The following is a 122,632-nucleotide window of genomic DNA, read 5'->3' on the forward strand; positions in this document are numbered from 1 at the left end:
CAAATATAGTCAAGTTGACAACCAGGAATAGCCACTACAGGTACCTTATTGTAATGTGTCTCCTCCTATCTGCTCTGGTCTGTTCTTCTAGCCCCCTTTCCACCCCTCCATCCCCTACCCCCTGCTCATCTTGATTTTTAACAGGCAGTGCCCCTCTGGGCCATGCTAACACAACTTTGACAAAACTGGAGGGCACAGACACCATGTAAATGCTGCAAAGTTCAGCCTTGCCCTTGCTATACTGACAAATCCCCGGCTGAGCACAGCACCAGCTCCTACTACCTGACTGCCTTTTTAGTGTGCGTCAGATTCAACAGCTGACTTTACCTGTGAGAATTTTTGAGTAGTTCGTGTTTCTTCTAGGCCTGGAATGAGAGATCAGCGCTGAAGGCAGCCCTGCCAAAGTCACCCACAAGGGTGTTGGAGTGCTGCCTCGCACTGCCACAAGTGAAGGGGTCAGGAACCACTGAGCATCCATTGTGCCACCAGTGTCTGATTAACCTAGGGCAGATACTGCTGGCCTGGCTTTCTGCGATTGAGCCACATTTCTCCATTTTTTGATGAGGGAGCACAGGCTATTCTTGGACCTTTGTTTGGTAAATTGGCTTGTAGTACTGGGATGGCCTGTTAGGATGTGGGAGGGCTAAAGAAACTGAGGGAGTCTGCTGCCATACCTCTCTTTAAGTCCTGGGATGCCTGGGAATCCAACTTTGTCTTACCTTTAAGTTTTTTTGTTTTATTTTTATGTGTACGGGTGTTTTTCATGCATGCATGTCTGTGTACCATATTCATACCTGGTGCTCTCAGACACCAGAAGAGATTGGGGGACCCTCTAGAACTGGAGTTACAAATGATTGTGAACAGTCTTGTGGGTGATGAAAATCTCACCTGGGTCTTCTGGAAGAACAGCCAGTGCTTTTAACCAACCACTGAGACATCTCTGCAGCTCCTATCTCTCAGTTTTAAAAAATCTTGGTACTCTTATTCTGTGATGTGTGTTTGTGTGTATGCATGAACACACACAGGCATACCTAATAGCCATTTATTTGTTTGTTTATCTTGTTCTGGCTGGACTGGAACTTTCTGTGCATCTCAGACTTGCCTTTGTGTGACTCTTGGCCTCTGTCTCTCGAGGGTCAGGATTACCGTCCTGTAGCACCATGAAGAGCCCCCAAAGTCATAGAAAAACCACTTTTTTGGGTTAGCAGCTGGAGTCTCTGTAGGATGTCAGTATCCATGAATACTCTACTTCAGCAGTTCACATCCTAGGCCCCACTCCACCCAGATGCACATTGAGAGACAATGGCAGGTACAGAGGATCTTCCAGTATTGGAGAAGAAATGAACAAACACAAACCTTTGAGGGAGCCTAGGCATGATGGTTCCTGCTATTGTCTTAACACTTCCTGGGGTGAAAGCAGAAGAATCAGGAATTTCAGGCCAACATGGGATACATGAGACCCTGTCTCAAACTAAACAAACTAAATAACAAAGGCAAAACAAAATACCATCTTTGAAGGAAACGGTTTTTGATAGGACAAACATGAGGTATAATTGAGGAATTGCTGAGACTGTGTGGACACATCTGAGAGTTAACAATTCCAGGAGGTGGGTCAGAGAGATGACTCAGCGGTTAAGAGCACTGACTGCTCTTCCAAAGGTCCTGAGTTCAAATCCCAGCAACCACATGGTGGCTCACAACCATCCATAATGAGATATGACACCCTCTTCTGGTGCATCTGAAGACAGCTACAGTGTACTTAGATAAAATGATAAATAAATCTTTAAAATAAATAAATAAATAAATAAATAAAACAATTCCAGGAGGTTCCCAGTCATGGGAACCCAGTCGCCCTTGTGAATTTTATTTCCAGGAGTGTTACCAGGTTCTCATGGTGCCTATACCAGAAAAATCCCTTGGGACTTCTAGAAAGAAGCGAGGCAAAGCAGACATATTGAACTATGCTACCCAAAAGTAATGGAAAAGAAATCTTGAAAGTAAGGAATAGAGGAAAGCATCTCACCCAAGGAAGAGCAGAGAAAAGGACTGCAGCCAACTCAGAAACTGAGCAAGCAGGGAGAAAGCAGAGCCAAGTCCTTAAAAGTGTGGGGAGGAAAAATTCATGAACATAGACTTCTGTACTCTGTGAAAGTATCCTTCTAAAGTGACAGAGGTAGGCTGGGCAGGTAGCCTGCTGGATAGAATGCTAGCCTAGCATGCATGATCATCTAATCCCCGGTGCTACATAAACTGAATGAAGAAGGTACATGCTCACAGTCCCAAACCTGAGGAGGTAGAAGCAGACAGACTGCAAGTTAAAGGTCATCCTCAACTACATAGTGAGTTTGAGGGCCAACCTGGGATACATGAAACCATGTCTGAAAACAAAATAAAACAACACCACCACCAAACAAAGCAAAACATAGAGTGAAGGGAGTTGAGGCAGGAGAGTCAGAGTTCAAGATCAGCTTCAGTCACCTGGGACCCTGTTTTTCTCTTTCCCAGTTACTCCAAGATTCTCCCATGATCTCTATCCTCTCAATTTTATGTTCTTTTTCCTCTCTCTCAAAAAAAATAAAGGAACAAAACAACAACAACAACAAAAAGAAACAACATCCCCACACAAAAGCACACAAACAAAAATTATAACAAGAAAAAGACTAATAAGACATTTTGAAATATCGACAAAGCAAAATGAAACAAAACATCCACGAAAATACCACTGAGTTCCTTTTGTGTTGGCCAACTACGCCAGGGCATAGGACCTGCCCTGAAGTGTGGTTAAATATCAAAGAGACTCCACTGGGGAAAGCTCCTTTTCCTTTGCCAGTGGGTATCAACTGCAGACAGCTTCTCAGTCAGGGGTGGGGCTCTGGGTCCTCATCTGAGTGCAGGGACCCATACGGCTCGATTCTGTGCAAGTCTCACACGCGTCTACAGTCTCCATGAGGTAATAACTGCATCAGTCTCCTTGCGTCTGAAAGACACTGTTTCTTTACAGCCATCCTCTTTCTCTGCCCCTCACACTCTTCCTCCCTCCCCTTCCACATTGATTCCTGAGCCTCGAGGGACAAGGTTTGATGAAAACATCCCATTTAAGACGGAGTGCTCTATCTCACTGCCTGCACAGTATCCAATTGTGGATTTCTGTGTTAATTGTCATGTATTGCAAGAAGTTTCTTTTACGTGGGCTGAGGAAGGCATTGATCTACGGGTGTAGCACTGCGTCATTAGGAGTTACTTTTTCTTTTTTTTAAAGATTTATTTATTATATGTAAGTACACTGTACTTACATATAATAAATAAATCTTGTGTACAGTACACTGTAGCTGTACTTCAGACATTCCAGAAGAGGGCGCCAGATCTTGTTACGGATGGTTGTGAGCCACCATGAGGTTGCTGGGAATTGAACTCGGGACCTTTGGAAGAGCAGTCAGTGCTCTTAACCGCAGAGCCATCTCTCCAGCCCCAGGAGTTACTTTAATGTTATGTTCCTTCAGCAGAATCAGAGTAGACCCATGGCCTAGCTAGTCTCTGGTTCTTGTCTGTTTAGCAGCATCAAGCATGTGTTTCATTTCATGGACTGGGCCTTAAATCCAAGCTGAAAGCGTTTAGCAGCTCCTGTAACAGTGCCGCGATTTTACAAGATGTCAGCTGCAGAGTCTGTAGCTGGGTGATATTGATGATTTCGTCTCTCTTCGGGGAACATGCTAAGTGCCTTCCTGTATCGTGACTGCTAGTCAGCAGGATGACGCTTCTAGAAGGCCACCAGCTGAACGTTTTTATATGGAAGGACATAAGTGTTGTCTTCAGCAATAGGGTCTTACAGTCACGCTGTAGGGCGTCTCCATAGGCCAATGACTCAACAAGACGTAACTCCTTCCTAGCACGGCAGACTTTTCTTGGTAGTTCAAGATATCTAACTGGGGCATTGTCTCCACTATTATTTGGATTCCTTTCATATATGTATGTATTTTAGGAAGCTTCTATAATAATAGGGTTCTAAATGGTTTTTCAAATGGCCTTTAGTGTCAGTCATCTCTACCCATCTCTCTTTTACCCTTTTCTCCCTCCCTCGCTATTTAATGTTCCTATTCTAGTTTCCCCTTCATCTGTCCATCATACTATATTCTATTACCCCTTCCCATTGGAGATCCTCTCTGGCCCCTTAGTAGGCTCCTAACTTTTGTGGTTATTTGGATTGCGGTGTGTGTATGTGTGTATGCATGTGTATGGTGTCTTCATCAGTTTTCACGTACCACATGTGCAGGTGCCTGAGGAGGCCAGGGAACATCAGATTTCCTGAAACTGGAGTTACAGGCAGGTGTGAACCACCTGAGATTGGTGCCAGGAACCAAACCCTCACCAAGAACAGTCCTCTTAACTGTTGAGCCATCTCTCTAGTCAGAGATAGTCACATGATTAAAACAGAGCACATTTCATAGTTTAAGCACTCTATAAAGGATAGCTGTTATTAGAAGCAAACACCTTGCCCCATAATGAGGAGGTCATGATTCAAACTCAGAGCTTTCAGAAGCACGGAGGATGTAACTTCCCACACCGATTCCATTGTGCAGCATCTCATGTTACTTCAGAAGCACTGACATCTCTGCCATTCAGAGTTGGTGGGAACGAACATACAACTCATCTCTTCTAAGTTACCCATTTGATAGATAAGGAAATTGAGGCTGGTGGGAGGCATTGAAGCAATTACTTCAAGGTTACAGTGCTACCACCCTTCCTGCTCTACCCAGTAAAGCACACAAATAAGAGGTCAGGAACCACCGGGCGGTGGTGGCACACACCTTTAATCCCAGCACTTGGGAGGCAGAGGCAGGCGGATTTCTGAGTTCGAGGCCAGCCTGGTCTACAAAGTGAGTTCCAGGACAGCCAGGGCTACACAGAGAAACCCTGTCTCGAAAAACCAAAAAAAAAAAAAAAAAAAAAAAAAAGAGGTCAGGAACCTAAGACATCCAGATTACAGAAAGAAAATGAATCCGACCAATATAACCCAAAGGAGCATGTTCAAGCCATAAATAACTCTGGGGCTGAGTACCAGACACAGGAGGAACCACCCTCACCAGGACTCTAGTGGGGGTGGGGTTGGGGGTGGAGCTGTGGGGAGATAGTGTATTTGCTTGGAAGTCAGATTAGAACCATGGTAACCTGAAAAGTAGTGAAGGTGGTGCTGTGTGAGCTTGGCTGCTGTGCACGCGCTAACCTCTGTTAACATTCATGGAGCAGAAAGGGGGGCAGGTTGGCATTAAAGAAGCATGCCGCTTTCTGCACTGCCCACTGATCCTAGAGAGTAGGTCACGATGCAGACAAATACTATTCACCCAGCTGGCAAAGGTCACTATCTCCCAGAGCATTCCGAGGATACAAAGAGCAGAAAGCATTCACACGGCGGATACACGCCACTAGGCCTTGTGCTTTCATTCACTGCTGAAGCTGGTCTTAGTGGTAATTTCCAGAAATGAATATGATGAAAATTGATTTTGTGAAATATTGAAGAGGAACAACGTTTTCATGATTCAGTATTTCTTAGTAGTACATTTTGTCCGTTTGCCCTTCCCCACGAGCTGTGAACTATAACCCAGCCAGGCACTGACAGCCAGCTGACTCATTTTCAAAACTACAATCAGGGTCTTTCTTGTCTCAAAATATATTTTGCATAAAAATATTTTTTAAGGAAGTACATTTTAAAAAAATATTTTCCAAATTTGAGAGATAGAATTTAGGGATTTTTTTTTTTTTGCTCTCTCTCTCTCTCTCTCTCTCTCTCTGTGTGTGTCTGTTTGTTTTTTTGTTTTTTGGTCTTGCTTCTGCTTTTCAGATTCTCAAGGTCATGACTGGAAGCAACTTGAGAAGGAAAGAGTCTATTTCCTCTTAAAACTCCCCATCACAGCCCACTGTTGTGGAATGTCAGGGCAAGAACTCAGGGCAGGAACCTGAGGCTGGAAGGCTGTTTGCTGGCTTGCTTTCCATGGCTTGCTCAGGCTATTTTCTTAGACATTGCAGAATCCCCTGTCCAGAGGTGGCACCACCCTCAGTGTGCTGGGCACTACTACACCAATCATTAACCTATATAGAAAATACCCTATATAGCCTTGCAGGTTCCTCTTCCCATGTGACACTAGCTTGTGTCCCGTTGACCAAATACCAGGACATTTTATTTCTATTTTGAAACGTTGTGTATGCTGTGTGTGCTCACCTATGTGTGAGGGTAGGCACAAGTCAGGGCACATGTAGATTCAGGGGACAACCTTGGGTGTCAGTCCTTATCTTCTAACTGGTTTGAGGCAGTAGGTCTTGTGGTTCGCCACTGAGTACACCAGGTTAATGTCCTACGAGCGTCTAGAATTTTCCTATCTCTGCCTCCCTATCTCTCTGCAGAAGTGCCAGGATTACAAACACAACTAGTGCATCCAGCCATGTGTGGGTTCTGGGTTCCCAAACTCCAGGCTTTAATCTTGTATAGGCCATGCTTTACTCCCTCAAACTTCGCCCCAGGACAAAGGAGTTATTTACAAAGAGTAATGTTTTCTTTCTTTTTGTTGTTGTTACTGAACAACAAGATCAGTTTATAAAAGAGTGGAGTTGGGGATGTAGCTCTGTTGGTAGAATGCACAAAGTCCTAGGTACCATCTGGAGTCTGTTGTGATGGTATGTATCTGGGGTACCAGCAGGGCCAGACACAGGAAGACCAAGAGTTGAAGTTCATCTTCGGCTACATAATGGGTTTGAATCCAGCCTGGGATACTCCAGATTCTTTCTCAACAATAAAATGAAGTAAATGCAATGCAATCTCTCCTTGGTAAAAATGCAAGTGGAGGCGTTCCTATAGGAATAACTAGGGAAGCCCATCCCAAAGCTGATCTTCTAGCCCCCATCCCAGGTCTCAGGATTTCCAAGGAGTTTTGTCTTCTAGTTTTCTTAGAATTAATATGTTTTTTAATCAAAAGATAAAAAGCTTCCCCTTCCATATTAATTAATTGCCTTATTGCTGCAACCAAGTGTTGATCAAAGGAATTCAGGGAAGGGTGTATTTTGGCTCAAAAATGAAAGGAGCAGCTATGTGGTAGGAGTAAAGTCATGGCAGGCAGCAGGAGGTGTCACATTGCAGCCACAGTCCAGAGGCAGAGAGACAGTGCTGCCTCGCTCAGTCTTTGTTTCCTCTTTATTCAGTCTGGGGCACAGCTCGTGGTATAGTGCCAGCTTACCTTGGGGGCAGGGAGTGTCATCCCATATCAAATAACCTAATCTAGAGACTCCCTTACAGGCATGCTTAGAGGCTCCTAGTGATTCTAGTTCTCATCAAATTGGCAGTTAATATTAACCACCACATGCCGTTCCTTTCATTTAGCCTGGTTCGGGATAAAATGTGGGGTCTTCGGCATGCACAGGGTCTCCGAGCTCTTCTCTACTTTTTAGTTAATGTTTATTTACATCCCACAGTGTCAAATTTAGAGTAGAGGGGAGGACCAGAGCAGATTCCGGAACAACTGCAAAGAACAGAACACAGTCGCAAGGAGTCCACTCAACACCACACAGGACTTTCCTTGTGTGTATAAATTTCTCGTTGTGGTTCTAAAAAAATGCAAAAATCATAGAGATATTATTTGTGGCTGGTCTGGAGACTGAGCGACCCTCCCATATCTGTTCATCACTGTGACAAACTGCTGGCCAGAAACAACTTAAAAGGGGAAGAGGTTTACCCTGCTGATGGTTTCAGAGGGGTCCATCCAGATTCCTGTACCCAGGAAGAACACAGCAGTGGCAGAAGCCTGGCATGGAGAAGGATCTTCACTTCATAGTAGGCGAGAATCTGAGATCAAGGAAGGGACTGGGAACCAGCTGTAACTTTCCAAGATTCACCTACAGGACCTACTTCTTCCAATGAAGCTACCTATCCTACAGTTTCCAGAATTTTTTGTTTTGTTTTGTTTTTCGAGACAGGGTTTCTCTGTATAGCCCTGGCTGTCCCGGAACTCACTCTGTAGACCAGGCTGGCCTCAAACTCAGAAATCTGCCTGCCTCTGCCTCCCGAGTGCTGGGATTAAAGGCGTGCGCCACCATGCCTGGCTTTCCAGAAATTTTAATTTAAGTAGCTACATGTGATTGGTACTTTGTATATCTGTGCAGGCTCAGGTGTTACCAATAAACACCATTTGTCCTGTTACAGGAAGAGAAAAATCTGAATTCCCAACTACTGAGAGCAGATAGGGATCAGGTGATCATACATGAGCCCACAGGGAACGTTTCACACCCAAAGCTATCCTTTTCTAAAGTTTCATCTTACTTAATTTTTTAAGTGTTTACACTCAGCCATCTCAGTTCAGTGCCTGGAGAGGGGATCAGATCCCCTGGAACTGAAGTTGCAGATTGCTGGCTTTGAACTAAAACCAAGCCCTCCTGACGAGTAGCAAGTATCCTTACTCCCAGACCATCTCTCCAGCCCCTCCAATACTTCTGCTTCTAACGATCCTCCTTTGAGAAGCCAGTATTTGGGATTAACACAGTTATGGACTGTGTGAGAAGACCCATCCCAAAAGGGGACAGAAAAGTCTCTGATTTTCCGAGGTCTAGTGTATCTCTGAAGCTTCTTCTCAGCTAACGTCGTGCGTTCCTTCAACATACACTGGAGAGCACCTTTTCTGTTTCAGTCAAAGAGAGGGAAGAGACGTCAGCCCTGATCTAGGAACTACGAATGTAGTTAAGTGAATGTCTCAGTGAGGGTTTTCATTGCTGTGATAAAGCACCACAAACAAAAAGTAACGTGAGAGAAAAGGGTTTATTTCTGATTCTAACACTCCATTGGGAAGTCAGGACAGGAATCAAGACAGGAACGTGAGGCAGGATCTGAAGCAGAGGCCATTGGGGAGTGTTGCTTATTGGCCTGCTCAGCTTACTTTCTTAGAGAACCTAGAACCACCTGTCTAGAGGTGACACACACTCGCTGTGACCTGGTCTTTCCAGAGAATAGTTATTAGTCTTGCTTACAGGTGACCTGACAGACACAGTTTTCCTCAGTTGAGGTTCCTTCTTGTAAATAACTAATATTGCCAAGTTGACAATAAATTAGCCAGGCTAGTACATAAGGTGTAGTCAACTAGATACTGAACTATGGGGCATGTCCATGTTGCATGAAGTCCTAGTACTTTAACTGTGGTCATGGTCTCAATCAGCACTATTAGATCTCTCAACATGGAGGGAAATATACTGATTAGCACAGTAGCCATTAGTCACCGTAGCTTACTGAGAATCTGAAATGTGGTTAGACAGTTAAGGAACTGAATTTTTTTATTTCACATCAATTTTAATTTAAGTAGCTACCTGGGATTGGTACTTTGTGTATCTGTGCAGGCTCAGGTGTTATCAATAGATAAAATTTGTCCTGTTGCTGGAAGAGAAAAATCTGAAAGCTTATGATAAGTAATCAGCATGGGGCTTGGCATGAATGAGCCGTGCTCAGCTCACACTGAGAGTAACAGTGCTGGGTAGTAGGATGGGGCTGTGACAGGTCACACTGGGCATCATGCAGCTCACTGGATCTGAAACTGCAGTTAGTGAAGAGTCATTACTTCTGATTGGTGGCTAAGAATAGCTCTTACATGCGCCAGGCATTATGTTGAAGGTCTTACATGGATTATCTTAATTAGTTATTCAAACAACTTCTAGGAAAAGAAAGGGGAAGGAGAGAGAGAGAGAGAGAGAGAGAGAGAGAGAGAGAGAGAGAGAGAGAGAGAGAGAGAGAAGAGGTGTGTGGGTGTGACTGAAACTATCAAGGAGATCCTTGGACCAAGGGGAAGAACAACGTTTGTCTGTGTAGTGTGGCAGCTAAAGAAGGAAACAGCTTCAGAGGGGTCAAGTGAAGGTTGCTTAAGTCAGGTCCATTCCATCCCCAAACAGGAAGAACTAAAGTACAGCCAGGCAAGGAAGCTCTAGACAGCAGTAAGATGATGCCAGGCACCCTCAGGCTTGTTTTACAAAGGAAGAGAGCCCTTTCTTCTTTTGGATGCCTGAGTACTTTCACAAAATGGATGGTAGCTAGAAAACCTTTTGAGGAGAATGGCAAGATTGCTGGAGCTAAAAGGTTTTTATTTTCCAGAAGTAGGAATCAGGGCCATCTGCCAAGAAAGAGGACTAAAAGCAAATGGCGTGATGAGGGACAGAAAGGAGCCTTGAAATACCATCAGCTGAACTCCCAAATATCCAGAATCACTAAAGGCCATCATATATAACCACCCAGGGAAGTAGTCGTCCCCCCCTCCCACTAGCTGCCACATTATAAAAAACGGAAATGGAACTTTAAAAAGGTTACCACCTTAATTAAAGGAAAACAAAGACTGTCCACCAGGGTGCTGGCTGTGTTCTAGAAACAGGCCACAACAAAAGGGGTTACCCTTCACAGTGTTACTTAAGTGGTGCAACCAAAACAAGCAAAACTCCAAACAAATATTATTTTAGACGTTGACAAGTGATGTGTGAGAGGAAAAAAAAAATGGTGCTGTAAGAGATACGAAGGATTGATGGAGAAAATTCGGGGAGGCAGAGGTGGGTGATACAACCATGGTGGAGGTAGGAATGCTATGAACAGGCAAGCAAGCTGGCAACTGCAGGCCCAGGAAGGCAGACTCTCCCAGGTCCAGGCTGTGAGGCAGGGACTTGATGAAAAGCTAGTAGGGTAGAAGCCTGGTGAGCAAGAGGGCACAGGCCAAGGCCAGAACCCCGTGGTAAACCAGGTCAAAAGCCCTGCGCCAAGGTAAGGGCAAGGAGCAAGGGCCAGGTTGTTCAGCTCGCCCACGCGTGTTCGTGACCGCCGCCAAGATGCTCAGCACGTGGACAAGGCGACAGGGAAGGCCACTTGCAGGCCGAGGGGCGCCAAGAACGAGCCAACGCTGGGCGCGGGCCATCCCTCTAAGAGCTACCACCATCCATCGGGTGAGTGACCCCGCCCGGGCCCTCCGCCACTAGGCGGCCAGACAGACATCCTTTGGCCCCGGAGGTGGGCCTCTCAGCCGAAACTCTGGCCAAAATCCCACGCGGAGATAACACAAATTGCAATCAGGGCGAAGTCCTGGAGAAAACAGCCCAGTTGATTGCTGTCATGTTTCCCCTCGCGGCTTCCCAGTAGAAGCGCCAAGCTCCGTTCTTCAAGCCACCCCCCTCCAACAGCAAGCGCATTGGTTTGGCTCCTCTGTCTGGATTGGCTGAAGTTTTACGCCTCGGCCCAGGATTGGAGGACGTTTGTCTCGTTCCTAACCCCCGCGTCGATTGGTCACTCTTCTGCTTCTGGGCGGAGCATCCGGGGACGGTTTCCACCCTCTTGTTTACCGGCTGCGTAGTTGACGCTACCGCTAAAGTTCCCTGTTCAGCTGCGCGGGCCAATTGCGCCGCTCGCCCCGCCCTCGCCCCGCCCTCGCCCCGCCCTCGCCGCGCTCCCTCACGGCCTCCCGCGTGGTACGGCCCACACCTTCAGAACGCCGGCGCGCCCTCCGCCCGCGCTCACTCGCTGCTTTCCCCCCCCACCCCTCGCCGAGTCCGCGCTTGGTACGGCCCGCGCCGCCTCCTCCGCTCCTGAGGGAGGCTCGACCCCCTCCCGGGCCGCGGCTCTTGGTGCCGCCCGGGAGAACCAGGTCATCGGCCGGTTCCCGTGAAAACAAAAACAATCGGCGGCGCCGCCGAGGGGCGGCCGAACGCGGCGAGCCAGGGGGGCCGGGGGCGAGACGGGGCGCCGAGTAGGGCGGGCGAGCGAGCGCGAGCGGCGGGGCCGGGGCGCCATGGGGCGGGCGGGCACAGGCTGCGCGGGGCTCCCCCGGCGCCGCGGCTAGCGCGCCCGCCTTGCCTTCGCCTCCCGCGCCGCCCGCCCGCCGCCTTGGGGGAGGAGGAGCAGGACGCGGCCTCGGTAGGGCCCGGGCCGAACCACTGCGGAATCCTGGGCGCCGGGGAGCCGAGCGCCGCGGTCTCCGGCATGGATCAGTGCGTGACGGTGGAGCGCGAGCTGGAGAAGGTGCTGCACAAGTTCTCGGGCTACGGGCAGCTGTGCGAGCGGGGCCTGGAGGAGCTCATCGACTACACCGGCGGCCTCAAGCACGAGATCCTGCAGAGCCACGGTGAGGGCGGGCGCGCGGGGGTCGGGGCCCTGCGCTGCGTCTGCTGGTCCCCAGGCCGCGGCGACCCGCCCGGAAACACGGTGGCCTGGGGCGGGGCTGGGGGTCTTGAGGGCCGCAGGTGTGCGAGTGATAACGAGGGTCTGCGCAGGACTTTGTCTAATTTTCGGCCTCGCAGACTTTTCCAACCCTGATGGTTCTTAGTTGAACGTTCTTAGCTGTGGGTTGGTTTCCACATCATCCGCTGCTGCAACTTCAGAGTTGGACTGATGTGGGCAGGCAGCTCTTCTAAACTCTTCCTAGGAAGCCGGCCGATTTAAACCATTCAGCGCCCCTGCTGTAGCCTCTGTACAGTCGGACCGGGCAGATGTCGAGTTGCTAGTTACTTGACTTACCTGGTCCAGTTTGTACTTGTTAATAATCCTTTCAGAAAACAGCTTTTCCGTAGAAGGTGTTTTGCCTAGGTTATTTCATCAGTGGCCCTACATCTTGTACCACAGATGCCAAGACTAACTCTGAGAAAGAGTTTTGTGTTTTAAAAATAACATTAAAGGTCTGGTACTTTGGAGCCACAATGCTGACTCTTTCTGAATGAGAGGTAAAGGACTTGTAATATTATGGATTTACTCAAGAGGCCGGGCCCTTGTCAGTTTGTGGGCTGAACAGAAATTAAAGAGATATTTATTAGTCAGGGAGAAATGCGGATGTAGCAGGTGAGATTAAGGCAGTGTTAGCCCTGCCTCTCTCCTCTCCTTTCCTCTACACCTTTATTTCCCAAACATTTCAGTTGTGGGTGACTGCTCCTCCCTGGTAAAGGAGTCTGACAACTTGTGACACAGCTGTCACTTGGAACGCTGTATATATGCAAAACATGTTGATGGCTTCATGCGAAAAGATTATTTGACTGAATTGATGGTGATGGTATACTTGATACTAACAGAATAAGGTGGGGTGTGAAAAAATCTGTTGAATTTTGATTCATGAGATGAAGTTCAAGGGTTTGAATATATGTGAGGCTCAAGCCAGCTTTGAATTTATAATCTTGTCTTCATCTTTCTAGTGTTGGGATTCCCAGTGTGCCCCTCTGTGTTTTCAGATATTTCTAGAAGGACAGTGGAGATCATAGGATGTGAGATGAAAAGATCTTCGGCTCTAAACACAACCAAAGTAGAGCAGAAATGAAAAGGGCAGAAAAGGATAAAAAGAGAGCTGCTTAGCTGGTACTTGACATTTTGTGGACAAACCAGATTATTTCAGGCTAAGAAAAAAATAGTGCATACTGAAGTGGAAGGCAGTCAATCCAAGGTGGTCCTAGCTCAGGGCTTAAAGACACCCCCCTTTCCCAGAGGACATCTTTGTCTTTTGACCGAAAAGGGGAAAGCCAGTAGGGGAAGATAATGAACATAGGGCCTACACCTGGAGAGGCAGAAGGAATGCTCCCTTTTGGGGGACCAGATCAGAGATTGAGGGGTTACTTGAGAGAGAAAAGATAGAGAACAGAGTCCTTTCCAGAAGAGTGAGTATGGAAGAGGAGAAGTGGTGGTGAGGTTTGTGTTAGGGAAGTTGCAGTCAGTTCCAAATGGTTAAAATGATTGTAAAAAATGCCAGGTCAGGGATTTTAGGCCTCTTTGCTAGTAAGGGAACGTTTCACAAAGCCTGTGGTATGAGGGGTAGTAGGCACGGTATATATACCATGCTGTTATAACACATAGTGGGGCTTGTTCTCTTGATTGGCAGCCTCTTTTTTTTAAACGTTCCTGTGTAACAAAAGCCTCTATGGCATCTGTTATTTTCCTTTAATCAGTTGAATAGAATTAAGTAATGAAAAGTAGTTAACCGTGAAAGAAATCCATACAATATTAGGTCAGGTTTTTTTTTTTTTTTTTTTGGTTTTTTGAGACAGGGTTTCTCTGTGTAGCCCTGGCTGTCCTGGAACTCACTCTGTAGACCAGGCTGGCCTCGAACTCAGAAATCCACCTGCCTCTGCCTCCCGAGTGCTGGGATTAAAGGCGTGCGCCACCACGCCCGGCTTAGGTCAGGTTTTTAAGGCAGTCTTATTTTGTTTCTTTTGAGTGAAGATAAACATGCTTTGGTATTTGATTGCAAGTTTCTTTTTTTTTTTTTTTTTTGGTTTTTCGAGACAGGGTTTCTCTGTGTAGCCCTGGCTGTCCTGGAACTCACTTTGTAGACCAGGCTGGCCTCGAACTCAGAAATGATTGCGGGTTTCTTGAAGCAACTAATTTCTAAGTTAGAGTTTCAAGCAGGTGACGTGCAGTGGATATTATATTGAATCTTAAACCTGCTCCTTTCAAAGGTGTGCCTGCTGAAAGCAGAGTTTACCGCCCTACTTTAAGGCTTGGAATGTGCTTTCTGGGCAAGTAATCTGGTAGCTGCTCTGATCTGAGGGAGGGGCTCTATTGGGCTTCTGTCAGGGCTCTAGGCTCTTATTATGAGTGGTAGGTAATATTCCTGGGAGAGGAGAATGAGTAAAGTAGAACCTTGGAGTCTGTAAACATCACCTGCCAGATAGGATAGAGGACAGTCGCTGTAGCATACTGAAAGGTGACTTCATGGTGCAGAAGCATCTTTTTACCAGAAGTGGGAAATCAGTCCAATTTTAAAAAGCTATAATTTCTTAGGTTTACTTGAGTCTGTAGTGAGAAGTCTGAGGTAAAAGGGATCACAGACAACTATATTAAATGAACACAGCTAGATGGTTGTAAGTTCACCCACTGTGTCGCATCCTTCCTCCAGGTTATAAACACCACCCTAGGGCTGACCTGGAACTGTCCAGCCAGCTCGAAATGACCTCTCTGTAACCCGAAATTGTTCCATGTGAAATTTCTCTATTAGCTGTGTCTTTTTAAAATGTAGCTTTCTTAATGCACATACTTGAAGAGAATAAGGGTGATGTGGATAGTCACTCGCATTTGGTTGGATTAGTTATGCTGTCACTTTATCCATCCCTAGTTCTTCCACTTGGAAATGGGATGGGCATTTTTTTTCTTTCTTTCTTTTTTTTAACTGAAGTTCCAGTGTCTGCTAGAGGAATACTGTTGACATATAAGAAGGAAATGCAGGCTTTGAGTGTGGGTGGTTCTAGGGCAGCTAAGGTGGTAATAGGAGTGTGAAGGGGCAGCCGCCGAGGCTAGGGAGAGCTTAGAGAAATCTGGCTGAACTGAGTCATTACTTTATGCGGAGCCTGATACCAGATGCGTCTCTTTGGTCTCTTTGTTGCCTTGGATCCGGCACAGAAGCAGGAGGCTGGGCCTCAGTGGGGTGCCCAAGGTGGGAGGGATAGACAGGGTTATTCATGGCGAATAGAAAACAGGGACCAGTATGTTGGTCTGAGACCACTCTTTAACCTACCTTGTCAGATGTTCAAGAATTGTATTGAGCTCTGCGGCTTAGCCTGAATTATTTTGAAGTTCACTCTCTGTCTCGAAAAACCAAAAAAAAAAAAAAAGAAAAAAAAAAGAAGTTCACTCTCATTAACTCCCCAACTGAAAGGAGAGGGTGCATTCCAGACAGAGTTGTGCCCACCTTTCAGTGGAAGTTTTCCCAGAAGAGAGAAATTGGCTGTAGATCATCATGGTTGCTGTTGCCTGGGGATCCTTTCCAGGATGCTCTTGGTCTAATGTGGGTGATGCCTTACTCATTCCTGTATGTGCACTCAATTTTCACATGTGCTTGAGGGTTTACGTCAGTAGATTGAAGCTCAGATCCAGACACTGGTACTGAGGTCATAGACTGGATATCAGGTATAATAAACTTTGCAAAGCACGCGTTGGTTTTAGTGACCTGGCTCATGAAGACTCTGCTCCTCCTTCCCCCTTTCATACTTTTCTATTGGAAAGTACAATAAAAAAATGTTAATGTTTTGTGGTAGAAGAAGAATAAAAAAAAAAGAGACTGAAACAGTTTTTTTTTTTTTTAATAATTTTGTTAACAGTTTCACAATATGCTTAAAGTATAGTTGGGGAAATTATAGAGTTAAAGGATGTGCCATATTAAATTTTTGGTTACTTTTATACTAGTACTATAAGGGTTTTGGCTGTACTGGTTATCAAACCCAGTTATGAACACTAGGCAAGCTGTTGACCACTGTTTATCCCCGGCACTTGAAAGAAGTTCTCTTGCTTGCTTTTTTTTTTTTTTTTTTTTAATTTTAATTGTATTTATTTTGAGTAGGTAATAAATGCAGATAGTTTAAATCTAAAAAAAAGCTTCCTGGGAACAAGCTTCACCACTGTCCAGAGCCTCCTTATTACCTGACAGGAGGAGATGCTAGTTTCCATTAAAAAAAAAAAAAAAAAAAAAAAAAGGGGGGGCTCACTAGTAGATTTCTTGCCTAATACCTCAAAAATGGGGGCAATATGGTCATGTGTCACCTTTTAAAATGTCATTGGCTGTGTATTTACACTTAACTATCATTACAATTCCTGAATTGGTTAAAGACTTTGTGTGTGGAGTTATGAACACATAAAAGCACCTTAAACAATTTTTTTCATGTATTCATTTATTGTGTGTGCTCGAGCCTGCACATGTGAAGCTAATTAGACAAGTGAGTATAAAAAATATGCAGGTAATATTTAAAATTCATATTTAGATCACTGAGGTCTAAATGCATACTATTTAGGTCTAATACACTATTGTGTTAATAGAGAGAAACCAATGGTTGAAGATTGAATATGCATAGATAGCTTCCAGTCTAGAAACTGGGTTGTATGTATTACAAATACATGTTGAAAAATATGCATATGTGTATATAGAGAAGTATTGTGTGCTAAGTGTGACCTGCCTATGTCAAGTATACAAGTAGAAGGAATCAGTTAGGGCCTGGTAAACTCATAAAGACCAAGTAAGGTTAGCTAACTCGGTGAGATCACATAACCAGGCCCCATTTGTTGAAATTGTGCTAAATGCTCGAAGATACTCTTGAGAGAAGAAAGACTTTTGAGCTTTGAATTGAGTACAGTGTGGTCTACAATAAACACCTAGTGTGGAAAATAGCTTGTGAGTGGATCATAAATAAAAGTTTGGGTGGATGGCTATACCATTGTTCAAGCACAGTAAAAGCCTAATAGATGGGTTGCCAAGCTACGTAGGCTATTTTAAGCAGGAAAATAAAAGGTCAGTGTGTTTCCAGTTGGACTTAAAAGTGGATTTAACTTTCGTTAGCCCATTCCTGACTAGGCTCCTGGAGGGGACAATTCTTTGTTGTATGGAACATTGCTCATTTAGATGTGTGTGTTATCCAGTATTCTTTGGGTTTCAAGTGGCATGGCAATTTTAATTAAAGTAGATTTTTTAAACATGACTGACTAGGCTCCAGTTAAGCAAGGCTGGCATCTGAGCCACAGGAGGTGACATCAGGAAGCCTTGTCCTCCATCAGTAATGCTTTCCATGGTTACTTGCATTTTCAGTTTTCCCCATTTAGAGGGGAAGATGACTGATCTAGCTCAAAAGACAGGAACATGTCTAGCAACATTTCCCAACATTACTTTCTTGTTTCGTATTTCTGGTCACCTTGAGTTCTGCTCATCCTGCCTGTATCAGGCAGAGGAAGAGCTTGAAGAGCCTGGGAAGGGCACATTGCCCATAGCATATGTTGTTGAAAATGAAGAACCCGAGTTAAACCAGCCATTGTGTTCCCAGAGGCGCACTGGTGACTAGCCTGACCTTTCCTGTCTGGCTTTAGTCTTGTAGCCTGTGTTCATACAATAGTAAATACTGAGCTGTTTAAAGTGATCTTGTCTGTGAGCTTAAGTGGATCTTACTTCATGCACCTTTGGATTTGTTTGACATGGCTTTGATGCCATGTAGTAAATATAAAGACATTTCTAAGATTATCTCTTAGGTGTCTTCTAATTCTGGATAATACCACTGCTCAGGGGCTATTCCAGAAATATCCAGATATAGCTTGTTTTAGAAAAGTTACAAAGGACAAGTATCTATGAACTTTGTATGTTATTAGGGACATGGAGACTGGCATGAACTTTAACAGGAACAGTGCCTTGTAATGAAGACCATCGAGGTGATCATAGTAGAGAAAAAAGTCTGGTTTAGAATTGGGTGCTGCCTACCTGTGGTAGGGTTTAATAACAGGTGGAGATGTGGGAAGCAGGGAAACGATGAAGAACTGGGAGAGGGTGGCAAGAACAAAGGTACAGAAAGGGAGATGGGGAGAGAGTGGGAGACAAGCATTAGAATTGGAAACATTCCATAAACTCATGGACACCAGGAAGACTGACATTGAGTCTCGAGGTGACATTTTAGTAAGGACAGGGTGGGGTGGTGATTGGAGGCCTTTTGCTCACAGCCCTCAAGATGAAGTTTGGGCCTGTTCTTGAGCCATAGTGGTGGAAATGTGGCTTCCTAAGGGATCTTTGAGAGTGACTGGGACTTGTGCAAGGATGGATGGAGTTGGGCAGAGTCGGGTAAAGGTTGGAAAAATCAAAGGTAAATCCAAGCATTTAAGCAGGAGTGAAAGGGAGAATTATGGAACCAAGAGAAAAACAAGCTTGGAAAAGTGGGAGGAAAAAAATGTTAGTTTGATCTTTTTTTTAAATATGAAATCCAGATTTAAAAGTTACATTGGGTTCAATCATTCAGTTTTGAGACACTTAGAGATTAAGTGTCTGTATTTTGAATATGGGGTCTTTAAAAATAAAGACCATCTAGAAGACATTTGAAAACATGTACCTGCATTTCTCCTTATTTTCTCTGTAGTTCTCATCATGGGTGCTTTGAAGTCCTCTACCCCCACCAGTGACGGTCATTGGTTAGTTCTCTGCTTCCAGGACACTGTTGTCTGTACCATGCAGTTGAGCCTTTAAATACAAACTTGATTGTTTCAGGTTTCCTGCTTGATATACTAGGCTTGCAATTTGATGTAGTGGTCTTTAATAATGCCCCTGCCTCAGAATACTCATCTGTGACTTCACTGCTTGAACACTAAAATGCTTTCTTTATACATTTGCTAATCTTGAGTAAATCTGATGAGTGTGGCCCCTTCCTCTGGGTGAGGTCTGAAAACTTATCTATTGAACAGCTATAGCATAGGCCTTAAAGTTGCTCTCCTTGGCCACGCTTAGGTTGTTAATGCTATGAAATAGTTCTTTGTTATTTTTAACATTAGGCTTAGCTTTTCAAGTTTCTGTTTTAATACTTTTCAAGGAGATCCATGTTCACTCTGACAGGTGGTGACTTTTTAAGAGTTGGTTTTAAGTCCTAATGTCTTTTCTCTAGGAACTGGTAACATGAGGGAACACTGCTGGCCAAGGCTTTGACACTCAAATGTTAATTGAATCCAAATGTCTTCATTTCTCCCCTGCTTTTGACATTTTTGGTTTCATTTTTATCATTAACTATTAAGATTCTAAACTGGGAATAGTGGTACATACAACTTTAATCCCAGCATTTGAATGCAGTCAAGGCCACCCTCATCTACTTAGTGAGTTCCAAGATAGCCAGAGCTACATAGTGAGACCTGTCTTGAAAACAAACAAACAAAAATAAATGGTTTCAAAGGAAAAAAGGACTCTAATAAAAGAGTGGGTTATAAAAATATCTCCCTCTAGTCTTATTACTGATACCTAATATTCTTTTGACTTGTTTGAATTCGAGCTCTAAGAATGAATCACTCTGTCTATCAATCTATTAATCTGGGCTGGAGCTTGCTGTAGGTAGCCTAGGATGACCATAAACATCTGAGCATCCTTCATTCCCCCACCTACACTTCAGTGCTGGGATCACAAGTGCATGCATTCCCATCCCTGTGCTTGGGATTGGACCTAACGGTTTATGTGTGTTAGGCAAGTACCCTTATGTTCCAACACTGTGCACTTGTTGGTTTATTTTGTTCTCATCTTTAGGAACTATTCTCACTGAATTCTGGAATACAGATTTACAAGATCTGAGTTTTTATTTAGGTGTAGTTAGGATTATGTTTTCTAAATGGACTTTTATTTTTTTGCATTATAACTTTTTTCCTAGTTTGTTTTCTCTATTCTGTTAAGATCTCTGTCCATTTTGTGAAAGTGAATAACTCAGGAGAGCTCAAATGCAGTATATGTTTATAAACTAATTTTTTTGCCTCTAGCATATTCATAAAAATATATAAATAGGGTCTGTGATTTCTAGGAAATCTGACAGTTCATTTTTACCAAAATATTTTTATCTTAGGTGGTAGATTTTAGACTTTGAAAATCTGAATCATAATTTTCTTGGGTACTTTCGTGTGTGTGTGTGTGTTTTTTTTGACTGGCTTTATAATGTTCTCCACTGTAGAGGGCCCTGTCTCATATGACTGCTAGGAAGCCTGTACATGATGATGCATTGGTACCTTTAAGCTCCTTTTTAGAGACCTAGTTAGAACTACGATTGTCAGCTGACAGGCAGATGCTTCAATCTTCTGCGTTTGGATGCTGCTCACTGCCAGCTGTGGCTTTAACAATGGTATATTTTGTTTACAGTGTATGCTTGTGCATCACCCTCCACCCCATTTGAAAATAAACACCAGACAAATTTGGAAGTTCAAACACTGGGTTGGAATTTAGTTGTCAGTTTCACTATCTTTGACTCAATTGAATTTAGGTGGGTCAAAATGTAAGTGAATATTGCCACAGTTGGCCACGTGGGTTTCTTAGCTCTGTGCTGAGTAAGGAAAAATACAGAACAAATAAAGGGTAGAAAGTACTAAAAATGCATTGGTGGTTTATCAAAGCCAGGCTATAACTAGAAATTTTATAGTTTTAGCTTTGTGAGATATTTCTTTGAAGATAATTACTCTGCTGTGTACTTTCTGAAGAATTCTTTTCTTTTTTTTTGGGGGTGGGGGAGGTTGGAGACAGGGTTTCTCTGTGTAGCCCTGGCTGTCCTGGAACTCACTTTGTAGACCAGGCTGGCCTTGAACTCAGAAATCCACCTGCCTCTGCCTCCCAAGTGCTGGGATTAAAGGCGTGCACCACCACCACCCAGCTGAAGAATTATTTCTTTGTGTGCATGTGTGTACATGTGTTGAGGTCAGAGGACAGCTTTGTGTAGTCAGTCTTTTCCCCCTTTTGGGAGTTCTGGGGATCAGAGTCCTCAGGCTTGGCAGCAAGCACCATTACAAACTATCTCACCATGCTGGGATGCACTCTGATAAACAGACATTGAGATGGGTGTCTCTATCTTTAACACAACTTAGGATAATGAAGATGCTAACTCAAAAGTGACTTGTGTCAGAATACAAACCTGTGTATTCCTGCTGTGTGGTCATAGAAGAGAGAAAGAACTTAGGATGGAAGGGGAGCAAAAGGACTTACTGTGCCATATTTGAAAATAAGAGTATGTGCACACATAGGCTAGTATAATAGTCTAGGGGAGGTAGTGGGAGGAAAGAGAAGGACTGTGTATGCGCATGCATATGAAGGTTCTGGGAAAGGGGGTACTGTACTATTATTTCTGGGCTTATGCTGGCATTTGGAATGTGTAGGCCAGAGTGCTGTTATGTAGGAGACACTAAATTCTGCAAGGAGCCAGGAAATCCACAAGCTGCTGTTTGTGACACTGCTGGCAGTTTTAGAGTATGTTGGTAATATCAGCTTCCTATGCTGGACTTGCAATCAAGAATATTGTGCAACATCTATTATTTTTATATTCATTTTGTAAAGGATTATTGAGCCTGGTGTTGTGATACACACCTTATAATCCTAGTATTTTGGAGATGGGATCAGGAGGAATGTGAGTTTAGGGGCAGTCTGGGATATAAAACAAGACCCTGTAAAAAGCAAAACAAGAAAACTGCCTTCACCACCACCAACACAAGTTACCGAGTGCTGTTATATACCAGTCACTGTAGTTAACTGTTAGGGATTGGATACCGAGCTTCAGTTAGTTTCTTGGGAATGATAGACAGGTATTATAACAAAGTGTAACACACCCTGATTGGGAAGCAGAGGATGCTAATGAAACAGACATTTTTGTAACATAGTGTTTCTGTGAAACTAATGGACATAAATCCTGAAATGACCAGGCACAGAAGCTGGCAGGTAGACCTGGACTCCTAGCCAGGCATCACAAAAACCATGTCACCTCAGTTAGGGGCTAGTCTAGTCTGGTGAATGTCTGGTTTTGGAGGAGTCACTGATTTACATTTCTGAAAATAGTATACTTAAACTCTTTCTGAAACAGAAGGGGCTAGCCAGGTGTGGTGGCTCATTCCTAATAGCAGCATGGGGAATCTGAGGTAGGAAGCTCACCGAATTCATGGGTGGCTAGTTTGGTCTGCAGAGTGAGACCTTTTCTAAAATACTACTACTGCAACAACAGTGACAACAAAATAATAATAATAATATCATTTGTTTTTAAATGTGCTATTCTGTTAGGTTTAAAGTGTCCTCCTCCCTGTTGTACTGGGAATCCTACATGCTAGGCAAGTGCCCCATCACTGAGTTATATCCCTACAATTACAGAAAAGATTTTTAACTTAGCTGTTGTGTGTGATGGTTGAGTACTTGGTTTTAACATTCTAATTAATGCTCATGGTCATTTAATCAAGTCAAGTTAGATGGGACCTTATAATGTACTTGTCACTGCCCACGCTGGCATTATCTCCTCGGTTGTGCATTCATGTGGGGTCCAGGGGCTCTATCACATTTAAAGACACAGTGAACACAGACTTTATCCTGGGTAAAAAGTGGCCAGCCTGAGCTCCGATTTAGTTACATACAGTAAAGATTAAAGATGGTTGTGTTATTATTTCATTTATATCTAGGAAGTAAGTTAATTAGATTTGTTTCACAGGAAGGTTCTAGAAGCAGGTTGTGTTTTCATAGAAAGTTTAGGAAAACAATAAGTTCCCCTTTAGAACTTAGAAGTTTGATCTTGTCTCAGTCAGTCTGGTCATTTTAATGATTTTCAAGCCTGTTTTTGCCTCTGGCTACTTTATACTGAGTACATTTGAAACTGCATTAGTAGATCCTCTCGGAACATGGCTTTTCTTCAGGTGATTCCACAATAAATAGTTTTTTGAGTTTCCAGATAGGAAGGCTTTGCTTAAGTGCAGGAATGTGTTATGAGAATTGCCATTAACGAGTTTTCAGTGTTGTGTGAAGATTGTCACGTACTTACACACCTAGATGGCACAGCCTCTTACGCATCATCATATAGGTGGCCCATTGTTATTGAACATCTTTATGTAGTGCGTGACTGTCTCAGGTCTCTGAACTTGGAGCTCACTGATTTAGTAACACTGTGGCCAGCAACCACCAGTGACTTTTCAGCCTCTGACTCCCTACAGTGGGGTTACAGGTATGTGCTTCTGATCTTGACCTCCAGGCCTGCATATGTAGCTGTCTCCCATGTGTGCACTGGTCAGCATCTCCAGTTTAGTTAAGTACCAGTTTAACCTCTCTCTTTCCTGGCCCTCTGATGTGCACATCTTTGTTTCATCTTACTTGTAGGCAACACCATCTTTGGCTCAGTATGAAACTTGGAGGCAAGTGTGAGGCTTTCCCTTCCTCAGGCCAGTCAGAGTGTACTAGGCTGTCAGCTGTCAAGTGGGCTGTTGCCACAGTTGCCCACCTCGCTGTCCTGAGTCTGTTCTTGCCCTTTTCTTGTCCATCAGAGTGGTCATATTAAAATATCAGTAGGTACTTGCTCTGCTTCAAACAGTGTAGTGGCTCCTTCCTTCTGTCACTCATAGTAAAAACTAGTCTTTACAGCACAAAAAAGAACCTACAGAGCCCAGGAGCCCGTTGTCTCTTAGACCTGTTTCCTGCTATTTCCCCAGCCAGAAGTTGCTGTTAGACACACTAGCCTCTTCTTCACTATGCTGTCAATATTCTAGGTGTGTGTATTCTGTGCAAGGCTGCTCAGGTTGGCCTCAGGGTCCTTGTCTCTTGCTTTAACTGAGGTTGTAGGCATTATCTACCATACACCTGCAATAGGACAGACTTCTGTTGTTGCCTTTTGGAATGCGCCCTCTCCTCCCAGGGTAGCTAGTTATGTCATTTACTCACATCTACCATGTCTGTTGTTCATCATTTTGTTTTTGCAGTTGATTATCCCACACACCTCTGTCTCCCCCCACTTTCCTTACAGCAGTGATCTTTCCCATACTGTCTCATTTGCCTTATTGTGGTATCTGTCTTGCAACGGAAAGTAAGTCTTGGGGCAAGGGTTGTTGACTGCTGTTTAACTGCTGTCACCTGCCCCATAGTGGAGTCACTAGACATGGATATGATAACTGCCTGATGGTATAGTTCACAGTCTGTGGTAAGGATATTGTGGAAATAGTTTGTTTCATAATAAAATTTTATTTTTTAATTTCTAAAAATAAATAAATCCAGTTATTTCTTAGTGTACACTTGAAAAATAACATCTGTAACTGTGGCCATGTGCTTCAAGGAAGATACTGGTTTTCCTTCGTTTTTCTTCCTGTCATTGTGGAGTTTGCTTTAGTGAGTCACCAGTATTTTTTTCTTTCTCTCTCTCTCTTTTTAAATAGGTCAAGATGCTGAATTATCAGGGACACTTTCACTTGTTCTGACACAGTGCTGCAAAAGAATAAAGGACACTGTCCAGAAGTTGGCCTCTGACCACAAAGACATCCATAGTAGTGTTTCTCGAGTTGGAAAAGCCATTGATAAGGTATGGAATTGAAGACATTGTTTTTTGTTTTTAATTTCCTTTTAGTTACTTGCTATATGCTTGTGTGTATGTGTGAGCATGCAGATGAAGATCAGAAGACAACTTGAAAGTTCATTTTCTTTTTCTACCACGTGGGTCCCTGGGATTGAACTCAGGTCATCAAGAGCCACTCACCAGCCACAGAGGAGCCTTTGCGTTTCTAACATTCTTCCTTTACCAGCATCTTGATACCTTGTTCTCTCTTAAAGTACTTTTGCCATTCCTTTCTTTCTTCGTTGCTTAGGATAACTTTTACAGGTCTTTTGTTTACTGTGTTATCCTTGTTAAAGTTCCCTGTTGCTGTTTGAGAAACAAAAATAAAAATAAAGCCATACAATTCTTGCCTTTGTAGCTTTACTCTTCCATTTGCTTTTATGGCTAGAGTCCTGGTGAATATAGTTGCAGAGAAGTTGTGAGCCACTGTGTGGGAGTTTGTTTATAGGAATAAGTTGTTGCTTCCTAAGTGAGTCCCTGGCTATGCCCCGGGACTGTTGTGGGATGGTTAGACTAACACCCTATGTGTGTCCCTCTCGCCTCACCCTGACTCTTGTGTTCTGTAGGCAGGCTGGTTGCTTTTCTTTAGTGTTGTCTTCCATTCAGGTGAGTGACTTGGTTGTTAGGGAGCTAGGCAAGCCATTTTTGATAAGTGATTTTTTTTTCCTAGTGATAGTTTTTAATAAGCCATCCTTCACTAAGTGATTGACTCATAAGCACTTTCCATTTTTAGCACTGAAGCTGTTTTTCCCATGGGATTCACCGACCGAATGGAGTTTAAGAGGAGCGGCCAAGTTTTCTGGTCTGATGTCTCTGACTACTCCATTTATTAGGGAGTGTGACTGGCCATGACCATCTCTGTTTATATGTTGTAAACTTTTGAAAGAAGAGGCAGACTTTTGGTGGAGAGCTCTTTATAGCAAACATACCTCCTGAACCGACCTGAGCCACTTCCCCCGTATGTTCAGTGATGGTGGCGCAACATAGATGGTAGAAGCTGCTGTAATCTGGAGCGTCCAAGAAACACAAGAGCAGCCCCACTGTTAGAAGTTACCCTGTGGTGTAAAAGTATTGAAAGGCTAGGCTTACAGGTGTTTAAATCAGGACAGCTTCTAAAGAGATACATTTGCTGGTAGGTGTGGTACCACAGGACTGCAAGTGGCAGGGCCTTTGGGGACTGTATGACTTAGGGAAGTTTTATTAGCCCGTCAGGGTGATGGTCTTGGGTTAGTGAGGGCAGTCATAAGCAAATGCTGGGAATGCAGTGAATATTCTCTGAAATACCTTTGGAGTTTGAAACCTGTTTGGTAACTTGATGTGGGTGAACATGGCTGTGGAAGTAATCTTAGCATCACACCATCATGGGGCGGTGGCACGGGAAGTTATCAGTTGGCTGAAGTGTAGCCTCCCTCAGCCTTGAGCAGGCTGGTTCAGACCTTGCCACTGTGAATGAGACCACCTTCAGACCAGTGTTGGGCCAATGCTGGTTAGTCTAGCCTGTATCCTTTTGCACCTACAGCAACAATTTCAAAAAGATGAAGTTTAAAGCCAGCGCTAGCATGAATACAAAGTGTTGCTTACTGTGCCAGATACATCTTCTTCTTAATCTTGCTGTAGAGCTCTACCAAGACAGTGTTCTCTCCACCTGTACTCAGGTCCCTGTTCGGACGCTACCTGTGGCCACCTGTGGCCACAGGACCTGTGTTCCTGAGTGGGAGGCCAGAGCTGTAAGAGAAAGTGGGAGAGAAGAGACGAGGCCAAGACAAATGCTGATCAAAGCCCAATGTTTACTGAAAATCTGTGCTTATAAAGGGGGAAAGCCCATGTCCTGCCGATCCACTCTTGATGCTGATACCAGCCTGTAAGCAATTAGGCTGACAGTACTAGTTTGGCAGCAAGGTGTTAGTTGCCAGTTGCTAGCTGTGTCAGGAATTTCTCAGGAAGGCAGGTTCAGCCTCTCAGCAGGTAGCAGTGTCTTGGAGAAGGGCAGTGGCTGGTGACAGAACAATAGAACCATCTTGGCACCAAAGTGGTTATTTTGATGTATGTGGAGTGGGTATTTGTCTTAAATCATCTACGGGTGAAGAGCCATTGCATTTGCTTAAGAAGCTTCAGATCATCAAAGGTGCATACCTTTAATCCCAGCACTTGGGAGGCAGAGGCAGGCGCGGATTTCTGAGTTCGAGGCCAGCCTAGCCTGGGCTACAGAGTGAGTTCCAGGACAGCCAGGGCTACACAGAGAAACCCTGTCTCAAAAAAACCAACCAACCAAACAAACAAACAAAAAAGAATCAGCTTCAGATCTTTGTGGCCAAAACATACTGGTGGTTCTGATGGCAGAGAACCCTAGGAAGTTCCTGGGTGACCTGCCGGATCACTGGGCCTGCTGCTCTCTGCCTTAATTAAGGGAGTCATCATCTGGGCAGCAGACCCGAGTATTTTTACAGTGAGAAGAGCTAATGTCCAAGGCAGCCAGTCTTACCTGGGACAAGAACCCTTGCTTGGATTAAATGGGGATGGTCTCAGCTGTCATCTCAGGTTTGTGTGTATGCCACCTTCCAGCTAAGTACCAGTTTCTATTGTCCTGCCATAATTATCATAAGAATTCTCTTTTGCTCTTAGACCCCTTTCTGCAGTTGACATGCTGTGCATGGCTTCCTCCAGATACAGCAGGTTTTTATAAACATCTCTACAGGTTGTCAGATATTTTGACTAGTTTTTTGAGCAAAGTAGTAAGGTGTACCTGGTGTTTAAATTGAGTACCACTTTGAGAATGGGTGTCTAGGGAACACATATATAGTTAATAATTTACATTCTGACTTGGGATGGAAGAGGATATTTGAAACATGTTTCTTATTAGGTATTTAATGTAGTCTCACAGTTTTGAGATATCTTTTCATGTACTTGGAAGTTGCAAGGTCTTCAAATAACTACAGTTCTAAAAGAAACAGAATAGTTTCTTCCAGAAATGTGTTTACACTTTTTAGGAAAGTAGCTTAGGTTTTACTTACAAAGATTCTTTTCATCCAGCATAGGAAATTACAACAGTTCGTGAATACTTAAGTACTTGGTGGTAGGGCTCATTTTCAGGCATCTTTCTGCACATACTCCGTGTATTTTTGGTGTCTACTATGTTGCCCAAAGAGGAAGTTTCTGACTGGATATTCCTAGATGTTGTGAAAAGGCTCCATGTATATATGAGGAATCGATATAGGCTGTTATTACATAAGACTCATCTAGCTTGCTAAGTCCTACACATTTAACTTGAACTTGGCAAATGTATGCAAGCTCTGGGAAACTTAGGGCCAAGGTGGGGTACATTCAGGTATTGGTGTTAAGTAAACAGGATAAAGCCGAAACCATTGTGGTCCATGGATTGTGGACACCAAGGCAAGCCAACCGACCTGCAGACTGGAATGCTGTCTAGTTGCCTGTGAGTGCTGTTTTATGGATACTTGCTCCTCCCAGAAAAACAGTTGCCTCCTTAGGAGCAGGCTGTATTTGTTGTTTTAAAAAGCATATCAACAATGAACAGTCTAAAGTAAAATATAGAGCTTTCAGCCCTGTGAACTGGAATGAGTTTGTAATTTCTACAGATTCAAAACATAGGATTTTGAAAGAGCTGTAGAAGAAAAATTATGACCTTTCTTTAAGGGAAAAGGAACTTAAAAAGATTTATTTGCCTTTATCTTATGTGCATTAATGTTTTGCCTGCATATATGTCTTAAGGTGCCAGCTCTCCTGAAATTGGAGCTACAGACAGTTATCTGTAGTTCCAACAGACAGTTGGAACTCAGAAATCCAGATGCTGGGAATTGATCCCAGGTCCTCTGAAAGAGCAGCCAGTGGTCTTAACTGCTGAGCCACCTCTCCAGCCCTAAAAAGGCAACATTTAAAGGACTAGCCAGGCAGGCATCATCTATTAGGTGTGTATGTGTATTTGTACAAACAAGACCCAAGTCATTCCAGTTTGCTTTGGAAACTTCAGGTTAATCGTTGCTTTCTTTCTTGGAAGACTTAAAGGAATGGTAGCTTAAAGTCGCAGTTGAGGTTAAAATCCTTTCTTCCAAAAGCCTGTGTTACTTCTAGTGTGTGTTTCATACGCTTGTGATGTTTTGTTTGACAAGTGGGTATGAATGAAAAGTGTTTAGTGTATCTTTAAAGCCCTAAGTAGTAAATTTTTCCCCTTAATGATTTAAGAAGGTTTTTTGTTTTGTTTTTCCTTTTACTATTATTTTTTCCTGAAAATGTAAGCAGAGAAGTTTGTATTATCGAAGGAATTTTCTAGCTTTTTATTATTGTGAATATAAAACATTGAAGTTTTTACTTTAATGTGTTACCTATTAAAGTATTTTAATCCTTTGATTTTGTCAAAATTTTTTGTCTTGTTTTTTTATTTAATTCACTTATTTTTTTTTAAAGAAATGGTGTGTTGGACTGCTTTTAATTTTCTTTCTTTCTTTCTTTCTTTCTTTCTTTCTTTCTTTCTTTCTTTCTTCCTTTCTTCCTTTCTTCCTTTCTTCCTTTCTTCCTTTCTTCCTTTCTTCCTTTCTTCCTTTCTTCCTTTCTTCCTTTCTTCCTTTCTTTCTTTCTTCCTTTCTTTCTTTCTTTCTTTCTTTCTTTCTTTCTTTCTTTCTTTCTTTCTTTCTTTCTTTCTTTCTTTCTTTCTTTCTTTTTTTGAGACAGGGTTTCTCTGTGTAGCCCTACTGTCCTCGAACTCAGAAATCCACCAGCCTCTGCCTCCCAAGTGCTGGGATTAAAGGCACGCGCTATCACCGCCCTGCTGTTTTTAATTTTCTACCTCCTACTTTTTAGAAATTGTATTTGGTGTGTGGGGGGGAGTAGCTAAAATGGATAGTGAATAATGTTGAGATTTTTAAGCTTCTAAGATTCATGTTATAGTTAAGAGCTAAAAGTAATACATGTTATTTATATGCTAGAAATCTTAACTAGTCTTGTAAAAAGTGCTAGGTTTTCTTACATAAAATAATAGAAAAAGTTCTGAGGCAAATAAACCCAAGTGTTCATGAAACTGTAAAGGAAATATTGCTGTAGTTTGCAGAGTTAGTATCTTAAACATGACTTGGAAGAATGTGTAAAATTCAAGAAGAAAGCTATGAAGTGAGATTTTCTGTTAGGATAGAAAAGAAAAGAGCAACATGTGTTAAAAACTGAAGGACTGACTTGGTTAGGGAAGGGTATCTTCCTGAAACTAGGAAAGATCAGGTTGGTAAAGATGTAGGGATTATGAATTCCGCCCTGAATTTTATCGAGTAGGTGACCAAAAGGAACAAAGAAGATAGAGAAAACTAGGGAGGATTAGCTTGGCGTACAGGATGAAAGTAAGTGGTGTTAGGATGGGAACAGTGCTGTCACTACCGAGTTGACTGTGGTTAGGGGTGGGATCAAGCACTGTCACTACAGAGTTGGCTGTGTCTCTGGCGCTGAGCCGAGTGCTCTACATGCATTCTGTGTCCCATGATGCTATGTGTTACTCTCATTTACGTATGAGGAACTGAGGTGAGGAGATGTTAAACACCATACCCTCACTATACAGCCTGGAGGACAGACCAAGGTTTGGAAAATGTTTTCAACTGAGAATTTGTTCTTAAACTTTACTTGAAAATAAGTGAGGTATGGCAAGGGTGATGTTGAGGTGAAATGGTGGTTTAAAAGTTTTAACTGCTGTTCCTACTATAGGGTTGCAGACCCCTTTAGCTCCTTGGGTACTTTCTCTAGCTCCTTCATTAGGGACCCCGTGTTCCATCCAATAGATGACTGTGAGCATCCACTTCTGTATTTGCCAGGCATTGGCATAGCTTCACAAGAGAGAGCTATGTCAGGGTCCTGTCAGCAAAGTCTTTCTGGCATATCCAATAGTGTCTGGGTTTGGTGGTTGTATATGGGATGGACCCCTGGGTGGGGCGGTCTCTGGATGGTCTTTCCTTCTGTCTCAGCTCCAGACTTTGTCTCTGTAACTCCTTCCATGGGTATTTTGTTCCCCATTCTAAGAAGGAGCGAAGTATCCACACTTTGGTCTTCCTTCTTCTTGAGTTTCATGTGTTTTGCAAATTGTATCTTGGATATTATATGAACTAATCAGTACCCCCAGAGCTGTGTCTCTAGTTGCATATGTAGCAGAGGATGGCCTAGTTGGCAATCAATGGGAGGAGAGGCCCTTGGTCTTGCGAAGATCATATGCCCCAGTACAGGGAAGTGCCAGGGCCAGGAAACTGGAATGGGTGGGTTGGGGAGCAGGGCAGGGGGAGGGTATAGGGGACTTTGGGGATAGCATTTGAAATGTAAATGAAGAAAATATCTAATTAAAAAATGCCTTAAAAAAGAGAATAACTTCAGTAACTGATTTCTTATCCTTTATTCATGAGGAAACATTTACTTTTGGAAGAATAAATAACCCAATGTTTGCTTGAGTTACTTACTGTTATTTAAAACATTATTCTGGGCCTGGGGATGGGGTTGCAAGCTCAGCGTCAAATGGCATATTGAGCATAAGCACAGTTCGAAGTCAATCCCAGTATGAAAGCATGCATAGATAGATGCATATAATTATGAATATTCTCATTACTACAGAATTTCTGGTAATGTGCCATTAATGATAGTTGAGGCTTTAGAGATATTGAAAATATACATAATGATGAGGTAGGAGTGTAAAAAACAAAGCAGATAAATTTCAAAGGATAAGAGGATTTCAATTTGTAAATAAGTCCTACTAATCAATAACAAAAGAGATCCATTTTTGAAAACAAAGAAATAAAATAGGTCAGGATTATAAAAGAAGGGTCCTTTTGGTATTAATAAACAATGAAATTATGAGGAAAAAAAAAAGTTTTAACTGTGTTGCCCAAACTGGTTTTCTGCCACTAGGTGGAGCAGCTATATCGGGGAAGCAAAATGCTGATGTTAAAGAAAGATAGTATCAAAAGTTAAGTAGTGGTCTGGTGAGATGGCTCAGTGGGTAAGAGCACCCGACTGCTCTTCCGAAGGTCCAGAGTTCAAATCCCAGCAACCACATGGTGGCTCACAACCATCCGTAACGAGATCTGACTCCCTTTTCTGGAGTGTCTGAAGACAGCTACAGTATACTTACATATAATAAATAAATAAATCTTAAAAAAAAAGTTAAGTAGCTAATATTTTTTTAAATAATTAAGGTAATTATTTGAATTCTATGTCAGTATAACTGCTTTCAAGAACAAATAAAAGACAATGCAGCAATTAAATCTTGTGCTTAGCTTACAGCGACGGTTGAGATGAATTGGGTGAAGCTGAATACATACTGACTTTAAAGTCAGTATGTGGTGAATGCATCCTTCTGTGGTAGAGAAATGTTATTAAAAAGAGAAAAAAGGGCATTAGGAAGAGTAGATGATTGTCTCTGATTAAGAAGAAAAAGCTAAATTGAGTTCTGAAGAACAAATGTATTTTTTTTGTATACTGGAAAGAACTTTCCAAGTTAGTGAAAGGAAGGTGGTAGCTGACATGAATATATATGATATAAAGAGAAAATGGTGATTAAAGGGCAAGGACGGTATTCCCTAAGAATGAAATAAAACACACCAACTACTCTCCAACCCAAATAACTAAGGGTAATAAAAAAAAAATGCGGTCTGCCATGGGTGAACCTTATTTAGGTGCAGTAAAGTGTATAGCAGCTTGACCTCGTGGTCAGGATGGAAGGCCCGTCTTTTGAAATTGCATGGTTTCAGTCTTTCGTTCTTGTCTACTTGGGTCACAGTACTTGTTCTGAGGATGGACCTTTCCCAATCAGATGTGTGCACTGTGCCCCAGACATTTTCCAGTTTTCCCCCAGGTGTGTATGTGAGGGGGCGGGGTAGTTTATTAAAGCCTTAGGAAAGGGAGTGAGCTGGCTAGTTTTATGTCAGCTTGACCCAAGCTGTGGTCATCTGAGAGGAGGGAACCTCAATTTAGTAAATGCTTCTATAAGATCAAGCAGCAGGCAAGCCTGCTGGGCATTTTCTTAATTAATGACTAATGGAGGAGGGACCAGCATATGGTGAGTGGCTGTGCCGGTTGAGCAAGCCATGCAGAGCAAGCATCAGCTCCTGCCTTCCAGTTCCTGCCCTGTTTTGAGTTCCTGTCCTGACTGCCTTTGATGGCACACTATGATGTGAAGATGTAAGCCAAATAAACCCTTTCCTCCCCTAAGTTGCTTTGGTCATGGTGTTCCCTAACAACAACATTAGCCCTAATTAGAACAGGGAATCTGGGAGTGTATGAGGTTGGAAGGTGTCCTAGAAGTGGGGTAGTGGTTCTGGAAGGAATCTGGTCTGAGGTGGGAGACAAAGCACAGGTGCCAAGAGAGGAGGGAGCATCTCTGAAGCATTATCCCCCTGCCCACCACTTTCCTTAAAACCAGCATGAGTAAAAAGAACTTCTCCCTATAAGAACCCAACATCCTAACAGCTAGATGATCTGTGGTTCCTTGCTTACTGAACATAAGCACTGGTGTGGAACCACACTGCCTCTGCCCCTCATAGCCTGAACACCATTTTCCGGACAGAAGCTGAGTGGAGTTTTGCTTTCTCTGCCATCTGTTTTATATCGGCCCTAGGTTTTTAAGCCTTATGTTTTTTTGTTTTTGTTTTTAAAATAAAATTCTGTTTCAAACTGAATGAAGCTACATTATTTAAATGATAACTGTTTATTAAACTATAGTGCCGACCACAAAAGAAAAGCCTAGTAGTCAGGGCTCATAGGATTAGGGCCAGAAGATTTCTCTGGACTGGTGTATTCCCACTTCACGTGATCAGGAAGGTAGAAGATGGAATACTGGGCTTGGTCCAGCACCTGTGGCACATTAGGCCAAAAAGCACAAAGAGACCTATACATTAAGTTGTGCAAATAAATCTGGGCTGTGACTAGATTCAAGTGGTGTGTGTACACATTTATTACCACACCCAGTTTAAGTGATTTTGAATTAAGGAATTTGTTGTGGCGTTTTGTGGTTTTGAGACACGGTTTCTCTCTATAGCCTTAGCTATCCTGGAATACACTCTATAGACCTGGCTAGCCTCAAACTCTGAGCCACCTGCTGGGATTAAAGGTGGGTACCATCACCACTTAGTGAATTTGTTGGTTTTTTATGTGCTTGTTTTGTTTGCATTTCCTAATGGCTCAGCAGCAAAACAAAGTGCAAAGTGAGCAAGACTAGTGACCTGAGTTTGATCCCTAGAACACGTGGTGAAGGAGAGAACTGGATGTGCTGTGGTGAGAAATAGGTATCCTCCTGTTTTTACAGTCACATCATATACACATAACAACACTGATAAAACTTTAATAAAAGCTTGTGCTTCTAGTGGAGATTATCTTACATGTGGCATCAGAATCGGCGGCAAGGACTGACTCACCACCGTTTGCAGGTTAAATATTTACTTTGGATGAATATTGGCAGAACACTTTGTGCGTTATTTACATCTTCTTGAATAATGGTTTAATTTGAATCCCAACAACTTCAGTCCTAGGTATGATGTGAAAACTGAGGTGTATGTTAGAGCCAGAGAGCAAATGGGGAAAACTGATACTAAAACCTAGAGCTGAGATTTTAAGGAACCTTCTCAAGTAGGATTCCCTGGGAGAAGTGATCTTTGGTGCCTTTGGAGCACCTGCAGGATGCACAGGAATCTTTTTCCTTTCCTTGTAAAATGGGAAAGTATGTTTGCCATCTCTGGGAGAATAAGTCACTGGCATTGCTCTGCTCTGTTCTATCCTTATTCTCTATCCTTGAGGGAGATAGGGAAGCGACAGACAGGTTGTGGAGCATTTTATCTTTGTAAGTGTGCAGCCTGTTGTGTGGCTTAGTATGTCTTTATGTTTATAAAGTAAAAGCTTAGCAGTTTGAACCTGTCTTTCACTTAACTTCGAATACCAAAGCAGAGGTGTGAGTATTATACAGAGGAGGTAAGAGGATGTCAAAAGAGATAGTGTTGGCATCTAGAGTCCACCTATGCTTCTGCTTCTGCTACACTACCAGGCTCATTTCCCAGCCATAGCTTGTGAAGGACTGCAGTCTAGCATATGCTAAGTACGGGTTTATTTCCTCATAGGTCTTGAACCTTAGCATCAGCTTTACAGGGTGTTGCCAAACTTTTCCCATTAGGGTTTATACCAGTTTAGAGTCCTGTTCAGCACACCTGGGCAGTGCTGTTCCCTCTTTTCTCATCACATTTGCAATGGCCAGATAGTAACCAGGTGGGTGTGAAATAGTGTATGGTCAGACTCACCTTGCCTTTCCTGTGCTTTGAAGTGGAGCATCTTTTCACATGCGATCATTAGGATGACTTGTGAATTTCATATTCTTTTGCCCATGGTTTCCTCTTAGATTGGCTGTCTGTCTTTTCAGTTGGAGGTTGCTTCAATACTCTTTGTGAGTTGAATATGAAGTAGTGATTTCTCTCAGTCCAGGTCTCCTTACTCTGTTGAGAATCCTTTGGAGTTTGCTGTGTCTTACTAACCCAGATTAACTAGATGTTGAGAAAGAACCAGTTCCTTGTAGGTCCAACAGTAACCAATTGTTGGGTTCATATGCCAGTTTTTCATAAGTAGATGGGAAGCTTAGAAATAACACTGAGAGTTGGCACTTAGGAATTAAAGCAAATACTGTTTTACCATGGACTGCTCAGTAACTGTGATTCACGAATGCATTTAGGTGAGCAATGAAACGACTCTTTAAACCTACCTGATTGTATTCATGAAGTGGTTAAAGAGGCTGTAATTTAGTTCTCATGACTTCTCTACCCTTCAGTCTCTAGATTTAGTGTGTTGTGGTTTTCTTTTTCCAAGCTTTATTGTGTCTTGCATAAATGGACATACTTTGTTGTCCTTTTTTGGTTCTTGTTTGAATCCTTCCTCCCAGTGTAAGATCATCATGCCAGGCTTCTCTTTGCTTTATTGTTTGTTTTTCAAGACAGGGTTTCTCTGGGTAAACCTGGCTATCCTGTAACTCATTCTGTAGACCAGCAGGGCCTGAAACTCAGAGATTCGCCAGCCTCAGCCTACCAATATTGGAATTAAAGGTATGTGCCACCATGCCTGGCATATTGTTTGCTTTTTAGTTTGTTGTGTAACCCAGGCTGACACTGAACTCGGGATCCTCAGGCCTCTGCCTCCTAAATAATATGTAACTCTCATTGTTTTACAGATATGAAAGGGAAAGTCAAGCAGGTGGTGCTAATAATAGAGGTGTTTCTTCACATAGTGCCTCTGCTGGCTTACAGTCTTGTTGATTTCCTGGGTAGCCATGTAAATGTGTTTGGTCACCTAGTAACAGAAGCTGAGAGCAATACCAGCTCTGATGCAACACTGAGTAAGAACCTGCAGTTACCACAAAGGGAGTTGACTTGTATCTCATCCCCTCAACATCCATTTATATTTTGGCTTTAATTTTTATTACGTGCAACCAGAACATAAGCTGTAAAAGGGTTTCTTGTCTTCCTTAATTGTTTAAAGTGAAAGAATAGATAGTTGAAGGGAGTTTAGAAACATGTATTCTTCTGTCCAAGACAGCAACTATGTTAGAAAGTTTCACTGTGATTAAAGATAATCCTACTGGAGAGGGTGTTCCGTTTTTCTTACCTATGTAGTAGTAACCATAGAAGGCTGTAAGAAAGTGAAGATGTGAAGGGCATCCTTGTAAAACTCCATACATACCACTGTTTAAATGCTAGACTTTTAAAAGGTTTCTCAATAAGCATTTATTTTTTGGTATATATCTCAAGGAAATTAATTATCCAAAGAATTGTATTATTTGAACAGATAGTGTTAGTGGTAACTTTAGATTATTTTAAAAGCAGCTGTAAAGAAAGAAGGCAGAAGGAAAGAAAGGTTTGGTCTGACCTTAGGCAGTGTGATGGTTTCCATATGCTCAGCCCAGAAAGTGGCACTATTAGAAGGTGTGGCCCTGTTGGTAGGTATGGCTTTGTTGGAGTAGTTGTGTTACTGTGAATGTGGCCTTTAAGATCCTCATCCTAGCTACCTGGAAGCCAGTATTCTGCTAGCAGCCTTCAGGTGAAGATGTAGAATTCTCAGCTCCTCCTGCACCATGCCTGCCTGGATGCTGCCATGCTCCTGCCTTGAAGATAATGGACTGAACCTATGAACCTGTAAGCCAGCCCCAATTAAATGTTGTCCTTATAAGAGTTGCCTTGGTCATGGTGTCTGTTCACAGCAGTAAAACCCTAAGACATGTCTATTCACTACAAGGGATCAACTTTATTACCCACATGTTTGAAATGGCCAGAATGCCTACAGAGAAAGATGGGATGTGGAAATGACTTCCATAGTCCTCAAGAGAAGCTGGGAGGTATAGTCCTTCAGCAGGAAGCTACCAGTAACTATTAAAATTCCGATAGTATGTTCGTTATGGAGTCTGAGCCGGGCGGTGGTGGCACACGCCTTTAATCCCAGCACTTGGGAGGCAGAGGCAGGTGGATTTCTGAGTTTGAGGCCAGCCTGGTCTACAGCCTGAGTTCCAGGACAACCAGGGCTGCACAGAGAAACTCTGTCTCGGAAAAAAAAAAAAAAAAAAGAAAAAAAAGAAAGTAAGTTATGGAGTCTGTATACTCAGTGTCTGCACTTGTAAGGAAGGCAGGGTGTCAAGAGTTCAAGATCATCTTTTATTACATTGTGTTTGAGGCCACCTTAGGCTACATAAAACCCTGTTTCCAAAAACAAGCAAACTGATAATATATATTAACGAGTAAAAATATCTTTGAAAGCATTTTTTTATTTTCTGTGGTGGTTTTCTTTCTTTCCTAGCGATTAAATAGCTGCTGACAAGTTTGTAGACTGGTTGATAAGATTGAGAAGTAATTATTAGACAAGTCATTTCCACCCGGGGCTATGTTTATTCACAAACCAGTGAGGGGTATAACTCAGTCAGGTGGATATTGCTTATTACGTATGCTTAGGCATGTGGAGAATAATAGGCAGATTCTGAGTTTGCAGTGAATCACACCATTAGATACCCATTATTTATTTGTTTGAATGGCCTCTGGGGTATAAAATAGCCCCAGTGTACTGTGGGTTTCTAGCTGAGTCCGGAAGAAAAGCAAAACATCACCAGTCCAGTTTTCTGGTTGTTACAGACAGCACATAAAATGTAAATTGTTTTTTAAAAAAGTGTCAGTGAGCTGCCATGAATCAACTGTGAAATGTAGGATGTCTGGTAAGTAGAAGTGAAACCCAGATGTTTATAGGTGATTGTGCTTCATTAGTGCTGGGGACCCGTCAGCTTATGTGTGCGTCATTTTAGCATTAGGTTATTTGTGGGTTTTTTTTCCCACTGGTTAGGGTCTAGTTCAAGAGATTGGATAAGAAGCTGGGTGGTGGTGGCGCACGCCTTTAATCCCAGCACTTGGGAGGCAGAGGCAGGCGGATTTCTGAGTTTGAGGCCAGTCTGGTCTACAGAGTGAGTTCCAGGACGGCCAGGGCTACACAGAGAAGCCCTGTCTCAAACCCCCCCCCCCCAAAAAAAAAATTTAAAAATTGAACAGTAGAGACTTATGAACGGCAAAGAAGGCAAAAACGAACTAGACAGCAAACCTTGAGACCATGATACAGGTTTGCTTTCTTCACTCTTGTTGTTGTTTGTTTATTTGTTTTGTTTTTGAGACAGGGTTGTGTGTGTGTGTGTATGTGTGTGTGTGTGTGTGGCCCTGGCTATCCTGGACCTAGCTCTGTAGACCAGGCTGGCCTCGAATTCGCCTGCCTCAGTGCTGGGATTAAAGGCATGTGTCACCTTCACCCTACTTCTTTTTTTAGTTTTGATGTAAATTTGCCAAAACAAATCTTCTTTGTCCGAGAATGCTTACTTCATTTATTTTTTCTGAACGATATTTTTATTAGATATATAATTCTGGAATACTGATTTTTCTTGGGAGGTAGGGTGGCAGGGTACTATACTCTCCTTTTAACTCCAGTTTCTGTTGCGAAATCTATAAATCATTGAAATCATAGTCCCTCTGTAAGTAACAGGCCATTTTTTCTTTTTTTTTTAAGTCTACACACATGTGCACACATGCACACTTGTACATGGCAACTTTGGGTGTTCTTGTTCCTGCTATGTATGCACGTCAAGCTAGCTGGCCTGTGAACTTCTGGAGATTCTCCTGTTTCTGCCTCCTGCCTTGCTTGCTACAGGAGCTCTGGGATTGCAGATGTGTGCTGCTGTACTCAGTTCTACATGACTGCTTGGGATCTGAACTAGTCTTAGCTCAACTGAACCATCATCGCTTTAGTCCAACAGGCCACTTTTTCCTCAGCTGGTTGTCTTGGGCTTTGGTTCAGTTTTGTTTTGTTTAGATGTTAACATTTTGATGCTTTCAAGTGGGATTTCTTGTCCTGTTTGGAAGTTTCCTGGTTTTTTGTATCTAAGTTTCTTTCTCTGGCAATTCTGTTTCCCATCCTTTGGTTCTTTGGTGGCACATACTATATCTTGTTATTTGCCCATTTGTTGCGGCTCTGCTCATTTGTGTTTTGTTTTCCTTTGCATCCTGTTTTTCTGTTTTCTAACTGGATAATACATTCTGGCTTCTTGCACTGCCACTTTGTTCCTGCTTCTCTGTGTCTCTACTGAGTTTACTTTGGGTACTGTGTCTTCTCTAATACTTTACTCTGTGCCCTTGATGTTTCAACAGTGTTTGCCTTCTGGGGCCTGAGATTGGGTTCAGCCAGCAAGACTGCTTCAGAATTTGACAAATTGAGTTCTGTCCCTAGAACTCATGTGGTAGAAAGAGAGAACAACAATACATTTCTAAAAAGAGAGTTTGCCCTTTTGGGGGAACATTTGTAATGATAGCTTGGAAGTCTTGGGTTTCAGCATTTGCCATTTTGGCCTTGGTGCTTGACAATTCCTCTTCCATATACTGTGAACTATGCTCAGTTCCTTGTATGCCAAACAAATCTGAGCTGCCCTCTGACGAGCAGATGCCAGTCTTCTGTGGGTGGCAATTTCGGTGTGGCTCACAGTTGTCTTGATTGTACTTCTGAGTAGCCAGTCTACCTTACTTCAGTTTTCAAAGTGTGCTCTGTGGGGTCAAAACTGGTAGCCATAGCTCAAATGTAGGCCTCGTAATAGAAACCACCCTTTCCATCGTCATCTCATCAGTCTCCGCCTCAGAACTGCAGTAGTGGGCTGTGTCATGTAGCAGTCCTTTGTTGATTGAGGTAGGGGTGTGTGTGTGTGTGTGTGTGTGTGTGCTTTCTGTCTTTCACATTCCAAACAGTGCTTCATTAAGCATGCTTTTAACAGCTTACTATAGCATACTTCTGAAAATATTGCTATAATATATGCCCGGAAATTGGCTTATTGATTTTGGTTTCACAGAGGTCAGTGTTAAATCTATATTTTCCTAGAGTGTTTCCCAATTTTTTTTAAAAAATTATGTTTATTCCATCAGTAATCCCCAAGAGTGAAAAGATTTAAAAGAAGCAATAGGAAAATCCTTGCCTGTGATTGTGTAGATGAATTGAATTGGGTACTTTCTGGTAACACCAAAGTAAGACTTAGACCTTTTCTATAAGATGTTTCTTTCTCTCAGGTGAGGTTGAAAAAGGAAGTCATCTATACATGATCCTTGTTCTTTTCCCCCCAGAATTTTGATTCTGACATTAGCAGTGTGGGAATAGATGGCTGCTGGCAGGCAGACAGCCAACGGCTTCTCAATGAGGTCATGGTGGAACACTTCTTCCGACAAGGAATGCTGGATGTAGCTGAGGAGCTCTGCCAGGTAAGCACATGCCAGTGAGGCATAGGGAAAACAAACAAGACAGCGCTGGTGGAGTTTGCAGTGTCTGCAGATGGGTCTTGGGTGTACCTCAAACTGTAGATAGATTTGTAATATTTTAATTATCAGGGATAAGTCATTTTGCTAGAAAAGTTTTAAGTTCTTAGAAATTATAATGCTATAATTTAGTATCTGAATTGCCCTTTCCTTAAGAAATTAGACTCAGAGTTTAATATCCAAATTGTTGTTTCTCTATACTGAGTCTGTTAGGTTGATTCCTGGTCATGAGTCAGAGTATGGAAAGTAGCACTACCTTCTCTGTGTGATCCAGGCTCCTCCTGTGTCAGCCTCCCCAGTGCTACACTTATTGGCATGCACCATTCCGTCTCCTTTTCTCCTTGTGATACGGATGTTAATAAGAAGAAAAGAGGAAAGAAACAAAAATGTTAATGCTTGCTTTTCTGATATAGTAGAGCTATATCAAACGAAATTTCAGGCTAAAATATACGTCAGGTGGGCATTGCCCATCGTGTTTCTGTTAGACAGGAAGACCATGTATTCATGGTAGTAGTAGCTGCTGTGTATTATGTGTTTTCTCCAGGCCACACCCTGCCTTTCCTTTCTACTACATTGTGAGATAGGAGTTACTGTGGCTGTTCCACACACAAGAAGTATACCCAAGGAATAGACCCAGGGCCGTCCAGGGAGCATGTGTGAAGGAACAGGGCGATTTAGTCCCCTTTCATTTCTCCAAATTCCATTCTGTTGCATTTTTTTTGTTGTTGTTGTTTAAAAAAAAAAATGAACTCAAAAGATAAAATAATGTAAAGGGCATCATAAACCAGTCTATAATCTAAGCCTCTTCTGTTTGAAACAGTTTAAATCAATCGTAGTGGGTCTTGCTTTGTGCCTTTTGAGGTGTGTGTGTCCATACAGTAAACTGTGTCATTGAAGATTAGTTATTTTTCAAGTAACAGACTCAAGATAGCAGCTTAAACAAAGTTTGTTTTTCTTTTCTAGAAAGAAAGGTAGTATGAGAGGTTCATAGCATCTGTCCCGTGAAGTTCTTAGACACTCCTTGTAGCTCTGCACTCACTTTCCAGCGAGTCCTCCTCTTCTTGTGGTCAGACCTCCAGCTGCACCTTACATCCCAGGAAGGAGTATGTGTTTACATTGTACTGGCCTGAGTGTGCGGAACCACACTCAGCTGGAGTCCAGCGCCAGTGCTCAGTGCAGATTTGATGGCAGCATAGAGGTGGCACAACCTCTGTTTCTGCCCCAGAAGTATTTGCTAAAAGAAAATTATCTTTGACAGCCTTGTATTTTATAATCTAGATCAGGTTTTTTTCCACTGTGAATGAATATACTAACAGGTTTTGTTTGTTTGTTTGTTTTTCCCTTCCAGGAATCTGGTCTGTCTGTAGACCCAAGTCAGAAAGAACCATTTGTGGAGTTAAATCGAATATTAGAAGCATTAAAAGTCAGAGTTCTAAGGCCCGCTCTCGAGTAAGTTTCTCTTTCTTTTAGGTACTGTGAGGGGGACTCCGCAAGAACACTTATTGTAAAACACAGAGGAGATATTTGGATAGTTCTGTCTTACCTAGGGTAGACTAATGAGGATTTGAGAAAGGAGACTTGGATGTCTTTAAACAAAGTGAGATACAGCTGTATAATATAAGAACATGGGTAGCCTTTTGAATGTAACAGTTGATCATGTTTCCAGAAGAGAAATAGGTTTACTTATCTATACTGCAATACCTCTTTGGGTAGACCAGCATTAAAACTGAAGCATTATGGTTTTGGCAATCTTTACATGATATTTGAGCTTCTATAATGTGTTAAGGATTGTGCTGTCATTCTGAAAGTTGGTTATGGAAACTAAGTGATATTCATGAACAGAGCAAAAATTCTGTATGAAAGTTGTGCGTGAGTGTGTGAGAGGGGGGAGGGGAGGGAAGAAGAGACGAGAGGGAAGTGTGTGTTAAGAGTCAAAGATAAGAGAGTTCAGGTTTATGGGTGTCACACTGTATATGTGGGGATCAGAGAACAACTTTGGGTGTCAGTTTTGTCTTCCACTCTGGGTTCTCGGGATTGAACTCAAGTCATCAGGTTTCTGCTGCACACCAGCAAGCACTTTACCTGAGTCATGCCACTGGCTGAGATTGCCATGGTGTACGCGGTGCACCCAGGCATGATTGAACCCAGGGGGATGCACAAGTGAATAACTGGATTTTGATGATTTTTCTGTGAACATGCCATTTACTTGAGTTACCCAGAATATACCTGAGTAATTGTTGTTAGAACAAGGTTGGTGTGTACTTTAAATAAGAATGCCCCCTACAGGCCTATATATTTGAAGAATAGGGTTGTGTTGTTGGGGGGAATTGTGGGCCTTTTTGGAGGAGGTATGTCATTGGCAGTGGTCTTTAAGGTTTCAAAAGCCCACACCATTCCCAGTTGTGGATCAGGAAAGAAACTCAGCTTCTGCTCTAGCACCATGCCAGCCTGCCCGTGCCCCCTTGCTCTATGCCCCCTGCCATGATGGTCATGAATTTACCCTCTGAAACTGTAAGCAAGCTTCCAATTATGCTTTATTTTAAAAGTTGCCTTGGTCATGATGTCTCTTCAATAGCAGAAAAAAATCACTAAATAAGACAGTTAGGCCAAATAATAATTATTTTAGGTTTTACAGGTTAATGAGATTTTTGTCACATTTTCTTAATTTAAATGTAATTTAAATGGGGGAACTGTGGGTTCTTTTAGAGGAGGTGTGTCACTGGAAGTGGTCTTAAAGTTTCAAAAGCTTACATCATTCCCAGTTGTGGATCAGACAAAAACTCTCAGCTTCTGTTCTAGCGCATGCCTGGCACTGTAAAATAGTTGGTCATAGTTTTGTATGTGTCACACAAAATAGGGAGCAAGTTATTTGTTTATCTAATGCCAGAGACCCTAAATCCATTCTAAAACTTTTAGTGTGGCAATTGCTAGGATATTTATAGTAAATTACATGAAGTAGAGATAAAGAACAAGATAACGAAAGGTAACGTGCTGGTGTTTTACAACTTGGAATGTTTGAAATTCAGTGTTAAGGATTGGAAATAACTCATGTGGGGTTTGAAATTTGTGTTTAGGGTAGAGGTTACTGCTTTTTTTTTTTTTTTTTTACTTTTGATCAGCTTCTTTTTAAATTGTATGTTACTAGAACTAGCCAAGATGAACAGAGGGTTCTTATGTTAATCTGTATGTTACAAGATTTTTGTATAAGCTAAAAATATAAATGATCTGTTTAGAGCTATATCTCTTTAACGGTGTGTCTTTATAAAAGGTGTGTGCTACCTTTGTACGCTGTATGTTGACTGTTCTACACTGTGAGCGTGTCTGTGTGTGTGCACACGTGTGCATGCACTCATGCACACATTTAACTTGCAAAATTTTGAACTGCTTGCTTATACTGAGATAGACAAAACTTTAAAGTGGCTGCTTAGTATTTTGTTTTGAGGTTATGCATGAGTTTTACTTAATCTTTGATTCTGGGGGGAATGTCTTAAGGCTCACTATGGATGATATATCTGACCATCTTAGAACATAAAATGATTTCCTGGGACCTGCAAGAGCAATCCCTTCTTGCCTCTGTTAGTGAAAAACCCTCCATTATACAACTTGAGGAACCAAAAATAACTAAATGGTATAAAAAGGAAAAGAGAAAAGTTTTTTTCACCTAAGAGAGAGAAATGCTGCCTTGGTTTATACTGCAGAAGGGTTGGTTTTTTTTTTTTTTTTTTTTTTTTTTTAAGATTTATTTATTATATGTAAGTACACTGTAGTTGTCTTCAGACACACCAGAAGAGGGCGTCAGATCTCATTACGGATGGTTGTGAGCCACCCTGTGGCTGCTGGAATTTGAACTTGGGACCTTTGGAAGAGCAGTCAGTTAGTGCTCTTAACCGCTGAGCCATCTCACTAGCCCCCTACAGAAGGGTTTTAATGGAACAGGCTATCAACACTACCAGGCAGACTGCTGAGACTGCTGAGTCTCCCCGGGCCAGAAATTTGGTAGGAGTGCAAAGAAAAGTCAGAAGGATAGGTATGAGGCTGCCCTTATGCTTTCATGGAATAATGTTTGGCTAATGATCTTATGGCTAAGAAAATCCTTGTCAAATATAAGAGAGACTATAGCGTGAATAAGTAAAACAGAGCACCCGATGATCACAGATTTGAAGTACAAATTGAGGGTGCAATGATTAAATTGTTTCTGGATGAGGCTGGAAAGATGATTTAGAGGGCTCACTTTTTCAGAGGACCAGGGTTCAATTCTTGACACCCACATGGTGATTGTCCTAGAGTTTCATTGCTTTGAAGAAACACCATGATCATGGCAACTCTTATAAAGGGCAACATTGACTTACTTATAGGTCAGAGGTTCAGTCCATTATTCTTATGGTAGGAAGCATAACAGCTTTTAGGCAGGCATGGCCCTGGAGGGACTGAGAGTTCTACCTCTTGTTCTGAAGGCAGCTAGAAAAAGACTGATTTCCAGGCAGCTAAGATGAGGGCCTTAAAGCCCACGCCCATAGTGACACACTTCCTCCAACAAGGCCACACCTCCTAATAGTGCCACTCCCTGGGCCAAGCATATTCAAACCACCACAGTGACCCACAACCATCTGTATCTCTTGTCCAGGGGATTTGATACCCTCTTTGGGACTCAGGCATGCACATGGTTACATACAGGCAAAACATCTAAACACTTTATAAATATATAGTTTTAAAGGGTTTCTGGTGTTTGTTTCTTGTTCTTCGGTGCACAGCTTCTCATAGGTGTGCAGCCTTCATCTCAGGCAGTTCTTAAGTAGCCACAGACAGCAGGAGACACAGCTCTCCTGAGGAGACACGTGAAGGGGGTCCAAGATCAGACAAGTTGCATTTTCCCCCTAGAGTTTGATTTTCTTCTTTTTACCCAATTAATTAGCCTTAATTCTGAGAAGACAATTTAAAAAAAAAAAAAAAAAGGAAGGTGATCCATTTAAAACTAATTCTCTGTATACACTAAGTGATAGAGAAAGAACACTTCAATTAAGGAGAAGCTAATTAAAATGAGTATTGGGTATAGTGCACACACCTATAATCCTAGCATTTGGAAGATGGAGGCAAGATGATCAGGAATTCAAGGTCATTGTCTGGTACATAGGAAGTTAAGGCCAATCTGGGCTTCCTGTCTCAGAAAAGAGTATAATGAGATACCAGGTGTCAGGGTTAAGGGAAAGGACTCGATAGAGAGACTAGAAGAAAAAACAAAAAACAAAATAAAAGAGAGAAGATAATTGAGGTGATAACATCTTTTTCTGTTTTAAATTGACTGCTGGTGGAAGGCTATAGGAAGATCCAAGCCTATTCCTCGGGAAGAGAATATACATTATCCAACTATCCTACTGAGGGTTCAGCAGCATTGGAAGAAAGGCAGCCTATATATCTGAGAACCTCAAGTAAAGTTGAATATGTGTGTTTTATGTTTTGTTTTAATCTTTTCTGTTCTTATGAGATAAGGTCTTAGGAAGCTTAGGTTGGACTTGACTTTCTGATTATCCTACTACCTGGACCTCACAAGTGCTGGAGCCAGCGGCCAGCTTGCCTGTGGAGCACAACAGTCCTCCCTGCTTTCCTCTTTTCCCCTGTTCTTTTTTGAAACAAAATTTCACTAATGCTATGTAGTACATGCTGATATTAGCCCTTAGTCCTGGAATTACAGGCATGTATCGTCATATATGACTATGACTCTTTTTTTTTTTTTTTTTTTGGTTTTTTGAGACAGGGTTTCTCTGTAGCCCTGGCTGTCCTGGAACTCACTTTGTAGACCAGGCTGGCCTCCAACTCAGAAATCCGCCTGCCTCTAGAGGCCTCCCAAGTGCTGGGATTAAAGGCGTGCGCCACCACGCCCAGCTCAACTGTGACTCTTTTAAGAAAAAAAAAAGTTAATGTTTTTGTGTGTGTGTGTGTGTGTGTGTGTGTGTGTGTGTGTGTGTGTAACTTGCAGGAATTTGTTCTTTTCCCCATATGTACCTTGGAAATTTAATTCAGATTGTCAGTCCTGTGGCAACTGTCTTTGCCCATTAATTAATCTTACTCCTATGCATGGTTTCTTAAACAGCTAACAAAAAAGACAGGCTGGAGAGATGGCTTAGCAGTTAAGAGCACTCACTTACTGCTCTTTGAAAGGTCCCAAGTTCAATTCCCAGCATACACAGTGAGTGAATCACAACCCTCTGTAACTTCAGTTTCAGGGATCTGACACTCTTCTAAATTCTACACAGATAGGTACATACGTGGGCATAATTTAAAAAATAATAAAAATATCTTTTTAAAAAAATCAAAGGCACATCATGACGGAATTAGCCAGTAACCAAGACTTCGCTATTTGGAAATAACAGGCCCCCATTTGTGAAAAAAAAATATATACTATATTTTAATCATATTTTTCTCTCTTCCAATTTCTACAAGATCTTCACAGCCTCCCTTCCTATGTTTTGTGTTCTTTTTTTTCTCTCTTTCAAAAATGAAATAAAGCAAACAACATAAAACCCAAGAACACAGAAAGCACAAAACCACAACAAGGAAAATCTAAATAAGCAAATGACCAATAAGACAAAAAACAAAAAAACCCAAAAGTTTACCAAAAAAACCATTGAGTTCATTTTGTGTTGGCTAACTACCCCTGGGCATGGGGCTCCTACCTCAGTGTCTGCACATTGTCCAGTTGTATGTCTTTGCTACTGAAAGCTACCGAAAAGAATCCAAATAGATTTCCAGCTACCGAAACAATTTCTCTGATGTGGGCTCAGTTGAGGCAGTGATGTCTGAATCTAGGAGTCGTTTTAATGCTATGTTTTTGTAGCAGTGTAGGCCGTTTTAGCAGTGTCAAATACAGTTTCCGTCTCATGGGAGTGGGCCTTACGTATAATCAGAAAATGGTTGGTTGCACCCATAACATTTATGTTGTTATTGCACCCAGTATATTTATCTTACAGGCAGATCACTGTTGTTGGTCTTAGGGTTTGTAGCGAGTGATATTAATGATGACTTTTTTTCTCAAGTAACATGCAGAGTACCTTCTGGTACCGTGACCGCTGGTTAGCAGGGGTGAAGCTTCTAGTAGGGCACAAGTTAACTTCTCTGTGCTGGAGAACATAAGTAAATATTTTCTACAATAGAGCCTTACTATCAGGTTGTGAAGAATAAACACTAACTTTGGCAATAGTCTATGATGGTTTGGAGTTTTGGTAGAGCCCCTTTGACCAACAACACAATAAGAAGTAGCCCATTTCTGGAACTGTAGGAATATCTGGTTGAGACATTGTCTCCCTTATTATTTGGTGACTCCATTTGGATTCCTTTCATTTATGATAGGAAGTTTCTACAATAGTAGGTTTACATATGATTTTTCAAATGGCTTTTAGTGTTAGTTGTTCCTACCCAGATTCTCTCTTTTATCCTTTTCTCCCTCCCCTCTCCTATTTAATGTTCCTACTCTAGTTTCCCCTTCTCTGTCCATTATACTGTATTCTATTACCCCTTTCCATTGGAGATCCTCTCTGGCCCTGTTATGTACTTAACTTTTGTGATTTTTTTTCCAGATTAAAAGCTCAAATTATTCCTTGCTCAACTGCACACAAACATAAATTTAGCTGGGTGTGTTCTTGCCCAGAGATCACCACTCCCTTGATCTCTTTATCTCCTGAACACAGGATTCAGGTTCATTTCACTTCTCGGTGCCCCTTTATTATTACTTGAACCATATACTTTGTATTTTTAAGCTTTTATATTTTAAGCGTGCTTGATCAGAATGCATGAGACTAAACTGGAGAACCAAAGTCTCTTTTGGGATTTTTTAATACTTCCTTTGTGAATTCAACTAATATAAATCTCTTTATCTTAGCCTCAGCTAGACTCTGCAGACAAGGGAAAAAAACAGCCACATTCTTCACCAAGATACCATAGTGAAACCTCTTGGGCCAGGTCTGCACAGTCCAAAGCACTCTCAGCAACACAGTCTTCCATATTCCTACTAGGATGGCCCATTAAGACCCACTTAAATCATTCCACTGCTTTCCAGAATCCACATTCCTCCAATCAAAAGCATGGTCAGGCATATCACAGCAATACCCTGCTTCTGATACCAACTTCTGTCTTAGAGTTTTGAAGTGGAAACTTACGGGCTCTTTGGAAAGTCTGTTGAATAGTATTTTGCTGGGGCAGACACATGAAGGAACATTTAGTTAAAGTGGACTCAGGTGTTAAAGGCTAAGGCCGACTCAAGAAGGAACATTTTGATGAAGCAGACACAGGAGAAAGGATGTTCTGCTAAAGCAAGCACGGGAAAAGACATGATGAAGAATTCTTTGCTAACAACACACATGTATTGGTCCGCCTCACATTACAAAGTTGAGATGAGTTTATTGGGACTCCATAGATTTTTTTTTTTTTTTTTGTGGGACACACACACAAAAATCTTCTGGTGATATGCTACAGTTTCTTGCCACTTCTGTGCACTGGGGCTGATTGGCAGAGTGATGTCAGCTGAGACAGACAGGACCCATGCTGCGGCAGGACATGTGGAGGACACGTGATGTTTGGAGTGTATAAATAGGGCTCGATGGATTGGAGCTGAGTTTGGCTTGCTGGTGCAGCTAGCTGTGTAACACTTGTGGATCTTGCATCTTTGCCGATCTTGGTTGAGAGAGGCACGGCCGAGAACTTCTCCTGGTGTCCCTCCATGTCACTTCTGCTGATTTGAGCCATGGCTGAGACTTGGCTGTTTCTGCTAGGTAGTGCCACCACCACTGATTAGAGTTTGCTATCCCGATTCTATTGAACTGGACTGCTAGTATATCCATGAAGTGTTTCCGAGTGGATCAAGTTGCAGCTGCTCACCTGTAAACCAAACTGCTGATTTCCAGACAACACAGATGGGAGTTACTCCAAAGATCCTAGCTGATCAGGTCCACTTTCCCCATATCCTTTCTTTCCCACTACCTCTGGTGGGTGGTGGGCTAGAAGGGAGGTTAAAGCATTTAAGAACCATCATTAAAAATATGATTTGAAAAAAATTAAAGTTGCAGGATTTTACTGCTATGAGGAGATACCATGACCAAGGCAACTCTTATAAAAGACACCGTTTAATAGGGGCTGGCTTATAATTTCATAGGTTCAGTCCATTATTATCAAGGTGTGAGCATGGCAGTGTCCAGGCAGGCATAGCACGGGAGATGCTAGAGTTCACCATCTTGTTCCGAAGGCAAAGAGAAGAAGACTGGCATCTTCAGATATCTCGGAGGAGGGTCTTAAAACCCACCTCCACAGTGACACACTTTCACCAACAAGACCACACCTACTATCACTCCTTGGACCAAGCATATTTAAACCACCACAGTCTCCTTCAGTTGTCTTAATTGCTATAGCTGAGACTTTATAAGTACTATATTGAACAGGTATGGAGGAAATGGACGCCCTTGCCTTACTCCTGATATTAGTGGAAATAGTTTAAATTTCTCTCTGCAGCCAGGTGTGGTGGCGCACGCCTTTAATCCCAGCACTCGGGAGGCAGAGGCAGGCGGATTTCTGAGTTCGAGGACAGCCTGGTCTACAAAGTGAGTTCCAGGACAGCCAGGGCTACACAGAGAAACCCTGTCTTCAAAAACAAAAACAAAAACAAACAAACAAAAAAAATCTCTCCACTTTAGGTTACTGTTGTTTGTGAGACTGCTGGAAGTCACCTTTATTTTGTGTTGTGGTATTTCCCTGTACTTGTAGTCTTCCAGAACTTTTATCCTGAAGGGATGCTGAATTTTGTCAAAGGCCTTTTCTGTATCTAATGAGATGATCATGTGGTTTTTGTCTTTATATGGCAGATCATGTTTATTGATTCATGTATGTTGACCCATCGTGGCATCTCTGTGATGACTCCTACTTATCATGATAGATAACCTTTTTAATGTGTTTTTAGATTTAGTTTGCAAGAAATTTGAGGATTTTTACATTTATGTTCATACAGGATATTGATCTATGATTTTCTTTTTTGTTGGGTCTTTGTGTGGTTTTGGTATCAGGGTGGGAGTGGCTTTATAAAAAGAATTAGTAAATGTTCCATTTCCATTTTGTGAAGAGTTTGAGGAATAGTGGCATTGATTCTTCTTCTAAGGTTCTGGTAATTCTCTGAGTTGGATACCTTTGGCCCTGGGCTTTTTTGTGAGATTTAATTGCTGCTCCTATTTCAGTAGGGTCTATGGGTCTGATTAAGTTTTTATTTGATCTTGATTTAACTTCCATATCAAGAACTGCCTTTATAGTGTTCTATAAGTTTTAAGTATGTTGTGATTTCCTTTTGTTCTGTTTTTTTTTGTTTGTTTGGTTTGGTTTGGTTTGGTTTTTTGAGACAAGGTTTTTCTGTGTAGCCCTGGCTGTCCTGTAGACCAGGCTGATCTCAGTCAGAGATCTGCCTGCCTCTGCCTTCCCAATGCTGAGATTAAAGGCATGCACCACACTGCTTGGTGTGTTTTCCTTTTTATTCAGATCCAAACATTTTATATGTTCATCATGATTTAGGTCTTGACCCATTTTTCATTCAGTAGTGAGATCTATTGAGATTTTCTTTTTTCCTAGTATGTGTTCAGTATTAGCGAAAGTTGAAATAGTTGCTTGTAAGAATACAATGTATTCTTTAGTATTTCGGTGAAAAATTCTGTAACTGTCTTCTGGTTCCATTTGACTTATGACATTATTTGGCTTCACATTTCTCTGGTTTGATGCCTGTCTTGTCTTGTCATGAGAGTAGGGTATTAAAGTCACCCACCATCACCGGTTGAGGGTCATTATGATTTTAGCTGTAGTGGTGTTTCTTTTATGAACTTGGGTATCCTGTGTTCAGTTCATAGATGTTTAGAATTGCCATATCCTCTTGGTGGATTTTTCCTTCTGGTGAGTATATATATGATGCCCTTCTCTATCTCCTTGATTCAGTTGAATTTGAAGTATGTTTTGTCAGATATTAAAATATCCACATCTACTTGCTTTTGGGGTTTATTTGCTTGAAATATTTTTGTCATTTTTTTAACCCTGGAATGTCTGTTTGATGATGAGGTATATTTTTGAATGCAACCAAAAGATGAATCTTATTCAGTTTTGATTTTTTTAAATTAACTTATTTTTTGTGGGTTTGCCTGCATGTGTCCCTGTGTACCATGTGCATGCTTGGTGGTGCCTTTGGAGGGAGGTCAGAAGAAGGAGTTGGATCTCCTAGAACTGGGGTTACAGATATTATGATGTAAGTTGTTTCTACACACATACTCACACACACACTCTCTGATTTATTGTTCCAAGATTACTGATTTTTTTGTGTCTTCTTGAATATAGTTAACCTCTTCAGACTGAAGGTTTCCTTCTACCACCTTCTGTAGATATGGATTGGTAGATAGAAATTGCTTAAATTTGTTTTTATTGTGGAATGTATTTCTTCTCTCTCTTTCTTTCTTTCTTTCTTTCTTTCTTTCTTTCTTTCTTTCTTTCTTTCTCCCTCCCTCCCTCCCTCTCTCTCTCTCTCTCTCTCTCTCTCTCTCTCTCTCTCTCTCTCGCTCTCGCTCTCGCTCTCGCTCTCTCTCTCTCTCTCCCTCTCTCTCGCTCTCTTTCTTTCTCTTTTTTTATTTTTAGAGACAGGGCTTCTCTGTATAGCCCTGGCTGTCCTGGAACTCACTTTGTAGACCAGGCTGGTCTCGAACTCAGAAATCCGTCTGCCTCTCGAGTGCTGGGATTAAAGGGGTGCGCCACCATGCCCGGCTCTTTTTAAAAAAGATTTATTTACTTATTTTTATGTATATGAGTTCACTGTAGCTGTCTTCAGACACACCAGAAGAGGGCATCAGATCTCATTATGTGAGTCACCATGTGATTGAAGGGATTTGAACTCAGGACCTTCAGAAGAGTATTCAGTGCTCTTACTGGCTGAGCCATCTCACCAGCCCATGGAATGTTTCTTTTTCTGTCAGTTGTGAGTGAGAGGTCTGGACTGGCATCTGCAGTCCCTCAGTTTATAGAACATCCGTTCAGACCCTTGCAGTTTTCAGTGTCTCCATTAAGAAGTTGGGCATACAAATGGATGGACCTGGAGGGCATCATCTTGAGTGAAGTAACACAATCACAAAAGAACTCACACAATATGTATTCACTGATAAGTGGATATTAGCCCAAAACTTAGGATACCCAAGATTTAAGATACAATTTGCTAAACGCATGAAACTCAAGAAGAATGAAGACCAAAGTGTGGACACTGTGCACCTTCTCAGAATTGGGAACAAAACACCCAGGGAAGGAGTTACAGAGACAAAGTTCGTAGCGGTGATGAAAGGATGGACCATTTAGAGACTGCCGTATCCAGGGATCCATCCCATAATCAACTTCTAAACGCTGACACCATTGCATACACTAGCAAGATTTTGCTGAAAGGACCCAAATATAGCTGTCTCTTGTGAGACGATGCCGGGGCCTAGCAAACACAGGAGTGGATGTTCACAGTCAGCTATTGGATGTATCACAGGGCTCCCAATGGAGAAGCTAGAGAAAGTACCCAAGGAGCTAAAGGGATCTGCAACCCTATTGTTCGAACAACATGATGTACAAACTAGAACCCCGGAGCTCTTGTCTCTAGCTGCATATGTATCGAAAGATGGCCTAGTCAGCCATCAATGGAAAGAGAGGCCCATTGGACTTGCAAACTTTATATGCCCCAATATAGGGGAATGCCAGGGCCAAAAGAATGGGAATGGGTGGGTAGGGAAGTGGGGGGCGCTATGGGGGACTTTTGGGATAGTATTGGAAATGTAATTGAGGAAAATATGTAATAAAAATATTAAAAAAAAAAAAAAAGAAGTTGGGCATATTCTAATGGACATGTCTGTATATGTGACTTGGTCTTTATCCATTGTAGCTTTTAACATCCTTCCCTCCTCCCACCTCCCCACCCACTGTGTGTTTAGTGTTTTGTTACGTGTTGTGAGGAATTTATTTTCAAGTCCTGTCTATTCAGTGTTTTGTGTGTTTATACTTTAATAGGCAGCTCCTTCCTTACGGGGAAATTTCTATGATTTTGTTAAAAATTGTATTATTTGCCTTTGACTTGAGTTTTTCTCCTTCCTCTATTTCTATTATTTGTAGATACGGTGTTTTTTATAGTGTCTCAGATTTCCTGGATTGTTTCTGGACTTAACATTTCCTTTGACTGAGTGATCCATTGCTTCTGCTTTCTCTTCAAGACCTGAAATTCTCTCTTGTGTGTCTTGTAATCTGTTGCTGAGGCTTACCTATGAGGCTTTTATTTGACCTCCTAAAATTTTCATTTTCAGTTTTGTCTGAGTTTTGGATTTTTTGTTTCTGCTTTCATGTCTTACAGTGCTTTTATTGTTTCATTCCACTGTTTGTGTTTTCATGGTCTTCACTGAGGCATTTATTCATACCTTCTTTTAACATACTAGATATTTTGAAGCTCCTATCTTGTGTGTCAGTTAAATTGAATTTCGAGGGCCTACTGCAATAGATTTGTTTCTGGAGGAACAATCCAAATGTTTACTGTTTATATTTGTGTTTGGGGACTTGGATCTAGGTATCTGCAGTTAGGATATTTGAGATGTTTCTTAGTATAGCTATCTGGTCTTGTCTCTCTCTTTTTTTTTGGGGGGGGGGGGTGGGTGTTCCATGCTTTGGTTGGTATTGCCCTGTCTGGATCCTAGTTAATTGTGCTGGTATATGATCCCTGGCTGAGAGTGCTTTTGTGGGTTGGGTCAGCAGGACACAAAGATGGGATAAGAGGAAAGGCCGGGAGATACAGGCTCAGGGATACAGTGAGACCCTGAGTCCACACCAAGATTGCTGATAGTACCTTTGAATGAACTGGTGGTGGTCTTTTTGTTTCCACAGAGATGTTAGGGAATTGCTAGCTCTTCCGCTGAATTTGATTTGTGGGGTTTTCCATTCTTTGAATTTTGAAGACATTTGGATGGTACTATTAATAGCTTCCCATTAAGTTTGTACTTGAAGGGCTGGGTATTGTTAGTCATTCCCAAGAGGGGAAAAAAAAATAAGAAGAGTGGTGGAAGTCTCCACAGGAATACTAGAAGGGAAGGGCATTTGTAGTCTTTAACATGCTGAAAACGGGTATAGTGGTGCGGGCTGTGAGCCTTGGCCAGATGCATTTTTACCAGAAATAGTACCCTATCCAAGTGGCAAATTTAGGAGAGAAGAGGGGAGAGCTAACCATGTGAGTGAAATCATGTTATTATTTGGTGTGTGTGTGATGGAAATGATATATACAGAGCCTTAAATATCCCAAACCTTTTCATAGGCTGAGCAGGGTAGAATGCTGCTGTTGGTGCTGTGTGAGTGCCAGTGTGGGCTACTACTGATTAGGTCACTAAGCACCATTATTGGGGGTGGGGGTTCTCATGGAACTTCAGAGTTTCAGAACAGAATATTATTTCCCTGTGTATAGATATAGTGACATTATATCTATACAAATCTTTTGTCACGTGGAGCAGAGTGTATGTGTGCTTTTTTTATCTTCTCAAAGTACTGGGACTCAGTGGTGAGCACTTGCTGCACTTCCAGAAGACCTGGGCTTTGTTCCCAGCACTCACATCACATGATAGATCAAAACTGTAACCCTAGTGCAAGGGACTCCAGCACTCACATGATAGATCAAAACTATAACCTTAGTGCAAGGGACTCCAGCACTCACATGATAGATCAAAACTGTAACCCTAGTGCAAGGGACTCCAGCGCTCACATGATGGATCAAAACTGTAACCCTAGTGCAAGGGACTCCAGCACTCACATCACATGATAGATCAAAACTATAACCCTAGTGCAAGGGACTCCAGCACTCACATGATAGATCAAAACTGTAACCCTAGTGCAAGGGACTCCAGCGCTCACATGATAGATCAAAACTGTAACCCTAGTGCAAGGGACTCCAGCACTCACATGATAGATCAAAACTGTAACCCTAGTGCAAGGGACTCCAGCACTCACATGATAGATCAAAACTATAACCCTAGTGCAAGGGACTCCAGCACTCACATGATAGATCAAAACTGTAACCCTAGTGCAAGGGACTCCAGCACTCACATGATAGATCAAAACTATAACCCTAGTGCAAGGGACTCCAGCACTCACATGATAGATCAAAACTATAACCCTAGTGCAAGGGACTCCAGCACTCACATGATAGATCAAAACTATAACCCTAGTGCAAGGGACTCCAGCGCTCACATGATAGATCAAAACTGTAACCCTAGTGCAAGGGACTCCAGCACTCACATCACATGATAGATCAAAACTATAACCCTAGTGCAAGGGACTCCAGCACTCACATGATAGATCAAAACTATAACCCTAGTGCAAGGGACTCCAGCACTCACATCACATGATAGATCAAAACTATAACCCTAGTGCAAGGGACTCCAGCACTCACATGATAGATCAAAACTATAACCCTAGTGCAAGGGACTCCAGCACTCACATCACATGATAGATCAAAACTATAACCCTAGTGCAAGGGACTCCAGCACTCACATGATAGATCAAAACTATAACCCTAGTGCAAGGGACTCCAGCGCTCACATGATAGATCAAAACTATAACCCTAGTGCAAGGGACTCCAGCACTCACATGATAGATCAAAACTATAACCCTAGTGCAAGGGACTCCAGCACTCACATGATAGATCAAAACTATAACCCTAGTGCAAGGGACTCCAGCACTCACATGATAGATCAAAACTGTAACCCTAGTGCAAGGGACTCCAGCGCTCACATGATAGATCAAAACTATAACCCTAGTGCAAGGGACTCCAGCACTCACATGATAGATCAAAACTGTAACCCTAGTGCAAGGGACTCCAGCGCTCACATGATAGATCAAAACTGTAACCCTAGTGCAAGGGACTCCAGCGCTCACATGATAGATCAAAACTATAACCCTAGTGCAAGGGACTCCAGCACTCACATGATAGATCAAAACTATAACCCTAGTGCAAGGGACTCCAGCACTCACATGATAGATCAAAACTGTAACCCTAGTGCAAGGGACTCCAGCACTCACATGATAGATCAAAACTATAACCCTAGTGCAAGGGACTCCAGCACTCACATGATAGATCAAAACTATAACCCTAGTGCAAGGGACTCCAGCACTCACATGATAGATCAAAACTGTAACCCTAGTGCAAGGGACTCCAGCACTCACATGATAGATCAAAACTGTAACCCTAGTGCAAGGGACTCCAGCACTCACATGATAGATCAAAACTATAACCCTAGTGCAAGGGACTCCAGCGCTCACATGATAGATCAAAACTATAACCCTAGTGCAAGGGACTCCAGCACTCACATGATAGACCAAAACTGTAACCCTAGTGCAAGGGACTCCAGCACTCACATGATAGATCAAAACTATAACCCTAGTGCAAGGGACTCCAGCGCTCACATGATAGATCAAAACTATAACCCTAGTGCAAGGGACTCCAGCACTCACATGATAGATCAAAACTGTAACCCTAGTGCAAGGGACTCCAGCACTCACATGATAGATCAAAACTGTAACCCTAGTGCAAGGGACTCCAGCACTCACATGATAGATCAAAACTATAACCCTAGTGCAAGGGACTCCAGCGCTCACATGATAGATCAAAACTGTAACCCTAGTGCAAGGGACTCCAGTGCTCACATGATAGATCAAAACTGTAACCCTAGTGCAAGGGACTCCAGCACTCACATGATAGATCAAAACTATAACCCTAGTGCAAGGGACTCCAGCACTCACATGATAGATCAAAACTGTAACCCTAGTGCGAGGGACTCCAGCACTCACATCACATGATAGATCAAAACTATAACCCTAGTGCAAGGGACTCCAGCACTCACATCACATGATAGATCAAAACTATAACCCTAGTGCAAGGGACTCCAGCACTCACATGATAGATCAAAACTATAACCCTAGTGCAAGGGACTCCAGCACTCACATGATAGATCAAAACTGTAACCCTAGTGCAAGGGACTCCAGCGCTCACATGATAGATCAAAACTGTAACCCTAGTGCAAGGGACTCCAGCACTCACATGATAGATCAAAACTGTAACCCTAGTGCAAGGGACTCCAGCACTCACATGATAGATCAAAACTGTAACCCTAGTGCAAGGGACTCCAGCGCTCACATGATAGATCAAAACTGTAACCCTAGTGCAAGGGACTCCAGCACTCACATGATAGATCAAAACTGTAACCCTAGTGCAAGGGACTCCAGCACTCACATGATAGATCAAAACTATAACCCTAGTGCAAGGGACCCCAGCACTCACATGATAGATCAAAACTATGACCCTAGTGCAAGGGACTCCAGCACTCACATGATAGATCAAAACTATAACCCTAGTGCAAGGGACTCCAGCACTCACATGATAGATCAAAACTATAACCCTAGTGCAAGGGACTCCAGCACTCACATGATAGATCAAAACTGTAACCCTAGTGCAAGGGACTCCAGTGCTCTCCTTTGGCCTTTGAGGGTACGTGACATGCACATGTGCATAATACATGGGGACAACACACAAACACACATAAAAGTAAATCCTAAAAAAGACTCTGGGAAGCTTGAGAAATATCTATGGTTTCTGGGTTTGTTTCTTTGATGTATTTTTGTTGTTGCAGTGCTGGGGTTTGAACCCAGGACCCTTTTATTTGTGTAAACAAACACCCCATCACTGAGCTGTATCCACAGCCTCTATGTTTGCTGGTTCTTAATGCTAAACAGAGTAGAGATTGCAGGCCTGTGGTGAAGTAGTGAAGCAGGTAAAGGTGCCTGCAGCAAGCCTCGCTTGAGTTCATGGCTGTCCTCCGGCTTCCGTGAAGGTTATGATATGAGTAAAGAACGGAAGTGTAAGAAATGGAAGCGTCACCCATGGAAGGAATTACAAAGTTTGGAGCTGAGACAAAAGGATGGACCATCTAGAGACTGCCATATCCAGGGATCCATCCCATAATCAGCCTCCAAAAGCTGACACCATTGCATACACTAGCAAGCATTTGCTGAAAGGACCCTGATATAGCTGTCTCTAGTAAGACTACGCCGGGGCCTAGCAAACACATAAGTGGATGCTCACAGTCAGTTATTGGATGGATCACAGGGCCCCCAATGGAGGAGCTAGAGAAAGTACCCAAGGAGCTAAAGGGATCTGCAACCCTATAGGTGGAACAACAATATGAACTAACCAGTACCCCGGAGCTCTTGACTCTAGGTGCATATGTATCGAAAGATGGCCTAGTCGGCCATCACTGGAAAGAGAGGCCCATTGGACTTGCAAACTTTATATGCCCCCCAGTACAGGGGAACGCCAGGGCCAAAAAGTGGGAGTGGGTAGGTAGGGGAGTGGGGGGGAGGGTATGGGGGACTTTTGGGATAGCATTGGAAATGTAAATGAGGAATATACCTAATTTAAAAAAAAAAAAAAGAAATGGAAGCGTGTAATTTAAAAAGTAAGGGGCTGCCAGGCGTGGTGGCACACGCCTTTAATCCCAGCACTCGGGAGGCAGAGGCAGGCGGATTTCTGAGTTCGAGGACAGCCAGGGCTATACAGAGAAACCCTGTCTCGAAAAACCAAAAAAAAAAAAAAACGTAAGGGGCTCCCCTTCAGAATTTTGGCTAATTTACAAATATGCTTGCTTAATAGGAAGAAGGGTGGCTCTAAGTGATTTAGGTGTGAATCTCAAGGCTTACACTCCAGAGTGTGGCCCTCTTCAAATCCAAGTGTATTATGTGACATACCAGAGCCATTATACTATAATACCTTAGTGAAGAAGTAATTATCATCTAACGGCATATAATTTCCTTTGTGTTTGCATCTCCTAATGGTTGATATTACCAAACCTCCCACAAGAGGGCAAACTAGACCTCTTTTCTCATGCTAGATGTCAGCCAGTTTTTAAAGCATCCTCCTCATGTCCTTGATTACCCTTAACACATTTTTCTGTTGCCTTAGGTGGGCAGTATCAAACCGAGAAATGCTCATAGCCCAAAACAGCTCCTTGGAATTTAAGCTACACCGACTGTATTTTATTAGCTTGTTAATGGGTGGAACTACAAATCAGCGAGAAGCCTTACAATATGCGAAAAATTTCCAGCCATTTGCCCTAAATCATCAAAAAGGTGAGTCTGGAATCAGACTGCTGTTTTCCTTTGTGCTTTGGGGAGGGAGCATGGGCAAGGTGGAGAGAGTACAAGGAGTTGAGACAGTCTCTGTGTATGGCCCAGGCTGGTCTCAAAACTTGTGATTCTCCTAGGTCAGCCTCCAGAATGCTAAGAGTGCAGATGTGCACCACCAGCCTGGCTTGAGATCTTTAGTGTTTGGGGGGAGCCAGTAGCCACTACTTGTGTCTCTCATACATGTTTTCTAATGACTAAAACTGTTCGATTAACTGGCAGTTAAGGACTCTTTAATATAAGGACACCAAGACCAAGCTGTGGCTTGCTCCTTGGCCACTTTCCTCTCACCACATGCTGCTGCCACACATGTGTCAGAGTAGCTACATATTCACCAAACACATATGGCAGTGTAAGACTAGAAAGTCTGAGCTCACTATTTTCAGTGCTTTCTTCTTCTCATCCTCTCTCTGCTGTATCCTTAATTAAGGAGGAGGACTTGCGATCACGCTTAGGGACCATGTTTACATTATTTTAGACTGTGTCACATAGGATGGAAATGTCTTCACAAGTCAGTGCTGTTTGAGACGTGTGTACACACCTTCATTGTGCTGGAGCTTTTTCTTTTAGACATTCAGGTATTGATGGGAAGCCTGGTGTACCTGAGACAAGGGATTGAAAACTCACCATATGTTCACTTACTTGATGCAAACCAGTGGGCTGACATCTGTGACATCTTTACACGGGACGCTTGTGCCCTCCTGGGGCTCTCCGTGGAGTCTCCTCTCAGTGTCAGGTGTAGTATGGGCTCCGGTTACTCTGAAATGGGCATTATACTGGGCGGCTTTTCTTGGTCCTTTGTGATTAAACCAGTAGATTGTGTTGTCTTTCTGGAGACGTGTATAGTTGATATTTGAAGTGCTTACCACAGATGGCAATGACATGGTTTAGGTCAGCAAGTTCTCCAAATGTGACCTGGGAGCCAGGGAGTCCCAAAACCCTTTCCACTGCTGACATTTGCACAGATGATGCAGAAACAGAAGTAAGTTAAATGTCAGGGTCTGTGTTGTGGGGACATTGATGCCAGCCCCAGCAGGTATTTGCAGCAGCTCCTCACTGCCATACTGGCTGCCTAGGAAATGCTTGCTGAGCTCTACAGTACTTTGGGTGGGCAGTAGATACTTGGCTTTTAGTTGATAATTGGGTTTGCATCTTCTTAGCATTCTCTGTGACACGATAGGGCATTTGCATAAAGCATTTAGTTCCTCACCACAGTATGTATGATGCTTGCCTTAACACAAAGCCCCTGTGTTATGAACCTGTGTTAGGTCTTGTTGCAGAATACAGTTTTTACTTGACCTCATTTGCAACAGACACTCAAATTTATTGTGTTTATTGTGATTTATAAATGAATCAATCAGTACATTTAATTTCTAACAAAAAGTGATCTAATCTATGAAAACCAAACCACAGTTTATTGACATTCTGGGTTTTGACAGTTATTTTTCCAAGTGAATGAAATAAGTTTGTCACAGTAAAGGAAGCAAGTGTGTGCATCTTTCCATACAATGATAAAGGTCACGACTTTAGACTAAAGTTAAAAGTTTTGGTTCTGAGCTTGTAAAGCCTTTTCTGATGAGACTGTCGAAGACATTGTAGTTTTTTTAAAAAAACTGTAAACTGGTGGGAAAACTTTGGAATGTTTAATTCATATAACCTTGCATAATCATACTTGAAGAGAAGACAGGCTCAGAAGACTCTCTTCCCCTTTAAATGCTAAAGTACAGTCCACCGTGTCTGAGGCACACTGGTCTTTAGGCCTTGCATTTCCCTCACCCCTCCTTGAAGTGATGCAATTTGTGCTTGGGATGACAGCTCGTCCCTCTCAGCACAGAATGCCAGCACTACCTCTCTCCTGATAGGCAAGCCAAGTATCTTTTTAATTACTGAGGAGTTAGTGGAAATTAAATGTCCCATCAAAACGCAATCTTTTGAAAGCTTGCTCTTCTTCCTTCTCCCACACTGGCTAGAGCTATGTGACAGCGCTAGAATTTTCTGTCTTACTTGTAAAGGTGATTACATTTTAGTAATCATAGGAAATAGAGCTGAGGACTGGGAGCACAAGGGAGAAAAAAGTTGAGTTGTTTTGTTTTCTTTTTAGAGGAATAGCTGTTCTGCACCTGCTTTAGGGTTAGCATCCCTGGGGTTGGCACTGATGCTTCCTCTTTTGCCCTCAGTTTCTCAGCAGGTTGTGTGGCGCTGCCTGCGCTAATTAACATCAAAGCTGTGATTGAGCAGAGGCAGTGTACTGGAGTTTGGAACCAGAAAGACGAATTACCTGTGAGTTCAACTTGACAATCCTTGAAGATGAATGTTTAAATTGTGCTATTTAACCAGAAAACACTATTGTAGCTATTCAGCATGTTTTGTTTGTTTGTTTTTGTTTCTGTTTTTGTTTTAATGTACATAACATGAGTGACAAATAAGGTTGGGAGTATAGCTCAGTGGAAGACCATTTGCCTAGCAGGCTTGAAGCTTTGAGTCTAGTCTCAGCACCACTCTAAAAAGGGAACAAGTCAGTTAACTAGTTAAAATTAAAATAGGTGTAGGGAGGTGATGGGAGAGGCAGGAAGATGTTTGTAAATTTGAGACCAGCTTACATAGTAAGTTCTAGGGCAATCAGGGCCTCTTAGTGAGACACTATCTTAACAACAACAACAAAAATGAAACAAGAAAATAAATTTGAAAGACTTTTAACCTGCAATTTTCATTTCTGACAAAATTATGTCACAGATGGTGGAGGGTTAAATTAGTCAGCCATTGACATGAGCTGCTTTCTTTACCACACCTGCACACAGATTTGTCTGTAGCTAGCCTGTTCTTTTAGCTGTAAGCCTGTCAGTTGGTTGCACCAACTATAGCAGCTTGTCAAGAGGATGCTTTGTGTTAAAGGCACAGGTGTCTTCCCAGTGCTACATGTGGTCAGGATATAAGCAGCGCTGTACTGCTGCCGCTGCTGGAGCAAATGAAGAGCTCTATTTTTTAAGCAGATATCCAGCTTCTGGCAGTTGCATGATCTTGCTGTGAGTGTTTTTGAAATATGCACACTAAAGTAGAGTAATCTGTAGGATCCCAGCTAACAGCATGCACTTGACTGGGAAAGCAACAAGAGGTAGTAATTGGTAATCTTTCCTCAGGAAAAATTTGTTGTACTTTTAGCTTTTGTTCCCCCCTTTTCTTTTTGGGGGTCAGGGGATACTCTTACTATGTAGGCCAGTTGGGGTTTCCTCTGATCCCCCTGGACACTGGGTTTATAGGTGTGTTCCACTGTTTTTGCAATACTGTAGTTTGGACTCAAATCCTTGTGCACACTGAATTCCTCCCCCTTGTCAGTTTTCCTTAAAGAACGTTATTAATCGACTTAAGTCTGTGTGACCCTGGCTGGCGTGGAACTCGTTTTGTCTAGATTGTATCAATCAGACTGGCCTCAAACTCAAAATCCCCTTTCTCTGCTGGGATTAAAGGTGTGTGCCACCACACCTGGCAGTAATGGACTTTGAGAATAAGAAGGAAGGAACACGATGTATTTGTGGAGGCTCTGGTATTCAGTAGCAGGTCTGATGGATAATTTCAAACTTTTATATGGTTTGATTTATTTGTGGCAAAAACACAATGTTGATATCATGCCGTGAGCTTTTAATGTGAACAAATGACAAAAAAGTCATGTTGCGATTAAGCTTAAGCTGATGTCACAAGCCTGCAATTCCAGATTCGTAGGAGGCTGAGGCAAGAGGATTGTAAAATCAAGGCCTGCTTGGGCAACTATGGGGATCCTATCCCAAAAAAGCAAAGAAAGGGGGCACATGCACATGGGTGATGGTCGGGAGGTAGGATGGGGTACTGGACTAAAGCTTGCCTAGCCACATGCAAACCCCTGCATTGGACTCCAGCACTGGGGAGAAACAAAAACAGAAACTTTGCCTACCTCCCTGCCTCGGGTTTTTTCTGGACCATTTCATACAAATTACATAGGAAACTCAGATCTGAAGTCACCCAGAAGGTAACTATATTTAGACTGCCCTTGGAGGAGTTGTTGCGCTGAATTTATCACCTAACCAAGCACTTCTACAGAGCAGTCAGACTGTCTGCTTCTGCTCTTGGTATATGTTCTGATGAAATTACAAGGTATTTAGGCAGGGGATATAGCTTAGTGGTGGGCCAGGCTGCCTGGTACCACCACAAACAGATACTTAACTTCTGAAGCATCAAGTTTGATTTTCTCAGACCTCAGATTGCAGTTTGAAAAGCAGTGTTATAGTTTTGCAGATAGGAGATTTAACTAGTCTTTGTGCATTTCTCTTTTTTGAATAGATTGAAGTGGACCTTGGTAAAAAGTGCTGGTATCACTCCATATTTGCCTGTCCCATTCTTCGTCAGCAAACAACAGATAACAATCCACCCATGAAATTGGTTTGTGGTCATATTATATCAAGAGACGCCCTGAATAAAATGTTTAATGGTAGCAAGTAAGTGTCTGACTTCTTAACCATTAAATAGATCTGTCTTGCAGGAAGTAAGATGTAATAAGGATAAATCTTTTTATGTTTGTTCGTTTGTTTTGTTTTCCGAGACAGGGTTTCTTTGTATAGCCATGGCTGATCTGTAGACTATGCCGGTCTCGATCTCAGACATTTGTCTGAGTACTGTAATTAGTGTGTAACACTGTGTTCAGCCATAACTATATTTAGAAATGAGTTTCCTTAACTAGTCATAGAAAGTGAATTGCATCTAATCCCTTTGGTTAGTTTAGCCAGCTCAAGGATTTGATAATTAGACTTATAAATGTACTTGGATCCTTGTGTGGCCCTCTCTCCAAGGCTTAAGAATCGTCTTCTGTGCATATCCTTCTCCCTTCTGGGTTTCGCTTCTCTCACTTAGGGCTTTATTGTGGAGCTATTTTTATATGCTATTTTTATATTTTATATTTTTGCATATCACAAAAGAGTCCTTTGTGATTGTTGTTAAAGTTACAGAGGAACACAGTATGGTGGTGCATGCTTCTAATCCCAGCGCCTGAGTGGTAGAGGTAGGAGGACCCAGAATTCAAGATCATCCCAACAATATAGCAAGTTAGAGGGGTCATCTTGAGCTACATAAGATTGTCTCAGCCTACTTTTACTGCCCTTCCCACCACTGTAGACTACTCTGCAGTGTGGAAATACCATTATTTAGCCATTTCTTCTTGGTGAATACAGTGCCAGAGTGTGTTGTCCATATGTGATAATTGCTACCAGTGTAATCGTGGTTCAACATGCACAGACATTTGTAAATTTTACAGACAGTGAGCCCAGTTTAAAACAAAACAGATCTCAAAGGTATTCTAGCTTAGGTAGTTAGGCTAGTCTTCACTGATACTGGTTCTGGCCTTATTGTGGGAAGACCCTTTCCTGGGAGGGCTATTGCTTGAAAGAAGGTATTTATACCTTCCCATACCACACAGAAATCCTGGCAGTACAGATCACTGGTGACTGTGGCCACAAGGAACTAGCATTCTTTGTCACTGAAAGCCATGTTGGCTGTTCTTAATGCAGGCTGGTAGCTCACAACAGATTGGCTGTCCTTGAATAGATTATACAGCCACACATTGGAAATTCATTTAGGGACAGGTGCAATGTAAACCTCGGGAGGCAGAGATTAGATTACTTCTGAAACTCAGGAATCAGTTTTCAAAAAATTGTCTTTATTTTACCTGCAAAACAGTTTTCACCGATTACTAAGTATCAGGCATTCAGGTTAGGATCTGACTTAGCTGTTGTTTTCTGTGACCCTTCAAAGCCTGGCTGACGAGCATAGTTAATCCTCCAGGCAAAAGAAGCACGTCAGCTTTGCTTTTGCACATGTTGTAGGTGTGCATACGGGTGTTAAAGTGTACTTTATAACTGTGTTCAGTGCTGATATTATTGTTTGTCTCAATCTTTTCTATTTTATATATAGATTAAAATGTCCATATTGCCCAATGGAACAGAGTCCAGGAGATGCCAAACAGATATTTTTCTGAAGAATGAGTTTGTTTGCAATTTGTAAGTGAAACTGAATTATGGGTACATTCGAGACAAGAGTGTTCCATTGACTGCAGCTATCCAAGGACCGCCTGTTCATAAGCTATGCTCCAGAGGCTGCCGATTCACTCGTGTACACGGAGGGGGTGCTCCAGATGGGAATCACACAGGGCTTTCTTCACTCTTGGTCTTCGTTTCTGATCAAGTAAACACCAGCAGTTGTCATTCAGTGCGGGTTTTTGTACTTCCTATATGGTGATTTTTTTACTTAAAAGCAGAGACAGAAGTTGACCTTCCTGACATGTGTTTAATATTCCTCCTGCTTTTACAGATGCTGACGTTTTCTTGATAATTGTAAGCTTGAGAGTGTTTGTGGAAGAACTTTCTTTCTTCTTATGTATACATAATTAAATGAAAAGTCTTCATAGGAGTTTGACAAAATGAATTGTGGTTATAAAACGAATTTGCTTTTTTGTTGTTTTGTTTTTCTTTTTTGGCCTAAGGAAGAAAGCTGTGATAAATTTCAAATTTGCATAGCTTTTCGATGTTTTGCTCTGCTCCTGCTCTTGCTTCAGAGTCTGCATACATACCTGCATTTGAGTTCTGTCTATAGCCCAGCAGGCCGCCTGTTTAAAATCCCATCATGAATTTAACAGGCTGATGTGAGAGTGAAATAGATATTACTGGGTTTTTGTTGTTGTTGTTTGTTTATTTGTTTTGCTTTTATTACCAAGAGGTGCTTTTTAATAAATGGATATCTGAAATTAGGGTGTTACTAATTTGATATATGGTTTCACAGTCTAGCACACTGTCCTTTGACATCTGCCTTTAAGACTTGGCTGAGTGTCTCATTAGTTTATCATCACAGATACGCAGTGTTATGCATGTGTATAGAAGTGTGTGCACCAGCATCAGACATTGTGTATGTGGAAGGGAAGAAGCATGTCCATTCTAAATGCAGTTGCCAGTCTCATCACTTCAGGTCCTTACGGGTAGGCTCTAGCAACTTTACGTGTATGGACCTCGTTTTTTGCTGTTTTGTGTTTAATTAGTATATTGTTCATGCCTCTCTTCTGCAGTGTCTCATCTCATAGACTGTGAACCTGTATATTAATCAAATGGCTACAGATAATGCTCTTTTCTTCTGTGAGGTCTCTTCATTTAATGCACTGCCCAGAAAGAGCCATGTGTAAGAGTTGTTCTCTGTATGAGGAACTAACTACATGGAAAAGACTTCTGTGAACATAATTCTGACTTAAACCCATGAAATACTTCATCTTGAGAAGAGTGCTGTGTGGAAATCACCAAATATCTCTCAACTTTATTTCATCTGGTGTAAATCTGAACATCAACATAGGAAAACTGTCATGAGAAAATGAAAAAGCGTAAACACAGAAGCAACGAGAAATGTGACTCTTGTTATTTTAAACCACAGACGGACTTGGGTTAAGGGAATGGGGATGACAGCTTTGGTGCTAAGTTAATCAGAAATTTCGAGCATTCGCAGTGGTATGCTAGCCTGGATGGTCTCTCCTGAAATGCTTACCTAGGAGAGCTGGTATCTGCTTGTGAAGGGAAAGAATGGTATTGCAGAACAACCCAAGAAATGACCACGTGGTCAGTTTCATGGTGATGGCTACTGTGTACTGTGTAGGTTACCTGGGTCAAGACTGGTCCAGCTCAGAGTGCATGCTCTGTTCATACTCAGCCTGGCTCACAATGACTTGTGCTTCGCTGTCAGGATGCTCTGTAAAGTTCCTCATGCCCCATGAAGCAGGGAAAGAACAGAGGTGACTCTGGACTGCAGGAGAACGGCATCGTGCCAGGCAGTATCCTGGGGAGGGAGGAGGGTGTACGTTCATTTACTATGGATAGTTTTTCCTTTGGATTAAATTGTAGAGTGTCAGGCTTTCTTTTTTCTTTTCTTTTCCTTTTTTTAAACTTTGTTATTCCTAAGCCAAATTTAGTTTTTAGGTTTCTTTTTTTCCCTATAACTTATTCTTACCTTCCCACCTCAAGCATCTGCATAACATTTAGACTACACATAAAGTTTATGTGGTACAGACATGCTCTTGAGGTTGGTGGAAAATATTTTTGGAAACAAGACCCTTCACACAGTTAGCTCAGGCCATTTTAAGGACGGAGGCTCTGCTGGTCCTCCTGTGCTGGGCATCTCTTTAATAGCCTCTTGTGAAGCTCATGAAACTTTACCAAGTGTGTGACCTTACAGCTTCCTCTGTGAGGTCTCATAGGCCCAGTGGGCAGGCAGGACAAGGGCCCAGAACTGAAGCTTGATCTTAACATTTACCATGGAAATGAGGTCTTAGGCTCTTCTTTAAATGTGTGTACTTTCTCTGTGAGAGACTGACTGTAGCAGAAGTGGATTCGAAGAAGACAGACCTTGACCAAAGATGCTGAGATACAGTGTTGGGATCCTTGTACTCTGAAACCATGCCATCACTGATGTCATGCTCATGCTAGCTAGCATGCAGGAGGATGCCATCTGTCTCTTTGAGCCTTGTTAGAGAAGGTAATGCTAGAGGATGATCGTCAGTCACACAGATAACAGGCATTGGAAACAGCCGCAATATGGCTTCTTTGCGAGCCTATTTCCTTTTCTGGTTGTGGACAAGGCTGCCTTAGGACTCTGCTAACCCAATAAAACCTTTAGATTCTGGTGAAGCCAGATCCTCTCCACAGTGGCTAAGGTTGTTGTTGATCTTTTTCTCCTTTGTGTGATCATCACAGATGCCATTTCTGTTTTATTGATGATTATATGAGACTTTTAATACATAAATGAACGGGTACTGGTGCCTCTTTATTTTTAAAAATTTGAAGAAAAAGAGCCACCTCATATTCATAGAGTGTGTATTTTGTGAGTGTGTGAGCATTTGATTGGAAATAAGAAAGTTATTAAGTAAATTTTTCGTTTTACTTTTTCCACAGCAGCTAACGTGTAGGGAGACATTAAACCCACACCAAATCATGAGGGGATGAGGATCCCCCCAATCTTCTTCTCTAGGTCGCCAATCCCACAGGCTGTGCAGCTCAGTTCCCTATGTTTATGCTGTGTTGTTCCCACCTCAGTGCTGTCAGCCTTTGGGACAGTGGCTCTCAAAAGCCAAGAGCTCTTGGTTTATCTGCACAGTACAAGCTGCTGGTAGACTACACTAGCCCTCTGGTTTCCCAGCTCAGCCTCTCATACAGTGGACTGACAGCCTGCACTCTGTTTAGTCAGCCGACTCAGGTTATCTTCAGGGAAGGTATGGAGGCATGGTTTGTTTCGGTTCATCTCCAGGATGTATACAGTGAAGACAAACCAAATACTTTTCGCCATTGAACTATCTTATCTGTACATTATCTTTGGTAACACTAGACTAGTGTAGTCTTGGGGAACACACCGAGGAAACATGTAGCGAGAATCACATACAAGGCTTGGTGTTTCATAAGCATGCCAGCTGACAGCTGTATGTGGTACTGCAGTGTTTACCATAAACAGGTACAGGCTTCATGAATTTTTCATACTGATTTACAATTGAGTAGATACCAAAAACAGAGTGGCAAGTGTATTTTAGTAGCAATTGAGGCAATTAGTTTTAGGGTGAATTTTTCACTGTTGATTTTACTTTAAGATGTAGCAAGAGAAAGTTTTGTTTTTAAGGCATTTTAAAGCTGTAGCAGGCATATGCTTCATTTTCTTCCAAAGAGGCAAAAGCAGCTAGACTCGCTTACAGCACATGCTTCGCTCCATGGTATGGGTGGACGCCTACACTTGTCAGTAGCAGTCTTAAACTCCTTACTGCCAGGCAGGGGTGGGCTTCTGTAGGATTTAGTGCCTGAACATTTCTTTTGGAAGGGGCTGGAGTGAATGTACTGGGTATGGGAGGGGAGCAGAAGGAAACAGGACTGTGAGTGAGTGTGCATGTGTGGGAATTCATCATAACCCTTGAAGCTAGCAAGCGACCACTGTTGGCCGTGCTTCACTCATGACTGCAGCGTGCATGTATCTCTTCGCCATGTCTTCTCACCTTCACTAAGGAGTCACCAGATCATCTGGCTCAGATGCTCAGGATGTATTCCTTTGGCTTACCCCGTGCTCCTGGGTTCTATGGTGTTTCTATAATTATGAATAGTGTTGCACTGTAATCTATCATATAGAGCTATATGTATGGAAATTTTTGATCAGTTTTTTAAGAGATGTATCCTGTTTGCAAAGGCACAATAAAATTGCATCTTCTAGATTATAGGCAATAAAGATAACAATAAACGTTATTTAACAAATCAGACTGATACTCTCTGCTTATTTGATTTGGTGGGGGAGGGAGGATGTCTAACATATCCAGTAGTTTCAGGGATTTCATTTTAACTTAAAAACTCTGATATATTTAATTTATAAATTTCGGACTGATAAAATAGAGTTTTGGAAAACTATAAGAAATGCTTTGTTAATGTGTGTATTCCTATGTAAAACACATGGCTTCTTCTGTGTATATTTTTTAAAATTAAAGACTTGCACATTTAAAAAAGTGTTTTTGTGGATCCAGTTTGTGAACTTATCAGGTGACAGAAGGAGGAGAGTCAGAGGAGAAAGCCTCTGACTGCATCTGCCAGCGTCTGCATGAATTGGGATTGGGGGAGCCGAAGTGAGTAATAGCTTTTGTCAACTTTTTTTTTTTTTTTTTTTTTTTTGTGGTTTTTTGAGACAGGGTTTCTCTGAGTAGCCTTGGCTGTCCTGAAACTCACTCTGTAGATCAGGCTGGCCTCAAACTCAGAAATCCGCCTGCCTCTGCCTTCCGAGTGCTGAGATTAAAGGCGTGCGCCGCCACGCCCGGATTTTTGTCAACATCTTAACACCAGCAGTGTGAGAAGAGATGGCTGGACACCTTCTAGAGTTTGAGATGTTTCCTTGGTTCTCCCTTTTGCCCATTCTGTGCTCTGCCAAGAGTTGAACATGTTGCTGGAGCTGGGGAATGGGGGTTGGGGGTCGGCACCTCAGCACTGCTGGGCAAGAGTAGAGGCTGAATTGTCTAGCCTCAATGAGAAACGAATGCCATCTATACAGAACAAGAGTGTATTTATGTTCATTTTGTCTATTTTTTTCTTTTTAAAATTTTTTTAAAGATTTATTTATTTATTATATGTAAGTACACTGTAGCTGTCTTCAGACACTCCAGAAGAGGACGTCAGATCTCGTTACGGATGGTTGTGAGCCACCATGTGGTTGCTGGGATTTGAACTCCGGACCTTTGGAAGAACAGTCGGGTGCTCTTACCCACTGAGCCATCTCACCAGCCCTTTGTCTAGGTTTTAAAGAGACATTGTTACCAAGGAAAAATCTTGTCTCAAGAAGTCGCTTGAAAAAGCCCTAGAGGCATCCTGGCTATTGAGTAGTCTTCAGTGCAGAGTCTTGGTGCCACCATGATTCTGGTTTTTCTTGGTGTCTGTACTAGTTTGTTTTCTATTGCTGTTATAAACAACATGGCAAAAAGCAGCTTACCCACAGGCCAGTCTGTCATAGGCAGCTCCTCAGTTGAGGTTTCTTCACATTGACAAGAACTAGCCAGTACAATATCACGGAGGGAAAGAACCTAAACAGCCATTGGTTGACTTAAAAATTGCTAACTGGGCGTGGTGTTACGTGTCTAGGCGCTGCTTTCACAGCTTTTGCCACATAACAGCTGAAGGACATGTCTGTCAGAAACACACTTCACTTGGACCTGCAGGCATTGATGATGACTGATGTTGATAAAGTGCTTAGTATCTCTTCCTTCATGTTCCATCCATTTCCTTTTCTGCGCCAACCTTTAGGTTGGGTCAGATTCTACTTGTCTGTGTATGTAGTAAATACTGTTGATCATTAACTCGAGCTAGATTTAGGTGGTTTCTCCCCTGCCAGCTCCCATTGAAGGCTAATGATACCTATCAACCACCATGACTAAACACAGGCCATGACAGTACGAGGAAAAAGTGACAGTGCCTGGAGAGATGGCTTGGTGATTAAGAGCACTTGCTATTCTTACAGAAGAGCAAGCACCATTGCTCTAGTTCCAGAGGATCGGACGCCTTCTGATGTCTGTAGGCACCAGGCATGAACTTGGTGCACATACATACATGCAGGCAGAGCACTTGGGTTCCTAGAAAGTCTCCATGCTGAAAAGACATGAATGGCCATCCTTTTGTTTGGTCCATCTCCCTTACTGCTAGCCTGTAGCTGTGATCACCATACATCCCAGGAGTAGGGAAGCTAAGTTATGTACAAAGCTGCCTTTTCATTCTGTTGCCACTGAATAAATCCTTTATTGCCAACTTACTCTCTCAGACTTTGATTTCCTATGGCATGTTTTGATACCTGAGTATGATAGCAGTATCTGGGAAACTGGGTCGGTCCCTCCCAGGCACATTTGGAACTAATCAGGTGTTGTAGTAAGACTAGGCATCTCATTGTTCCTTAGGGCAAGGTCTTACAGGATGCAGGGGTGCTCTTAGTTACCTGGGGCTCAGATTCCTAGGAATAACTTACAGGAGAATAAAAGTTACTATGTAGCCGGGTGTGGTGGTGCACGCCTTTAATCCTAGCACTCGGGAGGCAGAGGCAGGCGGATTTCTGAGTTCCAGGACAGCCAGGGCTATACAGAGAAATCTTGTCTCAAAAAAATCAAAGAAAAAAAAAGTTACTATGTATGTGTACACATACATATATACACACATATACATACATATATGTGTGTGTATACTTTCTGCATAAGGAAACATCAGAGAAAACTTTTTTTCTATAGCTTTTAAACTGTTTTCATGAAGAGAGCTTACATCCTAGGAGGGGTTACTGTCTATCTTGGAAAGTGATTAAGGTGGGGAGACCATGGGGACTGGAGAGATGGCTCCCTAGTTAAGAGCACTTGATGCTCTTCCAAAAGACTTGAGTTCAGTTTACAGCACCTACATTAGTGGTTACTATCACAGAGGGGGAACAAAGATTTGTGATGGTTTGTATATGCTTGGCCCAGGGATTGGCATTGTTAGATGGTGTGACCCTGTTGGAGTAGGTGTGGCCTTGTGGGAGTAGATGTGTCACTGTGGGTGTGGGCTTTAAAACCCTTATCCTAACTGCCTGGAAGCCAGTCTTCCACTAGCAGCCTTCAGATGAAGACAGAACTCTCAGCTCTACCTGCACCGTGCCTGCCTGGATGCTGCCATGCTCTTGTCTTAATAATGGACTGAACCTCTGAACATGTAAGTCAGCCCCAATTAAATGTTGTCCTTTATAAGAGTTGCCTTGGTCGTGGTGTCTCTTCACAGCAGTGAAACCCTAACTAAGACATTCTTCCTGGGACTAATATCCAATATATTCAAAGAGCTCAAGAAGCTGAACTCCAGAAATTCAAATAACCCCATTAAAAATGGGGTACAGAGCTAAACAAAGAATTCTCAACTGAGGAATACTGAAGGGCTGAGAAGCACTTGAAAAAATGTTCAACATCCTTAATCGTCAGGAAAACGCAAATCAAAAACAATCCTGCGATTCCACCTCATACCAGTCAGAATGGCTAAGATAAAAAATTCAGGTGACAGCAGATGCTGGCAAGGATGTGGAGAAAGAGGAACACTCCTCCATTGCTGGTGGGATTGCAAGCTTGTACAGCCACTCTGGAAGTCAGTCTGGTGGTTCCTCTGAAAACTGGACATAGTACTACCGGAGGATCCAGCAATACCTCTCCTGGGCATATACTCAGAAGATGTTCCAACTGGTAATAAGGACACATGCTCCACTATGTTCATAGCAGCCCTCCTTATAATAGCGAGAAGCTGGAAAGATCCCAGATGTCCCTCAACAGAGGAATGGATACAGAAAATGTACATTTACACAGTGGAGTACTACTCAGCTATTAAAAACAATGAATTTATGAAATTCTTAGGCAAATGGATGTATCTAGAGGATATCATCCTGAGTGAGGTATCCCAATCACAAAAGAAGTCACTAGATATGCACTCACTAATAAGTGGATATTAGCCCAGAAACCTAGAATACCCAAGATACAATTTCCAAAACCCAAGAAAATCAAGAAGAAGGAAGACCAACACGTGGATACTTCATTCCTCCCTAGAATAGGGAATAAAATACCCATGGAAGGAGTTGCAGAGACAAAGTTTGGAGCTAAGACGAAAGGATGGACCATCCAGAGACTGCCCCACCTGGGGGTCCATCCCATAATCAGCCACCAAATTCAGACACTATTGCATATGCTGGCAAGATTTTGCTGACATGATCCTGATATAGCTGTCTCTTGTGAGGCTATGCCAGTGCCTGGCAAATACAGAAGTGGGTGCTCACAGTCATCTATAGGATGGAACACAGGGCCCCTAAAGAAGGAGCTAGAGAAAGTACCCAAGGAGCTGAAGGGGTCTACAACCCTATAGGTGGAACAACAATATGAACTAACCAGTACCCCCAGAGCTTGTGTCTCTAGCTGCATATGTAGCAGAAGATGGCCTAGTAGGCCATCATTGGGAAGAGAGGCCCCTTGGTCTTGCAAACTTTATATGCCCCAGTACAGGGGAACGCTAGGGCCAAGAAGTGGGAGTGAGTGGGTAGGGGAGCAGGGCGGGGGAGGGTATATGGGACTTTTGGGATAGCATTTGAAATGTAAATGAAGAAAATATCTACTAAAATATTAAAAAAAATAAGACATTTTTCCTGGAGTAGTTTATACCAAGAGTGGGCCCAGATGTGAATTCTCCACTTCTTTCTTTCTTTGGTCTGTCCCTTCCAAAAGGCTTTGCTTTATCTTTACTGAGCAGCATGGGAAACATGATGTGGGAAGGGAAGAGTTCACAAGGAAAGAAGTTATTTTATGAGCCCTCTTGACCCAGAGTAGCACTCAGAATCACAAACATTAATTCTCATAACAGGTTACAGCTGGTGACTTCCAACATTTATGGCAGACTTGATTTTAAGATTGCTTTCAATCTTACTGACTGGTTTCAGCAAATGATTACAACACACATTTATTCTGGGTTAGGAGCATAGGAAAATATAGTTTTAAAATTAAACTGCATTTAGCATAGATTGTAAACTGATTTCATGGACGTGGCCTCGGCATATTACTAACTTGGTTGCAATGTCTGGTATAAATTCAGTTTCTGAAGGCATTAGATATTAAAAAAAAAAAAAGCCATTCCCACCTTCAACAACCACCTGTAACTCCAGCTTCAGGGGGGCACCCATAGGCACTCATGTGCATAAATGAAAATAATTCTGGGGAGAAAAATTCAACAAGTTCGCTTCTTCAATATCTATTGTCCTGGGAGCGTGGTTGTAGATAATAAAGAACTCTATAAATGTGTATTCCTTCTTTTGCGATAGAGAATAGTATTCCATTTTACAAGTGGGGGCACTTGTTACCAGAAATGAAGTCACTTGCAAGAGAATACCCTTGCAGGAGAATACACATTCAAATAATTGAGCCAAGAAGGTGGTTTCACTGCCTCTTTAGCCCCTGCTGTTGTTACCTCTTGATTTTCTTCTGTGGAGATGATAGGTAAGTGCTACCTCAGGTTCTCAAACTCCTGGGAGGATTTGAGCTCCTGCAGGGGCAGCTGGTAGAAAAGGGAGCCATCTACTCTTGGGCAGTGGTTCAGGGAATTTCTAGGCAAATGCTCTACCAAGTGAGCTGTTTGCCTGGCAGACTCCTTCTAAGGATGTAAGCTCTCTTCAAAGCAGCTTAAAAGCTAGAGAAAAAAAGTTTCCTCTGATGTTTCTTTATGCAGAAACTATATGTGTGTGTGTGTGTATATATATATATATATATATATATATATATATATATATATATATATATATATATGTGTGTGTGTGTGTGTGTGTGTGTGTGTGTGTGTAAAATGTAACTTTTATTCTCCTGTAGTAATTGTTTTCTCTGAGGCTTACTGCCTCCATCTGCTAACCTAGGCCTACCTGGTCTGTCAAATCTTTCTCTGATTGTCACTTTGCCACTCAATTAGTCATCACTTTCAAACACGGATCATCCCTTCTACAAACTAACTTTACTTAAATTTAATTGGGAGTGATTTGGAAGAGGTAGGGGGGTGTGTGAGTACTAAGGTTGTGTCTCTATTCCAGCCAAATGAATTAAGGATGTGTGATAACGGCTAAGCCACACCACAACTAGAAATAGGTAGTGTCAGTAAATAACACAATCTCGGGGTTCACAGTGTGACCAAATATCCTGCAACATTATATATATATATATATATATATATATATATATATGCATATATATTTAAATCTAGATTCTGTACATAAATTATAATTTGAGTGTATGTACATAGTAGAGCTGTGGAGAGGGAAGAGGTAGGTGTGTGTGTGTGTGTGTGTGTGTGTGTGTGTGTGTGTGTAGGTCAGAGGACACCCTTGGTTGTCATTCCTCTTTTGTGCTGGTTTGATTTGTACGGATTTGGTTTAGTTTGGTTTGCTTTGGTTTATAGGGTCTCACTGAGACTTAAAGGTCACCTTTAGACCAGGTTGTCTGGCCAAGGAGTTGCAAGGATCCTTGTCCTTGGTCTCCCCATCATTGCGATTTCAAGGATGCTAGTGATCAAGCACAGGTCCTCATATTGAGCTGGCTATCTTTCTAGCCTCCAAGATATATGTTTTATATACTTGTTGTCTTAGTCAGGGTTTCTATTCCTGCACAAACATCATGACCAAGAAGCAAGTTGGGGAGCAAAGGGTTTATTCGGCTTACACTTCCATACTGCTGTTCATCACCAAAGGAAGTCAGGACTGGAACTCAAGCAGATCAGAAAGCAGGAGCTGGTGCAGAGGCCATGGAGGGATGTTCTTTACTGGCTTGCTTCCCCTGGCTTGCTCAGCCTGCTCTCTTATAGAACCCAAGACTACCAGCCCAGGGATGGTCCCACCCACAAGGGGCCTTTCCCCCTTGATCACTAATTGAGAAAATGCCTTACAGTTGGGTCTCATGGAGGCATTTCCTCAACTGAAGCTCCTTTCTCTGTGATAACTCCAGCTGTGTCAAGTTGACACAAAAATAGCCAGTACAACTGACCCCTTGTCAACTTGACACACAAACACATCACTAGTAAGCCTCAACCCTTACATTCTTATTCATCCCCAAGATCTAAATAACTTTAAATGTCCCACAGTCTTTACATATTCTTAAAATTTCAATCTCTTTAAAATATCCATCTCTTTTAAAAATCCAAAGTCTTTTTACAATTAAAAGTCTCTTAACTGTGGGTTCCACTAAAACAGTTTCTTCCTTCAAGAGGGAAAATATCAGGGCACAGTCACAATCAAAGCAAAAATCAATCTCCAACCGTCCAATGTCTGGGATCCAACTCACGATCTTCTGGGCTCCTCCAAGGGCTTGGGTCACTTTTCCAGCCATGCCCTTTGTAGCACACACGTCGTCCTCTGGGCTCCAGATGCCTGTACTCCACTGCTGCTGCTGCTCTTGGTGGTCATCTCATGGTACTGGCATCTCCAAAACACTGCATGACCCCTTCAGTCCTGGGCCTTCAATTGCAACTGAGGCTGCACCTTCACCAATGGCCTTCCATGGCCTCTCACAGTGCCGAGCCTCAGCTCCTCTGCATGACCCCTTCATGCCTTCAAAACCAGTACCACCTGGGTGACCCTTACACATTACCAAGTCCCACTGCAGAAGGAGTGGGACTTGCCTATCTCTGGAACACAGCCTCTTTGTGCTTTCAGAAAACACTTCCCAGAAGATGTCACCTCAACGATGCTGGTCTCTTCTTAATCACCGCTAATTTCTTAGCTCCAGCTAACCAGCATCAATAGTCCCAGATTGCAAAGTTTTTGTTTTAGTAGTTCTGGTATCTTGTTAATCACAGCTGATTCTTCAGCCCCAGCTAACCAGAACTACAAAATCTTCACAATCAAAACAGCAACGGCCCTGAAAAGAGTCTTTAATTTTCCCTCTGAAATTTCACAAACCAGACCTCCATCTTCTGCACTGTTCTCAACATTATCTTCCAAGCTCCTACACAACATCTGACAGAGCTCTTAACAACAAATGGATCTTCAAGCCCAAAGTTCCAAAGTCCTTCCACAGTCCTCCCCAAAACATGGTCAGGTTGTCACAGGAATACCCCACTCTGCTGGTACCAATTTGTTTTAGTCAGGGTTTCTATTCCTGCACAAACATCATGACCAAGAAGCAAGTTGGGGAGGAAAGGGTTTATTCGGCTTACACTTCCATACTGCTGTTCATCACCAAAGAAAGTCAGGACTGGAACTCAAGCAGATCAGAAAGCAGGAGCTGGTGCAGAGGCCATGGAGGGATGTTCTTTACTGGCTTGCTTCCCCTGGCTTGCTCAGCCTGCTCTCTTATAGAACCCAAGACTACCAGCCCAGGGATGGTCCCACCCACAAGGGGCCTTTCCCCCTTGATCACTAATTGAGAAAATGCCTTACAGTTGGATCTCATGGAGGCATTTCCTCAACTGAAGCTCCTTTCTCTGTGATAACTCCAGCTGTGTCAAGTTGACACAAAAATAGCCAGTACACTTGTTAATTCTATACTGAGGCTGGATTCTAGCCAGCTAAGATTACAGCCTGAAACTTCTTGCCCCTTGGTTCAAAAAAGGTATTACAGCCATTGTCCCTGGGGTAGAAACAATGCTTCAGATTGGCAGTTGAGCCTGAGGTTAGCAGTATGGTAGGTACTGTGCGGTTCTCCTTGGGCATGTGAGGAACAAACAGATTGGATGGCCCTGGTCATCTGTGAGCCTGAGCCTAAATTTACAACCTGCCCTTAGCATACAGTAGGCTGCATGGCCATCAGTTTGACTTCCTGTTGTCTTCCGAGTCAGAGGGCTAGCTCTGATGAATAGTCCTCATTTTTAATTCCTAAGTGCTTTTTACCATTTTACTTGTAAGTTGCTTAAATCTCTTGTGACAGAATACCCAAGAGAACAATTCAAGGGATAAAGGTTTGCTTTTAATTTTATTTTTATGTACATGAGTGTTTCCTCACATTTATACATACCTGTGTGATGTGTATGTACAAGTGCCTGAGGAGACCAGAATAGGCATTAGATCTCCTGAAACTGGAGTTAATGGTTTTGAACCCATTTATGGGTACTAGATTCAATCCAGGTCCTCTGGATGAACAGCCAGCACTCTTAACCACTGAGTATCTCCCCAGCCCAGGGAGAACAGTCTGTGGGGTTCAGTGTATGTTTACTTGACTGTTTCTGGGCTCCTGAAACGTGGCTGCAAGAGCCTGTGAGGACAGCTGTTTGCTGTATGGTAGAGAAGATGTAGAGTAGAGCATCTTACATCATGGACAGGAAGGAGAGAGCATCCAAAAAGTAAGATGCAGACCTCAAAGGTATGTTCCCAATGACCACTTCCCCTCACAAGGCAGGATGTTCCATCACCTCAATAATCTACTCAGATTTCGAATCCACCAATAGATGAGGTGAGAGCCCTCATGATCTGAGCATCTGTGGTAAAACCCCCATACACACATAGACCAGTAAGGTCTAGCTGCTCCTGACCCAAACCAGCACAAGAGAGCCTGATGACTCACACTTGATATTGTAGCACTGGGGGCAAGAAAAGGGGAACATGTGAGTTCAAGATCAGACCTTGCTATTAAGTAAGATGTTAATTCCTGCTGCCCCCCCCAAAAGTGGATAATCCTTTCTGTGAGTGCATCACTAAAAAACAAGTACAGAAACAAAAAACAAATTTCCTTTTAGAGTCTTCCAAGTTTAACCCCTCTCTGCTGTTCAACTTCTTTCTTAGTGTTTCTGTTGCTGTAAAGAGACACCATGAACACAGCAACTTTTATAAAGGAAAGTATTTAATTGGGGCTGGGGTCCAGTTCAGAGGTTTAATCCATTATCATTGTGGTGGGAAGCATGGTGCCATGCAGGCAGATGTGATGCAGGAGAAGGAGCTGAGAGTTCTACATCTGGATCTGCAGGCAGCAGGAAGACAACGAGACATACTAGGCCTGGCTTGAGCTGAGAACTCAGAGCCTACCCCCAGGACACTATTCCTCCAGCATCACCACACCTACTTCAACAAGGCCATACCTCCTAACAGTACCACTTTTTGTAAACCTACGGGTTCCATTTTCATTTTCATTCAGACTACCACAGTATCTAAGCTGAAAGTTGAAGAGAAAATGTACAGGGGGGGGATGTGTTTATGCATATGGATATACATATATATGTATATATGCATATATGTATGTATATATGCAAACACACACATATATGAACTTTATTACAAAAGGAAAAAAAAAAGATTCCTTTAAAAATCCTTTGAGCTGGGCTGGAGAGATGGCTCAGCGGGTAAGAGCACTGACTGCTCTTCCGAAGGTCCTGAGTTCAAATCCCAGCATCCACATGGTGGCTCACAACCATCGGTAATGAGATCTGATGCTCTCTTCTGGTGTGTCTGAAGATAGCTACAGTGTACTTATATATAATAATTAATGAATCTTTAGACTGGAGCGAGCAGGACTGACCGGAAGGAGCAGAGGTCCTAAATTCAAATTCCCAGCAAACACATGATGGCTCACAACCATCAATACAGCTACAGTGTACCCATAAAAAAAAAAAAAAGTCCTTTGGGGTTGGGGATTTAGCTCAGTGGTAGAGCGCTTGCCTAGCAAGCGCAAGGCCCTGGGTTCGGTCCTCAGCTCTGGAAAAAAAAAAAAAAAGTCCTTTGAGCTTTCGAAATCCTGCATAGAGCCTCTGGGACACTCTAGTGTGAATCTGGAGGTGCCTCGCCTACACCCGAGTCTGTATTGTCCCTTTGCTGAGCGCTTCTCTTTCTGCTAACTCAGATACACCTGTGTTAAAATCTCTTCAGAAACTCCAGCCATGCTTCATACTAGCCTGTCTTGAAGGTTTTTTTTTTCAGCAGTGAAGTCAAGAATGCCAAGGTCAGGACTAGCAAGACTGTTCAGTAAGTAAAGGCATTTGCTACCACACCGGACAGAGTTCAAGCCATGTGAGCCATATGGTGGAAGGAAAGGTCAGAGACTCCGCAAACCCTGTAAGTTGTCCTTTCAACCACACACACACACACACACACACACACACACATGAATAAATGTACCAAAACAGGTCTTTTGTTTGTTTGTTTTCCAGACAGGGTCTCTATGTAGCTCTGGCTGTCCTAAAATTCACTCTATAGACCAGGCTGCCCTTGAACTCAGGGGGTCTGCCTGCCTTCTCCTCCTGAGTGCTGAGACTGAAATCATGATACCAAGGGGCCTGGTAGTGGAAGACCAGTTAGCTGCTGCTGCTGGTGGTTGCTGGTGAGTTTCTGTTTTGACCCAGTCCTGATTATGTGGGTGATCTTACTCTGTAATGAGCACTTGGCGCTTGTATGCCCCCTACCCTAGGATGCATATTTTATCTCAACAAAAAAGTGAAGATTCTGTGATTGCTGGTGGGAGAATTGTCATCTCATCTGTCACCAAGAGAAAAGGAAGGCAATAGAAGAGTTGATCAATCCATTTTCACCAATGTGATAATGGACCGTGGGAAAGGAGAAAGACCTGATCATTTTACTTTCAGGTGCATACCTTAAAGAAAGACGTGTCAGGATTGGGCAGTGTAGCACAGTTGGTAGAATGCTTGTATGGTTTATACCTGCAGTGTCGTGGATTTGGTTTAATGCTTGTATTATGTCATTTGGGTTCCCAAAATTGCATGAGAACCACATGTGTAAGACACTGAGGGTCCCTGCCTCTAGTTGGTTTTGATTGTTAAATAAAGTTGCCAGTAGCCAATGGCTGGGCAGAGAGACAGAGACAGAACAGAGGCAGGACTTTAGGATTCAAGGTCAAGGGGACCAGGGAGAAAAGAAGAATACCATGCCAGGAAGGGAATAAGATCTAGGCTTGAGGGCTGCAGAGTAGAGAATGTGCCAATCATCTAAGAGCCAGGAATTGCCTCACCCCCACTGGGTCTAGAGTAGCAAAGATGGAATATAGATTTTAGTAAGTAATAATTCAGGAATATCGGAGGGGAGGTGTTAGTAATGTGAAGTTTGGGAGTGGCCCAACCATTGAGCTGATTAAGGAAGGCATATTAAATATAAGGCTCTGTGTGTGTGTGTGTGTGTGCATGCTCATCTTTCATTCGGGAATCCAGAACATTGGGGCAGGTAGGGAGGAACTCGAGCTGCCACTGACATGAATATTTGAGAGGTTAATCACCTACAGTCACACACAGCGGCACATAAACAGGGCATAGCGGCACTCCCCCCGAATCCCAACACTCAGAGGTGGTGCCAGAGAGGTCATATATTCAAGGTCATCTTTGGCTACACAGGGAACTCAAGTCTACCCTATACATGAGACCCTTTCGTGAACAACAAAAACAAATGAAAAAAACAAAATAAAAATCCAGAGATTTGTGCAAAGTTTAGTAGTGTAATAGTAGGGGGAAGTTTGAAACAATTTAATACTAAATGGATACAACCAAACTATGAAATGCTATTTAACCATTAAATGATAATATACATGTTTATTTACTTAATCTGCTTACAAAAACTGTTGTGTAAAACCCAGGGTGTAATCTTTCTTACATATATATGCATAGGAAATAATCAGATATAAAATGATAGTAACAATAGATAGAGGACCATGGGTGACTCTTAGTTCCTTCAGGTTTTTATTGCATCGTATTTGTTGCTTATATGGTACTGTGAGAGGAAATTAGCTCTGGGGCAGCAGTTTTGACCGTTAGCCTCTTCCTCCACATCTACTCTGCCTCATTACATCTGCCTTCTGGGGGGATGCTAAGGAATGTTCTCCAAGGATTCTATGTTTATAGAGTATAAAGCATGCTGGTGATCCCAGGAGCACATCCAAGTCTCGTGTTTAGACATGGGAGAGGGCCTGCCTGCAGCTTCTCTGATGCCTGAGTCGTATCTGTCAAACCTCACCCTCTGCTGTCCAAGAGCAGAGAGAATCATAATTCTACAGGAATTTCACAGTGGTGGTTTGAATAGTTTTAATTGGATTCTACTACAGTCTTCAGTGACAGGGGGGACTGTTTTCCAGATTTATTGTACCGCTCCACTAGACTGCCAGCAATTTCCCAGTTCCTTACAAGGGGCTCTGATGTCCAGGTGCACTGCTAAGGGCAGTTCTCCTGACTTCAATTTGTTACATCTGATGCTCACAGCCAGAGCTGAGCAGATCACAGGTTCATACCACTTGCTTCCTTGCAGTTTGAGGCACAAGCATGCTATACTAAAGAGAGAGCTCAGGGGATGGGGGTGAGATCCCTGCCCCAGTTAGTGAGGGTCCCTCTAGCTTGGGTTCTCTCCGGGTCTACAGATCCTGCTGTTTCCCACCTCTGATCTTCAGCTTCTTCTATATGATGGGCAGACAGGAGATTTATATCAAGTGGGTGCTGAGGCCACCAGCGACATGGACCCCGAAACTGGAACTAGCTCTGGTGTTACAGTCTGCTCATTACCCCCATTGTATGCATACAAGTATGCTTTGTGTCAAAGAGAATTCATAAAGAAAAAGAAACTGTCCCCATCACACCCCTACTAAAACAATACAGAGGGCAATACATAAGACATCAAGAAACCTGAAAAAGGAGGGCCTGGCCTCTTGCAAGAAGAGATCTCTGAAGTCATGTAGTAGTTGTAGCTTCCTGGCGGTGCCATTTTACACAATTTTCTCTGAAGGTCTGGGTTTGCCTTCCTGTCTGACTAGCGGCCTGAAAGAGACAAAGAGACACAAGAGATCAACTATCATTGTGGCTAGAACCTCTTTAAAGTAGTACCAGCACACACACACATCCTCAGTTTTTGATGGGTCTGAGAATTTGTCCCTAGACATTAATGAATGAATCAACTCAGCCACCATTTCCTTTCATTCTCAAGGCACCCAAAGAGGGGTCTGCACTGCTCAGGAGAGTTTAAAGACCCTGCCTCAGGCCACACAACTCTCAGGTAGCTGAAGTGGCATCTATGCCCAGTTAGGCTTCCTGGCACCTTCCTGAGTCCCAGGAGGGTGAGATTAGAAGCTGGTTGGTTTAAGTCAGCGGGTGGCCTGACTCTTATCCCAGTAGCCCAAAATTGAGAATCCAGAAGGGTGTGAGGTGCACCCTCAACCAAGCACAGTGCTGAGCTTAATGTCACACTAAAAGTGAGAGACCTGAGTGGCTCCTGTAGAAACCCTCTGCCTTTAGGCTGAGACTTGGACCTGTGACTGTCTAGGGAACTAATTTGCATAGCTCCGGGGTTTAGTGCAAGGACGGGCTTTTCTATTTTACATTTCAAAATGAGAGTATTCCGAAAAAGTAAGCATAAGTAATTGTCTTGCAGAAGCTACCAAGCTCACTCCAGGTCCTGAAAATACTGAACATCTTTCCGCGTTCAGCTAGTCCCCTGCAACTCAGTCAGTCCTGCTGCTGTCCCACTGAGCACTTCTGTGGTCCTTCCTTTTCTCAGGAATGAATCCCAGCACCTCACCAGCTTTCTGCTTCTCCTAGTTCAGGATCTGGCTGACTCCTGGTCCCCTGCCACCAGGACTTCGCTGGCATGACCTTTCTCTCTAGGAAAGATTCTCAAACCTCGCCACTGGGACCACGGCTGCCCAGGGTGAGCAGACCTACAGATCAGAGACATTACTCACCTGGGACATTTGCAAACACGCTTTCGGCTCCCTAGACAAGGAAGAAGGGAGAATGAATACCTGCCAGATACCGTTTCAATAGCTTCCTCTGCTCCAGAACTTTGAGTCTCAGAACTCTTCAGACTTGGAGTGAACACTACTTTGCCTACTCTTTCCTCAAGTTCCAATTAAAAATAAAACATTTCGCCGGGCGTGGTGGCGCACGCCTTTAATCCCAGCACTTGGGAGGCAGAGGCAGGCGGATTTCTGAGTTCGAGGCCAGCCTGGTCTACAAAGTGAGTTCCAGGACAGCCAGGGCTACACAGAGAAACCCTGCCTTAAAAAAAACCCCAAATAAATAAATGCATAAATACATAATAAAAGAAAACATTTTAAATTTGGTTTGGTGGCCTATGCCTGTTGTCCCAGCACTCCCAAAATGAAGGAAGGCAGAAGGATCAGATCAGAAGTTTGGGGTTATCCTAGGCTACCTAACTAGTTGTAGGCTAGTCTAGACAACTTGAAAGGAAACCCTTTCTTGGGAAGGGAGAGGCGTTGTAAATGCAGATGTGAGTGGCTCTGGGAATCTGCTGACCTGGTTGGTGTAACCACCTGTATAGACTCAGAGGAATGAATGGTTTGTGAGGTGGGATCAAGGGCAAATCTCAAGCCAGTCATGGTTGTGACTCAGCCTTCTTGGGCCCGGGTCTCAGGGTTACGTAGACCCCTCCTTAGTGTGCTTAAATCATCCTGGCTGTGCTAACTGCTGATTTGGCTGCTCTTGGGGATCCTGGAACAGGGTTCTGTTCTGAAAAGTTCCCAGAGGGTGGAAAGAGCAGCGGGGTGGCCTACCTGTCTCCTGCCTTCAAGAAAGAACCCTACACTGGTCCTATAGGTCAGCTGGAACGCCCTCCCCCTTTTCCCCAACCTAAACTTAATCTCCCTGAAGGGCTTTCTGGAGCAGGCACAAAGTACAGACTCCTCCCAGAGCACAAGGCAGTCTCCTCTGGGGGGGGGGGGGGCTCCCCAGGACTTACTGTGGTAGCAGATGAGAGTGGTGATCAAGGACAGCAGAAGGGCCACGCAGATTCCGGCCAAGGGTGCCCAGATGTAAATATCACAGGCGAAGTCCAATCCGATCCCCTTCACTGACAAGATCCGAATGAATGGAATTTAGAAACCCTCTGGGACAGCCCCCAACTCTGCTCCCAGCACGTCTCCCGGTCCAGGTCTCCCTCCAAGATCAGGATTTTCCACCCCAGGCTATCTGCCTATCTCAATCGCGCACCATGAGAGGACCTAACCTGAGCCGCGGGGCCGACAATCTTCTGGTCTCTGGGGCTGAGATGTCCGGGTAGGGGGCACAGGTGTGGGAGTTCGCAGCACTGGCTTGGTAGTAGTAGAGTTCACTGCAAAAGCAACAGGGTGCCTGCGGGTCAAGCTGGGATTGTGGATGCACCAGCCCTTTTCCACTTAGCCTTTACCCAAGAAGGAGCCTTTTCCTAGCTTTTAACTAGAGGAAGAAGGAACCCCTGGATACGTGCTGAGCTACTCCGCTGCTCGCACACGCGGAGCCAAGTGTGATTTGGGGCCAATGTGCCTAGATCAGATCCGGCAGCTAAGCGACTGCGGCCCTCCACCAACCCAAAGCTGGAGTCAATACCAAAATTCTATCCTGGAGCCAACAGGGGCAGGATCACACATGCATCCAGACTCCAGCCCAGATCCAGGCCGTTTAAAAATCACTTCCAATCCCACCCAGCACCTCAGCCTCAGCTTTCTGGTCTGTAAAATGGGGACAGTGTAGAAGTCGCCTCCAAGAGGCCCCAAGAGATTTAAGAAGAGGGAATCTGTGCGTGAAACTTGTTCAGAAGTGACCCCCAAAACCCAGGAGATGGGAGCCTCCACTTCCAAACCTTTCTGAAAGACTTGCACGAGAGAACTGAAGTACATCACCGAGTTGCTGATGACCGAGCAGAAGTAGTAGCCTTCGTTTTCCTTGCTGAACTTGTTCAGGGTGAGGACGTACTTATTCGTGTCCCTCTTGGCAGAAAACAGTTTCAGCTCCTCCTTCCACGTTATCTTGTCGTGGGATGAAGCTATATAGACGAGGAAGGTGGGCTGGGGGAGTTCGGAGCTGGAGTTCTGGAAGAGCCAAGAGCATCCTTGCGAAATGGACCCCAACACTTCACACACCAGCTCCACCTTCTGGCCAAGTTCGGCGTCCATTTTCTTTGGCAAGATTCGGAATTCAGGTGCCTGTGGCTTAGCTTCTCCACTCCCCAGGATCATCGACTCACCCAGCAGCAGCAGGTTCAGCGACAGAAAGCGGGTCAACGGTGAGGCCATGGTGTGCTCTCCACCAGCAAGCACCTCAGGTCAAGCTAGGGCTCTAGGGGAGGGGCCCAGGAACAGGGCGGAGGAGGTGCGGTGGGGGGAGGCGTGTAGGGTCGGGGTAACTGCTCCTTTAGCCAGCTGCAGACAGAGCTGATTTCCTATGTGAGGATATGATGTCACCCAAAGTCCCCACCAAAGAGTCAACCTTCTTTTCCCCTAAAAGTTACCATCTTTTAGGTAACCATCTTTTACCATCTTTTAGGTAACTAAAAGTTACCATCTTTTAGGTAACCTCACATCCTATGTGAGGATATGATGTCACCCAAAGTCCCCACCAAAGAGTCAACCTTCTTTTCCCCTAAAAGTTACCATCTTTTAGGGGCCTGGGAACTCAGAGTGAGTATGCACCCTTGCAGAACAAGTGGGGGGAATTGAAAACTGAGATTTGGGGAAGAGAAAACAGTTGGAAGGGACCCTTAGGAATTGTTCTTCTGCAAGAGTGGCTGAAAGAAGAAGGATAAAGATTAAATCTTAATAAAAAAAAATATGAGAGTGACAGGACATGAAGGGAGAGGAGTGTCCACTCTCCCTTTTTCTTGTAGATAGGTTCTTAGGTTCCCCAAGCTTGCTTCAGACTCACTTCATGGCAAAGGCTGGCCTTGAATTCTAGACCCTCCTGCCCTTCCACTTCTTTTGCTGGCAGTAGTGTCTTTTTGTGGTTTTGCTTCTTGTCTGGAGGTTGAGTGGAAAGAAAATTTACAGAGATTCCAGCAGAGCAGACCAGACATTAACCAGAAGGGACTTGCACCTCCCATCAAGGGGACTTGCAAGGGGGCAGTTCAATGGGAACCTTGAGTGGCACTCTTAGCTGCTGACAATATCCTTCCCTGGCCTCCCACCCAGGGAGCAAAACTCACCTCCCAGTCTCATCCCTTCTTAGAACCATGGCAACAGCCTCCACACCAAATGCTCGCCAACTGGATGATCCAGCTACACACTTTGACCCTCATTCTTATCCAGGGGATCTGACAGCATCACCCCATGGCCTGCACAGCTAGAGGAAAACACCTCTCTGACTTGGTTGGGGACTAGCCCTTGGAGAGGTGCTGGCTCCACCCAAGCCACCATCCCTGGCTTTGCCATGTGCCCGCCTGCAGCCGCTGCCTCATAGACACTTCCTTGGTTGCTTACTTATTTCTACGTTTCTAAGCTCTTGCTGCTCTCTGCCTGGCAAATGCTGGGCCCCTGCCATCTGACTTGGGCCTTTGACTTTCTCTGTTGCTTGTATGCATGTGTGTGTCCTGGGTGAATCTTGGGTGCAGGCATTTACTCTTCTCTGTCCCTGGCACACATAGACTTCATTCTTTCTTGCCCACTGCAGTCCTGAAAGCTGCCAGTCTCAGAGATGTGCTTTCTTCTTGCTTGTATGTGGCTTGTACTTAGTGGGGGTTTTCCACTTGGAACCCCATACAGGGTGTGCCTCCCACATTACTGCTTCGTTCTAGTTGGAGACAGGTTGCCTGGCAGTTTCTACCCCACATCTGAGTTCTGCTCAGTGGCAAGCTGTTTGCCATAACCGCCACAGTGCTGGGTATGGCCACCATGTCCAGGTTACACAAACAAGTGTGTTGTTGATGTTACATTCTAACCCGTGTTTACTGAACTGCACCCCTCTGAATAGGTTTGCCTTTTGTCTTTGTTTATGTTTGATGACAAGATCTCAAATAGGCTGGCCTGGAACTTTCGACGTAGTTCAAGCAGGCCCTAGGTTCATGGTAATCCAATTGCATTAGTCTCCCGGGTGCTAGGATTACAAGCTTGAGCCACCAAGCTCGGTATGGCTGATATATACAAACAAGTATTGGGTGGGCTTTAGAAACTGCTTGGTCTCAGTATTCTCTACTCTTAAGAATTAAGAGTACATTTATTTATTTATTTATTTATTTATTTCATTTATTTATTTAGTGTGTGTGTGTTCACACTAGAGTCACCAAATGCTGACTCTAACATTTTATTTTTAGAGTTGTTTAAAGTACAATTTTAATGTAGTTTATTATTATTTTGTGTTAATGTGTGTGATGTGTGTGCCTGGGAGGGGACAGACATGTTACAGCGTGAGTGTGGAAACTAGAGAACAGCTCTGTGGAGTCAGTTCTCTTCTCCCACCTCTTCATGGCTTCCTTCTGGGGATGGAACTTAGGTCAACAGCCTTTGTGGCCAGCACAGTACCTACTGTGGCTTCCAAAGTGGCTTCTTAAATTACAAGAGTAATATATTCCTGAAAAAAAATTACATAAGGGGCTGGAGAGATGGCTCAGTGTGTAAAGTATGTGCTACACATGAAGTCCGGAGTTCAGATCCGTAGCACCCTTTGCCAGGAGGAAGAGACAGGGGATGCCTGAAGCAAGCCAACTAGCTAGACTAGCAGAATCATCAAGCTATGGGTTCAATTGAGAGAACCTGTCTCAGCATATAAAGTGGAGAACAATGAAAGACATCTGCTTTGGGCCTCCACACTCTTGAATGTGTGCACCTGCAACCCCACACTTGTGCACCCCCACACAGACACACATGCATACATATAAACAACTATAAATTTTTAATGCCTTGCAGTACAAGAGTAAGTACAGAGAAAGCCCTCTGTCTCATCTCTCCTCATTGCCCTCAGTTCTTCAGGTAAAACCATGGTAATAGTTGACTGTATCTCTTAGATGTTATCTGGGTGCAGATGTTTATCATTTCAAATCATTTGTTACAGGGGTAGTGTTACAAAATCTATTTTCAACTTTCTTCTTTTATATTACTTTTATTTACTTATTTATTTATTTTTGTTTTTTGAGACAGGGTTTCTCTGAATAGCCCTGGCGATCCTGGAACTCACTCTGTAGACCAGGCTGGCCTTGAACTCAGAAATCTGCCTGCCTCTGCCTCCCAAGTGCTGGGATTAAAGGCATGCGCCTCCACTGTCCAGCCAATTTTCTTATTTGATAATGGAAGAGAACCTTTTCACACTAGCAGTTGGAGACCCACTTCATTCCTTTGCATGATGTCTTTCACATTGCTGTTAGGTTTATTTCATTCTACTAGTAGGCTTTTAAGCCAGTTCCCCTTTTAATAATTACTGTACCATCAAGGTTGTGGTATGAAAAGATACATTATTCCTGTCGCTGAATTCATAAAGTGCATATAACACTTTCAATTTTCAAAAGATACATTTATTTATTTACTGTGTGTGTGTTCACTAACCTGCCTCAGCACTACATACAGGTCAGAGGACAAGTTATGGGGGTCAGTTTCTTCCTTCTACTAGGTGGGGCTCAGGGATTGAAGTCAAGGTGTCAGCAAGTCGCTTTACCCTTGTAACTATCTCACTCATGCCTCACATAATGCTTTAAAGTGGAAGATGAATGAGTTAAAGAAGGGAAAACCTTGGTAATGACCAGCAAGTATATATGCATGCCTGTGCCTGTAAACGTATGTATAGTGTGTGTATATGCATATAGGGTGGTGTATGCATGCATGGATGTGTATACACATATACTGTATATGTGTGTGTGATGTGTGTATATATTTGTGTGCATATGGTGTGTATGTGTGTGTGAGTATAAGTGTGTGTGTGTGTGTGTGTGTGTGTGTGTGTGTGTGTTGTATATGTGGCTGGCTGGCTGGAAAGACACAGTGCTTCTCTTACATGAATGAAGACAACAAGGAAGCAGGTAGGTTTAGGCCACCCACACAGCAAATCTTGTTTTACTTGACAATTTCCCATTTTACCTCCTACAGGAGGATGTTCACAGGACCCTGCTGGCCAAAGTGTTCAGTCAGGAGAACATGAAAGAGGATGGAAAGACACAAAACTATGCCTTTTCAGATGAGGGCCACAGTCAACCTTCAGATATGTGCATCTTCAGAACCAGGTTCTGGAGTACGATGATGGGTGGACTTGGGGTGAAAATGGCCATTCCATTTTAATCTCCATGCAGTGAGCTATAGCTAGAGTAAGGGTTCTTCAAGTCTTGCAGCTAAGAAAGTACAGCCATGGGGGTGCCATTCTCCTTTGTACAGAGAATCATGAGAGGTAAGGGGAATGCCAAAGCAACATGTCAACCCCCCAAAGAGGCTCTGTGACCCCAATAATATTTTTCACAGAAGCCAGTGGGTTCTCAATGTTAACCACAGTGACATCCGCCCTGAAGCAGGTAGCAGAGCTGATGCTCTGAGATGCTTGCTTTCTGTAGCCCATGTGTGCAGGCTGGGGTTGTGTCTATCCATCACAGCAACTGAGCTCCTGCACCCGTTCTGTGATACTCACATGGGGTGATTCGAATAAAGGGATGGCACAAAGAACAGTGACTGTCTTCTGTCACACAAGTGTCTCCTCCTGGTTTTAAAGGGCAAATTCTCACTATGTAGCTAGCCATGGCTTGCCTGAAACTCCCCCACTATGTAAAAAAGGCTACCCTCAAAGTCTCAGAGAGCTGGCTGCCTCTGTCTCACCAGGGTTGAGATTAATGATATGCACCACCATAGCTGGCCCTTTCTTTCATAAGATGTGATAGAATAGATAGCAGTAGCCCCTTGAGCTGTCTGAATGAGAATGAGCCCACTGGCTTATTTGTTTAAATACTTGGCCATCTGTTGGTGGAACTGTTTGAGAAGGATTAGGGGGTGTGGTTTTTCTGTTGGAGAAGGTGTGTCACTGTGGGAAGTTTTGAAGTTACAAAGGATTTCCCAGTGTTTCCTTTCACTACTTTCTCTTTGTGGATCAGAATGTGAATTCTCAGTTTCTGACCCAGTGTCATGCCTGCCCGCCCATCACTATGCTTCCCATCATGCTGGCAATGAACTCCTGTCCCTCTGGAACGTTAATGCTCCCTTCTATAAGTACCCTTGGTCATGGTGTTTTATCACAGTAATAGAAAAATAAATAAGGCACCCTAGGGTGAGCTTTATCCTTATGATTTTTTTTTTTTTTTTTTTTTTTGGTTTTTTGAGGCGGAGTTTCTCTGTGTAGCCCTGGCTGTCCTGAACCTCACTTTGTAGACCAGGCTGGCCTTGAACTCAGAAATCCGCCTGCCTCTGTCTCCCGAGTGCTGGGATTAAAGGCATGTGCTACCATGCCCGGCACTATCCTTATGATTTTAAAACATGGCAGTGAAATAATTTTAACTTATACGAGTCAGAATTACAGCAGAGGGAAAGACACTTGTTATCGGGACTCTTGTGCCACTGACAGCAGACAACCTGGAGCTATGACTCTGAGGTTGCCCACTGCTTCCCTCAGGGATGGTACAGGTAACTCGGCAGATATCAGGACCTAGTTTGATCTCAGTCACAGAGACCTGCCAAGAGGTTCTGTTACATCTAGAAGATACTGTTTCAGCAACTTCTGGCTCTTAGGATCTCCCCCATTCCCCCCTTCCACGACATCCCTTGCTGTTTGCGGAGATGGGGTATGATGATGTATTGGTCCTATTTATGGCTGGGCACTCCACAGTACCCTCGGTATTCTCTGTACTTTGACTCATCGTGAGTCCCTGTATCAACCACCTTCCACTGTGTTAGCTTCTTTTATTATGGTAGAGAGCTGCATTAATCTGTGCATTCAGTTTTCTTTCCAGATGAATAAAATTCCATCGTGTATAGATACCACATTTTCATTATCATCCATTCATCAGTCGATGGGTATTTAGGCTGTTTCCAAGTCCTAACTATTATGAATAGGGATCACTGAGCATAGATAAGCAAATGTCTCTACAGTAGGATATGTTATCCTTTGGGTAAATTCCCAGGAGAGTATAGCTTACTGTGATGGCTAATTTTAGTTGTCAATTTGACTGCATCTGGAATTAACTAAATCCTAATAGCTGGGCATACCCGTGGGAGGGTTTCTTGGTTAGATTACTTGGAGTGGAAGATCCATTCTAATCTGGGCCACACCTTCTCGTACAGCCCACATAGAAGAACGTGGAAGATGGAAGCTTTTGTTTTTGCCTGCTTGCCCTCACTCTCACTGGCAAGTTCCTCTATTCTGTACCTTCACTGGTATTAAAACCTACTTATTTAGGGTTCCAGCATGGTCTGAAAACTCACCACTCTCTAGATCCTTCCTGGGACCCCAGCACCAGACTGGGACTGCTGAGACTCCAGCCTCATGGACTGGCAAACTGCTCGATCCTTGGCCTTTCTGTCAGGAGACAGTCATCGTTGAGCTGCTCAGACCATGGGCTATAAGCCACACTAACATATCGTGTGTGTGTGTGTGTGTGTGTGTGTGTACACTTTAATTCTAACAATTGTTCTTTTAGAGACCCCTAATTAATCCCTAATACACTAGGTCACATAGTGGTTCTATTTCTAGCCCTTTGAGGGATCTTCTAACTGATTTTTACAGTAGCTGCATCTGTTAGAAACCAACAGCACATGAAGCTTCCCCTTCCCCATATCCTTGGTAGCATTTGTTGTCATTCTAACTGGGGTGAGGGAAAAATCTCAAAATAGTTTTAAGTTATATTCCCCTGATGGCTAAAAATATCTTTTGGCCATTTACATTTCTCCTTTTGAGAACTCTGTTCAATTGTATGAACTCACAGCAGCTGTAGTTGCCTGCCCCAGACCTAAATAGAAGAACAAGCCAATCAACAATTGAGCCTAGTGGGGGAGAGGCACTTGCTTGAGGCCCCACAACTAGTGTAGGTGCTGTTGGCAATTGATGGCTACCAGGAGAGGGAGGTGTGGTCCCTGGTAGATTGACCGTGCTCCACTGGATGACGGTCCCACACCCATTTGCATACCGGCAGCATGTATTAGACTCCGTAGGTTATTAAACAAGGAGAACGAGTATATGAAGTTGAGAAAGGGGGATGGGAGATCTGGGAGGAGTTGGAGGGCGAGAGTGGTGGTGACGACATCAAAATAACATTGCATACATGTTATTTGCATACATGTCAAAGAATAAACATATCTATCAAGGACTCAGGAGGTAGCTCAGTGGTAGAGTGCTCATGTAGCACATGTGAGATCCTGAGTTCAGTCCTCATACTATACCCAAATATATCATGTATGCATACATACATATACTCATATGTACATGCATGCATATACATACATATACATGAATTGTGCATATGCATGCATACATATGTAACATGAGCACATATTTTTATGCATACACACATGTATGCATATATATACACGCATGCATGCACACATACATACATACATACATACAGATAATAAAAAGAATAATCACATTTCCTTCATTTTTATTTTCCCCTGCCTGGAACCCCCAAGTTCAACTAGGTTGCTTTTAGATCTAGCCTAGGCCTTTGTAATGGGTTCTGAAATATCAGCTTGTCTTTATTTTGATCTCTTCCGGTGAAAATCTCATCCTGTTAGCTCAGTACTTGGGACTAAAAGGGTTTCCCATGGAATCCTATGAGAATGTTGGCTGGTCCTATACGCTGCCCGTGAGGCCCTGCAATACTCATCCCATGGCCCCATCTCTGCTTTTTCCTATTTAACTTCTTCACTTCTCCTAGGGTTGGTATCTATTCCTCGAAGGATACTCTGCTTGCTTCTGCCTCCCCACCACTGAATGAACAATTCTCTGCTTGCAAGCTCTTCTTCAAGACCCAGCTCAAGCAGTATATTGCGGTGCACACTTATAATTCTAGCACATTAAAAGTAGAGGCAGGAAAATCAGGAATTCAATGTCATCCTCAGCTACTAGCAAATTCAAGGTCAGCCTGGACTATATAAAAGTCCACCTCAACAAAACAGGACAAAATAAAACCAACACCTGATCAGTGAGGCAGCTTTCCTGATGGAATTATGCTTTTCCAGTATTCCCAGTTCCAAGCTATAAAGACCATGCATACCCCTCTCTGTGTCATTGGACTTTGAGCATATCTGGACTTCGCTACCAGATCCATGGGTGTCATACCTGGTTTTCAAGAACTTTTTATTCAGAGGGCTGAAGGTGAAATGTCTCAGCCTGTAAGATGCTTGCTGCCAAGCCTGATGACCTGAGTTTGATCCCTCGGACTCTCACGCTGTCCTCTGAAAACATGCCATTTACATACATGCCTGTGTAGACGCACTTCCGTGGAAAGCCTGATAGCATGACTTTGACCTGGAGCCCAACACTGAAGGAGAGAAACTGTTCCTAGAAGTTGTCCTGTTGACCTCCACATGTGCAGTACGGCAAATGTGTGCACACACAGTGCAATAAATAAGTAAATGAGACTAAGTGAAATTTGAAGAGAGACCACTATTTGCCTGCTATTTTTTATTTTTGCAAAAAAAAAAAAAAGTAGCAAAAGTCAAGAGTAGTGATGTAGTGACATACAACAACTGTTCATGTGTCGGGCTAAGACTTCCGGTGCTTACCCCACATGACACGCAAACAAAAGAGGAAAATCATAGATGTTAAACTCTGTCTCATTGTAGAAATACATATTTCCACATATGTAATATTTTACATATTTCTACATAAATTTGTAGTAATAGACCTATTTCATCAAGAGCTGAACACTCCCCCATCTACTTTTAAGACAGGTTTTTACTGTGAGATGATTATTATTGACATTCAGTTATAAGGAGCAACACGAGAGACCCATGCTCTTCATCTACTCTCCCCTAACACCATCACCCTAAGTAACTCTAATGTGATAGTATAGGTTACTTTGCTTTCAAATTTTATTGGCTGGATGTGGTGGGTCACATCTTTAATCTCAGCACTGGGGAGGCAGAGGCAGGTGGATCTTTGTGAATCTAAAGCTAGTCAGGGCTACAAAATGAGACCCTGTCTCAGAAAATAGGAGGCAGGGAGAAGGCTCAGAAGTTAAAAGCGCCTGTTCTTCCAGAAAGAGAGAAAGAAAAGTAGGGAGACGTGATTACAGGCAATTAAATTCCAGCTGTGTGCTTTACTTGGCCAAGAAGTAGGCCATAGATTTTTTGAGCATAAACACATATTACATGAAATTAGACTTCTATAGAGGAGGTGAGGTGACATTCCTCTGTTCAGAGCTGCACATGATGGTGCACACCTGTAATCCCAACACTTGAGAGACTGAGGCAGGAGGCTCAGTTCAAGGCCATTCTCAGCTGACTTACATAGTTGAGTTTGAATTTAACATGGGGTGCTGGTTTTTTGGGACTGTACCCCCCTAAATTTTTTTTATCATATTCAAGTAGATAAGAAGAGTAGTGAAAAATTCGCTAAAGTTAAAGAACATATTCTTCTGTGTTTAAGCTGGACAATGGTTGAAGTAAGGATGACACGCTGCGTGGTGGCTTCAGGGTTGCTCTTTGGGGTTTCATTTTAAAAGAACAATGCGTATACTGGAAATAGTGGTTTTGATGATGAAAAACCACTGATTTCAAGCTAAAACCAAGTCTGATAGCAACATTATTCACAAGAGCTAATCTGTGAAAGCAATGTCCATGCACGGGTGAACAGACAAGCAGAAGATGGCATATGCATACACAATGAAATCCACTTCAAGGAGCTGGAGGACTGCTCTGCAGTTAAGCATGGAGGTTTGGTCCCAGCCCCCACATGCTGACTCAAAACCATCTGTTACTGCGGTTTCTAGGAATCTGATGTCCTCTTCTGGTCTTCAAGGGCACCAGGCATGCATGTGGTGCATCTACATATATTCAGGCAAAACACTCACACAGATAAAATAAAAATAAGCAATACTGTTCAGCTTTAAGAAGGGAGGGTTTTCAGGAGAGTGCTTCAATATGGATGAGCCTTGAGAACATCTTGCTAGGTGACATGAACCACTCACAAGAGACGAGTGGACTCCTTATGGCTCCAATGTGATAGACATCAGCCGGAAAATAGGGTGGCAGTTGCCAGGCAGGGTGTGGGGTAGGGAGTTAACTATTCAACAGCACAGAGTTTCATTTTTGCAAGACCAGAAGTGCTTCTGAGAAGGCTGTGGCCACCTGTGTAACAATGTGAATTCTTTGCTACTTAAGTATCCAAGTTTACAAGATTGAAGGCAATAACTTTATGGGTATCTTGCCACAATCTTTCTTGTTTTAATGAATAAATGGTTGCATTTGCTTTCAAGTTTGAGGCAAGAGGAATCCCAAAACAACAGGATACTGCAGCCATTCATCTATTCCTTTTTTGACTGATCTTGAAGACTGGTTTTACTATTACAATCAACATTGGACGGAACATCTTTGCCTGTGTTACTTAAAGTTCAAATATAAAATTTTCTTAGGTTGTGGATGTAGCTAAGTGAATGGGATTGCTTGTTTGAGATACACATGTGATCCTTAGCAGCACATGAACTGGGCATAGCAGCACATGACTGTAATCCAATGACTAGGGAGATGGAAGCAGGAAGATCAGAAGTTCAGGGCCATCCTTGGCTACATAGAAAGGTCAAGATTAGCCTGGACTACATGAAACTCCAACTGGGAGAGAGAGGGTTGAGATTTCTTGGAGTTAGAGAGATCACCCAGTGATCATCTGAGCATCTGAGTTCAACTCCCAGCCCACATCACATGGCTTACAACTAACTGTAAGCCAAGCTCCAAGGGATCTGACACATCTGTTCCTCACGGACATCTGAACACCCAGGAGCATGCACACACACACACACACACACACACGTGCACACACACGTGCACACACACTAGCATGTACACAGGTACACACAGGCACACACACTTTTTAAAATTAATTTATTTTTTATTAGATATTTTCTTTATATACATTTCAAATGCTATCCTGAAAGTTCCCTATACCCTCCCTTCACACACACTCTTTTAAAATGATTTTTATTTTTACTTTGTGCATTAATGTTTTGCTTACACGTCTACATGTATGTCTGTGTGAGGGTGCCAGATCTTCTAAAACTGGAATTATAGACAGTTATGAGCTGCCGTGGGGGTGCTGGGAATTGAACCAGGGTCCTTTGGCAGAGCAGTTAGTACTCTTTAACCGCTGAGCCATCTCTCCAGCTCCACACACTTTTTTTTAAGGTATTTCTGTGAGTGTTGGGGTGGGAAATGAGTGGGTGACTTGAGAAGTGTGTATCAACCTGGAGAAGAGTACCTTACCGGAAACTTCTCTTCCCCTTTGGTGCCTGTAGGTAAGAGTCCCCCCAAAGCAGTAGCATTAGTATATTTATTAGTTTATTAGTTATGCAAGCTGTGGATAAATACCTTACCAACACACTTCTCAATGCTTGGTCTTTTGAATCTGTGTGTGTTGACACCCTCACTGCTGTGATAAAAACACTCTGACCAAAAGCAATTTGAGGAGGAAAGAATTTATTTGGCTTACACTTCCAGGTCACAGTATCCCAGAGGCAAGCTGGGACAAGAACTTGAAGCAGAAACCATGGAGGAATGAATACTGCTTGAAAGTCTGCTCCCACATCTATGCTCTGATAATTTTCTTCTATAGCCTAGACAGCCCCTGCCTGGGGGGGGGGTGCTGCCTACTGTGAGCTGGGTCCTCCCCCATCAATCATTAGTCAAGATCATGCCCTCACGGACATGCCCACAGGCCAATCTGATGGAGGCTAGTCCTCAATTTCTGCTCCCTCTTTCCAAGTGGCTACAGGTTGTGTTGGTAGCTACAGCTAGCTGGAGAGTTGATATTTCATAGTCTGAACTTGAACTCTCCAGTTTCCTAAGGTATAAACTGAGTATATTGCCACTTGTCTGTTGGCAACTCAGCCTTCCTCTTCTACAAATCACCTCTTTAAATCCTTTGCCCACTGCTTGGTGGAGTTCCAACCCAACAGGATGACAGGATCTGAGGAACCTTCCTATACTGGATATATATATGAACATGGATATACGTTCCATATTCAAATTTCTTATAATAGAATTTCTTTTTCTTAGCCTGTAACCTAGGTTGTCCTGGAATTTACATGGTGTTGAGATTACAACTTCGACCCATCATGCCCAGCTCAAAGAGGAATTTTATTGGTGTTTAGTGAATCTGATTTCTTTGCTAACCAGTGTACCACAACCAAATGAGTCTTCAACTTTCCTTTTGTTTGATAGTTGTCCTGAGTTCTGCCAACAAAAGCTCTGGCAAAACAGCCCCAGGAAAAGTGCATCCCCTCCGCATGCACCCGCCCTGTGTTTGCAGACGTTCTTCTTTTTCTGGTGTGGGAGGTTAAATCTTGAAAGAGATTACTCCAAATTGAAACTTTTAAAAGTCAATGGAAACTTTGTACTTTTTAATCCCAACACCTTCATTTGGGCACTGGCCAAGGAGGCAGATAGCAACCTCAGTTCAACCATAAATGTTTCCTTTCTTCATTCTACAAATTGTGACCTCATTACTGGTAAGAGCCAAGCCGGAGTCAGATTTCTGAAGGGATCTGAGCAGTCTGTGTTCCGTGAGCTGAGCTGTGTAAGAGTGTGCAGCGATGGGAACTTGGGGGAGGTGCACCTTGTTTCCACTACCCACCAGAGCCCATGGGCCTAACTCCTGAAGTCTGGAACCACACATGGATAATTTCTTCCTGGGGGGGCGGGGGGTACAGAGGGAGAAAGTTAGAGATGAAAGTTAGAAATTCTCTTCAGTGAGGAGAATGAAGATGGGGAAAGATCAGGGGCTGCTCCCCTTTCTTCCCCTGGTCCCCGCGGTCCATCCTCCTTTGGTTGGTGTGGAGGGAGAGGCTTTCTTGGGAAGTTCTATCTACTCAATGTTTCCCAGTTTAGCTTTTGCATTTTTAATGCAGGGTCCTTTAGGGTGCCCCTGCAACTCTAAAGGCAGAGCCACGACCTTGAGTCTCCCCATTGCCCTCTATGCAGCTTCTTAAGAGCAGCATGCGGAGATGTGGTTGTTTGCAGCTGGCTGATTCTGTGCTGATTGGCGGTCTTCTGTGCTCAGGAGCACAGACTACAGCCACAAGAGAACACGTGATGATATAATGAAGTGCACAGCTTCTCTTAGGTGGACAGGAGCCCAGCCAAAGGGCTCCAAACCATGTGAGAGGTGCGATTGGCTACCAGAGACAGAATCAAAAGAAACAATGCCTTGACAGACTGGAATGTGGAGCTAAGAAAGGGTAAGAGCCTAGCTAGCAGGTGGAAGGTAGGGATCTTGGCTAACAAATACAGAGCCCACTGACTGGAGAGATGAGACAGGATGACAACAGCCAGGTAGAGGAGCTAGAAGGTCCATCAGGTCTCTGGGCTAGCCTTGGCAGGGTTTAAAACTTCGGTTGATACAGAGTCCCCCCTCCCCGATGGCACAGGAATTCATTTTCCTGTTCATAGAAAGCCCCAAAGCAGAGTCCACAACACTTACCCTACTGCTGCCCCAGGGGACAAGTCTGGCAGTCTGAAGCTGCACTCTGAAGTTAAAGCACACACAGCACTAAGGCAGAAACTGGTACTTAAGTGGGGTGGGGAGAGGGGCAGGGATAAAAGGGAGGCATTGCCTGAGTGTCCTGATGGGTTAGAGGATTAGTGGGTCAGAATGTAGAGGTGGAAGTGCACTTAGAGAAGATCCAGGCCAACACTTTTACTTTTGAGGTAGTATCTAAAGTAGCAGGGCTGGCCTTGAATTCTATGTCGCTGAGATTGGCCTTGAACTCCTAAGCCTCTTGCTGGATCAAGTGCTGGGATTATAGGTGTGTGCCACCATGCCCTGTTTCAACATTATTCCTTTTAAGGAGACAGGAAAGGGGTATGTGTGCTGTAGCAGAGTGGTAAAGGGGAAGAATATATGAAAGATATAAAAGTCCTGGAAAAATGAGTATTCTACCAACTTACCCACGGTCTTTAGTGAAAGCACCACCAGCCTTACATGGGCTGTGTTGGATCCACATTGGCAATATGGAGTTGGGATGGGGAGTGAATGGGGAAATGGAATTCCCAACACCCACTACAAGCAAAAGCGATACCCAAATTGTCACAAAATAGACTCTAAAAAGAAGACATGAAACTGATGGGAGTTGATCTGAGAGGAGTTAAGGTGTTGGGGGCGAATATTCCAGTTTCCAATCTGCTTTTAAAATTTTTTTATGTCTCATGTTTAGCCAATATCTGCACTCTTGTTAATATTGCCTTTCATATATAATTTGGTTTCTTTGTAGACCAAGGTTATAGCTATATTTGTGCTTTCTGGAATCTGAGGTTTTTGATTGATGTCTGATTTAGTAAATAACTTTAGGCATCAGTTTGCATGAGTGACTGGGTATGAAAATTTGTACTTAGGACAAAGCTATATCTTCTATTTTTAAAGCCCTATTTGTTTATTTGTGTGTGTGAGCACTCGTATGGAGGTCAGAGGGTGACTTGTGAGAGTCAGTTGTCTTTTTCTACCAGGCTTGGCAGCAAATGCCTTTACCTGCTAAGCATCTCACTGGCCCTGGGATTTTTATTTGTTGGAGCTGTTAGTGTCTCAGAAAGCTGTAAGTTTTCTTTTTCTTTTTCTTTTCTTTTCTTTTCTTTTCTTTTCTTTTCTTTTCTTTTCTTTTCTTTTCTTTTCTTTTCTTTTTCCTTTTTTCTTTTCTTTTCTTTTCTTTTTTCTTTTCTTTTCTTTCTTTCTTTTTTTTTTTTTTGTTATTTGTTTGTTTTGGGTTTTTAGAGACAGGTTTTCTCTGTGTAGCCCTGGCTGTCCTGGAACTTACTTTGTAGACCAGGCTGGCCTTGAACTCACAGAGATCTGCCTGCCTCTGCCTCTTGAGTGCTTGGATTAAAGGTGTGTGCCACCACTGCTCAGCAATTTTTCTTAATAAATGTTTGTAGTTTCCAGGCAAGGGTATTGAAATATGTTCCTTATGGGATGAGAACACTCAGTGGGGCTAAAGTCCAAACCCATTCATTTCAGTACCAAGAAATCAGAAAACCCTGCTTCTTTTAACTTTTTCTGAGAAGAAAAAAACCCCACAAACTCAGACTTGCCAACTGTGATGTGCTCAACAGAGAGAAGGTGTGTGCAGGTTGGAAAAGTGCCTTTTACTTGTCTCCGTTAAAATGAGCCTTTTAAAAAACATCTTACTTGCTGTCCTGACAAAACACCAGATGGTTTAAGGAAAGGGTCTATGTTGTGACTAACAGTTTGAGGCCATGATCTGTCAAGGTGGGGGAAGCTGAGCAGTAGGAACTGGAGGAGTCTGCAGTAGGGGGCAGCGAGAGGGAGCACGGTGCCCAGCTCATGTTGTTTCCGATTCTAGACTTTGGCACACATTTACAATGGGTCTTCCTTCCTCAGCCAAAGCTCTTTGGGAACAAGGACACACACAGAGACTTGGTGACTGCAGCGGCATACTCAGTTTTAACACCATGCTTAATCAAGGTGGATGTCAGTGTGGAATGCACAAAGATGGTCTTTGCTATTTGGGTTCGAGAACGTTTCATCTTGGGCTGGTGGTGCTGTCCCAGCTATAAGTGAGGCTGAGGCGGAAGGATGGTGAGTGCAGGCTGAGTGCAGGCCTACCTGGATTATACATTGAGTTCAGGACCAGCTTGGACAGCTCGCCCAAGGTTTGCCTCCAATAAAAATGTAACACAAGGACTTAAGAATGAGCGTGGGACTGTAGCCCAGTTTCTTGGAGAGCTTGCCTTGCGGGATCCATACTCAGCATCCTGTAAACCAGCCTGGGAGACAGAATCAAGGGCTCCATGTATGTTTGACCTACAGAGCTATAGCCCCAGCCACACCAAAAAATAAAATAAAATAAAATACTAAAAATAAACCAATATAATAACATTTAGTTATGCTCCTGTGCTTTATACATTTGTGCCTTTTTAAATGGCTTTTTTCACTTTGTTTTTCCAGAGTGGGGTATGCATGCCACTTGAAGTCAGGAATCGTCCTCTCTGACTCTTCAACCTTACTCACCAAGGTGGATCTTGCTGAGGACTCTGCCTGCTTTTACAGTCAGGCCAGAAGGTCCACTCAATATTTATGTTTCTGAAGATCCAAATTCTGGTCCTCACTTCTGAGTGGCAAGTGTTTTAACTACTGAGTTATCTCCTTAGCGCTTTCTCCCCCCCCCCCCCCCCCCCGCAAGTGTCTTCTGTACCATATTCAGCTTCTGACTCTGGCTTTATCTGCTTTGAACTACAGACTCAACTATAATGAACTATATTGTTGTCTTATTTCCCTCAAATCCAATAACCCCAGGTTTATATAAGGCTACACTGGCCTGCTCCCAGGTTCCTTTTCTACATCCATGAAGCTTGTGAATGGACCACTGAGCTCTGTCACATGCCACTCATAGGTAAAGTCAGGTCAGGCCGCTGGGGCTGAGTCCTAGCTCAGGACTTTATTAATGCGGTGTGATCAGTATGCCCTGAGCCTTTCTGATCTTATTCCTCATCTGCTAAATGGATCTCAGATGCTGATCTCATTTGGTTGGGAGAAAAGGAAGTGGCTTCCCGGCAATGGTGGAACCCGGAAGCCGGCAGACTTTGCCATTTCCAGCTGTGTGGTGCTGTAGAGCACAAGGGGGTCTTGAGTCACATTCGCATTGGTTTTTATATTTCCTCTGCCTAGACTGGAACATGCTGTGGCCTGCTGTAACCTCAGAAACATCTAGAAGTAGCAGAGGCAACCAAGGGGCCCCAGAAGCTGAAAGCAAGCAAGAGGCTTTGTTTGAGGCTAGTTGGACCCTGAAGTGGAACATCGACTTTCCTGTAGCAAACGCCCCCAGAACTCTCTGAAAGTCAGTTTCACTTTTAACAAGACCCCAGCACAGCTGTGGGAGACAGAGGTAGCCCCCACATAGACAGGTCTCTCTGAATGGTGAATCCTTGGGTGGCTGGGCTTGTTCAAAAGTCTCTTCTCCCTGTCGGCTGCCCTTCTGATGGGCTTTTCCAGCTCTGTTCTTCATGGGAAGGTAGATGCTGACTTGGGCACTATGTCAGGCTCTGTCCATGGCTCAGATCACTGTCCTTACCTCTCCAATGTTGGATTCAGCAACTCTGCACAATCCATTCCTTGGATTGTACCTAGAACTGTCATGCCTTGATTTGTCCCTGAGCATTTTGGGTCTTGGGTTTTGAGTTTCTGCTGTGTTTACAGCATCAAAGCCCAAACCCTCTGCTTTTGCTCTGTAAACACTGGACTGTGTGTTCAAAGTAAAGGTGTTCACTTAGGAAATGCATGCCTTTTAAGGAGATTTTGCCAATCTATCAAAGCTGTATTAAGACTCCATCTTACATCCGGGCAGTGGTGGTGCACGCCTTTAATCCCAGAACTTGGGAGGCAGAGGCAGGCAGATTTCTGAGTTTGAGGCCAGCCTGGTCTACAGAGTGAGTTCCAGGACCGCCAGGGATATACAGAGAAATCCTGTCTCCAAAAACAAAAAACAAAACAAAAAAACAGAAGACTCCATCTTACTTATGACTATGAATTTTATTACAAGGGGCCTTGGACCAGCATGTTCAAAGGAATGAGCCAGACTTGGGAAGATGGTGCCAGATGTTTGTGCCCATATATGGAATCTATATTTTTACAAAGAAGGAAATATATAACATGAAAATAGAAGGGGGTCTATAGGAGACAGGAAGGATAATGGAGGATGTGATGATGATCCAAGAACACGATACAAACATAAAAATGCCACGTGGAAATCTGTCACTTCGCACAATGCGCATTTGATCATTTATAAAATGGGAGAAAGATGCAGCAATCTTGTATAGAGCAACACCAGTGTGGAAAAGGAGCTCCCACTTGTAACACAACATGAAGCAGGGTGATACTTACTGTGGGAGGGAGCGGCAGTGTCCCAGAAAGAAATCTCACATCAGATATTAAAAAGCTGCAACTTAGGACCAGTGAGATGCCTTATCATGTACTTGCTGTGCAAGCCTGGTAGCCTGGGTTTGATCCCCAAAACCCACATAAAGGTGAATGGAAAGAACCAACGCTATAAGCTTATCTTCTGGACTCCATGGCACACTTGCACATACACACATACATACCACCTTCCCACACACCAACAAAAATCTATAATACAAAAGTGGGGAAATATCTTTTGAATATCATCCCCAGAACACAGGGAACAAAACCCAAAATTGACAAATGAACTATTTCAAACAAATTAGCTTCGACAGACACAGTGATGAGGCAGTCTGCCAAGAGGGAGAAAATAACTACAGAGAATCCAGGGAGAGATGAATATCCAAAGCAGTTAAGAACACAACCGACCCGCAAATAAGCCAAGGGAAAAACAGGCCAGGCGTGGTGGTGCCACACCTGCATTCCCAGCATGGGGCAGGTGGAAGCAGGAGGTTCAAGGGTTTAACGTCATCCTTGGCTACCTGATGAGTTAGAGACCAGTCTAGGATACATGAAACTTTTTGAGAAGGGGGGGAAACACCCTGTATCCCATAAATTATGATTATACCAATGAAAAGTAAAAAATAAAAATTATAAAAAGAGGCTGATCTATTAAAATGTTTGCACCCATATGCTCAGTCGTTCCAAGGTGGAAATCTGCTGTCATGGGTGTAATCTTAAGGTCAGCTCAGAAGGGAGGCAGGGGAGGGAGGCTCAGAGACGTGAACATGGGTGAGACTGAACTGTTCTCCAAAAGGAACAGCCAGCACACCTTTAAACATTACTGTGAAATATTAGAATTATGAAAAACACGTACGGAGCTGGGAAATGGCTATGGTATATTTTATGGATACATACATTCAATATGGCTATGATGATGTGGAATTTTTTAAATATAAGAAATAAAAATATCAAGATGTCCCTTGCTCTTTTGTTTCTATTTCTAAGCTTCTACCATGACATAAAATGTATATTATTATGATTAATAATATACATTTTCTTTCTTTTGAGACAGGATCTCAGGTAACCCTGGCTGGTCTTAAAATGGCCCATAATATTGAATTTCTGATTCTCCTGCCTCCACCGGCCCAGTGCTGAGTTTAAGGCTCTCACCACCATGCCTGATGTTTGTTCTGATTATTTTTAAAGAAACTTCAAAATTTAAAGATAATTCACAAGAAGAAACAATGTATATAAAAGGGGGAAAAAGCGTAGGAAGCTTCTTGCCTTTCCAGAGCTCTCCTGGTGCCAGAGCCACGTGGGCTCCACTCATGGAACCTTCACATCTGGTCACTGGAGCTGCAATCCACTGCCTGGCTTTGTTTTTCCCTTTCTTCATAGGTAGTCACTTAACTGGAGAGTTATTTGGTACTTGTGTTTGTATTTGAACACACACATGGACTAAGCGTCCCCTCCACTGTGTTAAGCAAGTAGCACGATGGCATTAAACTCGCCTCCCTCCGTGTGCAGCGTCATCTCCGTCCATCACAGATGAGATTCTCTTCATTGCCTTAAGCAGAAACTCTGGACTTTAAACACTTGGTCCCCTCCTCAAAGCCCGAAAACCACTATTTTGTTTTCTGTTCCCATGAATTTGACCATTCTTCATTCACAGAAGTTGGAGAATTTTTGGTTGTATATGTGTGTGTGTATTCTGCACATTTTTGAGTGTGGGTTTGTTTGTATGTGTGCGTGCTCAGAAGCCAAAGAATCACCTGGGGTGTGGTTCCTCAGGAATATGGACCACCTTTTCCCCTCCCTCCCTCCCTGCTTTTCTTTCTTTCTTCCTTTCTTTCTTTCTTTCTTTCTTTCTTTCTTTCTTTCTTTCTTTCTTTCTTTCTTTCTTTCTTTCTCCTTCCTTCCTTCCTTTCTTTTCCTTTTCCTTTTCCTTTTTTTGAGACATGGTCTCTCATAATTTCCAACTCCTTAAACTACAAATTCAAACTCATCAAACACTGGCTAGTGGTTTTGATATCTGCTCTATTTTTTTGTTTGTTTGTTTGAAAATTTGTCGTTTGTTTGTTTCCATCAATTTGACCTCTGGGTTCCTCCTATAAGTAGAATCATATTATATTTGTCAAGATCAATTTTTAAAGTTTTCTGTAGTTAAGGATACAGCTAAGTAGAGCACTTGCCACATGAAGCTATAGGTACAACACAGAGGGGAAAAAAAAGAGAAGAGAAAAAGAAGAAAATAAAATAAAAGAAGAAAAGAAAAGAAAAAGAGAGCTCTCTATAAACGGGCTGAGGTTGGTCTAAGCCTGTAGGCCTGCCATCCTAGTTTAGGCCAACCTAGGATACTAAGATCCTGTCTCAAAAAAAATCCAAACCAAACCTGAGCTCTCAGATAATAAGGATCAAACCTCTATCTGCCTTTATTTTACACATAGTCCTTGTTTAATGTCATGTTTGTTGTGCACTCATGATGTGTGGGAGCTACTGTGAGCTTTGAAGGTGACAGGACAGTGGGACAGAGCTAACTAGAAAAAGCAGAGTGGGAAGAGTGAGCCTGGGATGGCCCGGACACTTGCAGGGGGCTGGGAACTGAATAGGTCATGGGCTTGTCTGCCTTTCCGTGCTAGCTCCCTCTGCCCCAACAAGCACAAAGGTTTGGGGTGTTGTATGGTAGAGAGTTGCCTTATATAGCATTCCCACAATAAAGAGTGCAGGTGTGCAGCTGGGAGCTTGGGGTTGGGGGGCAGAGGCTCTGCCTGACTCCCCTCAGCTCTGGGGAGGCAGCTACTCTCTCCTCAAAGGTCCCTCCCAACCACTTCTTAAGACATTTTCGAACTCCTTTGGGAGTCTAGGGCACAATGAACTTTTTGGTCATTTTTATCTTCCCCATTTGAATTGATGACTGTCACAACAAACTCGGGCACAGAGACAGAGGCTTGTGGCAGGCTTTCTGTCCCTGTGATTGTACTAGAGTCAATGGCTTCCCTGGCTGGAGGTACCTGGACATACACTAGGTGGGAAAGAACGTGGCAGGATATACCCTGGGTTCTATGGTGGACCTGGAAGCATGGTCTGGTGCCTGGTCATTTTCCTAATGGCTGGTGAGTTGCCCCAGATACCACAGGTATATAAAAGGGAACTAAAAGAAAAAAAATGTACCCTCAGCATCAGGAAAGAAAATGTGAATTATCTCTCTTCTCCCTTGAGTCTAAATGGTGCATATGCCAAACGGGAGTTGTAGGGGCCTTGTAGAAAGAACCGCTGTCTTGACTTTCTACTCAGATCTTGTTTATCCTTCACCCACGTTTTACTCCCATTGCCCAGCTGTGGCGGGCTTCATGGCATAGCACATGTCTGTCAGCCATCTAAAAGGCGTGCAACAAGAAGTAACTGCACACCCCACCCTCCAGGAAGACACAAGCATCATTTGGTCCTGAACCAAAGTTCTTACCTGAATGGAGTCATCTCTGACTGGAGCTTGTGGAGGGAACCATCCCGGACAGCATCCTCTTGCTCTGATGAATCTGTGGACAAAGCAGGTTGAGGCACCCCTATTTTCAGGTGGCTTTTAGAAAGTGTCAATATCGCATGTTAATGTACCCTTGACAACCAGGGAGGAAGTGTGGTCTTGGGAGGGGCTCCACAGTGCCGGTCAGGGAACCTGAGTTTTCTTTCTAGCTCTGCTCCTTCCTCAAGGAGGTTATCTTGAGCTTCATTGGGAGAGAGGGGAACACCCGTGCACCCTCACTAGACAGCAGCTCCTCCGTAGTTGTGTGGCCAGGTGATGGAACTTTGAAACCAAAGTGTGCTTCCCAACAATGAAAACAAGACAAAGAGTAACTCTACTCAACAACAACAACAACAAACAACCCAAAACAGAACAGCAGTAATCCATTAAGAACTCTGAATGTCCAGCCATGGACTTTCGACCACATTCACAGTAGCAGGCATGAATTCCCCACTGTAGAGAAGGCCTTAAATCCAATTAGAAAGCAACTGGTTACTTCATCATGCTGTGCCAGGGTCACACCAGTGGGTATATCATGCCTAGCAGGTTGGCAGTATAGCTCACAGGGTCTGCAGCTGAGTGAGACAGGTCGGTGACAATTCTCCCCTGGAAGCCTGCACAGCACCTCTGGCTCTATGAAAGCTATCCAGCAAGGGGGAAGCCTCCAGCTGAGTCCTCACATGATTCTTCTATGCCCCACAATAGGAACATGCGACGTCTTCAGTGTTAGGGTCGCACCATCTACTTGTTGGTCGCACCAACCGCGAACAGTGGAAATACCCTAAATTGTTTTGGGAGCAAAGATGAACTCTCAAATGTAGACTTCCTTGCCAACAGTGGACTATTCCGAAAAGCTTGGTAAACAGAAAACACTGATCAGTGCACAAGAACAATGCTGAAATCTGCAGGACTTCTGGGTCAGGGAGCCACCCATAGACTTTTGGGGGAAAGCAGGAGACACAGAAAGAATGACTGGAAAATTAGATGAATTGCCAGAACTCAGCTGCACAGAAAGAATTTGACTCACCCTCTTTACCCTCAGCATAGATGCCTTCTGGTGACCCTGGCTGAGTACGAAGTGTGACAATTAAAAATATCCACTTTCTAGAAGTAGAACGGGCAGGCACAAGACCGACCTCACCAAAGGCGAGGTCATCCTCTTTAATTGTATAGGGCAAGAGGCTTCCTGGAATGGGATGTTTGGGGTGAAATTGAATCTCAGCTGGCAGATTGGGAGCCAGCCTTATCAATGGTCACATGTGTGCACATCACTGTGGATTTTATGGTAACAAAAAATTCATCTGGGGACATTGGACAAAAGTGCAGTTGAGTAGAAGCCACTGGTGAAATGTGATGTCCCCATCACTGGAGGTACTCAAAGGAAGGATGCTGTAAAGAGTGAGTGCCCATGGATTATTTTCGGAAGATGAACCTGTGAATAGTAGGGTCTTCTAGTATAATGATCGATACTCTGGATCCATGGAGTCAGTTAGGTGTGTTTCTGTTTCCGGTACACAAAGAGCAGAAAGTGCCTGCTGGCGACTTCTGTGCATTGATCACAAACTCTGAGACCTTACACAGTGGGGTGACTAGTGGGGTACCTTCAGGACCTGAGGGTAAACTATCATGGCTCTTAGGGGTAGAAAGAGAATATCCCACTGGGTGCCACTGGGTGGTGGGTAGCCTTTGTGCCAAGTCTTGAACTTCCATTGTGGTGGCTAAGCAAAGATCAGGGTCCTGTGTGTAAAACAGTAAGGGCATAAGATTATAAGGGCTTGTCTATGGAAGTGCAGTTAAACTACACGGTGCCAAGTGTACAGCAGATACTTAATAAGTGCAGGCACTGACTACTAAATGAGTCTCATGTCAGGAAACATTTGCCCCATGGGCAAATGAGATCAGTTGGAGCAAAACAACAAATATAAATGCACATTTGCATGCCTCTGTGTGTGTGTGTGTGTGTGTGTGTGTGTGTGTGTGTGAGAGAGAGAGAGAGAGAGAGAGAGAGAGTGTTTGATTGGATCCATAGATTCATTTTTCACATGGTTAAAAAAAAGTAGGTTGGGGCTGGCGAGATGGCTCAGCGGGTAAGAGCACTGCCTTATCTTCCAAAGGTCCTGAGTTCAAATCCCAGCAACCACATGGTGGCTTACAACCACCTGTAATGAGATCTGACGCCCTCTTCTGACACGTCTGAAGACAGCTACAGTGTACTTATGTATAATAATAAATAAATCTTTGGGCCGGAGCAAGCAGGGACTGAGCGAGCAGAGTTGATCAGAACAGGGCCAACCAGAGTGAGCAGGGTTGACCTGAGTGAGGAGAGGTCCCAAAAATTCAATTCCCAACAGTCATATGAAGGCTCACAACTATCTATTCAGCTACAGTGTACCATATGCATAAAATAAATAAATAAATCTTTTTTTTTAAAGTAGGTCAATTCATTTGGAAATTTTTAAGTTTAATTTCTTATTTGTTGATTTTTTTTCTTTTCAAGGAATATTTTTCAGCAATAGAAATTTGTATGTTATGTCATTTTGCTTGTTTCTTTGTTTTGTTTTGTTTTATGTTGCTGTCAATAAGAAATTTGCTTATTAAAAAAAAAATCCAAATGCTGGCATTGTCCAGAAAATTTTAGCAGGTTTATTTATAATTGTTACAAAGTTGAACTGTTGAAATGTGTTCACTGAAACATTTTGCTTGCATTAATGCTTTACATCTTGCATTTATATTAAAAATTCTCACACAAACAAACATGGAGAAACTGTTAGTATCTGATTCTGTCCCCTCTGTTTCCACTCGCAATCATATACTTAGGTACCTTTGACCCCATGGAAAAAAATATCTAACATTCAGAACTACTGATAACAGGGAGAAGAAGAAAAGGGAAGAAAAGTAGGGTTTTTTTTGTTTGTTTGTTTTTTGTCTTTTGTTTTTTTGTTTTGAGAATGAAATGTTTCCTCTCACAGTGGACTCTTTTTATTTATTTATTTATTTATTTATTTATTTATTTATTTATTTATTTTTAATAGATATTTTCTTTATTTACATTTCAAATGTTATTCCCTTTCCTACTTTCCCCTCCAAAAATCCCCTATCCCAAGCATGTTCTCCTCGAATGTGGTGTGCTAGCTGGTTATCTTTGGCATAGTTATTACACATTTGGCATGGATAGCACACAGGTTGGTATCTTCAAAAAGGCCAACCAAGTAGGCCTACTTGCATCCTGCAAAGCACCAATAGTGCACTCTGGAAGTGCAGATCTGTTTTTGAAGTCCTGAGAAATTTCTAGCACCAGACAGCGAAAGGGGAAGCTTTCGAATCAGAAGTCCAGTGGGCTTCTGATAGAGTCTGATTTCATGGAGTGCCACAGTACCAGGACTGTAAGGATGAGGTTTCTTTCACTCCTCCAGTAGAGGGTGCACTCTTGCGAGTGGCTGTTTTGCAGTTGTTTCCTGGGTGCTTTACCACCAGTGGATTTGCGGACAGTCTGCTTTGTAGGAGCCATGGTATGGACACCTCCTTACTTACCCCCTATCTTAGTTAGGGTTTTACTGCTGTGAACAGACACCATGACCAAGGCAACTCTTATAAAAACAACATTTAATTGGGGCTGGCTTACAGGTTCAGAGGTTCAGTCCATTATCATCAAGGTGGGAGCATGGCAGTATCTAGGCTGTCATGGCGCAGGCAGAGCTGAGAGTTCTACATCTTCATCCAAAGGCTGCTAGTGGAAGACTGACTTCCAGGCAACTAAATTGAGGATTTTATGCCCACACCCACAGTGACACACCTATTCCAACAAAGCCACACCTCCAAATGGTGCCACTCCCTGGTCCATGCCCCCCTTTTCCTTCAGCTGGAGCTCAGCAAGCAAGAGGTGTCCTGGAGTTAGAGAGTGGCGGCGGCAACTAGTGAACACACTCTTTGGTTGGTTTTTGAAGACAGGGTTTCTGTGTAGTTCTGGCTGTCTTGATACTTGCTCTGTAGACCAGGCTGGCCTTGAACTAAGAGATCCACCTGCCTCTGCCTCTGTTCTGGGATCAAAGGTGTGTGCCACCACCACTACTATTACCACCACCACCACCACCACCACCACCACCACCTGGCTTTTGTTTGTCTTTTTTTGAAGTAGGAAGTTATGTAGCTTAGACTGGCCTCCAGCTAGCCTTGTCAGGGAGGATAGCCTTGGAATCTTGATCCTCTCTCTTCCACCTGGAATTCCAGGTCGATGTCACCATGATGGCTTGTCATGACTTTTCAACACAGTGGTGCTTTTCAGTGTATACTTTACACATAAAAACACATGGGCACTTTTTTTTTTTTTTCAGAACAAAGATTGCCTTGTCGTTTTGTCCAGCTATAACTCTGCCACACTGAAAGACTTACCATCCAAACACGGACAGGAAAGGAAAAAATGATCTGTCTTTTCTAACCCCAGGACAATCAGAGTGCTTTCTGCTTGCGCTGTAATGCATACTTCTCACACGTAATAAGCTCCTCCTTGACCCTCTGCCCCACACTCAGGATTCAGTTCATATAGATATGTAGTGAGTTTGTGTCTGGGTGTGGTGTGCTTGTGTGTGTGTGTGTGGGGGGGGTGAGTATATGGGTATCCATGGAGACCAGAAGAGGGCGCCAGATCCCCTGGCTCTCGAGTTCCACTTGGTTGTGAGCCAGCCGATGTGGGTGCTAGAAACCAGCCCTCTGGGGGAGCAGCAAGTGCTCTTAGCCACTGCCCCTAGGTGTGTGGAGTTCCTACTCATTTTGGAAGTTTAAGAATTCATTGTGGGGCTGGGGCTACAGCTCAGGTGGTAGTGTTGCCTAGCAGGCCCTGGGTTCCTTCCCCAGCACTGTGTGAATGGGGCATGGTTGTTGGTGCCTATGACATAGTGACTTTAAGCTCAGCTGTGACACATGCAACCTTGTCCCATCCAGCAGGACCCAGTTATTCATGGGTGCGAGGGGGACCGCAAACCTGAAGAGAAATGAGGGAGAAAGAGAAGCGAGACCAAGCAAAGAGTTGTCAAGGTCTCAGTTTATTAGGCTGAAACGCCAGGTTTTAAGCACATAGCAAGGGAAATAGGGAGGGGCTGAGGGGGGAATTAACAAAGAACAAAGGAGTGGGCATCTGGGGACTTGAAGGCCGAATTCAGACTGCAGGCGGGAGGCACCCTGAGTCTTATCTCCGGAATGTAGATTCCTCCTTAACAGTCCAGAGTGTCAGGCTGGGCTCAGCACATAACTCATGTCCTTAGAAGTCTTGGGAGTCAGGAAGAGATAAGGAAGAGGGGACTATAATTCAATCTTTTAGGGTCTTTGGTGCCAGCAAGAGCTAGGGAGGAGGAGGCGACTGGCTCTTTAACACAAGGCTATTTGGCTTATTAGGGTGGGAAGCTGTGAAAGGCTTACTTTCTCACGGTATGATCTCCAACACAAAAGAAGAGGGGAAGTCATGGATTTTTATTTTATTTTTTATTTTTTGGTTTATTGCACTTCTTTGCCCTCCTGAAGAGCAATGTTATAATAACCCTGGCTACTCTTTGTGACACATTCTTATTTATTTCACTACAACATGCTTGGGTTTTTGGCTTTTAATAAATTTTGTGTGTAAATGTGACGACTACAACAGACATACAGATAGTCATTGGTTACAGTGAGGAAGACTGGGAGTCTGTCACCCCAAATCCTTAGCTTTTTCTTGACAAGAGCTATTAAAAATCCCCCAAACAATACAATTCGATCAACTGCAGTCCCCAAAGCTGTTCCTCCTCCATGGCTGGTGATCGCTGTCCTCGACAGGCATGGCCCAGTTTCCTGCCCCACGGGGCGATAACCACCAGTTCCTTATCTCTCTTTGAGAACTGAACTTTTGTTTTCTTGATGCCCCATCCAAGTGCAATTGTGCGTTATTCTTTCTTCCACGACTAGTTTACTTAGAATAATGTCCCCCAAGCCCATCCATGGCAAACAGAGGGATTTTTCTTTTCACAGTGCAGTAACAGTCTATTGTTATTATATATGTATAGTCTATGTTAATATATATATAGTCTATATATATTATATATGTATTATATACACAGTATTTCTTTCCCTAACCAACTGACATGTAGGTTGTTTCTGTATCTTGAGCATTGTGGGTGGTGTCACAATGCGTACCGCGACTACAAGAGGGATTCCTATGCCACATGGTAATTTTCCTTTTTGCTTATTTATATATTTGATTAAAATTATTTGTTTTATTAATTCCAGTTATGTGTATGTGAATGTGTTTCTGTTAGGATACGTGCGAGTGAGTGCGGCTGCCCTGGGGGGTGGGGGCGGTCAGAAGAGGGTGTTGGATCACCTGGGGCTGGAATTGCATCTCTGGTTGTGAGCTGCCCAGGGGGTTCTCTGGAAGAGCAGCATGTGCTCTTAACCTCTGAGCTGTCTCTCCAGTCCCTTCTCTGAGACTTTTAAGGGAACATGTTTGTGTGTTTAGGTGTGTGCATGCTTGCACATGCATGTGGTGGGCACAGGGCAGCTTTCTATGCTTCTCTCCCCCCACCATGTAGGAGCAGGAATCAAACTCAAGTTCCTAGGCTTGACAGCAAGTGGTCTTGCCTTCAGAACCATCCTGCTGCTTCATTTTCTCTAAGCCCCTCCATGCTTATGCCGCCATCCATGGTGGCTGCAGCAGCCACATCCTTACCAACACCACGTTTAAGGTCCCATCCTATACATGCTCGGCCACACTTGTCTGTTTTGATAGTGGCCACCCTTGAGGTATGAGGTGGTATGAGATTGCTTTTTCACACAGCTTTTAGTTGGTTTTATATCATTTAAACAATGTCAGTATAGGACTTTGCTTTACTATTTTATTAGAGTTTTAATTTTTTGCTTTTTTACTATTGTGCGTGTGAGTGTGTGGCTATGTGTGTGGCTGTGTGTGTGTGTGTGTGTATGTGTGTGCATGTGCACTCATGCACACGTGTCCTCATGCTCCCGCAGAGGTCAGAGAACATCTTTGCCCAGTCACTTTTCTCCTTTCTGCCCTTACATGAGATCCAGGCCACGAGGCTCATACCATTAGGTGCCAGGAGCCTCTACCTGCTGAGCTGTCTTGCATCATCCTCTCAGTCAGCTGATGATCCTTTGACTGTGCAGAAACATCTGAGTTTATGATGCATGCAGCCCTTTGTATTTCTTTTCACTGTTACTGTCTAAGCCTTTGTTGTCATATCTGAGAAATTACCAAGACCAGTGTCAAGGAGCTTAGCTGTTGAGCTCTCATCTAGGAGTTAGATGACATTGGCATATTTAGTCTTGGCTGGCTGGCTGTGAGCTGACTTTTAGTGTGGGGTGTCCCTAACAGTATTTATCAGAGACAATATCCTTCCCCATTTTGTCCTCTTGTGGACACTTGTCAAAAATTGGGTGATCCAGGACTGCAGATGTGGCTCAGTTGGTGAAATGCTTGCCTATAATCAGAAGGCCACCTTGCCAGTGCCTGGCTCTCTGTGTCAGCCGTACTTTGTGTCCGGCTTCGTGAGCCACCTCTGAACTTTGAGATTGTAAATGAAACAAACAAAAACATTATTAAATTCGTTCCAGTGCATTAAAACTTAAGTCATTTTATGAAAACAAAATCAGGAATAATTTAAAAATAAATACCTCTTGCTACTTAAATGAAATTAAGTCTTTTTTTAACAGAGGAAATTTTTGTTTTCACTCATACACAGTGCGGTCTTGAGGTGGGTATCCTGCCCCGGTGGTATCTGCCCCCTCAGAGAACATGGTTGTGTATTCAGGGTTCTGTTTCCTACGGGTGATCAAGTTCTTTACCAAAGTAGGGTTGTATTTTACATTTTCCAAATCCCACTTTTCCTGCCTGGGTGCTCCTTGGTCCTCTCTTATGTTCCAATCAACTTATCCTGACTTGAAAATATCTGAGGCTGAACAAGTGTGGACTCTACCCGGCCTGCCAAGCACCCAGGTTCAGCAACACTGTGTGCATTGGGAACTGTGTGCATCGGGAACTGTGTGCATCGGGAACTGTGTGAATTGGGAACTGTGTGAATTGAGAACTGTGTGCATCAGGAACTGCTGTTTGCTTCCCCTGACAACCTTGTGGCCCACTGTGAGCCACAGCTTATTGTTGATGCCCCGCTTTTGAAGAGTGTTATCACACTGCATCTTACCAACCAGGGAAAGATCAAAAATCAAAACTCAAAAGTTTAGTTTGTATTGAATGTACACTATCACAAAGTCAAAAAAGCGTAAATCCAACCAGTGGAAGTTGGAATTTATCTACCCTGGCAATCTTGCCAATTAATTTTTAAAAAATACATCCTGTCTGTCTGTCTGTCTGTTATCTATCTACCATCTACCTATTATCTGTCTGTCTCATCTATCTACCTATTATCTATCTATCTATCTATCTATCTATCTATCTATCTATCTATCTATGTATTTATCATTTGTCTAGTCTGTTCATGTGTGTGTGTGTACATGCACACACAGTCATGTATGTACTTGTGCACTTCACGGAGCACTTGTGGAAGTCAGAGAACAACTTGCGGTACTTGTTTCTCTCCTTCCATATTGTGTGTCCCAGTGACTGAACTTTGGCCATTAGCCCTTAGGACCCATATGCAGTTTATTCTGTTAGAGTCATTCTTTTGGTGGGTCATGATATTTTGGAGTGTACCTAGCCAGCACTTGCTTGATGATTCTTGATGAACTTGGAATCATTACCAGCTATTTTTGCACCACCTCCAAAATGATATTGGGGTGATAATCTTTGTGTTTATTCTTATGGAACAATGCTTTTCCTTTATTGGGGCTTAATTCCCAGGGCAGTTGAGATAGACCATGTCTTTTACCTTAATTGTCACAGACATTGTTACCAGCTCTTTTCCAAATGGCTGGTATGTATCTTCCCACCACCAGTGATGCCTTGGTCACAGGTGCCCTAGTAAGCTGCTTCTGAGACCTATAGCTTGTCTCCAATTCCGTTTGTAATTGAGGTTGACCTTGGAATTTCTGATCCTCTTGCTTCTACCTCCTACCTGCTAGCCTTGCAGACATGCTCCACGCACCCAGCTGGCTTTAACCTTTTTATCATTTTACCTACTGAGTGACATGTGAATGCCAATGACAGTTTTCATTTGTCCCCAAAATTTGTTTGAGGCAAGGTGTCACTATGTTAACCAGGCTGTCTTGGAACTTGCTGTGTAGCCCAGGCTGGCTTAAATCATGATCCTCTTGCTTCCAAGTTCTGAGTTATAGGACTACACCTGGCTAGGAAAGGTATTCTGTTGTTGTTGTTGACAGGGTTTCTCTATGTAGCCCTGGCTGCCCTAGCACTCACTCTGTAGTCTGGGCTATCCCCTTCCATGATGACTCCTTTGTGTTTTGGGTAAGCTGTCAGGCTTCATGGCCCAGGAGAACATGGCTCTTGCCTGAGTCCAGCAAGTCTTGGTTCTTGTCTCTGTTGGCCTCTATATCACAAAGCAGATCACAGGATACAGGATGGAAAACCCATACAAGGTCTTCCACTCAGTCCTCTTTGCCTACGGAAACCATTCTACTTCCGCATGTCTGAGTTTAAGCAGCAGTGTGGCTTCGGGGTGGGTGCTAGATGAAGAAGGGGTCAGCTTGGACTCCCCTTCTCTTGCTCAGGCTTGAAGACAGGCAGAGCTTTGTGATGGTCGAGTTTCCCATTGTGTACCCTGAGGGTGGCAGAAGCCTGTGGTAAGAGAGGGTGGAGCACAGGGGTCATGGCCTGCCTTGGGCCTGGCCTTATGTAGCCCGTAGCCAGCTTGTGGCTTACAGGATGCTGGAGGTGCTGGGGAGGGGAGTGTTGGGGAAGGTGGGCCTCCACCCCTAACCCACACCAGCTCAATTCTTCCCCTCTTATCTTTATCCCCACCCAACCACAGAGACCTTCATGAAATCTCCTGTGAGAGACTGTTGGGACTTCTCAAAGCCAATTCTTGCCTCTGCCTCAGGTCATACCATCCCAGAATTTTTCTGTCCATTTGTCCAGGGCTGAGACTAAGGAGTAGCCAGTGGGCCATTGGGGCAGGTTGTTCTCAGAGTCATGCAAGTGCTGGCCTTGAGTCGTCCGTGAATGTCAGCTCAGGGCTAGGATACACGTGCTCACTGACAGCTGCATGGTTGGGCGTGTGTTCTTTCTGTGACCGCTAAGCTTGTGTCACCTATTCTGGGTAGACTGAGCATTCCCTTGGTGAGCTCAGAGGGCACATTGGTGGGGAGCTGCAGGAGGGACAAGCTCTGGCTCACTTGCTTGGGATCCTGAAGACTTCTATATGGCATTTTACTTGGTTTCTTTCTTAGTCTCCTACATTAAGACTTAGGAACACCATCCATATGAACATGTTAACAGGGAAAAAAGCTAGTGGGTTTCTGCAGGCTGTAGCTTGGACTGATGAAGGGACATAGAGAAGTCTTTTTGCTAAGTGCCTGTGAGGAAGGCCATGTGCCCTAGGGCCCTGAAGGCTCTGTCTTGCCCATGTTGTACCACTGATCCATGCATTGAGAAACCTGGGCAGGAAGTATATTTTAACTAGTACCAAGATTCCTTAGTAGGAGGGCTCCGTCCCCCCACAAGGAACAGGCTGTCTCAAACCAAAACTGTCAGGCATGGTACCGTGCTCCTTTAAACAGCACTTGGAAGGTGGAGGATGGAGGGTAGAGGGTGGAGGACAGTGGATGGGGGATGGAGGATGGTGGATGGTGGATGGAACCATCAGCAGTTCAATGACATTCAAGACAACATAGCAAGTTATCCAGGACTACAGGAGACCCAGTCTCAAAAGGACAACAAGCAAAACAACAACAAAAAACAAAAGCAAACACAAGCAGCAACCTCCCTAAAACAACAACAAAACAATAGCCACCTCCCCAAACCAGAGGTGTCAGCATATGGCCATGTAGCCCCGATCTCGAGACTACGGGTCCAGATCTGAGTGCATAAACTGGTATGGGTGATTTCAGGAAGCAGTGACTCAAGTCCTGAAGAGTGTCATAGAGGAGCTGAGGAGGTTTCCCAAGAAAAGACAGAGGAAATCTCTTTGTCCTTTACCACCCGGAGAACCCAGGGCTGTGAACCTGGGGCTCTTTCTCTCTTTCTCTTTGACTAGGTGGTAGGTTCGGATCTGCTTCGCAGCCCACAAGAGCTGGGGAATCTCTTTCTGAAAACAAGCCGCCCACTTCCTATCGGCGCGGAGGGGCTGCTGTGGTTGGGGTTGAGTAAGGAGGAGAGAGAGGGCTGGTATCGGAGCCCCCTCTCCTCCTGCGGGTGGGCCTGGGGGCAGCACACCTGCAGCTGCTCTTCTCTGAAGGAGGCCAAGGACAACAGTGCTGTTTCTAGAACCTTCTACTTGGCATTGTCAATCTAGACCACCGCAGGGCAGAGAGGCAGACACTACCAATATTCCAGAACCCAGCTAACAGGGGTTATGTCGTACATCCGTAACCATTTAGGATACAAGCGAAGGGCCTCCTGTGTTGTGACCGCAGACACACTACAATATTTTTCATGCTACATTTATGGAAGAATTACTTGTATTTTAGATATTGTAAAAGAAACTTTTCACAATAGCAATTTTTTTCTTCCAAAACTTTGTCTCCACCATCACAAAATAAAATTAGTATACGAAAGCACAGATCCACACAGCCAGCTGCTCAAATACTAATTTTACTCATTTCTGCAATGTTCTTTGCTTGGGACTTTATTTTCGTTTATTTTGAGATGAGGTCTCAAATTTATTGTGTAGCCAAAGATGACCTTAAACTTCTGATCCTCCTGCTTCTTCTATCTCTTGACTGCTGTGATCACAGGCAAGCACCACCACCCTGGGTTTGTGAGTTTTGTGCATGTCACTTAAGTATGGGCTTTACCATCTGAACCTCCCCACTTACACCCCCCCCCCATTTTGGTTTTCAAAGCAGAAATGGAAAGTCTCCAGCATTACTGCCAGGAACAACTGAAAGTAAATTCTTTTTTAAAATTATTTTTATGTATATGGTCTTTTGTCTACATGAATGTCTGTGAACCACTTGCACACCTGGTGTTTGTGGAAGCCAGAAGAGGGCATTGGATTGCCTGGAACGCTATGGATTGATATGCTGGGAATTGAACCTGGGTCCTCCGGAAGAGCAGCCAGTGTTCTGAACCACTGAGCTATGTTCTTGAAGTAAATTCTTTCTTTTTCAACACAACATTAGTATTGAGTCTTGCATTTTACACTGTCCTTCCCTGTCCTGATCCCATGCTTGTTACATCCCCCAGCAGACAGACAGACAGACAGACAAGCACAAACAAAATAAAACAAAACAAAAAGTCCAGTTTTTGTTGACTATATATTTACTCGGTGGGGCAGGGTCAAACCCTCAGTGGCTGCCCCCTAGATGGAGCTGACTGCGTGTCCTCTGGGATCCCTGCTAGAAGCCATCCACTGTGGAGGGGGACACTCCAGCATCCTAATCTATTGCAGTTTTTAAGAGTTCTCTCTTGGAGTGAACACTTATAGGCCCCTTTATATGCATATATATCATACACCTGCAGGCCTTGGTAGATTGCTAGGAAAAAATCCGATTTGTAGAACAATGGGCTGATATTTTCTTTTTCTTAAGTATTTTCTTACACACACACACACACACACACACACACACAGAGTTTGAGACAAAGTCTCACATGTGGCCCTAACACATTTCTTAATAGCAGCATAAACTCACTTATAAAGCTGGACCATAATTTATCTACCTAGTTTCTCGTCAATTCTACCTTTTTTTTTTTTTAAACCATGCTGGATGTTGAACCCAGGGTTTTGAAGTTATTTTTTGTTGAGCCTTTGAGTGTTTCCAATTTTACGCCACCAAGCAGAACCACAAGAACAATTCAATGTGTTTTTGTATTTGGCAAGTAGCCTATTTAAACTGAAGGCCAGGCCAGACATGATGTATATACTAAAGACCTTTACACAGTAGTGACTGTACGCAGTAGTGACTGCTCAGTTCCCTCTTCTGTAAAGTAGTCAAGTGCCAAATCTAGACCTCCTCACCACAGCCCCCGTCCCTTGGCAGCCAACTTTGATCCAGCGGTGCCATCTGAGCAGCTGCTGGCTTCATAGCACACAGCCAGTCCACTCCTGCCAGTCCAGCCCCACTGAACTATAAGCAAGAAAATATAATTGCTGAGACAGAAGCAGGGAGATGCTCAAATTTCACAGTCTGAGGTGGGATGAGCAACCCTGAGGTGAGGTGTGCTCTTCCTTCCGCTGTGGACAGGGTATGAGCCTTCAGGGGACAGAGGGTGCATGCAGCCTAGGTGTCAGCCTTACCGTTTACAGAGTGACTAGAGCAAGAGACCATCTTGACCCTTTGCTATTCTCCCATCAGTCTTGAGACGTGGCCTGTCATTTGCAGAAGGCATTTGCTTCACTGGAGGACCTGCTGTAGCTACGCTGTCTGACTCCTATCCACCTCACCCAGTTCTGCCTCTGTTGCAGCTCAGATGCGGGAACAGGCTGTGATGCCCTTCCTCTGGAGGTATATTTCCTTCTGTGACTGTCAGAGACCTCAGAACACATCCCAGTTTTCCCTCACGCTTCTCTCATCTGACCTTGAAGAGCAGGCAGATGACCATAGCACATTGCTTCTGTGAATGCACAGGCCAGTTGTAATGGTTTTTGCCTTGCTGGTCATAGGCTGCTAGAGCCCAGTGAAGACAAATGGAGGGACATTTTAAAATGTAGGATTCTTCCTCTCCACTCTGACTCCAGCTCAGCAGTTGCTCCTTGGTCACTCTCTGTGACTGGAAAGGCAAAAACATGACTGGCAAATTTACGGACAACAATTCTGGTTTTACACTTTTGCTTTGGTACAAGGCTTTCTTCATTCAGGAGTCCTGAGGCTTAACCTTCGGGAACAAGGGCTGGAACAGGAATAGGGAGGGACATGTGGGGATGGGGTGATAGGTTCTTATGTCTCGAATCTGCAAAACCTGCGACCTACCAAAAGTTCCTCTCTTTGACTGTCAGCAGCATATGGTGTGTGCCTGGTCTTTTCCCCCTTATCTTATTACAAAAGACAAAAACAAAAGACATTACCCCAAAGAGGAAGAAAGTTTTTTTAAAACAGAGGAGGGAGAGGGAGAGGGAGAGGGAGAGGGAGAGGGAGAGGGAGAGGGAGAGGGAGAGGGAGAGGGAGAGGGAGAGGGAGAGGGAGAGGGAGAGGGAGAGGGAGAGGGAGAGGGAGAGGGAGAGGGAGAGGGAGAGGGAGAGGGAGAGGGAGAGGGAGAGGGAGAGGGAGAGGGAGAGGGAGAGGGAGAGGGAGAGGGAGAGGGAGAGGGAGAAGAAGGAGGAGGAGGAGGAGGAGGAGGAGGAGGAGGAGGAGGAGGAGGAGAAGAAGAAGAAGAAGAAGAAGAAGAAGAAGAAGAAGAAGAAGAAGAAGAAGAAGAAGAAGAAGAAGAAGAAGAAGAAGAAGAAGAAGAAGAAGTAAAGAGGAGTTGGCCAGTGTCAGCTGGTAAGATGCCTCATCAGGTGAAG

At 43.3% G+C, this 122,632-nt stretch overlaps 2 protein-coding genes across 5 annotated transcripts; one reads left to right on the forward strand and one right to left on the reverse strand.

Moving 5' to 3' along the window:
• The first annotated feature begins 11,538 nt into the window (after positions 1-11,538).
• On the forward strand, positions 11,539-70,368 carry Rmnd5a (required for meiotic nuclear division 5 homolog A). 3 transcript variants are annotated; one of them, XM_029478384.2, is made up of 10 exons: positions 11,539-12,116; positions 24,611-24,753; positions 40,419-40,553; positions 41,956-42,056; positions 59,623-59,789; positions 60,414-60,579; positions 62,021-62,123; positions 64,155-64,309; positions 65,778-65,863; positions 66,922-70,368. In XM_029478384.2, the coding sequence occupies exons 1-9, from the start codon at positions 11,975-11,977 to the stop codon at positions 65,839-65,841; spliced, it is 1,176 nt and encodes a 391-aa protein (XP_029334244.1). In that variant the 5' UTR covers positions 11,539-11,974; the 3' UTR covers positions 65,842-65,863; positions 66,922-70,368. The 3 variants fall into 3 exon arrangements, with proteins under 3 accessions (XP_029334244.1, XP_085696670.1, XP_021020350.1); XM_085840544.1 differs by having other exon boundaries at positions 66,994-70,368; XM_021164691.2 differs by having other exon boundaries at positions 11,541-12,116; positions 65,778-70,368.
• An 11,980-nt stretch (positions 70,369-82,348) lies between these two features.
• Cd8a (CD8 subunit alpha) lies at positions 82,349-87,002 on the reverse strand. 2 transcript variants are annotated; one of them, XM_021165502.3, is made up of 5 exons: positions 86,409-87,000; positions 85,797-85,901; positions 85,530-85,640; positions 84,514-84,544; positions 82,350-83,593 (listed from the first exon to the last, which is right to left on the reverse strand). In XM_021165502.3, the coding sequence occupies exons 1-5, from the start codon at positions 86,839-86,841 to the stop codon at positions 83,542-83,544; spliced, it is 732 nt and encodes a 243-aa protein (XP_021021161.1). In that variant the 5' UTR covers positions 86,842-87,000; the 3' UTR covers positions 82,350-83,541. The 2 variants fall into 2 exon arrangements, with proteins under 2 accessions (XP_085696671.1, XP_021021161.1); XM_085840545.1 differs by lacking the exon at positions 84,514-84,544 and having other exon boundaries at positions 82,349-83,593; positions 86,409-87,002.
• Positions 87,003-122,632: the final 35,630 nt, after the last annotated feature.

This window comes from Mus caroli, unplaced genomic scaffold (genome assembly GCF_978045245.1).
Source record: "Mus caroli unplaced genomic scaffold, Mus_caroli_1 scaffold_7, whole genome shotgun sequence".
Classification (NCBI taxonomy): Eukaryota; Metazoa; Chordata; class Mammalia; order Rodentia; family Muridae; genus Mus; species Mus caroli.

Excerpts from the sequence above, each read along its gene's own strand:
- Rmnd5a (XM_029478384.2), top strand. The coding sequence starts at position 11,975 with ATGGATCAGTGCGTGACGGTGGAGCGCGAGCTGGAGAAGGTGCTGCAC. Across the intron at positions 24,754-40,418 it reads TTGGAAAAGCCATTGATAAG|AATTTTGATTCTGACATTAG; the intron begins GTATGGAATTGA and ends TTTTCCCCCCAG. Across the intron at positions 59,790-60,413 it reads TGCCCTAAATCATCAAAAAG|ACATTCAGGTATTGATGGGA; the intron begins GTGAGTCTGGAA and ends TTTTTCTTTTAG.
- Cd8a (XM_021165502.3), bottom strand. The coding sequence starts at position 86,841 with ATGGCCTCACCGTTGACCCGCTTTCTGTCGCTGAACCTGCTGCTGCTG. Across the intron at positions 85,902-86,408 it reads CGTGCAAGTCTTTCAGAAAG|TGAACTCTACTACTACCAAG; the intron begins GTTTGGAAGTGG and ends TTGCTTTTGCAG. Across the intron at positions 84,545-85,529 it reads CACTCTCATCTGCTACCACA|GGAGCCGAAAGCGTGTTTGC; the intron begins GTAAGTCCTGGG and ends TTCCTTGTCTAG.